Raw genomic sequence first — 144,179 nt, 5'->3', positions numbered from 1 at the left:
AAGTAATTTTCCTTCCATAGCTACATAAATATATATTTTTATTTTTTTTTTTTAAACTGAAAATGATCTCTACATAACTATCTAGTAAAGAACTCCTGACTGTAAAGTGTTAAGATCCTGCCCATACAGTTTTGGTGACAACTAAACATTCTTCAATATAAAATGTTGTCTTCTACTAGACCATTATGAAGAAGGGCTGATTAAAGTCTCAGTGTTGAGGCCACTCATGACAGTTAAGAATTCCTTGGAGAGGACTAAAAGTCAATTTCTTTTACAAGAAATTAGGGGGGTTGTCCTTGCTTTACATATACACTAAGCTCATTCAAAAAAGGACGTTTTAATAGCAATAACTAACTAATGTGCTTTTTCGAATGTGCATGTTATAGTGTTGTTATTCAGATGGATGTGGCATTTTATACAAAGGGAAGAAAGATGTAACATAAAGGTCTTATATGGAGTGTCAGAAATAATATTTGGGAGCCAATAGTTTCATACTAGGATTTCAATAACTTGCTAGATATGCAACTTAAAAAAAATACTAGAAATTTGCTAACTAAATTAACACTAGCATGTTTAGGTCATCTTGCTGAGAAGATAAAAGGAGAATTTCATAGAATGATAACAGTCCACCACTATTTGTTAGTAGCAGTTTGTAGTTCAGGTGCTTTGTGCCCCTGGTGAAGCATTATGTAATTATACATTACCATACTAAAAATTTCTTTTAAAACATTCTTAAGTTTCTATTGCAATACTAAATTCAAAGTTGAAGGTGGTAATTAATCTGAAATGCTTTCATGACAGTACTACTTTCAGAAATTTTATAAATTTAATATTTAGGCACTATACAAGAAAACTAACAATGTTTTTATCTCTAGCCCAGTTGAGGTGACCAAGTTTTGTTCTCTTCCCTGGACTACTAAAAGATAAATATTGCATAATAAATTTTTTTGCGCAATAGCTGAACTTTCTTCATTGTGCAGATAATGTTGATCTTCTCTTAAACAAACAGTTGAACACTTTGGGATTTCTTTTTATAACCAGTGATAAAAATGCTCAGTTTTAAAATCCATACTCCAGAAATCCTAGTAAAAAAATGTAAGGTATTTATAAATCAGGCGAAATTCTGTTATAGCTTTCTTTGTTTACCAGTGTTGTGTAAAGAATTCTTCATATTCTGCTCTGTCTATAGAAGGACAGAAACAAGTCTCGCTGGACAAGTATTGACAGTTGCAAGACAGGTGGCAAAGAAAGTGAACAGTCTGGATAAACAAGGAATGTTGTTTCTATTGACAATATGTTTCTATTGGCATCTAAAAACTTTTTTTGCTTTTCTTTTTCTGGTTTCGTATTTGTAAATTGGAGATGTGGTAATATTTCCTTATGGAAATGATAAAATAACATCAGGCAGAACTACTGTGATCTCACTGATCTGCAAAACACATACTATGAGATGCTTCTAAATGTCTGCATAAGCTTCAGTAATTTCAGCCAAGCAAATATTCAAAAATATCCAATCTTGATTTTAAAAATGTCAACTTGGCATAATCCTTTATAAATTCCAAAGTAAATTCTAGTAAGTGTGTCATAAGTATCCTAACCTTTATAATTCCCATATATTTTTACTTTGACACTGTATTCTTTAAGCCTGTGTTTGCCTACATAAAATATGCAAAGTAATTCTAGCATAGTCCTTTGTTATCTATATCAAAAATGTTGTAAGATTAAATCTCTATTATTAATTTTTATGTAACCAAAATTGCTAACAAAAGTAAAGAAACTTCAGTGATTCTGTGAAATATATGTGCTGAAAGGATTTTAATGAGGCCCACTAATTGATTTCAAGTTTTAATAATCACTGGGGTTTTTTTAATTCACTCGACATGTGGTAAATCATGTAGTACAATGATGGTGTCTGAAAAGCATTGTCTGGGAAGATGGAAATCCAAGTACTATTGATTTTACCATTCTCATTATCCAATTTGTTGGGTTTTTTATTAGTCTTCTTAAATTGAATTAGTCTAACAAGTGTAGACTTGGTTAAACAGCATTAATTGCATCCTCCTTCAGTTCTCAGCAAAGGATCTGCATAATGCTTCTATAATCTAACAGTTCACAAATATTATTTGCCCCTTCCAAAATGACAGCATTGTATTATGATTTTATTTTCTGTTTTCTGGGGTTATTTTCTCCTCCCCATTCATACTTCAGGATTATGCAGTGTTATAAAATTGCCATTAATGGTTCATGAAAACAACCTTCACAGTTAAAAATGTGGAATACCTTGGGAAACTTGGCTAAGGACTTACATTGTTTATCTTCTGCCACCGGGTAGAATCAAACGTTAAGTTAACTTCCTAGCTGGAGAAAAGTAAGAGGAGTCAAGAAAATTTGTAGAATTCAGAAAGACTGTGCAAAAATCTGCCCCTGGAAACAGAATTTCCCTGGGTCAATGCAGGAAAGAAATGCTTTCACCCACATAGAAGACTAATCTCATCAGACGAAGAAATAGTTTCTTCATCAATCTTGATTTATTATCAAAATATGGTTTTGATTTAATATTAAAGAAGGCAAATAAGCTGTTCCTGAAACAATTCACTGTACATCAGTACTCAAAGAAAAATTAATTTTCAAGTAATGATTTATGCTTTACTATTGTTAATAGATGGTGTACTAATTATTAAAATATTTATAACTCAGAAAAGTGTTGCAATTCATTATATTGTGGCACAAATGGCCTATTAGTGCAGACTTTACTTTTTCCAGTTGAAAAATTCCAATCTGTTAACATAACACTGTTTTGTGTAAGTCAAGGCAGATGTTGCTAGAATTTTGTCAATGAGTCATGCTCTCCCATGCCCCCAGGTCCTCAGCAAAAGCACTAGCAATATGGTATAGTGCAAGGCAATCTGTAATGAGTTAAGATATTGGCTCCATCCCTGCCTCTCCGAAAGTTTTTTCTGCTTGACTGAAAATGAATACTATTAGATTCAAGCCTCAGAATCTTCTTCCAGGCAGCATGGACAGCTGGTACTCGCAGTGATTAAGAATCTTCTGAGCCGTGGTTATGACAAGCTGGAAAAATGTCTCTAGTTTGGCTGCTCAGCTTCATTATCAGCAAATGCCTTAAAATGATACTTTATTTATTAACAAAGACAACTCCCCTCAACAGTGCTATCGATCATCCTAATTTATCCAACATAACTAATACTACACTGCTATTCACTATAAGTAACTAAAGATAAATTACTTCCATTGAAAAGCAAAACTACACTTTGTCATCTGCTTACTCCAAAGGTATGGGTTAAATGAAGAGAAAAAACATCTTCAAGGAACAGATTAGATATGTAATCAGAACAGGAAGAAGCAAAAGCAAAAACTAGCAGTCTAGTTCTTTCTAACTGTAAAAGTCTATCTTTATTAAATAAAACACATGGTATGAGTGTAGTAGCTCACACTACTATAAGTTCCAAAAGATCTAAGCATGTGTTTTGTATAATTTCAAACATTTAATCCTGTTATGCAGTTCTATTCATAAGGGAAGAGACTTATATCTCCAACAGCAGTATTGATGACTAAAATGTACCAAAAATGTTTTGTAGGACCTCTTATAGAACACAAAATTTATCTTGACACACTCTCGATGTGCTTTGATTTAAGTCTTTTAGCAATATCAAATTATTCTTAATTACAATATGGTACTTGAGTTGTTTTGCCATTTTAACAAGAGTAAAAACTCAGTTGAAGCTGGTTACATGGTGACTAAATTAAGTGTATCTAATGACAGTGACAAAGACAAGTAACATTGCATAAAAAAAGTGCTCAGCTGCTTAGAGCTTCTTCAGTCATCATCTATATTTAAGTGATTGGATATTTGTTATAGAGAAATCTTTTTAACTTATATAGTATCTACTCTTTCTGGGTAGACTTCTGCCATATGTGAAAGAAAATCTAAGATGCCTTTTGTCAAAGTTACAGAAGGTTTGACTGGATAGTGTGAACATGTACATCCTTCGGGGCATGAAACTGTCCTTTGTGACAGATTTGGTTTGCTGACATCAATAGAAACATCTGACCATATGGTGCCAGGTTCCACCTTTTGAACAATTCCCCTCTGCATACTTCAGCAGCAGCTTCTTAGTCTCTTATAGTCCCTTAAGATCCTGCCTGCACCTCATGTGCTCCAGTTTCCGACCTGACCTGGATCCAGCTACCAGAAGGAATACTGTTTCTCTATTTGGTACTAAGAAATATGGAAAGAGAAAGCTACCAGAGCCAAGTTCAGGAGACAGACATGTTTGTTCTTAACTGTGGGCCACAAACAATGAAATAAAAGCTCTTTGATTAAAGATTTTGGTAATGCAATGGGGTCTCATAAACTTATGCCTGCATAGCACAAGGAATTTGACAAAACTTTAGGAATTATCTGAGAAAGAACCCAACAAAATGTAGGTTAGGAAGTGTGTTTGGGCCTGCAATACATGGAAATAAGTAAGGGGAATGTGGAGTTTGACATTATGAGGAAATTAGAAATCATTTGTCAAGGAAACAGAAAGTATTCCCAATGGTCATTTTTTAGTCTACTTTTGCTCTTTGTCCTGGTTTCCCCTTGGTCATATTGCATGAGTCCATACTAATTGCTCACTTCTCAAGTAAATTCAGTCGTTTCTTCCCAGACATAGGGGGAATACCTTTGCTCTAGGATCTACTCTAATCACTGCATGTCAGAATGACCTTCTGACAAGCTTAGTCTTCCAACATAGCCCACCTTTTTCTGCACCATGACAGACAACCATGAATGCCCAGGTTATGCCTGAGAGCATAAAAAGAACACCTGGAGCCATGCTAATAAAAGGAGCTCTGACAGACAGCATCACACCTGCATGGCTACTTCAGATCCTCTAATTTGAATACCTGCAAATACGTTTTAAAATAAACCAAGAGTATCAGACTATGTCTGAGAAGCTGATTGTTATGTGCCATGATAGTTCTAGTCAACCCAAACTGTTCTAAGCCTGAATCAGTCTGCAATTACTGAAAGGAATTTTGTTCTGCTGTACAGTCCTCAGCTATGTAGTATAACAATCAGCTGATGGAGAAAGCAAGGATAACACTCCGATTTTGGCAAGGAGGAACAGCAGATGGTATAAAGCAGTTCTCTTCCAGAATATCAGGTTTTGTTCTTCTTTTATTAGCAGTTATTAATACTGAAATGCTTTACATTCCTTTCTTAGATCTGTGTATTTTATTGTGAGATATTTAAAACCCCACTGGACACAGTCCTGAGCAACCTGCTCTAACTGACCCGACTTGAACAAGGGAGTTGGACGGTGATGTCAAGAGGTCCTTTATGGACTCAACACTTCTGTGATTGTGAGGTTTCTCAATCCATCTTTATACCCTACTCTGCAAGAACTACGATAACAAGCCTCTTCAGTATCAAAAAGTGTTTGATTTGAGATTTCTGCAACAATTCAACTTCTTTCAGTTTTTTCAGCTTCTTTTTAGTTTATTTTGCAATATGGAATCCATATTCAGTGCAAATAATACTGCTTTGTTTGTTCAGAAATTTATTAAAAAATGATGAAAGGCAGAGATGGAAGAGATTTAGAAACTCTTACACCTTAACATTTAAATGGTGCTATGTGGAAATACACTGGCCTTCTAAATGTCATCAAATCCAGTGGTTATGGGAAGGTCATGTTGGTCAAATTTCTTATAGGTCACTAATCTATCTGTCCTCCTTGAGAGTCTGAGGATTGGAAGTGTCAAAAGTCTGGGTAGTAATGGAAAAATGCAATCAGATATTGGTTTGAGGTTTTTTGAGTATTTTTTTTTTTGTTTTGGGGGGGGTGTTTTGTTTTGCTTTGCTTTGGTTTTTTTGTTTGCTTGCTTAGTTGGTTGTTTTTTGTTTTAATAAATAAAATGCCATATCATATTACATGTTGTAAAAATATATGTCACAATGGGAACTCCAAATTAATAGGTGCATCTGACCTTCTCTGATTTCCTGTATAAAGGAAAAAATTGTTTTCCAAGTGTACTGTAAAAAGCAAGCGATTTGTTCACGTCATGGTGTAATATCAGTGATAAATACTTTAGGAGCCTACAAAGAAATTAGTTCTGCCTTCAAGGAAGAGTTTGAATAATATTCAGCAAGCAAGACATATGACCACACACTGAATAATGAAGATAAAAATGTTGTGCAGGAACAATATAGAGTATGAAAGGAATCCTGAATGAGACAAGAATGCTCAGAAAATTGTATGAAAGTAAAACATGATTAGACATTGTATGTGTACAGAAGGGCTGAATTAGGACAAATTAAATAATATTTGTGGTAGCTTCTGGCTTTTTAGTGTTTGGTTTTGCATTGTAGAATTCTTGGCATAAACTTGTGAATGTTACATTTTTAGATTTTAAGGATTGCGCAACTTTGAACACTAGTTGCTGTTAGTCCCCAACATTTAAATTGCAATGTATCTGACAGTAGACTTTTGTTCCTTGGGCTGCTCACACATACTGCTGATTGCCTTCAGGCTAAGACTTGTAATGAGACAACCCCAGCAGAGGGGTACTACCTCACTCACCCACATCCTGGGTTTGAGGACATGGATGGACATAATCATTAGACACATGTATGCTGACCCATTGATCCCTTTTTGAGAACAGTTGAGCTCCAAAAGAAATTAAAATTGAAACTCTGCAGGTACAGGATTGGGTTCATAGCAATCTTTATCTACTTGTAAAACAGAACGAGTTAGAGAGTCAACATTTCTTCATTCATAGCCACACTGAGCTAAAATCACTTTAAAAGCTAATAGTTATTTAAACCCTGGCAGCAGAGTGACTTTTTCAATTGCTTACAACCCTCACATTATACTGAAGAGAAACAGATCTAAGCAGTGTGCCAGAATGAAGAAAGGCAGTTCAAATGGCAAAAAAGTGAATCTGCAATTACAGTCAATTATTTCAGCATGCTATCTCAGTGGCAATTAAGACCCAACTCTAACGAGCTTGGTGTCAAAACTGGCAATGTCATCCTGGTCCTCATAGACACTCTTTAAACTTCAAAATATAACCCTTTCCCATTAGTATTTCATTACAGCTTTTTAGGTTTTCATTTGGGAAATGCAATGTTCATTTTTGTTTAACAATTTCTCTATTGAATCATACTCTTCACTAGTCTCTCCACGAGAACATGAAAGAAGTTATGTGGGGTCAGAAAAAGGTCCATACAGCAGACCTTCTGTCTCCATCAAAAACACGTGGCTAGGAAACAGAAAAGCAAGCACAAAGCAGTGCATCTCAAGAGGACTTTTGTACCTACCACCAATTCTGAGCTTCCACAGAGGTTTTCAGGATGGCAGAGGAGTGTAGAAAAGGGTGTTGTTGTTGGGTATAAGAGTCCATTATATAATTTCCTTCTGACAAACCTGACCTCACCTGGTGAGTCTGACTTTGGAGGTGACTCTGTTTGAGGAAGGAGTTTGGACCAGAGACCTCCTGAGCTCGATTTAACCCTGACGAGTCCTATAGGCCTGGGAACCTGCAGCAAGAAATTTCATGAGTCCTTAATAGTCAGTGAAGATATAAAGTTCTTTTATTTTGGGCCTGACACCTCCTAGCTTTATTTGTTGCATTAAAGGAGAGAGTGAATTGTAATTTGCTATTCAACATCAGTATGTCTCATTTATTTTATAGACATCTATAACATATCTATCTGTTCAGTCATTTCTTTTTCAGGCTGAAGAATCTACTCTTTTTAATCATTCTTCATGCGAAACTTTTCTACAGATGCAATTGTTCTGTTCCAGTTTGACAACATGCTTTCTTGAGATGGTATGAGTCTGGAACAAATATGTTAGGTGTATTCAAAATGTAATACACTTTTAATTTATTAAGTAGAAGCATGATGCTTTCAGTATTGTTCCCTTATTTTGATTCCCTCTAATAATTTTGAATATTCTATTTCATTTTTTTGACAAATACACACATCTAAATGTAAAATTTATTTCACCTTTTAGCCAGCCAGTATTGTGATGGTCTTCTGCAGTACTTAAGTGCTAGTCCTTGTCATTACCACCATAAGAAATTCGGTATCAAACAGAAACATCATCATTTCACTCCCTTTCTCTCACCCTGATCATTTTTCAATATATTACATCTAGTTGATTGCACTATAATCCCTGTGAGTCTCTGCTGATCATTTCAACTCTACCTGCATCTGGCCATTCTCTGTTCTCTGTAATTCCTTTTCATAATTTTTTAATCCATGTGAATATCCTTTTTCTTATCCCAAAGCAATTTCTCCTCTTTAAAAAACATTTGATGAGACACTTTATTATGCATTTTTCCTAACTATATCAGCAGAATCCTATTTGTATATGGGATTTTATCCTCTGTGCTATGTTTTTTTAACTGGACTGGAGAAAAAGAAACAAACAGAAAGAAAACAGATAACAAATCTCAGAGAAACAAAATTATTGTGCTTTTTTAAGGTTGGATTTGTTATGTGTTTGGTATAGTTGAAGAGCAAAACTGATAGCTGCAAATGCCAAAATTTTTATTTCTCCTTATTGAAAATTTCTTAAAGCTCATACTAAGTGTATTTCCTCCATTATGAATATGGAATTACTTTCTGACATGTATGACTGCATGTGTCTTATTGCTCATTGTTTTATGTATCGTTAATGCAGGGAAATAACAATTCTTTATCATGGTCAAAACTTCAATGATTTTCTCCATACAGAGAATAAAATAATATTTGAAATTTGCTAATTTGATGATGTAACCATGCATTGTTTGGTTACCTTCAGGCTTAGGTGAAATGGATAGCATTATTTTATGTTAAAAGTGGAAATAGATGCCTGAAATATCAACTTAAAGAACAGTATGCTTATTGTCTAATGAATTCTATGACCCTTTAAGAGATTCTTTTATTTTATTTCATTTCCAAGATGCCTTGTGTTTCCTCAGGACAGTTAAAGCACTTGAGCTGCCTCATTTAGTTACTCCTATTTCACCCTTCATATACTGTTTTCTCTTCAAATATACCACATTATTGGCATTTGTGTTGGGATATATTTAGTATTTGATCAAATACTTCAAATTTGCAACTAAATGTTCTTTTAAATTTTTTTCTACTCAATTGTTTTTTCAATAATAACTTTGAATCCATTTTATACTGAAACTTAAGATATTTACAATAACTTCATAAAGAATTGTAATATAAAGTTAATGCTTATAAAATTGTGAAAGATCTGGTTAATACACAGAGATCAAAGCTTACAGAAGAAAGGAAATGGGAGATCCTATGTAAGCACATATACAGGGTTTGCATAGTGAGGTGCTGACAGCAGGAGATGCAGGGCAGCCTCCGTGAGGAGAGGGCAGGGCAGCTTTGCACAGCCACTTCCAGCCACCCACCCCACCCTCCTCAGGGCACAGCTGATCTCCTCAGCCATGGATGGAGCGCCTTTGGCTCCCAAAAAAGTGCTGCTACATGTATGGGCTACAAAAGATTGGTGCTGATGAGTGTACTAGCTTGAAGGCAAACCAGTGGGAGATTCTGAGTCAGAAATACAATTTGATAGGGAAATTAAAATAAAGGCAGAAAACACTGTATTTAACTGCATTGCCACTGACAGTGACAACCTGATACCCTCTGGGTCAGGGTAGTGGTAGCAGTCTGATTAACTGGTGGCTGCAGACCTTTTGAAGTGACAGATGTGGTTCTGTTGAAGAAGTGATCTGTTGAAGCAGTGATCCTGTAGAAGGGTCTAGTCTTCATCTAAAGGTCCAGTGGTCCAGTGGTTAGGGAGCTCTTGCCCTCTGTAAATCCAGTAGGGAAAGACAGCCCATAGTGTTCCAAATCTCAGATTATATCCAGGAAGGAATGCTTTGTTCCTCTCCCTGGGCAGAGCATCTCAAAGTGGGATGATGTAGCTTTATGAGTCATGAAGTGAGACTTGATGGCCCATTAGCAGAAGATATTCCCAGAGGGAGTTATCAGGGATGAGTCATGGAAGAGATAAAGAATACTGCTCCATCTGTTTTTAACAGCCTATGAAGATGGTAATAGAATACATGCCTTTGTTTACATCTTACAGTGACAGTAAGATAATGCAAGACAATGAATGAGTCTGAGTTCATTATTATACAGTAAGTTATTCACCTGCTGGCAATAAAAAAATTGATGTCTGAATAACAAAAATGGCAGCTGGGACCGTCATTCTGATGAAAATGAAGCACTTCTTGTGTACTTGAGAGCTATGTCAAGTGTGATTACATTCCAAAGTAGCCAGTTTTCTCCTCTTTTGTCTGAGCCCCTTTCTATTTCTTGTTTATTTTTAAAATTTGGAAACACATCTCAGGAGTGCTTACCACAAACGTAATTTACACCAGCTCACAAATGCTTCTGATTGCACTTAGTCAGACCTGTTATTGCGAACAGAATTGAGCCAGAAGGTTAATGGTAGCACATAGTGCATATGTCATCATATTGCTAGATGTTGATTATACTCAAGCTTGGTAAAAGACACAGATGATAGCGGATGAACTATCACAGATGGATACTATAAGATCTTCTGTAAATACTCTTGGAAGCAGTAAGTACTGCCTGGCTATGATGATCTCCGTATATTTCACCTTACTCTGCCATACTAAGACCTATAAAACTGTGGTGATTTGTGACTTCCATATCAATTCTTAAGAGGTAATGTCTCTCAGTGATGGCAGGATAATGTCAGAAAGAAATCTTAGGATCAGTATGGTTATTCTTCTACTAGCATATAGCAGCAGAAGGATTATATTTAAAGAGGAATGCTACTTTACACAGAAGAATATGGCCATGTCAGAGTTAGTGGTAAGTAACTATGGTATCTAAGCTATAGTATCTACCAGTAGAAAGTTATGATATCGGATTATACAAAATATTAATGCCATGAATGTGTTGAACATAACCATGGCACTGCCAGGAAGGAATGAAGCACATGTCCTGACCCACGCTGACAGTGACTGATATAGCTCAGCCTGGCACTGTCAATAGAGGACTGGGGTTCAGGAAAATCTGGAGCTGATTGCCTGTTTCTTTCCAGCAGGACAGGAGCAGATCAGCACAGATTTAAATGAAAACAGTCTCTCCATTTGGGAACTAAATCAAGAAAACTGTGCCTTGCTGCTTATCAGCTAAATAGAAATCTAATCCCAGATATGTAAGTGCTATAGGAACTTAGTATTGACCCTTTTAGTTGTCGGAAACATATGGTTTCTATTCATGGAGTCAGTATTGTTTGTTTTTCCCATCAATTTTGTGTATATATCTATATATATATTGTGTATATATATATCTATATATATAGTATATATATATAGATATATATATATCTATATATATATACTATATATATATAGATATATATATATAGTATATATATATAGATATATATATATACTATATATATATCTATATATATATAGATATATATATAGTATATATATATATATCTATATATATAGATATATATATATAGTGTGTATATATACACTATTGTGTCTATATCTATATCTATATCTATATCTATATCTATCTATCTATCTATCTACCCAGGAACAGTGTATGCATACACATTTTCAGGAATCATACTGTAATTGACCACAATAAAATGATGATATTTAACTTTATCAAGAGCAGGGTGACAGTCTACTCCGTAGTCTCAGTCTAACATTTACTCTGCATGAACTACACACTTACATTTAATAATTCATTTTTTCATGAACAACCAGTAGACAAGCCCCTTATTCTGTGTTTCAATTAAAATAAATAAGTGACCATATAATGTGTGTCCTAGAAAATGGAAGACAAGTCATTATTCTTCTGAAAGAAACTTTGAAGGGCAATGGAGATTGCAAACTTGTACTATTGTGTTTAGAGGATGTACTTGCACAAGGCCTCTGAAACTGCATACTTTCAAAAATGGATTTAATAGACTCTTTCATTGTTCCAATTTATTAGTGGGCTGACACTGCAAAATGGTATCTCCTCTATTATTTGTGTTCAACTTGGCCAGAATCCCATTGTGCAATTACACAGGGAGAGAGAGCATTCCCTTCTCATTCCCTTCTGATGTTCTGCCTCCTCTAAATATTAGTTTTGAATGTGTGTGGTTAAAGCAGTCTAGACAGGTATGCAAGTTGATTGACTGGATGAATCTAAATTAGAAGGAGAAGATGTAAAAATAATAGGTAGGGTCAGAGAAGTGGACAGAATGTTATAGTGTATAGAGAGGGCTATATATAAAAATACTATATGTCTATAAAATCCTTTCTGATAATGACTCCAATGAGCTGCTGCAACCAATCTTATAAAATGCTTTCTACCTGCATCTCTTCCAGAAATGTGTATTTTCTTTTTGACTTTGAAAGATGTCATGCAAAGATGGCAATTTCAGCAATAGAAATTGAGGTCAGACTGCAAAACCTGAAGCCATGTTTTGCTTGGTTTCTACATCCAGCATACTTTTATAACCAAATAAATAAATAAAAATTCAAATTTAACTTACTGAGGAATTTATTCTTTCATAAAGATCTATAAAAGACGTTGATTATTGCAACTGTTTTATTAGGTGGGAAATATCAAGTTAGAAGCATTATTTATCAATATTTGCCTTCTACTATGTTAGAAAATGTCCAGTGGAGTGTTTTGGATTGTTTTGAATATGTGCAGAGACCTATGTCCTATTTGTGCTGCATGACATCGCATCCTTTTTTTTTTTTTTCTTGTAAGCCTTATAAAAAAAATCAACCCACTGTCCTCCCATTAAAAAAAAAAAAAGGCAAAACAAAAGAGAGGGGAAATTCCTGCTTTAAATGTTCTGTCAGAAATTGTTTTAAGTGTCCTGTTTTAAGTGTTCTGTCTGTTCTGCCTGTAGTAGAGGGCATGTCAAAATAATTTTCCTGTCCACAGTATTAGGTTGTATTGTACATCTGACTTGTAGACAAGTTACAACATTTGGGGGAGTTCTTTCAGAGCTGGCAACAGACAAATAAATTGGCATGGTGAGAGACAATAATGGATGCTCAGGATGGAGCTCCCTGTCAGTACATCTTTGAATGATCTGGTACCCCTGCACAGAGCTCCAGCTAGAGTGTGAGGAGAGAGCCTGTCTGAGAGCTTCTGAGGTCTCAGGTGGCCTCAAGACAATTCAGGCTTTATGAAGTCTGTTGATTTTTAAATGAAGAAAAGTTCAAGTATGAGAAGGGAATCCATTTGTGAATCTTGCCAACTGCTGAATCATGCAGCCACTTGATTATAGTCAAGCCGTTTTCCCTACTCTGATTTCTCTGTGCACTTTTTTACTATAAAGTATTTTCTTTCTAGCCACAAAGAGATACAGAAGATGTATCTGTGAACAAAACCTCTTACATTTTCTAAAGCCTTACTGCTCTCTTTCAGCATTAGACATTGTAATCCTTTTTTCTACTTCACAGTGGGTTGATATGGAAATGGAATTACAAACAGTATTAGAATGTAGACATGGGCCGAAAGGTTACCTTTGTTTCCCAAATCAATTGTTGTCTTACCATACAGTCTTAGGCAGCTCATTTTACTTCATCAGGTCCCTAATTCAGCAGAGATATATAGACAATACTACCCATCTTAAATTGATTTGAAATGTGTTTATATCACATCCCCTCTTTCCTAATTTTCCAAATAGAAGTGGAACTAATATAATCCCTCTCCCCCAAAATATTACACTTTGTGACATACAAACTCGTGGGATTCACATTCTCTGAACAGAGAGACAATCCTCTCTCTCAGAGTTTTTCCTGGAGAAGCAGAGAAATGAATGATCAAAACAATTCTTATCTCATTTGCTGCTCCTATGTTTGTGTGCAAGTGGAATGTATTCTGGAGATTGTTTACTTGAGGTGACCAATTGCATCCATGTGTGTGTGTTGGGACTCTTGGCTGACAGTCATGTGTTTTCAGCAGTAGTAAGAATTAAGTATGATGTAGTATAGTAGGTATCTCTTTAATATAGTATAGTATAATAAATAAATTAATTAATCTTCTAAATCAATGGAGTCAGATGCATCATTCTTCCCTGCTGCTGGGGTTTCTTGCTTTTATAATGCAAACTGTCCCTGAAAATTCCAAATGTAAGGTCCCCTGAAGCTCTTATTTAAACTTTAGTCACACGATCTTTGTTCAATGCCTTTCTATTTGGTGTATGTTGCACAAAGTAGTGCATTATTTGAAAAATAAGTCTGTTGTATTGCCTAGCATAATAAAAATACTCATCCCAAATTTTCACATATGATTATCTGTACTCATAAGCCCGGCTATAGATTTCAAGGGGGTGGAGGGAGAACCTGCACTCCTCATTATATTTTCATGAAACAAGTTTTGAAATGGTTACCTGAGGATATGGTTTATCTTTTTTATTTCCAAGAACCAGTAATATTGAAGGTGTGTAGGATTTCATACAATGAAAAAGCTATTTAGCTTGGAAAATATAATCTTTAAGATTATCACTTCCAACCATTGACCCAACACCACCAAATTCACCACTAAACCGTGTCCCTAAGTGCCACATCTGCACACCTTTTAAATACCTTCAGGAAGGGTGACTCAATCACTTCCCTGTCTGTTCCATAGCTTGAGAGATCATATAAGTGCTTGGTAAAACTACACAAATTATAGGTAGTGTTCTGTCTATGAATATGTCTTTAGGGAATACAGCTTCTACAGATCTTCTTTTTCTTGTAATTAAGTTTTAAAAATAAAAGAAAATCTATAAAAGCAGGGTACTTTTCTTGAAATGGGGTAATTTAGAGTCCTCCATGAGGTTATTCTGCTGCTTAAGGATTGAGAAACATGTAGTATTTAAGCAGAATAAAATTATATGCACATATGGTTAAGTGAATTTATCTAGCCATAACACTGTAGTCTTATTTTGTAAAAGTAAATGTGCACATTTAAACCAGAATGATGTCTCTTTTAGTGCAAGGGAAGTATTCCAAAAGGGATTCTATTCCCCATTTAAGGCTTCTGCACAGGAGGCAGCCAACACTGCAAATCCAATAATGATATTGAAATTACTCACACAACCCTACTGGCAACTGATCCAGAAGGTTTTATTACTTATGTTGATTGTGTTCATGCCTTTTATATCCTTCTGTTGCTAAGTCACCATTTAAAGCAGAATTTTCTCAAAATTATGACTTTCATGCATGCATTATGTAATATCTAAGCTTGAGTCTCAAACCTGTCAAATTCTCCTTTGTCAACTAATGTAAAATAACATTGGAACTTTAGATAGCAGAAAAAAAATGCCCTATTTTAAAAGCAAATTCCCCAAATTACAGAGCAGGATAGCACAATTTACAAGAGTTAGAAGTAACAGTTCGTCCTTCTGCTCTATATATGTACCAGATCTGGTCATCACTGGATCTCCATTAATCTACAGTAACTGAAGATACAGCCTGTTTTTCTTGATATTACACTATATTAAGTTTATTATGCATTAGCTGTTAATTTAGAAGGTAAATTTAAAATAGGAAACATATTTTTGCATTTGTAGATGAAACATTATTCAAAAAGAAAAGTGTGCAGGGGCTTAACATATTCTTAATTAATGCCACTTGCATGCCGATTTTAAATTGTTTCCCATTTCCTCACTACACTGTTAATATCATACTATTTCTCCCTGTCATTACTCGGCAGAATGGTTGTATTTTTTTCCCCTGAGGTTTTACTGGCTTTATTTATTCTGAACTACATTGAAGCATTGCAACTCAAAAATATATGAAAGAAACATAAACTAAACCCTGTTACTTTAAATATTTAGTTTATACAGTCATAAAAGTGTGATCATTGTGCCATAATTATGCTTCATTATGCAGTCAGTTTTAAAGGAAGCCTTATAATTTATAAAAGTCTTAATAGAGATAGAAATCCAGATATTTGTTGTACACAATTATTTTCTCTGGGGAAAAATGATTTGTGAAATGTAAAGGTAATGACAGTGAAAAGGCAAGGGTTTTGCACGTCATGCTGTTAGACTAATTTTATTTCAGTTGCAAACTTTGCTATTCTGAAATTTTTAAATAAAGTTCTAATATAATCATGTCACTTCCACAATTCTTATCTAACTCAGCTCCCACTATTAACATCCATAGAAGAGAAGAGTAGATTTTCTTGTCACCTTAGTAAACCCTTTGTAGAAGTAATTTATACTGTTAACTGATTTAAAATGCAACCTCAAGCAATTATGGAAAGGCGCAGGATTTCTTTAGATGTATAAAGTAAGCTAGTTTTCAGAAGAGGAAATTTCTTCATGGAACTGTTTGCAACTGTCCTATTTACACTTCCTTTTATTCTCATTTATTTGCATTGCTGTCAGTGAGTTTTTTTCCCATTGCTACTCTTCACCTAATTCATGGAGGTGCTGCAGAACTTGTGCTTAAGGTTGCAAAAATAGAGTACTGAATAATCGGGCATATATTTTATGTCTGTTATAAAACTCTAAACACATAAATTGATCCAATAAACTCTGCTGGACAGCTTTGGTGTATGTCCAGTACATTTTAATGCTATATTAAAAATCTCATGTCAGAGTTCTTAATTTATTTTTCTCCTACATTTCTCATTTGGGTTGAATTGCAATAATATATTTTCATCATATTTTCACATGATCCTGCCTATTTCAGAGCTGAGACCAAGATCTATTTTCTTAAACCTTTTGATAATGTTTTCTGGATGTCTTTTAGAAAATATTTACAGCTACTGCCTTTGAAACACATTCCGCAGCTGCCAGCTCTTATGTATGATAAACGGATAGTGCAGTGTTAAGCACTTAAAAGCTCTAAACATAGGGACCAATGTACTCTGCTTTCCTTAAAAGCAGCAGTACTGAACTTCCCAGTTTAGAATCTCCAGCTTATAGTTACTGCAGCTTTGGGGTGAGGGAAACTGAAATTTTGAATGTGCCCAGAAAAACATGAAGTTATTATCATTTTAAATATGTCAATGATCACAGGTATATTGTAACGACTGGTGAGAAGAAATTAGAAGAAAAATGTAAGAGTGGATCAGAAGAATGACTGGAAGTAAAAATCAACATATTTCAGATAAATCTCAATCATAAACCAGTTGGTGACTTGTCTAGCTGTATGAGAAAATTAAGTTTCTTTTAAATATGTACCAAGATCAGTTGAATCAGAAGTTAAAACCAGCCACCAACATGTGTTCAGTTTCATCACTTGGATTTTGTTTTCTTTATTTTAGGCAAGCCAAAGAACTCCATCGACAAATCAGAGGTTAATTTTGACTATATATTGCCTATTTATTGAGAAAAATATACTTTAAAAAAAAGTTAAAAAAATATTATTAATTTCCTCTCCATTCTCTCAAAAGCTCCTGACCTGACAGGTTTAACAAGCAGATATATTTGTGCCTATCTCCACTGCTCTGAATGTAAAACTTTTTCCTTTATAATGGGAAACCTGGATAGTTGATCTGGATAGCAATTAAATTTATTTTTCTTGTCAGTTCTGCCCCAGTGTGCAGAGGAATCATACCTATTCAAATCAACTAAGAAAAACCATGACTATGTCTCTGTAAAAAGCATTTTTGATGATTAGACATACAGGAAAATGGTATGCATAGACATGTCATGAGTCTTTTGAAGACAGATTTCTTTTTCATTTTCACTGGACTTTAATCATTACTTGGATTGTAAGATCTCAGAATTTTCTGTGCATGTACAGTACCACTCAACTAAGAATCTGTTAGTGACTGGATCACACTATTCCAGATCATATGATATCAGAGAAAGTTGTTTGGACATTGCGAAGTGAGCAATTTAAAGCAACTAAGACTTTTCTCCCAATTTTGCCTGTAACAAAAGATTTAAAAAAATAAAATTCAGTCTATCTCTAAAGAATTATCACCAAATGTATGCTGCAATTTGAAAAACAGAGATAACAGCTGGATATATGTATTTTTCTTAAATTAGTCTAATGATTAATCTTATTTTTACAAATACTTAGTAATAAATTTTTAATTTCTAAATAGGTATTTTTAAACAAAGAATGAAAAAAACCCCAAAACCTCTTAAATTAACTATGCATAGTGTTATAGAAATACACACTGATATAAAAATATTTTCCCAGATTCTGGACTGATGAATAAAAGTGGCATTAACCTTCTTTAAACAGATACAAAAATTTTCCAGCTATAAATGAATGGAAAAGGATTTTCTAAATCCATGACATTTGAACATTAAACAGAAAAGAAAGAGAGACATTATCCACTAGACTGAAATAGAAGAGTAAAATCAATCTATATATAGAACTGTAAAGAATATAATGATAGGACCACATCATAGGTATGTCCCTGGCCAGATATTTTATTTTATCCTTTCCCCAGAACAAACAGTTTAATTAACCAGGGGCATAAATTGCTGAATTAGTTATTTTTGAGAGGTTCATTCTTATTAGTGAGGCATTATATACAGAACAATTACATAATAATTAAAGACTTGCAGACATTAGAATATTTCTGAAAAAGGTTCTAATGAATAAATCTGTTTTGACAAAATATCCTCATTGAAAAAATCCTCAGTTGTGCCAGTTGACTGGTTGACATCACGTGGTGAGACATGAAGCCGTGAGGCGTTGCTTCTGAGAGCAGCACGGGTTACACAACAGGCACCATAGAGCTGAAAGTATGAGGGACTTGAGCAGCCCTTCACTGTGTGAACTCCCCAGGCTAAACCCCCACACCCACACCAGTTTGGGTTGAATCTCTTCCCTTTTGATGCTGCTACCCACTATGGTAGCTTAATGTGTCTCATACTAAAGCAGCTTGTGTGAATACGGATGATGATTAGACTGTCAGTCAGCCCAGAAGTTAAAAACCAAAACCCACCCATATGGCATAGTCCCTTGGATTCCTGAGAAGTGGAATGATCCATTTATTTGGGGGAGGTGGAAGAGATGCCAATAGGAATGGAGAATATAGTCTGTAATCAAACCATGTTGCTATAAATGATACAGTTCCTCTCTGCTGATCTGGGCTGAATATTGAAAAATCCAACTGCCACGACAATGTCAGTCAGCACTTATCATACTCTGTTAATTTCAGGACTATACACCATATGGAAAGCAAAGAATTTAGAAGCTGGAGGGAATTAGTAAACTGCAACTAAACCTGGGGGTTTAATAAACTCATTAAAAATGCATAATGGCAAGTTTAGGACAGAAAGAGTCAGCACATTGTCCAAACAAAGGAAATATCTGCACAGGTCTACAAAAGTTTTACCAGGGAAAAGAAAAACAGAAGATAATAAAGCAGAATAGGCAGCATATAAATGAATGCACTCTTTATTTTAAAAATCATGGTTTAATTTATTTAGAAATTGAAATACAAATAACCTCTAAAACTAAAACTTTTTTTAAAAGGTTCAGTTCAAAGAAAACTTTTTACACAACAGTATCTCTGTTGGCAATATATTTAGTCTGTAAAATATTGATGATCACCTATGCTGGTGGTTATTATATCAATCCTGTGTGACTCAGATATTATCAGGGTTTGCACAGGTGCGTTGATTTGTCTACTGACTAAAGATAGGATCAAAAACCTTTGTCAGTGAAGCTGTTTCTGTAACCATGAGATTGCTTTTCTATTAATTAAGTATTTGAACTTAGTACAAGTGACTTGAGAGACTCCTGTATTCATTTATTAGATAAAATAAAAATAAAATTATTTTTAAAAATACCTTGTAAACATTTTAGAATAAATTTTTATTAAATTCAACCTCTTTCTTTTAAAATCTTCATGAGATTAAGCTTTTGCTTTAACATTTTTTCACAATAATCCAGTATTTAACAAAATGTAAACAAAGGTAACTTTCTAGAATTATTCTTCAAATAGAAGAATATAGTAGGAAAATATTTAATTTCAAAATGACATATTTCCTGTTTGTTACTCTTCCTTTCTAATCTAATGTCAACAAATCCTTCTATGCTTATATGCCTTTGGGATTTATCTGTGGCTCTTACAGATTTTGTCACTGGACTTTAGGGAAAAATGACTTGCAAGATTAGCAGGACTGGAAAAATGAACATCTGTTGGAAAAATGAACAGCTGCCTGTCTGAATTGCATGATGAGTAATCTGTTACTAAACATTGTCCTCACAAGTAGATTTCATTGCAATTAATATAATCTATTTAGTGTTCTTTACTGACTTAAGAATTTTAACTAGAATTCAAAAAAGAAACCCACAAATCCCCCACAAAAAGAGACATACCATTCCCACAAACAAAGAAAAAAACCCCAGAAAAGTAATTTTCACTGTCTGAGGTCTGTATTGCAATCTTTCATTGTAAAAAGCAAATTTTTCTTTTTTCTTTTTTTTTTCCACTGCTTATTTAGCATTATTGATAGTCTGCTTATTTTCAAAAGTTTCATTTATTCTTAAAAATAAGTTTCATTCATTCCCATTATTGCTGACAGCAAATAGGTTTACTTATTTTATGTATGCTTTTCAAATTTCCAGTGCAAGAAAGGATGTTCTTCTCCTTCAGGCTAACAAAATAATGAATGACATTTGAGTGAGACAAAGATTTGTCTTTAGGTGAACTCTGGAGCTATATGTCAACCTCTGAATTCCCAGAGGAAGAAAAGTTATTCTTTCATCATTTTTCTGTAGCTTCTGGTAAAGAGGACATCTTGATGTGAACAGGAAGATGCTACAGAATTATTATCTACTTTTTAAGTTAGAATAGCTTGAAGTTAAGCCCAGCACAAATGCACAAATCTGCATGAAACTTCTGGTGGTTTGTTACAGCTAGTTATTCCAACATTTCAAAAGATATGGTGTCCTATTCCTTGCTGCATCTTCATATTGGGCATGTTCATAATTGTGAAGGAAGGAAGGGAGGAAAGGATGGCCAATGACTTTTATTTATATGAAAGAAAAATCTGTGCACCCGTATTTTATGCCAAAAAGGGATGGCTTGAACAGCAGATTGGACTTAAAATGTTGCTTTGAAGAAAGATGGAAACTTTTACAAGGAGAGGTTTTGCTGTCAGCATGAGGTTTGATTGTCAGCCAACACAAGAACATCTGGTGTTATATGTCGTGTTGAAGGAAATCATACCTAGTCTCCAGCCACCAGGTCAGACTAGATCTCTGTTAGAGTCTGTGTCTTACTTGCTGGCTCCAGAAGGATTGTTTGCACATGGTAGGGCACTTGAAATGTCCCAATGGTCCCTTTGTGATCAGACAACAGACCCAGGTCCATGATAATGAAATTAGCAGTTAGAGGTGCATGCTTATTGGACTGGTTTTAGTTCCCATTAACAGGGTGAAAAGACAAAGATCACATAAAGGAGATTTGCTATATATCTCTTGACAGAATTATTTTTTTTTAATTTTTCTCCTAGACAACATATTGCAACAGATTTATTTTTCAGTGTTAAAGTTGCATACAAGCTTATCCATGCAGTTAGTCCCCTGCTTTTCTGTGTTTTAGTATTTATAACATTTATTTCATCTTTTATTATGAATGGTCTTATAATCTACTATTAGTTTCACAATAAGTTTTCATTTTACCTGTAATAGAACATGTATTTCCATATTTTAATTTTTCTACTTCAAACCAACAAAAAACCCAAACCCACAAAAATCCCCCAAGAAATGTCAACAACTAAAGACCCAAGGTGTGGTTTTCAGAGCATTCAAGCATAAGAACTCTAGATTTGATTTAGTGATTGAGTCTTACTGAGATAAAAGGAAATGTATTTTAACAAAAACATTTCATGAGTAGCTATACTGATTGAATACCTTTATGGTGCCACTGCTTGCACTACTCTTATTTTTCTTCACCTTATATGAATTATTTTTAGTACCTCTCCCTCTTCTAGAGTACTACCAGTTTTACTGTCATTCTTCTTTTCAATTTTTAAGAATTTTTTTTTTTTAATTCACTGATTCCTTTCTCAAGGGAATGTGTAGAAGAACAATGTTCTTAGTTACATTAATGTGAAAAAGCTGTCATTTTCTCAGACAGAGACAAAATATTATTTCTGTGTTGCATGAATAGGATATAGAAGAGTATGTGGGACATTGAACAGTTCTGTTAAGAAGATTTTGCTCAGTTGAGAGATCAACATGATCACCTAATTGTACTAAAATGTACCATAAATACTAAAGGAAAACATCAAAAAGCTGCAGCACAAAATAGCTGATTGTAAATGATGTTATTTCTGAGTAGAGGTAAATGCTTCAATTTTGTAGAGAAGGAACTGGCTGGGTCACCTCTAAATGCCCATATATATAGATTTTTAATATTGTGAGAAACTTTTGATAGTATTCTCATTTCCATCATAAAGAGAAATGAAGATGGTTCTGCAACTATAAATTTACATGGAAAGACAGGAAGGAAAAATAAAAGGTAAAAGAAGAAAGAAGACAGAGTTTGGAAATAAGTCTAAAATGTGTAAAATCTTTTAGAGAATTAGACTTCATAATTCATTCACTCAGTTCCCCTTAAGACTGAGCCTTTTTCTTTATTTAGACTCACAAATTTTCAAGATGATTGACTGCTTTAGGAATATTGAGACAATTGCTCCCAGCTTTCCCTTTGTTGAAAATATTCTAAATCAAATGGCTCTGAAAAGCATTTTAAGGAAATTTTCAGGCATTCTCATTAATAATTGCAGTACTTATGATACTTGACTGACTACCTGTCTGAAGGGTGGAAGAGTTCATTTCTTGATCAACACTATAACATTTCTAAAGCATCTATTTTGTTTTATGTTTAATTCTGCCGGTGTTCTTGGCTTGTTTATTTTTCTTGATTCTTTTTGGTAAAAATGAGCTGAACATAACCCAGGCACAATTTTTTAAGGGATAAAGTCTTTTTGTTTCTAGAATCTCAACAAAACCGAATTGGAAACCTTTAGTAATTTTGGTGAATGGATTGCTTAAATATTTGTTTCTAAATTGTATGCAAAATGTTATATTTTTGCTCACTCCTTGACCAACCTTGTTACATATAAAAGGGAAGAATTCTTGCAGTACTCTTATTTTGACAGAGAAGAACAAATTATTGAAACAGTATGTGTTTTTCCATATTTCTCTTTCATTCAGTGTGTAGTGAATGATAGCATCTTTTGTGTTATGCATAGCATTGCCTAAGCTATTTATTTATTTCTGACCTCAAGCAGAATTTGCCATTTACAGCTGTTTTTTCATGGAAACTCACCCTGCATAATTAACAGTATCATATCCCTCTAATCATCAAAGTGCTATATTATTGGGAACTGTGTTATTCAGCTTTCTCCTCTGTTTATTTGCATTTACTAATCTCTGTGTAAATGCACAAAGCTTAATTCTCAAGAAATTATGAACATAACCTGGTGTAATATTGACCAAAAAAAGTTACCTCCTTGAAACTCTTCTAATGATTTAGTTTGTAATGCTGAAAATATTAAAGTACTGTTTCCTAAGGCAAAATTTTCCTGCTGAAGAAAGTGGGTGCCCGATGAGCGGGATATAAAAGTACATTCTGTCCAAAATATGAATGTCAGATGGCAAGGCTCTGAGGCTGTCCAGCAACCTGTGTAACTCAGTGGAAGAATTAACATCTGTTTCTAGTATCATTGCTAAAGCTGAAGAAAGTAAACCAAATGGATTTTGAGAGCAGCCTTATAGGAAATTTATGCATTGTTTATGCCTATTGCAAATATTTTTTACATCATTATCACTTGAATAAGGTACATTATAGTATGGAAGAATCACAGGTATGAAGGTATTGCCAAATTACATGAGGATCAATAATGTCTCATCAAATGTTAACTCTTAAATTGTTGTTGTGAGTTTTAGAATACATTCAAATGTTAAAGTTAAGGTACAATATTCAATCTTTAGTCTCAAAGAAATTATTTCATCTCTTTCTCCACTGTTCTTGAGTTACTGAGAACTTATGCCAAATTGACTTTTTTTCTGACCACTAATGTGGTCACTTTTCTCATTATTGCATAGTATGTTTTCACGTTGAGTTTAAAAAATCAGTTTCCTGGGTATTAATTTTACATAAAATTACACATTGTGTGATTGACTATTTATATAAAGCAAAATCTCCCTTCTCCTTTCCAAAATCTCATCTGTTGGAATGAGAGAACAGAGTACAAGACTGCGCAGAATGAGAAACTTTGTTTTCCCTTTATCATCTGAAAAGTTAGAAATTCCTGCAGAAATTATATTTATTGACAATACACAGCAAATAAGAACATTGTTTTGAAGATGTTCCTGAGGGAGTTAAAGTTAGTACATTTCCAGTGTGTCTGAGTTCAGAGGCAATGAGTAATTCTTACTAAGAATAGCCAATTTTTTAATGTAGGTGAATGCATGATAAACACAAACTCATAAATCTGTTTATCTATCAAAATACAATCACTGTATTTCCACTATCATTGGAGAATTTTTATCCTCCTGTCTTTTTTGTTTATTTTATTTTCTGTTCTTTGGATTCTTACTTGTTAGTGATACATCATAAGCCACTAACAGAAATTAAAAGTAATTTGATTGAGACCTGAATAAAAAAGAATCCAGACAGAATAGAGACAAACATCACTACATCAAACTTGTGATGACACCCCTCAAATTTTACTTAATCACACTTAATAAGAATTGACACACCCATAAGGATTTCCATTACTGTAATTTTAAATACTTCTGATATCTCACAGAATATCTTTCAACACATCCACAACAGTTCCAGAAATAGTGATAGATAAATTTATAATGTATTTACAATGAAATAAATTAAGATTCATTAGGAAGGAAATAGGGATACAGATGCAAAGTGCTCTTTAAAAAAGGATGTAATTTTAGTAATGTAATGCACACCACATTAAAAAAAAAAGTCTTATTTAACTGCAAAGTGAAGGGGCAGGAATAAAGTTCTTGATATATCCATTAAAAAAAAGAAAAAATTCTATGTCATAATGAACTGATTGTATGCAAAGAAAAGAATTTCCCAGAAGAATTCAAATAAACTTGAATGAATCAAAATGGTTTTTCCCCTAAAACATTTCCCACAGCAAGATCAATTTTCTTTGGAAGTCCTTTTGCTTATGCTTAAAGAAAGTCTAAGATGTATATATTAAGCTTCTGAACTACTTGAGAGATCTTTGAGAGATTTCAAAATAAGTTATCAAAGTTTCCATGGTAGTACTTAGTAATCTTACATTTAGTGGAAAGAAAAAATGAAATCACTGAGTCCTAACAAGAAATACAATTTTTAGTATGTCAAGCATGATCATTGCATTTTCCAAAACATGAAGGGCGATAGGGATGTTTTATTTCCAGCAAAGCTAGGCAGGTGAGATTAATGAAGCATCCTTTGGAACAGAAGCTGAGTGTCATAGCTACAATTGTTTTTTTCCGTTTTATGAAAGGTACTTGGCTACAGACAATTGTTTATTTGAGCTCATATACAAGTATTGGTGTCCAGAAAAGACATATGAAGAGATAAAAGCCTTCCTCTTCTCCCCACTTCCACCCCCCACCCCACACCCCACAGTTATGTGTCTCACTTTTGCTTTAACACAGCTCTAGAGAAGAAGCACTTTCATCTTTGTCAGGACCTTTTTCAGGCCACAGGCTGGCTCGTCTTTGCAGCCCTGACAGCAAAGTTGTAAAGTCTAGGCAAAAGGGAAAAGAATTACATATAAAATGTTTCTGTAAAAATTCTGAAAGTATATTTGGATCAGAACTTCATTCTTAATCCAAGTATGAGGTTTCTATATTTCTTCAATATTTAAATATATTCACTAAGTGATAGAGCAAACTCACTTGAATGCATGAATTCATTAAATATTGTGGAATGTTTATGAATTTACTTTGCTCCAATATGTTTTGTGTTAAGAAATCCACCAAAGACAGTGTATGATTCTACTTTTTTCTCAATAACTCTCATTTCTGCTTGAATGCCATAACTGTGTTTATTACCTGCTTTTTTTTTTTTTTCTGGAACAAAATTTGTATTACTAGATTTTTTCCCCCATTACTGTCATTTCGTCCTATTAAAGAAAAAAATTCTGATATAAAGATTTCAGATACTTTAAAATGTATTTTCCATATATAAACATTTCAGATATTTTAAAATGTCTTTTCTATTCCTTCTTTTGTTCCTCCAGTGTCCAACTGAACACAGATCTCATCTTTCCTTAAACCATTTCTTCTGCATTTTCCTTATGTTATAATACCCTAATGAAGAGGTGGTCTGCATGGGGACAAGTCAGGGACAAAGATCTGAGGACAGACCTTTCATATTTGCTACACTCCAAGGACAGGAACAGTTCCTTGCCAAGCGTGGAAGACAGAACCCATAATTTTCCTTCAGTATGGAATTGACTATAACAATAAGAAAAATGGCTTTATTCTAGTTGTTGATTTGTTTGTTGCATTGTTTTCCTATGAGACTTTTTTTCCCTTGCTTTCCTTTAGATATTCAGATAGCTTCTGCATTAAAGCAGTCCTAATGAATGCAACAATTTTTCCCCAGGGAAAAATTGATCAAAAGTCTGATTTCCAAATTTGAAATCTCTCCCTTAAACTGTTTTTTCACAGACCCTACTCGAAAGCATATTTTTATTATGAAACATAGAGAGCAGTTAAAACCAAAAATTAGGACAGTGAGGTGAAATACATACACGAGGAAAAAAAAAAAAATCAAAGTTTTCTTTTAATTTTTTTTTAAGATTTCCAGGTTCATTTCCATGCATGAAAAAGCTCTGATTTCTTTTGATTATCTAATTTAGGTGTGATAAATTATACAATTGAAAGTTCATTAATAATAAATTGATTACCCTTGCCAAATAACATTTCTTTTATTAGAAAGAAGGAGGTGAATATTTACATTATTTTCTAAGTAATCTTTTTCCATCCATCAAGGGAATTGTCTACCTACTGAAGCAATGAGGAGATGAACAAAGAGGACAGCTAAAATTTTCTTCACTATCCATATTTAACTGAATCCTTCATACTCATATATACACTATTTTTGCATACACTTGCTTGATTAAATGAGGAAATATTTATGACATTAATATTTTACTAATACTTTAGATAATTTTAATAACAATTGAGAAACAGAACACTGAATGAATTGCCTCTCCAAATTCTGTTTTGATGCATAAATATGAAATTCCATTTATTTCTTCACTAAGTCAAATATATTTATAAACTGTGCTGTATAACTCACTAAGTAAGTTCTGTTTAATCTAAAATACTTCTCTGTCCACTTAAGACCTATCAGGCAGAAGTATGGAATTTGAGTAATAAGAAAATGGAATGCTATTTGAAAACTATTATTTTTTCTTTGCTTTTCTGGTTCCTTCAGTTTATGTAAACTTGAGCTAATAGCATCAGAAAAATTATGAGTTTTCTACTAGATATGTATTGCCATCTTTAGAAATCTAAAGAAATTCCTTGAGGGAATCCATAAACGTTCTAAAATATAGAATGCTAAAGGATGACAAAAAACACACTCAGTGAAAGAAGAGTATTTTGAACACCAGGATACTTTCCTGGTTTTTCACAGATGTGCTTATTGCCATGGAGGAAGAGAGTGAATGCTGAAAAAAATTTAAAGAATACTTTTGAATTTAAAGAATAGGTATACTGGCTTTCAAGAATCCAAATCTCTTTGGATTGCAGAAGGCAGAGAGCTGTGGACAGTGAATTAAAACACTGGGATTATGTCTATAATCTTCCAAAAGCAAATTCACTCAGCACTCTAAAAATGTGGGATTTTAAAGACTTGTGTAAATGTCTTAATTTAAGAATGTGCCATCTTCTTCTCTTAGATGTCACAGAGTTCTGTGAATAGCAGTTTTTGAACTAAAGACCTCCAATTTTCCCCAGTACTTGGCAATCAGAACTTAACTTGGTTTCTTAACATGCTAATGAATTTTTAGGAAAACAAGATCAGGGGTTCTGTATTACTCCCAGATTAAATGAATTCCTGAAGCAACTGCTGTTTTTCAAATAAGACCTGTCAGATCTGGCTATTTCATTTGATAGAGTCTCAACATCTGCAGATGGGCCCCATTGCCTTCTGTTTAATAAAAAGAAAATAAAATCAAACTTTAATGAATTACTTACCTCTAATGTGAATTTGTAAACGGAAATTAGAGCAGCAAAGCTGTTGTAACACAGGTGGCTCCATAGGAGAAGCTTGTGCTAGGCCTGATATGTGACTACAGGGCAGGAAAGCATGTTTTGGGAGTGTGTAGAAAAGACTCCAAGGTTTACTGCTTTGGGCTCTGAATGCAGTTGCATTGAAACACACTTCAAATCATAAAAATCAGATCTTAGTTTAGCAATACAAAGCTCTTGTACAGCTTTGAACTACTATCAATCTATTTATTTTTTACTTTGTATTTCAGGCAAACCTCAGCTTCCAAGTACAGAATTGTTAATAACTTGGAAAAAAACCCAAAAAACTTATCTATGTTTCAGGGTACATTTCTAAAAAAACCCAAAAACTGAGAATATAAGACATCAAAAACAGCAAACCAAAAATAATTATTTCTAAAAAAAAATGTACTTTATTCACCTCTAGCAGTGTAATGCTGGAAGTCAACACTTTTATATTCCAGTATCTTCCACAGGCTACAGAATTTTTTGTTCTCATATATTCCTTCCTTTTATCAGTGGACAGTTTTAGAGGCAGAAGAATACAAAACAATAGCCCCTACAAGAGGTTCTGGACCTGTCTTTATAAGTATCTGTTTTCTTTAGGGTAAGATAACAAGATCAATTACGGTGATTAGATGTGATGTTGAGGATTAGTTTAGGTTTTCAAATGAATTTAAAATACTTAGGAAACCATTTCTTTTGAAATTACTACCTTTGCATTTTCTACCTTTTATTAGTCTTGAGGGTTTTTTTACATGTTCAAAGCAATATTTTTATTTTGTCTTAGATTTGTAAATTTTGGTCTCAGAGCAAACATTACAATCATATAGTCTGACTTCCCGCACAATATGGGCTATAAAATTTTCATTCAGTTATTTCATATCTTTCCATGTATAATTTTGATGGCCATTTAAAACTGCTCATGCTACAGGTAGACTTAATAACCTTGTCAGATGTTCTCATGCCTCTTTTAAGACTAAAATCAATTATGTCATTTAGATCTGTAAGCATCAGTTACAAAATGCATACAAACTGGATCCAACATGAAGTATGTAAGGTGTTTTTTTACTTGTATTTCTGGTGATCTTCCAGTTGCTGTCTTTTTTGCTCATCACACCAATGTTGTCATAAAAAGAAGCTATCTTGTTCTGATGTTATTTACAGTTTTGTATGAGATCTGAAGATTGCATTTTCTCTAAATAATGGGCCTCATTTGTTCAGGTCCATTAATATATACAGAAATATAGAAATTTCTCATTTTTTATTTTTGTTTTTCCTCTTTTTTTTTTTTTTCCTCTTTTGTTTTTTTTTTTTTTTTTTTTTTTTTTACCTCTACAGCATGGCATGAAATGATACACAACATCTGTAAGCTATCTGATTACTGCAAAACAGTGAAATTCTCGACATCGCTGCATATGATACCCATTTTCTGCCCAGAGTTAAATAATTGCTACTTTATATAACCTTTTATAGGTGTTGAAATGTCATAAAAATCTCTGTAGAATACATAAGAAATAAATAATAAAAAAATCAGAATTAGAACAAAACTATAGCAGCTGTGAAAATCTGCTGTAAAAGTATGGATTGGAATCATGCCAGAAAAAAGGAAAGCTAGACAGCCTGGACAGGATTAAAGTCATTTGTTGTAGTAGGTAAAATAAGAAGGGAATATATTACTAAGAAAACACCAGATAATTGCCACAGTATATGAAAATTGTGTTTCTGGTTTGAAATAATAGTATCCCAGGAGGATAATTCAAAAAGGTTGAAATATAAGGAAGACTTCGAAATACAATTTAGTGAGTTTTATGCAAAATGAAATGAAAATTCCAGAATTGTAGGGGTTTGGGTTTTTTTCCCCAGAGGAAAAGGCAGGAGACTGTAAATGTACTGAAGACTGTGTTGTCTTTGATGTTTTATATGAAATATCTCCCACTGGTAGGTAGAAAATGCTAGAGGTCCTTTCTCCCTGTTTTCCTTTCCTCATAATAAGGAAGAGAAAACATTTTGCTTTTTGAAGAAACTGTCTCCTTTAGGTTACATCTGCAGACAGTGATCCATCTAGCCTGAAAAAACCTGCACCCAAAGTGTTCTGTGTGCTGACAATTTTCCTGGCAGCACTTATGGATCGATATTTTACTGCATCTTTTCAAACAAGGGATTATTTTATAACAAACTAAGTCTTAGCAATTCATATACTTAGTTTCTTTTGCTCTTTTTCTTGTGTCAGCCTGTAGTAACCTGTGATAAATGCATTTGTTTTAAGAAGACAATTTGCTTTTTACTGAATGGAAAAGTGATATCCACAGAAATCAGGGATTAAATCAACAGGAATCTAAGAGGCTTAGGAAAGGATGAGAGGTGATTACTTGAAGAAATAATGCATTTCTAATAAGAAAGAAGGCGCATAAAATGAAGTCCAAGTGATTCACTTCAAGTTGTCAGCAAAAGGCTTAAAAGCATCACATGAAGCTGTTTCACATTGTGAAAGTTTGCTAAATAAAGTTTGTTAAAGGACACAGAAAATAAAATACTATTGTAAAGTGGCTCTTTTTGTAACAATTATAGAACAGGTAGTGAAAGGTAAGCACATTCACACAGCTGGAGAGGAAGCATGCCTTCACCCTCCAGCATCCTTCTGGTCTCTTCCTCATCTTCCTGCACAATCACACTTTGCCATGAATCTGGAAGAAAAATATGAACATAGGGAGATTGTGAATTAAAAGAGTGTAATTTAGTTGAGCTCCTGGTGATTTTACTTTCAATATTTTACTTTCTTTTTGATAGACCTTGGGCTACTGTAAAGCTCATCCAAGCTCACCAGACTGGATACGAGATCTTTAAGAAGGAGGTTTATGGATCTCAGGAAGTCTGAAGAAGAAGCTGAAGTTTGAGATAGACAGAGCTACCTGATTAAAGGCTTTTAAAGGACCAGACATCCCCATAGGACAGACTGTGTGATTCTAGTATGGTTTCTGCTATTGATGTTTGGTTATCAACAGATTTTTTTTTTTACTCAACTTCTTTGGTGATTTTTCTGCTTTAAAAACATGATCATCTACCCTGCCATTAAAAAAATATATATATTTATTACCTGATACTTGGTTATATGGAAAATAAATTTTTTTCCACACATGGTATTGTGGATAAATAATCTAATAAAAATTTGGCAGCAAGAAAAAAATTAGGCATTAGCAGTGAGAATTCCCAAACTAGAAGTGGTTCCCAAGGGATTTGCAGAAGTACTATTATTTGGCCCATTTAAAACTTGGTGAACATCACCTCTCAATCATTCTAAAGGGAAAGTAATCCTCATATGAAAAGGACTTATATTATGCAGTCATCTAATACTTTAATAAAGACCAAAGACACTAGATGTTAATGACAATATATAGTACTGAAATGCTTTTGTCTCTTTAGAGATCTGAAAAAGTATGGAAAATATTTTTACCTTCAGCAGAGTTTATTGGTATTCTTATATCCCAAATGCCTCTGATTTATTCTTTAATTAAAGATAGTGCTTTATGAAATGGGTAAAAATTGATTTTTAATCTAACAGTTATATCTGTAGAGGGTTATTTAGGAAGAAATCTGTAAAATTCTGTGCCTCAGGTAAAGAGACACCCATTCCAATTGTCATTTAGTTATTCAATAAAACAAAGTAATAATAAAACTGCTAATAATAATAACAACTTGCAAGTTTTTTTCTCATTTTGTTATTGTCACTCCTTTGCTGGGAGAAAGTGTTTCACAAATATCTGTTTAATCTTATCTATCATTATGTTTGTCTATTTCAGCAGTAATTATTTTAATATTTTTAAATTAAAAGGAGAGATTCCCATGTTCCCAACAATAACTGGGAATTTTGCTTTGATTTGGAAGATGCATAGGTAGAATATTCTGGTTTTAATACCTTTATGTAGGATAAGATTATCAAAATATTATTTTTGCTTGAAAGAAAGTGGAAACTAAAATATGAGTTGATATGTGTATTTCCACAGGTAATTCTTGAGAAGATGTTCAATGTTTGAACAGACTCAGTGCCACTTGGATGTTTTAAAGTTTGATCAAATGCATACTTTTCATTAATGACAGTTGATAGAGAAGAGTAGTTCACAGAGAATGTTTCTACATGACATCTTCTTGATGCTATTGGCTCTGAAATTGCTCTCCCTACAAAGTTAGTTTTAGAACTAGTCCAAGATTGTAAGTAGTAACAAACTAATGCTGCCTGTTGACTCCATCAATTTTAAAACAAAGTGTCTGAAATGTTGAAGTTTCTCTATATCATATAGAAAAAGAATCTTTACAGTGCAGGTTTTTTTGTTTGGTTTGTTTTTGTTTTTTTTTACTGGTAAATTTAAACATTTTTAATAGGTACTTTTGTTGCAGAAAATGCTTGTGCTCACCACAGACTAGCATGATTTTGTTCCAGAGTATCCCAAATTATTTCTGAGTTAATACAAACTTCATGTCTCCCCCCATCTTCCAAAGATTCTGGAAATGTTATAATGAATTTAAATCTTTTGGAAATTCTTATTTGTTGGAATATTTATACTTTCTTTTTTCATCTAGAGTACACTAGTATGTAAGCCCCCACACATCTTGCAGAAGGATAAATTTAATATTTACCTGTTTTCTTTGAGTGCAATTGCTACATATCCATTTGAATGAAAGTAAAGATACCTTAGTAGAATGCTGCAGTAATGATCTTATTTAGCTGTCAGTGATTCAGGAGCTGCTTGTGATGCTGTAGGTCAGAAAATTAAAAAAATGGTGACCATATATGACATTAAATAAAAAATAAATTACAGAGTTTTTAAAAACCTTTATTGCATTAGAATGCAATTAAAAAAAACTGTGCCTACGATTCTTCTTTTTGTATGCGTGAAAAAATTTTAATTTTGCTATAAATTCACTCAAAATTTGTGAAGTTTATTCTGTGTGGCAACAGGTATCCTTGCAAGCACAGAACAAAAATATAATATAGAACTTTTTGCTAATGATAATACATTTTTTTTGTATCAAGGCAGAATGTCAATTTAGTGTATCACAATTGACAAAAAGATAGTATTATCTCTCTTTATCATATAGCATCTATATAATTTAGTATTGGTTGCAATTCTACCCCTGATCTTCAGACTCTCTTCACCACTTAATTCTCAGCTTTCTGAAATTTGATTCTACCTGATACCTGTACCCACAGACATGGAAAAATTTCAAGACTAGGTCCACACGCAAGCTTTGAAATGTATCATCAAAAGCCAGTGTTCCTCCTGAAGATTATCCCCATAAGGATGCTCACACCAATTAGGGTGTGAGGTTAGGTTTCTAGCCTGGCTTTCTATTTCTACCAAGTTTGTACCTGAGTTCTATTAGCTAACATTTTCCTTGACAAGTAAATAAACAAATTGACTAGTAAACCACTGCAATATAGTTTATGTTACTGTTTTAGTGGGTCAGAAACTGGGAAGAACTTCTATGGTCTGAAGACTACAGATATCAGCATGCTTTTTCCAAGAGTACTCTACTTTTATTCAAGTTGTCTGACTATAGCAGAGATTATGTAGCCAGTTAAAATGTCTTTCAGTTTCTGCAGATAAGGATAAAGAGTAGTTTACCTTACTGCCCTAGACATTGCAAAAAAAGCTGTTAAAACCATGTTGAAGCTCAGAATAGGTGAGATAATCTTGTCAGCCAGAAATAGGTGTTACTTCTTTTGAGAGGCCTGTGGACAGAGATGTCGTGTTAACTCTCAATTATATTGTTTGAACACTTGACAAGAGGATACATAACCTCAGCACAAATTGAGCACCGCGTGATAAGCAGTCTTCATTGTTTATTTTTCTTGCTTGGACATGTTTGCACTGTTTGGTTTAACCATCTGTGGTCAACAGCTCTTCATTTAGAGAAGCATCTTAGGATCATCTGTGCAAAATTATTAGTCAGATATGGAGAGCTTTGAGTCAGTGGCTACTCTGGATGCAGCACATGAGAGCTCCAAATATTACCAGTTGTTGCTCAGAATGTTTACTATATCTCAGTTAATCATTGAATAATTAACTGACATCCCTGTCAAGTTAAGATCATTATTATGCAATTTATAAAGTACATAAAAAGCTGTTCTGATCATTGAAATGGGCCTTGTAATAGCAGAGCACTGTTATTTCTGCACTTTTTGTAGAAAGTGATGACCACAAAAATTACATACATAAATTTACATTTTCTTTGTCAAGCTTCTTATCCCACTTATTTCCTGTAATTGTGCAGCTGTCCCATCGTCACAAATTAATCTTTCAGGATCTGCTACATACCATGAGATCTGTTAGGATAGACTGAAGAGTTCTGTGTTTCCTCATCTGAGAGACAAAAAAATGTACAATGCTTCAATATAATACAGGTAACCCATGTCTGGAAACTCCTAATCTGATGGATCTTCTATACATCTCCTTTTTCTAACAGATGTTTGCTTCTGATTTCCAGGTAGTATTCTTGGACCATCTCATTCAGTGAGCTCGCAGTTTCAATAGTTTTATTTTAGGAGTATTTTAACAAGGTATAAGTTTTGTAAGAAAGACCTATAAAATGATAGGTGGCAATCCCTAAATTAGATAGCTTTAACAGTTTGCCAGGTTGTTATCCCTATTTCCAAAACATGGAGTGAAACACACACTTTAAATAAAGTTTCAATAGCACAATCTGGAGCAGTATACTTGACATAGTGGCATAACCACGTGTGATAATTTTCAGTGCAAATTAAAGCTCTGTTTTTGGCCTGGCTTTGACAAGTATAACTGAACTCCAAGATGCCAAACCATAAATATCCGTCAGCCCTATTAATGTTACTCTGTGTAGTGGGTTGACCACCACAGCTGCTTACTAACTTGCCCTTCAGCAGAATGGAGAGAATTGGAAGAGCAAAACCAGAAAACGTTTGGTTATAGATAAAGACAGTGAAGAAAATAATAAGTGAACTAAAGCTGCACACAGAAGCAAAGCAAAACAAGGAATTAATTATTTTTCATCACCAGGCAATTTTATCCCCATACCCATAGACATTAGACAAGTTTTAGCCAAGGTCCAGATGCAGTCTTAGAAATACATTATTAAAAGTCAACATACACATGGTTGCTGACAAATTCCTGAAGAATTGATACTTCCACAGAAGCTTGTATAAAGGTTACTTGGGAAGGCAAACACCATAACCACAAATATCTCTCCTTTCTGATCTTTTCCTTGAGATTTTATTGTTGAGCCCAACATTATATGGTAAGTGATGTCAAGATGTCCCTTTAGCCATTCATATAAGCTGTCCTGGTTGTGAGCTTTCCCAAAACCTTATGTTCCCCCAGCTTCCTCACTGTAAGATTGGAAGGCAAAAAATGAAAATGTTGATGCTAAGTAAGCACTGCTCAGCAGTGGCTGAAGTATTGGTGCTTTATCAACACTGGTTTAATCACAAATCCAGAACACAGCACCATATGGGCTAATATGAAACCAACTCCATCCCAAGCAGATCCAATGCATTCAGTTCTGGATTTTTGTTAATTTTTTTTTTTTTTTGCTTTAAACTTTTTTTCTAGTAGAAGGATACTCCACAGAAAGGAAACAGAAGAGGAACAGTATGCTCAGAAAACAGCACAGATTACTCAGGGGTGTATAAATCTAGCTCATGTACTACCAGCTCATGTATTTAGCAAAGGGTCAGAAATGGGTGCAAGAACCTATTGAATAGTAGGAATGGCAACTAGAGGTCAAATGAGGAATCAATGTTTAGCCAGAAGGGTGAAGCAGATCTTCCTTAAATACAATTACAGCAAAATAGGTTAGTGTTTTCATGTTTGTCTGTCTTTGCTGTGTGCTATATGCTGGAAATATTGTAGATTATATATTATTTATATATAGATAATGAAATTGGTATTATATATTCATATATTTATTGAAATAAAAGTTTATTATATTACTGTGCACTTCTAATTAGTGCAAAAGATACAGCATGGTAAAAGAAGAATAAATATATTCTTGCATAAGAAAAGAAACCTTAGTCAGGAAAACCAAATGAAATGAACTTTTTTTTTCCCTTTTTTTTTTCCTTAACAAGGACTTATGGCAACGAAGAGAAATTAAAACTTATCTAAACTTATTTAACATTGAAGTCCTTCTGAAATTGTTAATGTGATTTCCAAGTATTCAGGAACATTAGGCATTAAAAATTGGGTTTTATGTCCTTGGGGAAGGAAATTAATAGACATAAAAGATTCTCTATCTTAATCTATATATTTATAATATGTACATAGTTCTTGTCATTGCTTTAAGCATTAATGAATATTAAACAGCAGTGGAATTACAATTTGCAGAACCAACCTTCTGGGACTTAAGTAGTCATGAATAAAGCCTAGACCTTCCTTCTCAGAAGCTCTAAGCTGCATCTTCGACTGCTGATGTACTGCTGTAGGTCATGTGCTGCTGCAGCTGAGCGCTGGCTCAGTGCCTGCCCCTCCAAAGTCCATACCTTAATTTCCTCTCCTCAGTCACCCATCCTCGGTCTCTGATTCCAAACCCCCTGACAGAAGCACCAGCAACCTCAGCATTCTGTCCATTTTCTCCCTTCCATACCCCTTCTACACTTTCACCCTTTCTTAAAGGTTAAGTTTCAGAGGCAAAGAAAAAAAAGGAAAATTAACAGAAGAAGGAAAGGGAAAAGGAAAAGAGAGAAAGAGAAAGAACAGAAAAAGAAAAAGAAAAAGAAAAAGAAAAAGAAAAAGAAAAAGAAAAAGAAAAAGAAAAAGAAAAAGAAAAGAAAAAGAAAAAAAAGAAAAAAGGCAAGTTGCTCTTTGGATAACCTTTTTACTTCTTTGGGTGTTTTGGTTTTTTTTTTTTTTTTTTTTTTTTTCTTTTTTTTTTTTTTTTTTTTTTTTTGTTTTTTTGTTTTTGTTTTTGTTTTTGTTTTTTTTGTCTCATTTGGATTCTGCTGTTTCCTTTATCCCAATACAGATAATCTGAAGGCCAAGTACTAGAAAACATGGCATTTTCATAACAGACAGACAATTATAGCAAGCTGCCTTCCCCCTATCTTGGACAAATGACTGCCAGTCACTGTAGTAGATTCAGTGCATAAGAGTATACAAAGAATGCTGACCTGTGTAACATCACCCAAGTATCATCAACCTTACGTGACCCTGACTACCTCTGGTAATTGAAGCGGAAAAATGAATTTGATCCCTTCTCTGCTCTAGTGGGAGATATCCCTGCCCATAACAGGGTGGGGTTGAGACTAGATGATGCTTAAGGTCCATTCCATTCCCTTAAGATTCCAACCCCTTAACACTCTACAATTTCATGATTAATTTTCCTCCCTGTTGTTTATCACTTTGGGAAGTGCAGTTCACCAATACTGCCAATATATTATTCCCTTTGTAAAGGAATATCTATTTTCTTATTAGCATAGTTATCAGTTATACTAGAGAAACCATTTGATCTTTAATGAGTCCACCAGTTAACTGCTCAAATAAAAAGCACCTAGATTCACATATTAATAGGCTGATCTCTCTAGTTAGTCAGGGTCCTTTAAAGATGAGATAATATTGCTAATGGCATTTGCATTGAAATATTTTTGAAATATTTTTGAAAGATGATGTAACAATTTATAATATGATTTCATACCCCCACTGAAATATAACACAATTTTCTAGTGGTTGTGAATCTGCCAAAAAGCCAGGACTTTACAAATTCAAATACCTCACTAGCTCTAGACTTTGAAAAAAAAAAAAAAAGGAAGTGTTTTAATCCTCCACTACTCTACCGATTTTATTTCAGAATAAGGAATATTCTTGCTCAGTTATATGACATTTAAATTAATATTTTTGACCTTGATTCTACTCAAAATTTAATTTAATTTATTTATGAGTCCAGAGCGAAACACATTATCAATTTTCATATTGTAGCAGGTTAACTGCTTCTGGAGAATGTCAGATCAAAAGGAAACATACATCTTTGTTTAAAAAAAGTTTGGCTTCTTTGTAGAGACACTTCTTGCTGTAACTAAGGAGTAATAAACATTTGTGAAATCAAGTGTTGTTCATTGAATGTGAAATTTTGCTCAGAAATGTTTACAGAACTTGATGTATCTAAGTGGGAGAAAGATTTGGCCTATCTGATTAATTAACATTTCACTTTAGAAGAACAAATTATCTACTACATATAATTCAATTACCTTAGAAAAATCAAGGTCACAAAACTGATGGTATCAATGTGTTATGGTCAGTACACTCTGCCTTCTCTTAAATGTTAAATTACATCCAAATCTTAGACTGTGAAATGACCCAGACATCTGTAATTTTAAAGAATTTAGTGTAGAGATTTATAAATAAACTTCCAGTTATTTATCCATCTAGTTATTTTATCTAGATCTATTTCTGACCTAGACCTGTTTAAATATTTCTAGATTTATTTCACCAATAGTTATCCTACATAGCATATCTATAGACAAAATGACATAGATAAATGAATAGAAATAAATACCTACATCTATATCTATATCATCTATATCTATATCTATATTTATCTATATATCTCTATATATGAACTCTGCCTTGTAAGAAGAAGAATGTGACCTTCTAGTTATCAGATTCAAAGGTAAGGATAAGGGCCTGTTTCTTAAGGAAGGTATTCCATTGATATTTATTGGCTCGTAATTTCAGAAACACTGTTTTAAAATAAAATTAGAACTTTTGAACAGATAATGAGTCAACATATTTTGAAAACTGTGCTCTGTTGCTATATGTTATGACCTAGTTTTGTGGTGAGGTGTGTTCTAAGATTTACTCCAAATATCTGAAGTAAATATACTATTGAAATGTAGCTAACAAATGCATTTGAAGGTAACATATACCACCATCTGTCATTATTCGTGCATTTCCTCAATTTTGTAAAACAATCATAGTTTTCTACTGCTGCTAATAGCTTCCATTTAGTGACTGACAAGACAAAGCTGCTACTGGAGGTAGAAAAAACACAGTAAGTGATGTTGTCAGTGCCCCAGAGGTAAATAAATACTGCCTTTTCCATGATCTGACCTTTAGGCTGATTATGGGTATGGTTATCTTTGCCAGAAGCACACAAGATAGATTAAACCAAGCAGACTTTTTAATACTGATTAATCCTGATGGAAGTAGGTTTGTTTAGTCCTAGGGAATGCAGTAAATATTGGTCTTATCATCTGAGCAATTTTTAAAGTTATCTTTGATGTGAGCTAGGAAGTGCTTGTGGTTTGACTGGTCACAGTGTGAGAAATGCCACTTTTGTTGATATTTTAAATTGGCTCTTGCTTTCATGTTTGTATATAATCCTTGTGATGGAGGTTTGAATGATCTACCCAGAGTACTAAAAAAAGTGTTGGAAGACTCAGATTTTGGGTTTTTATTTTTTATTTTTTAAAAGGACTGGCTGCCAGACTTGCTTGTCTTTAATCAAAGCTCTTCCTTTAATTAAAAATGGGTTGCTAGATGCCTGGCAGTTTCACAAAATACAATAAAACTGATTCTGTGCCAAGCAGACCTGAACAATGCAGTAAAAAACCCTCCAGCCCTCATCTTCCCATGTGTGTGACTGAATGATGGAATCGCTGAGGTTAGGAAATTATTGGACTGGGGAGGATGCATTCTTTCAAGCATATGTAAATAAGCAATTTGGGAGACAGCCTAAAGAGGACTGGATCATTTTCATATGAATCCTGTTCTCTCCAAAGAGATGTAAACAGCATGAATGGAATAAAGGGAATAAGGCACAGGGGGACAGAAAGAGACAGCTAGAGCTGCTGGTGAAGCAGCAGAAAGTCTAAGGAAGGCCAGAAGATAAGAGTCATCTCCAGGAAGAGCAGCAGCATAAGCAACACATGTACTGTGTCAGTACACAGCTGGGAAGTCGGGTTGGGGACAAGACAGATTTGAATGGCAGGGGATTAATGTTGTCAGATGGATGGACAAGAGGATGCAATGACAAGTTGTCTTCCACCCAGGCTGATGGAAGGCAGCGTTGTGATGGAATGCAAGCCATATGGCCAAATTGCGTTCTTATTTTGTCAGTACTTGTGCACGTACGACTCTACTGACAGGTGCCATATGAACGTAATGAAGCAGGGCACTGCTGGCCCTACACACATCCCATCAATGTGACTAGCAGTGCTCCTTGGGATTACACACCATACACAGTTAGGTGTAGCAAAAGCAATCTTGTTGCCTTGGTTCTTTCTCAATTCCCTCTCTTGTTGAAATTCTGTGGCAATGTTTTACTGCCACAGAGCTGAATCTTGAATGCCTCTCTGCTCTTCTTTATCCCTCTACCCTTTCTCTCTCTACCTTATACTGCCTTGATTTTTTCAGTTCTTCATTGGACAATTTTATCTCCTGCTCTACTTTTATCTCCAATGTCTTCTTAAGACATATTTGTAGTCTTTTCAAACAAACATTTTCTGATTTGTGAAAGGGATCAAATTTTTTCTGAAAACTGGTTTGCTCAACCATCTTCATCTGGCCCTCTGTGTCTGTAGTATTTAAAATCCTGTTAAATCTTTGGGTTTTTTTATGTAGGAATTGACACATGCATGTATCTAAGAAAGTAATGATTTCAGACACAGAAGAGATACTCACTGGGACTGCCTCAAACACTCAAAGGGATGAGTAAATGGAGATCTCTCTGCAGAGCTAAATGTGATTACCGTACATGACTGAGTAAGTCTGAGGAAGGTAGATCTGGACTAAATGAAAGAGAGGAGGCATTTTTAAGTTCCAGAGAAGGCAAGAACCCAGTGCTGCCTGTTTATTTTTCCCTGTGTTAGTTAGAAGGGGTGGACCCTGAAGAGAAGGAAAGTCACTGTAATTGAACATCGACAACCCAGGAAAGAACTGGTAGCCCAGTCCAGATTTACACTGTGAATAAAAAAAATCTGACAGAAATGGTACACAATTCTGAGGGAAAATAATTTTTAATTTGAATTCAAATTCATTTATACTGAAAACCTGATTACATGAGTCGGGCACATTTATTCAGAACACATAACCTTGTGATGTATGATAGCTCAAAACATCTGGAATTTGAAGGAATACATATTTGCACAAATTTTAACCATGGAAAAAACATGACCAAGAATTATTGACCAAGTAAACTGCTGGATAACAAACCAATATGGAGAAGCTGCAGTCTGTTTTATAAATCATTTATTAGAGAGAATGTAGCAATATTTTTCTATTGTGAATTGTTTCCTAGAAACCAATTAGAGTGGCTTGTGATACTTGATGATTATTTAAAAGGCCAGTAAACAGTGCTCTAGAGAGCAGGCTTTTCATAAGCACAGCAGCTCACGTCCCAAAAGATCTAAAATACTCCCTTGTCTATAACTTCCATTGTTTTCTGTTCAAAATGTGGTCCCGTATACAGCTGGTCTGTTTTCAATACGCCTAGAGATTTAAGCAAAACAAATTATAGTGATAGAGTACTTTCCTGATACTGCTGTACGTGTCAGCTTCTGTGTGCAGTCTGTATGCAACACAGGTTTCATGGTTGATATTACGAAAACTGAGGGGGATGGAGGGGTTGGGAATTTGTTTTATTTTCTCTGTTTTTGGTGGATTTTTTTTGTGTGGTCAGTTGGTTTTGGTTTTGTTCTTTTTTTTTTGTTTTTTTTTTTCCTGCACTGCTTACAGCTGACCCATCCTTGTGCATTCGTCTGAGCATCTTGGCTACAGAAATGACTTTTTTCCCCCCTTTGTTGCATTCCTGTCATTCTCAGCCCTGAAGAAAACAAAACAAAAAAAATATCAGGGAAACACTAACAGAACTTCAGCTTCAGCAAATAAGCCAAAGAATGACAAATGCCTTATGACAACTCAGATGTTCTTCTTTTTAAGAACACACTAGCTCTACTTCAGGCATGAAGACATTGCAGAAAATTCAACATTTGGAAACCCACTGAAGACAGGGTAGTTTTTGGTTTCAAAAAATAATTTCAGAAAAAAATAAATAATTTTTTATTTGCAAAAATGTTTTAAAGATTGCTTCATTCTTTGTGTCATCTGTAGCATACGAAAGAAAAAAAAGTATTGTTTTGTAAATCAGTTCTAGGTTATGTCATTTTTAAACACAAGTGAAAAGCTTCTCACTGACACCTATTAAATTGTTCTTTTGAATCACATCAACAGAATGTGGACTGTGATGTATGTAAAGAGTACCAGTATGTATGGTGTATGCTACAGCAGAATGTAGCAGTCAGAGGTAATGTGAGACAGCAAGAAAGCAAAACATCCTTAAAAGTAAAGGTTTAAAAATTACAACAGCTTTTCTAGTAGTTGAATTCTGGAAGTAGAGGAATATTTTTTCAAGTGTGTGTATGGTGGGAAATATGTATGTGTGTATTTACAAGCAGGCTGATTTTGAAGGGTCATTGTGTGAAGAACAATATAGTTAACATTTTTATGTGTGTATAATTGTACAACTGACTGTAAGCTTCATTTTATAATAGTGATAATACATGTGGAACTCATTATGGGACCAAAAGTGTTACTTGAACAAAAGTGTAATGTAAGAAAAAGTAGGATAAGTCCATGCTAAAGAGTTGCATGTTCGAAATTACTCAGCTTTTTTGTTATTTGTGTAATGTATCTAAAGTCATGCAATATAAATGTATATAAATGCGCAATGTATATAAAAATATGCAATAATGCAACATTGATATTTAAAGAATGAATGTCATATATATGGTTATAGCTTCAAAACAATCTGCATGTTTTAATGACTGTTTGCTCCAGAATACAGACTGTTTGCTTTACAGAATACTGTAAAGTCTAAAGACTGTTTTACCTGTTTTTCATTTTTAGAAGAAAAAGAAAAGCTGATAGGTAATTTTGGGAAGGTTGCTATACTGTTAGTAAATTAGTCTAATTTGTCTGAAATATTTCTTAGAACAATGAGTATTCAATGAAGCTTAGCAAAAAATATTTCAATATTAAAGGACATTTAGAAAGTAGGCAGGGGAAAAAAAGAAGCAATACATAGAAAACTTTTAAAGAAAAAAAGCCCCAGGAAATAAAAATATAAAGCTAAGGACAGTTATCAACCATACACACTAATTGTGGTGTATTAACCTCAATAGTGGTTAATACAAGCCTTAATGCAAAGTGACTGAGAAACCTCAATAAAAGATATGTTTGTGACTGCCTGTTCTTATGGACAGTACAAAAAGGACAGTGTGATATTTAACAAGAAATCAGAAACTGCAGGGAGTAAATAAAGATTATTTAAGTTTCTTGGACTCAAAAGAAAAGTGGCACCTTGTGTGACCATGATGGGATTCAACTAGATCAGTGGCAGCCTCAGCTGAAGTTCCTCTATGGCAAGGATGCTTTCAGAAACAGAAAGGAATGGCTGTCAGCATCATCAGCAGTCACCAGCCATGGGATACCGGCAGAGCTGGAGTGAATCGTAGTCATTAAAGTCAAAAGTCAGAAGATTTTTGTTGAGACTAGAAGAAAGACATTTCTGACGGAGCATCCACCTGTTCGGCAGGAAAACCAGCTAAACAATATTCCTTCTTCAGGCAGACTAAATAGAAAAAACAATAAAACAATATAAATTAAAGCAGGTTATAATCCTCATTCTATGATTATTATCAATATAGACATAATTATTAAGGTTACCACCATCAATTATTATAATAAAAAACTATATTTGGGGATTTATGTAATTTTCATTTCTGGAGTCGGGAATAGTTAAATGAAGCAGGAAGATTGCCAGGTAACCAAAGCAAAGCAATGAAGAGACAACAGACAGAAGTAAAGTGTAAGTATTCCTGAATCAATGGCAAAACTAAGTATTAAAATGGTTAAAGATGTGAATAGCTGTTTTTATGTTTAAAGGGCTTCAATCCCTAAATTGTGAAACCACAGAACTGAATCTAATTTGAATTTTCAATACTGATGGCAGCAATAGTCTTTGTTGTTTACATTTCAATTACACCAAAGTGTGTCTGTTGATCTTTCAGAGTACAAGTTGGTAAGTCTTTTTCACTGCTATTGTTCCATTTTTTCCAAGAGGTACTTGGCTTGTGTCTCTCTAGTTCCTCATTAGATTTTCTTTATGTGTCAATTTCTTTTATGGGCCAAAGCCTCTTTTAATACTTAATTAAGACATTCTCCATTAAAGAAAGAACATAAACATATCTGTCACTGCTCTTGAGGTCATGAGACCACACAGCTTTTATACAAGGCAAAGGTCATGCAGTTTCAAGACAAGGGAAGAGGAGTAATGTTCATGAAATATGTGCTTCAGAGTTTTTGAGGCTTATCATTCACCTCAGGGAGAGTATTTTTCATTTGCTGTCTCCTTGCAGTCAAATTCTCTGAACAAGTCCATCAGCACTATTTACATAATAAAAAGCAAGCAAACTAACACGCTGAAAGAATTTTTGGGAGGACTGTAGAGAAAAAAATTAATCTTTACATTTGCATTATTCCAAAACTTCTTCAAAGCATTGTAAAAATTTGTACATTTTTATCAACTTTATTTTCTACCAGATTCTTTTGCAAATTTTGACATCTTAAAACCCAAGATGATCATCTAATTACTTCATTCACAGTGGGCCATTTCCCTTGCTTATTTTATTTATACAGTCAGCAACATTGTCCCAATAAAAAAATCTTGGTGGAAGTAAGATGGATTTATGTGACATAGGTGTCTCAATACCTTGAAAAGAGAAAATAGAGATTGAGAATCATATTTGTAGGAATACATTGGCTTTTGCTGCTGCAGAGCTGGTAGATATTTCCCCTTTTATTTCTGACACTCGGCTAGACCTTGAAATAAAAAAATAATGAGCACCTTTCAGCTAAATGTTTGAACTAAAATTTAAAGAGGAAGTGAGACATACTAATGTGAGACTGCTTAGACCAGCCAAATTGAAAAGAAAAGAAGCTCCTCAAACCTTAAAAAGAGAGAAAAGCAGAATATAAGATAGATGATATCTATACAGACATAATGCAAACATTTTCCCTGCTCACCATTACAAAGAAAAAAAGTCTTGTGACAGAACAAAGAGGTATCGACAGCAGAAATATAAGAAAGAAAACCATGTTGAGAGGCATGTACAATCCTTCCCAGAATGGCACACAGCAGTGATAATGTGCTTGGGCTCAACAAATATCACTGGAGTCTGAAAACGACTTGTAGTGGAGTTTCAGACAAAGCACGATTCCGTCAGCCATACTGAACTACTACCTAGCTAAACTTTATGACTGCCCTCTTCCAAAATGTGTAAATGCATGGATCATTCATGTATTGATAAAACTGTAAATTTTGGCACCATGATACACTAGATACTGCCAAAAGGGCTTATTTGGGGTTTGAAATATCCATGATCATGGATCAATGTTTGCTTCTGCATAAAGCTTATTGCTTTGTAAATACACTCAGAGCATAGGCAGAAAGAGCATTCAGGAGTTACTAATGGTCAGCATCATCCATCTGAGTACTCTTGCATGAATTTTATCAGAATCACTAACTGTCAAGGAATCATTAAACCATGCTTTGTGCCTGTGCACAGATACTGCTGCCACTGATGTTTCCTGTATGTCAAGGGCTTCTGGTTCACAGTCCCTCTAATTTCCAAGCTCCTTCCAAGATTTCTACCATATGAAAATAAATATTGATTTTCCTGTTATTGATTTTACTGTTATCAGTCCAAATGTGAGGTAGTGTGATGTTGTGGCATTCTGTACACCACACCTGCTAAATGAGATTTGTAAAAGGAAATAGTTTGTGAACAGGCCTGAACTTGCTGTCCTTATTAATGTCTATGAACTTACTGAATGATCCCATATGATTTCCTACTTTCTAAATATCAGAAAAAGGAACATTTCTGTTCTGAAATACTCACTTCTTTTGATCTTATTTTTGCTCAGTAATGTTAATTATTCCACTGTCAACACAGCTTGTCATCAGGCTGCTAACAAGTCATGCCTGATGCCCACTATTCATCTGATGTTTCCCTTAATTTTTAAAAAATAAATAATTATAGTTTGTTTCTGATGTGAACTTGTTTTTAATAAGCTTAAGGACTGTAAGAAATGTCATTTGCTTTGTAAATATCTGTCTCTTAATTTTTGTTCAGTTTTCTCAGTGTTCCCTTCCATATTTGGCAAAAGCTGTTAACTGTTCCCAGAGCTGTGCTGACATTGCCAATGATGGTAGATAAAAGTCCAACATGGAAATAAAAATAACATGATTCTCCCTGTGTTTTATTTCAGTTGGAAATCAGGGAGATAGTAGCAGGGTAGGAAATCAATGAATGCCAAATGGTGGAAAACAATGGGACTCAGGGGGAAAATATTTTGCAGTTTAATTGTAGACATTAAGACTGAAGAGATTAAAACCATTAGGTACTGAAAAACTGAAGTCTGTGGGAGTAAAGGGCAATCAGCAACTCCCTGAGCTATTCACCATTTCTTGTAATAAGACCACAAAACAGTGCTGATGCTTTAGGCTGACCTCTTATGCTCTGGGATAAGGCAGCTCTACCAGTACTGCAGAATAAATTGAAGTAGCTGTAGCTGCAGTCTCGAGATTTCCTAAAGCAATCCATTTTTTTTGCAGAGAAATACACTCCTAATAATTTAGGATTAGGAGTAATAGATGCTGAATTTTTCTCTCATTGGTGTTTTTGATATTTTTATTTCAGAAGCACATCATGTTTCTCCTTTAAACCCTCTGATGGTCAGTAAATTGGATTTAGTTACAATCTGCTTGTAACAGAGATAAAACTAAAGATGGAAGACAGCCATAATTTTTCTAGTAAAAGCATATGCAATATAACCACGAAAAATTTTTACTTTTAAATTTCTTCAAAATTGAATTGGGTTTTTAAATTATAACAAGTGTAAGACAAATTCAGACAACCTTGAAATAAAGATATAGGCCAAATAACATAAGATTTTTAAAATAAATAAATAAATAACACATGTTCTACTAAAGGTTTTCCAAAAAAAAAAAAAAAAACCAAAACAAAACAATATAAATTATGCATCTGTGCTGGCTTGAAAATGTTTACCAGAGATGACTGTAGCTATCCCCTCATAATTTTCTCCCAGGAATGACTGAGGCAGAACTCCCGCCTGCTTTCCTAGATCCTGACAGACAGCCCAGGTATTATTTTTCTCTGTTTGTTGTAAAATGTTCAGGAATAATAGAACAGTAGACTATAGTCTGACAAAACTGAGCATTGCAGACCATTTAAATTATTTTCCTTGATGGACAAAGTGAGATGGTGTACTGGTAACTTCAAAAGGAAACAAAAAAAGACTAAACCAGAGGAAAATATTTTATAGTTAGCTGTAGTTGAAAGACTTTGCAATGGAAAGAACAATTGTTTTTATTTATATTGCTTTCTTAAGTACAATAAATTCTTTTCAGATGTAAAAACAAAATTACGGACATAGAATCTGTTATTGCAGTGTAATGGTGTCATAGGGAATAACAGAACTCTAGTGCATATAGTACTAAATATTTCCTAATAATCCCTTTAATTTTTACAAAAAAAAGGGAAGTTGCTGCATGGGATTGAGCTGAAGTTATTTCTATCTGCTATGAAACAGTCTTCATGAGAGAATTTTGGCTAATTTTTAGAATACAGAAATACCATCCAGGATCTGTATCTATATTGATTTATTATTTGAACTTTTTTCTTTCTGAATGTTGGCTATTTGAAGAAATTAAAACGAAATTATTAACACCTTTGGTATTTAGACCCATTATGGTTGGCTATTGAAACATGTTGAAGAATTTTCTTTTTTTTATTAATAAAATATATAGTTCCAAATATTTTCCAAGGTATAGATTTTACACTAATTGGTAAAATTTTTAAAGCATGACTGCATTAACAGGAGAAGTGTTGCTTTACAATTAAAAACAAAATATGTATGATACAGAAAGAATTTTTCCAATATACAATGTTTTTGTCACAACTGTTGTCTTGCATGTGTTTTGATTATTTTTTCTTTAGTTACAGTACACGATGCCTGCAGGCTGTGCAGCAGTGCACCTAATGGTGGTATCAACCTGCAGAATGAATACGTACTGACCACGTGAGCTCTCTGAAACCACTGAGATAGAGAGACAGAGTAATCAAGAAAAAGGAACCTTAGAAGAATCAAGTGAGTTTTTATTCCTGAATTTGACACTGACTTTTGTGGTTCCTCATCCATACTTCAGCTTCCTTGTGTAAAAGACAGAAGAAATAGTAATTAATGAATATTATATTATTGCAGTACTGCACATAATGCTGAAGTATCATGAACTTAATTGGATAATGCATGTCCAAACACCAGAAAAGAATTTGTAAATGCAGAGACAATTTTAGTGAACAGAGTGACATCAGGCTGGGGACTGGTTGTTAGAGGGGTTTCACAGGGCTCCATGCTCAGCCCCACTCTCTTCAACATCTTCAAAAATGACTTGGAGGCAAGACTGGAAGGGACACTAAGTAAGTTTGCTGGCAACACTAAATCTAGAGGATAGAGAGACCTTGAAGAGAGACCTTGACAAATCAGAGGGCTGGGCAATCACCAACGATATGAAGTTTAACAGGGGAAAATGCCCAATTCTCCACCTGGGACTGGACAATCTTGGTCTTGTGTATAGGGGAATGAGAGGCTGGAGAGTGGAAAGGGACCTGGGGGTCCTGGTTGATGGCAAATTGAAAATGAGTTAGCAGTGTCTTGGTAGCCAGGAGGGCCAGGTGTGTCCTGGGGACATCAGGCAGAGAATCACCAGCCAGGCAAGGAGGGGGATTGTCCTGCTCTGCTCTGCAGTGGGGCAGCCTCACCTCGAGTGCTAGGGGCAGTTTTGGTGCTACAATATAAAAAAAACCATTGAACTATTAAAGAGCACCCAAAGGAGAACAATGAAGATAGTGAGGGTTGTAGAGAAGAAGCTATTCATGGAGCTGCTGAGGTCACTTGGCCTGCTCATCCAGGAGAAGAGGAGACTGAGGGGACACCTCGTGACACTCTTCAACATTCCTCGTGATGGGAAGAGATGGGGTAGGTACACATCTCTTCACTCTCATGACTAGTGAAAGGACTTGAGGAAATTACATTAACGGAATTGTAAGAGGATTATATTAGATATCAGAAGAAGGTTTTTCTCCCAGGAGGTGATCAGGCACTGGAAGAGTGTTTTTCAGGGAAGTGGTCAGAGCACCAAGCTTGACAAAATTAAATAAACATTTGGATGATGATCTCAGGCACATGGTATGATTCTTGGGTTGTCCTCAGCAGGGCCAGGAATTGGACTTGATGATCTTTGTGGGTTCCTTCCACCTCAGTATATTTTATGATTCTAAACAGAAACAAAAACTATAACACACTTCAGGAAGACAGCACAATCCTAAGGAATCAACTATGTGCATAATCCGACAGGGAAATGTTAAATCTGTTAGTTCAATGGAGAGAGACTGGTTTAATTTGATTTATAATCCTGAATTTTAGTATGCAAGAAATTCACACAGTTAAACAGATAAAAGATTATCCATAAACCCATGATAATACTTACAAGAATTACTCAAAGTTATATTTCTTCAGTTAGTCTTCAGTGCATAATAGTAATTGCCTTGTAAACAAATATATATAGATACTGAAAACAGGATCATTTATATCTATGTCACTCTTGAAATTAACATTTATTAAGCTATCCATGTTCTAAAATATTTCAATTCCAGTGATCTATTTAACCTTTCTTTCTGTTAGACATCAATTTTTTTTTTTCCTTGAGAAACAATCCTTCTCTCCCTTGCTATTTAATGTCATTATTCCTTCCCCTTCACTATACTTTTTACATAGTCAAAGGCCATCATCATGTTTCTAAACCTAATAAACTTATTTTCTTCAACTTTACACATAGTTGTGTTTCCAGGACCTATTTTCACACCTGTTACTATTTCATGGGCTGTCATGAATTGAATCAAGTTAAGATGCTTAAAGCTGAAGTTAATATTCCAGCTGAGATATTACTACCACTTAGAAGAGGAAATTATGACTTCAGGGGTTTTTTTTGCAGGTAATAGTGCAGTTCTTATCTCATTAACTTAAACGAGTTTTCATCATTAGTGTGATATTTTTGATTAATATATACTGTGATTGTAATTCCATTCACCACCCTTTTAGCAATTTCTGCAGTGCTACTGCCGAGACAGGTTTTCTACACCCTGTGGTTGTGCAGCCACTTACAGCTAATTGTGTGTAAAACTTTGTGGGGTTTGTTACTAGATTACATCCTTTCCACACAGTTTCTCATATTTGCCAAGTTTATTTAGATATGTACTTTTTTCTTCCAGTATTTTTGGACTTTGTAAAAAATTTAACTTTGTTTATGATTTTAATTATTAGAATACCAGACTTACAGAACCCTATACGATATATTATAGTTTGAGAGTGCTGCTCTCTGGAATACACTCTTGCCAGTTAGGTGTTGATATCAAAAACAGTTTAATTTTTCTAGATTTCTTATGAGAATCCCGGAAAGGTGGAAAAAAGCTTGCTGAAATGAAGATATGTGATATCTAACACTTCCTTTCTATTCACAAAGTCTATTACTCTGTCATAGATGGAAATTAATTTGGTTTAATATGATCTAGTCTTCACAAATTCATGTTGGCTGTTACTCTTCCTTTTATCTACCAGATAGATAAGTTTACTTTAGTCTGTGTATTCTACTATTTCTGCAGGATCTGGTGAAACCCTTGACATGAACCAACAGTTGCATTTGTGTCATGATCTTGTTACTGAAGTTCTTAGAAATGCCTCTGTCTGAATTAAGGTGCAAATGAGACCATATTCCAGTGGCAATAGTATGGGTTTTATTTGATAGTAAATATGAGAAAGAGAGAGAGAGAGATAGAGAAAGAAAGGAAAGAAAGAGAAAAAGAAAGAAAGAAAGAAAGAAAGAAAGAAAGAAAGAAAGAAAGAAAGAAAGAAAAAGAAAATGGGTGTGTGGGGGTAGAGGGTGGACAGAAAGAGTGACAGAAACAGAATAAAGAGAATATCATCACTCCACTGATCCCAACAATGTTCTGTTGACCCTCTCCAGCTGCTCTTCTTGGTGGTGAAGGTCCTCCCCAGAAAGCACAGAATCTGATGGGTTAATGTATGCTCAGGCTAGGTAGGAAAATCCAGGCACCTCCCTGGGCAGGGGGAGTTTGCCCTCATTTCTTGCAACAGACTCTGGGTTTGCTGCATCACGTGCAGTCCTGTGGTGCAAAACTTCAGGAATGACTCAGGGGAGGGGGGGCGGGAAGGCACTTCAGGGGATCTTTGATGGATCATGACACCCCGTCAGCTGCCTCTCATGTGAATGTCCCATGGATGTGACCTTCCTGGGGTCCTGGGGTTGAGAATTTCATAGCTAGGCCAGTTTGTGTAAGGGAGGATGGGTCACTGCCTCTAACCAGAGGTTACACCTGAAAGCTCCTGCCCACATCCCTGTTTCAGGGGGAGGCTGTGTAAACCTGCATTATGTGGGACATGGTCTCCCCCACCCCAAACTGAGCCAGGGAAGAATCTCAGCTGACTTAGGCTTTCTTGTAGATGAATTCCTCTTCTTCAGCTTCGTTTGTTTTTTCCTGGTTCTGAGATGATTAAAGAATGGGTTTTCCTTTATCTAATCTTAGTGGTTTAACTTACAGTCCAAAGTCCCAGTCAGGCATCTTCAGGGAGACATCTTTGGTTGTAGCTTCTTTATACGGTTTTTGTTATAATGAGCAAAACTTTATATCAATATTTGAGGCATGAACTTTTTCAGTCTCTGACAACTTGCAGCCCAGAAAACCAACTGTATCATGGGCTGCACTGAAAGCAATGTGGCCAGCAGGTTGAGGGAGGTGATTTTGCCCTTCTGCTTTACTACTATGAGATCCCACCAGGAGTAATCCTCTGAGGCTCACAGCATTAAAATAATTGTCCTGCTGGAGCAGGTTCAGAGGACAGTTGGAAAAGTGATTAGAGGGATGGGAAATCTCTCCTAAGAAGAGGAATTAGAACTAGATGATCTTTAAGGTCTGAAACTATTCAATGATTCTGTGTTTCTATGACTGATGTTAACTTGATTGAGTTAACATCAGTCATAGAAACTGAGTCCTTTCTATGACTGATGTTAACTTGATTGGTCTATACTTTTCTGAGTCCTTGAATTGTCTTATCTCTAAAGGCACTCTGTCTTTGTGTTTTACCTGTCCTCCATAATTTCTGCAATACCTACTTCTGGCAGTTTAAGGATTTTATTAACAACATATCTCAGAACAAGTACTTCATCAGCTCTCACTAATTTTAAGGGGAAGTAACATATATAAATATGTCTAATGTTTCCATGCTTTGTTGTAATTGGAGTTCCTATTCTTCTGCAAAAGATGCCAGAGACTTTTTTTTTTTTAATGAAGACTGAACTAAAAAAGAATCAAATTGATTCCCCTCCCAAAGTCATTGCTTGATACTTTATAGTTCCCTTATTCTTCTGCTCAGCAGTAAGACATTTCATTTCCTGGTCTTCCTCTTATAATGAGGTTTGGAATTATTACTTTGTTTACATATTTGAAAATGTTAAAGGTGTCATCGATTAGCAACAACCAACATAATGTTGGATTTGCAATGCTGCAGTACAAGTCATGTTTCTGATATAAAAGTAACATTAGAAGAGAAATAAATGTAAAGTGCCATTTGAACATCAAGATGACTTGACAAGTAATTCCTTTAGCTAAAGGTTCCAGTGGTATCAGAATACCTGTATGACTGTCCAGAGAATAATTATAACAGTAGCAGAGGGAAATATCATATTCCTTAACAACCTGTGCATGTAAAGGCCTCTTGGAAAACTGCAAGTGGTCCATACCCAGATGTCTGCTGATGTCCCAGTATGTTTATTGTTACAGCAATGGTGCACTTCCACTGCCTGGCACCTGTGGGCAAATATGCCTTTGAAAGCCATCCCCCTCTCCACCTTGCACCATGTTTCCATATTCACTGTCTATACTGACAGGAAATCCAGTTCAGAAGGCAGCTCTGAAACACCCTAATGCAGAATGTAGTGGCGTTCTTGTGAGCGTATGAAAACAAATACAGCGGGCAGTGAATTAATAATACAGATTTATTTTACTTTAAAAGTAATTGCCAACAGAGGAAAGCAGCATGAGAGATAGTATGAAGCATGGAGTGAAATGAAATTAAATGTTTTTCCTGCAGGAATTATTAATCTAGTGTGTGAGGTGACCACTAATAACTGGTATTGCTGTTGCTAGGAGCTATCAAAAGAAATGTCACTCCTCACAGCAAGTGAAAAAATTTGACATATGGCATCAAAGGATCATTAAAACTACACCTGCTGCAGAGGAGGTTGTGTTTTTTGAGAGACTTTCAAGCAGAAAAGGTTATTCCAAGAATATGAAAGGGTATGCCTTATTATCTTTATTTCTTAATAGGTAATTAAGAAGCAGTAAAAATAGCAAAAACTGTCAGAAAAGGATACAAAGGAAAATCCAGCTTTCTTTATTTTCAATGTTTTATGGAGTAAAGTAAGAAACTACCAAGATAATTTCTTCCTAAAGTCTAGAACAGCACAGTTGATGCTAAATCATTAATACACATAGCTGGAAAAGTTCACTATCTTTTCTCAAAGTTCGATTCTACATTCTACAGCTATTACCTCAATGAAAACTTTTCTATTAGTTTTGATAGCATTTTAAAGAGTGAACATTGAAAATTTTGATCAGAAGCCTGAAACAGTTTGATATTTAGTTTGTCATGCACTCATTGAACTATGTATAAGAAAATTGCTGTTGACTTCAGTGGATGTCAGCACAATTTCTGAGTCACCACTGAATTTATACTATAGAAGAACTCTATTTCATAGTAATGAAGGTTTCTGTTGTAATTATATTCGTGATTTTATTCCTGAATTAGAATGGAATTTTCATATCTTTTTCTATATTTCAGCTCATACAGTTCTTGCTCTTATTTCAGACAAATAAATAAACACATAAAGACTTGTTTATTGCCTGCACAGATTTCTTGAAAGTTATTGCTAGAAATTAATACACATAGAGAAAGGATTCAAGTAAAACTTTGCTGAAAAGCTGATATTTATAGAGTTGCAATATGCCTTTACTGTGAAAACTGAAAAACTAAAACAGCTTAAAAATATTAAAAAGAAAAAACAATTAGTGTCTATGTGTATTTAGTGGTTACACAGAGCAAAACCTATGAACTATTACTAATCATGTTGTTTCACTGAAATGGGTATAGTCACAAAATCATTCACATTTTTACCTTTGCCCTCTGTATTCTCCATGGACTGATGGTCTGGGATTTTCCAAACTATATTTTATTGCTAGCTCTGCCACAATCTCCTAGATAGCTGTGGCCAGATCATTGCCTTTGCATTTCACTATACCAGTCTGCAAAATAACGGTAGTGTTACTAAAAAGGTCCTAGATATTCATATTGCTGTTCCAATTTTATTCCTTTAAGCTGATGTATTTTGAATTTTTCCATGGGCAATGTTTCACTGAGGGGAAGTTGACAGATTCATAGATCCCAAAGTATCTCAAACTGGAAAGGACTACAAAAATCAAGTCCAACTCCCTGCTACTCACACAAGCTCAACATTAGTTAACTGTAAAATATTTCAGTTCACTTTTAAATAACCTTAATTTTCAATTCTGACAACATAAAGGATCAATGCAGTGTTAAGAAACTGTGCAGAGCAAGTAGATATGAAAGCTGTTGTACAATGTATCTGCTCAATCTGCTATAAGCCAAGGCTTTAGATTCCAGTTTTTCACACTGATTCCAGCAATTCCTTTGCTTTGTTTATTTTTGTTGTTAAGTAATGTGCTCTACCTTTATCAAGATGATTCAAAATCATGATATCTTATATAATGTTTCTATCCACAGCTATAAAAGTTGATATTGTTGAGGTCTGTATGAAAAGAATTGATTTGCACCATTCTGCTTTTTAACAATGAAAATAAATTTTGATATTTTTCCATTAATTTATTTTAAGTGCTGGAAATCAGATAGTGACATTAAAAAGGGGAAAAGGGAGGACTGGATCTTAGAACTGCTTTGGAGCCAGTTTTCAGTCAATCTTTGGCTAAAACAGGCAAGGATTTTTATAACAGTCTTTCTATTAAGTTTTGGTTTACTCTTCAGGAGACCACAGAATAAGAAAAAATCTTTCTCAAATCTGAACAAGTTTATCAGAAATCCAAGGGGGATACAGATGATTTGGTTACAGTGGTGATAAAGGAAGTTTTAGGTTGATCTTTCTCTTTTGTAGCAGGCAAATATGGAGCTACAGAGAGTGATTTGTTAATCATACTGTTGGAGCTAATTTACAATGAAGATGTGAACTTAAAACAACAGGCATTTCTATGATGTGACTGGAATAGGAGGATAGTGCTGGCAAAAAGCCACAAAAGCTTTTTCAAATGGCTTAAGAGAATGTGCTGTCTGGGTTTGAATCTAGACATCAGAGGAAGAGTGTGTTAAAAGAATACATAAAACTGTAAGTTCTGCATCTATTTTACAGTATTTGCTTTAAACAGCATTATTTCAAGATCAGAATCAGCTACAGCCCAATAGAATAAACAGTATTGACCAATTATGTTATGACTGATAAAGGCTTATGAGCGCTTATTGTTTTCCAGTTTAACTAAATCTAGGACAGGCCAGGACATAAGTGAGCAAATTAGAAAAGCTCTGCTAGAGATACCATGCAACTCAGGTAAAGAAAAGATTTTTAACTCCTGCAGCCTAGAAGTTCAAAAGGATCCCATAGCAGCAAGGCCTGGTTTTGTAGTCATTGCTACTTAAAAGAGAATCACCCAGAGAAACTGGGTGGCAAACATGTTTTGTGGTGTTGCTTTTTATATCAAAATGTAATGTGACCAAAAATGAAAAAGTGGGCAGAATCAGTCTAGAACTTGTCAGCACTCTGCATTGGTTTTGCATCACATCTCTGGAGCTGTAAGGATTTACTAATGCACATTCATTCAGTGCTTTGAATAACAACTGTACGTTTGATATTAACATTCTTATAGATGAAACCCTCATACAGATGTTTTTAGATAGAGAAATTCTTCCTCCTGCCTTCAAATGAACCCTGGTTTGAGTTAAAATTATGAAAATTACCATAGCCTCCCATTTTGAATGAATCTGCTGGTAATGAAAAGTTCTAGACTGATAGCTCAAGAAAATTGGCTTCTACTAAAATCTTCCATTTAAGTTTCTTTCATTTTGCTTTTTCAATATTCCTGACTGTAATTCAAGAACAACTAATTTACTGATTGACAGCAAAACCTAGATGTATGGATTCATAAATCTATTTATTAAACCTTATGGGAATGATGCTAATTCTGAAGACTATTTTTTCTTACTCTAAGTCCAGTACATATACTAGAAGTGAACATCAATTTATCCTCTTTGAGGGTCATTAAATTTTAATAACTTTCTAATTAATAGTAATCAGCTTATTGTTTAAAATTACACTAGCTAAAACCAAAAAATTAAAATCTTTTCATTCTCTCATGATCCACCCAGTCTTACCAGATGCTTTTTTTGATCCTTTTTTCCTTCTTCTTGCTTTGGACAGTTGGTTCATCTTGTCTACACCTTTTTATCTGGTTATCAGCGTCTCACTCAACCACATGATTGTGTGGTGTTTGTTTATGCATGTTTTCTTTGTTTCTACATGTTATGTACATTTATGCAGATTCTTTAATTCAGCTGAATCTTGGGATTTGCAAAGGAACTGTTTCAGTATTTTATATTCTGAAGGACACAACATTTAAAAAAAAAACCTTGATATTTAAATGGATTTCTCAAACAGAGAAGATTTTATGCAAGTTTCTTATTCAGGGTAGTTGTGATGTATAGAAATTATATACATGGAACAGTAACTTTTATCTTCTCTGATTAATGAGAGAAATCTAAAAAATAAACACCATTTTTAAATTGCCATGGAAGGGAAAAAAAAAAATTTGGAGAATTAAATTCAACTTACACTGTAAGTAACTACAAAAAGAGAGATTGATTTTAAACCTAAAATACTGGTCTAATTTTCTTACCAGTATGCGTTTAGATATTCATCTGTTTTTTTGGTTGTGAGCTTATTTTAAATGTAGTTTAGATTTGCGCTATCATTTTCAAACTGCTGGTTTCAATTGCATCTGGAAGTCACTGGAAGCCTGGAAATGCAGGAGGGATAAATGCAGGAAATGGTGTCTAAAATTCTAAAATGGGTAGTAGCCTTTTATTCCACACACACAGGTATTAATGTCTGCAATGGAAGTTCTTCAATAACTTGTCTCCAGCAGTAAATTATGTCTACTTCTCTGAGCTACACTAAATTCCATTTCTCGCGTTATGACTATAATCAGGGCACTGGACTTCAGTTCTTTTCATCACAAGTTTTGTCTCTCAGTGGTTGATAGACTGATGAGTCTCCTTAAGTTTAGATTACACCTATCTGTATTAAAGTGCCTTTACCTCTTTCCAGAAATAACTGCAATGAAGTCACAGGAAAAAAAAATTAATCAGTAACACAGACTTTTGCTGGTTTGGTAGACTGTTACTTCCATCAAACTATCAATTTTGAATGTTATGTTTGTTTATCACATAGAGCTCACAGTCTTTCATGATTAATCTGCACTAAAAGAAGGAAAGGCAAACAGTCAGCAAAGAATAAAGCTCTGTTGACAGAAGTGTTCAGTGTTTCATGTCCTGACCCAAGTTCTGAAATGGAATAGTAAAAAAAAAGGATTCTTCATTGTGCTGAAGAAAAAGTCCATTTTTTCTTGATGAAAAGGAAAAAAAAAAAGAACTCCAGGATCTGAAGTTCGGAGTTAATATTTATTTTGGCAAATCTCATTTTCCATTGGATAGTAAACCTACATTTTGTTTTGTGTTTTTCTTCTGGTATCTTGATAGTTTCTCTTCTTGTTCTTTATAGTATCTCTGTTTTGCTTGTTATTTGCAGACTAGTTACAGTTGTGTTTTCTGAATGATCACTTGAAAACTCCTTAGCAGATAAAATGGATAAGAATGATATGAGACCTTTCCATCTCATAGGAATTTCATATACAACAGGAGAAAATGTTTGCTTCTTTTGTCCATGGTACCCAAACACAGTGAATTAAGGATCTAGAAACATATCTCCCTTGCAGCCCTCTGTTACTGGTTCATAATAAAGATTATGTCTACTCTGACTACAGTGTTACTATGGAGACTTCATGGGATTTCTTAAATCTTCATTATTATATCCATTACTTCCTCATGACACTAGCAAATACATGCCAATATATTTTTTAAAAACATGCGATGAAAATTCAGGTGCCTAACCTGAATAATTTTCTCATGTACCACTAATACACATATTAGTGATACATGAAAAAATTAAAGGTATCAAAGCTCTAAACCTAAAATGTATCATGTGAACTGCCAGTAATAGTGTATTCTTGGGTTACTCATGCACAATTTTTTATTTCTATTAAGTTTTGGTGGGGTTTTTTTCCAAGTTTCAGGAAATCTTTCAACCATTGCATAATTTCACCTTCTAGAATTGTCTGCATGTTTTTCATCTGGCATTCTTCAGATTTTATTTTTTTCCTAAGATTATTTGAGGTGATTACTACACTGTACTCAACACATGCAACCAAATTAATTTTATGCAGTTTTTACAATATCCCAAACTACAATGTTTGATTAGGGCATTAGTGCAGGCTGCAAACATAAACCTTATTCTTTACTGCTATTTGTATGAGATGGGCTGGCAGTGCTGTTTCAGAGTACTACACCAGGCAAATTGATTGATGAATGCCACGGAGAACATCAGCTTCTGTCTTTCAGAATATTTAACATGATTATTTCAAAAGCATAAAGAGGCAAATTTATCTACTTTTAAAGCAGCTTCTCCATCTGGCTACAACTGACTGCATGTTGCAAAATGGCAGTACATTTTAATATGTTAGTAGGAAGTATATGTGATGCCACAGCTGGTAATGACAACTTCATGTAGTTCGGCCATTTAACTTACATCATGCTTAATAGACAGCCCACATTAGAAACAAAGACGAATAGTATTTCAACTCTAATGTGAAACTTCTGTGGCTTAAATTCACCATTCAAAGCTGCATTTGGTGTGAATGTGACTTTAAGTCATGCTTGAACTTTTTTCTAATCTTTTGAAACGTATTTCATTTGAAGATTTCCCAAGTAAGCAAAGAACCTGATATTTGAAGAAACAAAAACAATCTCTTTTCAAATTATAGCAATTAGTGAGTTTCCAGCAGTTGATTGTTCTCTGCATTATCAAAAACCCCTTCTACTTTCATCCCTTTCCACCCTTCAAATTACGGATAAAGCTTTGATTTTCACCTGAACCCATTTTAAAAGATTTTGAAATGTAATATATGCTAAGTTGCAACTGTACTTCTATTCTCAAATGGCGAGCAAGATATGATTTCCATGTGCTGTCATATTCTGTGAAATATTATACCCTCCAGCAGAATTATTCCCTGTTTCCTTTATTAATGCATCATATCAGCTGTATACAGCATTGCACTATTTAATTTTTCGCAGCTTCATTATTGAAACTGTAACCCACTACACTGTCTAGAGCAGTATAAAATCTAATATTTTATTTTATTATATATAATAATGTATATTTTCTGATGATTTTGAAACTCTGTTTTCCTTAGTTTCATATCTAAAACTCAGAGTTAATTTTCAAACAGCAGTGAATACAAAACAGCAGTGAGTAGTCCTGAAAAGGTAGAACTACCTTTGTAAACCATTGATGGCACCATTTTTGGTGTTTTATCATTGTCACAAAATACGTTAATAAGACTGAATTATACCAGTGTTCCTGGCACTAATGACCATTGAATTTTGGGATGTATCTCATTTGATTTGTTTTGTTGAAAGTTCCAAAATCTTCACATACTCCTGGAAGCACTCTTAGACAAAGTGCTCACTTGGTTATCCTTCTGAGCTAGTCAAGATATGAAGTATTAGTTAAATGTCTATTTGTGTCTGAGTGCGATTCTCATTTAGCATTTTATCCCATGACATTTAAAACACCAATTATCTTAATATTTTAATTAACTAAATAATGTGATTTTTAAAAAATATTTGAAATATCCTTATGTATAACCTCGGTCTGGGTACAGTTTAGTGCCTTAGCACAGGAAATCTTGGTGACATGGTTGTTGTCAAGCAAAGCTGAGGAAAGAAAAGCTATTCCTTGTGCTACTTCTTTTGATTTCTAATAACAAGAGGAGATGACTTTATTCATTGTCAGAAGAACCAAGACTTCTGCAGTTATGAAAAAAAAAAGAATATTTCTCTTTTTTTTTTTTTAAAGATCCTTTGGCTAAGACTGTTTTGTCATAGGTTGTCATCAAAGTGTATTTTCATTTATATGCAAAGAGAAGACACAACAATTTTCAGTTTATTCCTGTATACTACGGATAAAAAAGAAATTCTTATGGACTAGAGATTTTTCTATCTACTGAAAAGATAAAATGTGGATAGACAATTGCCTCAGAGTGTGAATAGCTGTCCTTCAGAAATAGTTATACTTCAAAAACGTTGATAATTCTGAAATAAGGCAGTGGTTTAGTTGTGGTAGTCTCTGTAGAATCATAAAGAATTTTCTAGCTGTTAGATAAGACATTATTGTGCAACACTTAGAAATAATTTCATGCACTTTATAATGCATTCTATTTTTCTGAATGTTAGTTCTTATTAAAGAACTTCTGCAGTACTGTACAGAAATTAGAATGAAGATCAATTCTACTAAAAAAAAAGGTTCCAACAAAATGCCATATTCATCAGTATCAAAGTAAGAGCATCCCAATGTTAATACTGTATTCATAGAAAGCTGAAAGATTCTTCTCTAAGTCTATGAATCACTATGAATATACATACCACATTTATGATGGTTATGCTTTTCTCTGAGGCACCTCTAAGTGGCTTTCTACCTAAATTTTTTATCCACTGAGCACTACCATTCCTGAATGAAAGTCATCTTTGTCTAAGTAATATTATGGTTACTTTGTTATTTTGATTTTATCTGAGAGGTGAGCATCCAGTTTTTCCTCCATATGATTTTTCTTTTTCTTTCTGAAAACTGAACTTCATTAAGGCAGAAGTACTACAGAGTAAAGACCACTGGTTTGACAATAAGTAAACTGTAGAAAATAAAACATGTGCTTTTAAATTAATAAGAACTTTGACTTTCATATATTCATAAATATTTTAAATGAGGAAAAGAAACTCAAAACTTCTTACTCAAGTAAGAATGAGATTTCTTAATTTTTTTTTCAGGTGTAAGCTCTTTCTGAATGGATTAGAAAAAAATAAGGTATAGATTTGCATTGAAAGTCTCAATGGAAAGGTAAATGTGATGGTTGGTGTCATCTCAGATACCTGGGAAAAGCTTAAAAATATATCTAGATTTAAGTGGAAATTTCATGTATCTTTGAACATGCTTTGGTTTTCCTTCATTCAAAACTTCCATTAAAATAAATGGGAATAATGTGTTTCTAGAAGTGAACAAGATATAGTTGACAACACAGCAACTGAAGGCAGGGTTATTTTATTATTAAATTGCAGCAAATGAGAATGCTTTAAAACAGAATTTGATGAGTTATGAAAATAAATGATTCTAATTCAAAATCAATGTAATAAATTTCTGAGATGAAAAGAAAGTATATAGGGTTGTAAATAAGTGTCAGATGCTCTTGAAAAAATCAGTTAGTCTTTGTTAATGTAGAGATGGACAAACATAACATGCACACAGCAGGTGAAGAAGTAGTTTCAGTAGTTACTGTCTTTAGTTGTCTTTGAAACTTTAGTTTGACTTCTCTAATTTTGTGTGCTTTTCACAAAACCAAAAAGTTAGCACTTTCAGAATAACAGAAATTGCATCCCACTAAAAACTGTGTAAAATATTGTAAAATCTTCCAAGGGAAAACCTGTATGTGGAAGCCCTCAACATCTGAAATAGAATTCTTGAAGCTATTAGTTGTTTATGAGAAAAATTTCTTTCAGTTTGGCTTTATCATGCAAAACCAAGTAGATACCAGGGAGATGAATGCTGAAGTGTTCAGCCATTCACCACTTCTTCCAGTACGCCTCATGCTGAATAGTAAAAGAAAGAGATGAATGCCTCAGGTCTCTGTATTTTTTAGGGTTAGGCATCAGGATAGAGCTAGATACTGAAGGATCCCTGGGGACCTTGGTCTTCAGCCTAACAGCTTGACCTGCAGCCCTTGCTGACATATGTTTAATACGGAAATTGATCTCCAGAAAGCAAATATTAAAAAATTGTTTCAAGTTTCCTACTGGAAAAGATTAGTTGCACAAAAGAGCTAGTGTCTACCAGGAATAATTTCAACTGAAATTTCTTATACAGCTAGAGCCACCACTTTTTTCAGGCTTGGTATATCTGTCCACAGAGAAAGTAAAATATATTTATTTTTAACATTAAATTATCAAGAAATAAGTCAACTATATGTTTCTCTGGCAGTACAGCTTCTCCATATTTCCTGAAGTATTTTGCTTCTGGAAGTGAAAGTTAAGAAAATTCTCTTACTTCAATACATAAAAGGCACCATGCAAACTGAAAATAACATTAAAAAGTCTGTGAGGTCAGAACTCCATTAAGTTAAAAAATACTGAAATGAGATCATTCAGGGAGACTGAATCAGAAGCTACTGCTTTGCCAAGCTGCAGTTGATTTCTATTCATTTTTATCTGGTAAATTACATATGCATAAACAAATTATGGTTGAACTCAGGTCTGAAGGTGACTCATTTTTCCCTCTTTACAAATAGAATATCAGGTATTTGGAGGGTAAAAAAAGAAAACTAAGATGAATAATACAGTGTTTATTTCTAGAAGCAGAAGCTCATATCATATTGTTGATTAAAACACAGGACCATTTATAAATAAGACTGTTTCAAAGTGAAGGTCAGAGATAGCCTAAGCAAAAAATTAATATCCCAGATTAAAATGTTAATGTTCTATCTGAAATGCAAAGAAAGAAATGTACTCTTATTTAGTGACATTTCCCGAATTCCAGCAAAGATTACTATATTAATCTGTTATGCATTTTTCATTAATCTGAAACAGAGACAAATCTTTAGGGACAGGGTTTGAACATTATGAATCCTTGAACTAGAGCAGTTAGACCCAGCTTTTTAAAGAATATTTGTGAACATTTTCTTTCAGTTAAATAGACCAAGACATAAAAAATGATCAAATATTAGTTATAGTTTCCTAACATCACTGAAAACTAAGACTAATTATTGAGGCTGAAACTGTGGAAATTACACGTGTGAATACAAAAACCATACTATGACAAAATAAAACAATACCCCATATGCCATATGTCCATAATGACTCTAAGGTCATCTCAGATTTTGTGCTTGTGACCAAGTTCAGACAACTTCTATTTTCTAAACACAAGGTGACAATAGTTATTGCATAGCATGTAGTTTTGTCTGTAAATGTTAACACCTCCGTCAGTGACTGTGTCTGGACATTTTCTTTATACTGTCAATCCATTTGCAATACTGCAGGCATGGAAATAGATATGAAAATATTTTTGTGCTTGTAATATCCTTTTGTGTGCATTTGGTAGATTGTGTGTCTTATTTGTGTACAATAGGTACAAATAGTACTGAGAATTTGGCAAAGTGTGATGCACATCTGCTTTCCAGCTGGCTCAGGTCTTTTCCACCCATTTTTGAAACATCCTCCTTTCTCTGTGACCGTAACATAGTTTGTATGAATTACTATGTTAGTTGTATGATTCACTGGATGTCCTCTATAGAAATTGGATGGCAAAAAGGATCTTCTGTGGCTGGTCTGGTTTGGGGAAGGGGTTCCTAAGAAACCAGGAGATAAGACTTAAAGATACTTACAACCTTAGAAAATCTATCCAATGTCAGTTTCTACAAATGTTCACCAGGAAACTTGTAAGTTTTACCAAGGATTTTTAAAATTTTCTTTTACCTTCGTTTTCCTTCTAGTTCAAATCTGAAAACATAATCTGGGGAGCAAGACTCTGGAAAATGAAACATCAAGGATGTATGAGGGAGACTGCTGTAGGCAAAACAAAAAGGATGTCAAGTGCCTTCAACCAAAAAGTCTGATGAAGGTTCATCTCAAATGCCTGTCAAATTGCATCATTGCATCTATCCTGTTCCCTAGCAGTACCTTTTTTGGTGGTATTTCAGTATTGCTATGGGTTTGTTTCTCATTATTTTACCATATAACATAAAATATATATGTTCCCCCATCAAGGCCCTGAGGCACCACCAGCCTCGCTTTTCTCTGCCCACAACCCAATCCTCCTCCCACCCTGACCTCAACCCTGTGCAGTATTGCAGCTCCCTGGGATGGCAGCTCCTGCCACGGTAGCACAGTGACATCCCAGCTGGGCTGGTCTCCAGCTCCCCACAGTCCTGCCCTGCCTGGCCATGGGGCCATGAACACACCGCTTTCCCAGCCTGGCCTTGGCCCATTCCAGCTCCCAGGGAGGCTCCTGGCGCTGAGTCTGTCCCTGGTGCCCCTTGCTGCCCCTTGCTGCCAGATCCTGGCTGGCACTGTGGGACAAGCCCTGGCTGCCAGACCCTGCCCTGACAGAGCCATGGGGAACTCTTGCTGCCACTGGTGCCCTGGCCCCTTGGAGCCACCCGCTCTTGCTGCTTCCTGACACCCATCTATTTTATACCTTAATAAAAGTTTGTGAAGACATCCTTATCAAGAAAAAACAACCACTAATGAAACTCCCCTGCAGTGGACTGTTATTGTTGTCCTGAGATAAATATGAGGACACTTTCAGAGTTAAAAATGGAAGTATGAATCTCACATAGGTTGAAGCTGCATCACTTCATGCATGTCTTACACGAAAAGAGGTTCCTAAGAGTCCAGTCACTTTTGTATCAAAGGGCATTTCCATGAATTATCTTTATATTCACCTCTCAAAGAGTCTTAAACATCTTTGCCAGGCAACCAGTGCCAGTTGGGGAGGGGTATGTCTACAGCTATGCCATCTTTAAGGAGAGCTGCTGCAATGTGTTTCCATATTCATCAGCATCAATCAATATGTCATCTACTACTTATTTTATTTACTGTATTCAGGAAGCCTAAGATATCATTATTTTCAAAGAAAACAAACAACTGTCTTAAGTGAACAAGCAAAGGCCAAGGTATTATATTATTCAAAGCAAATACACTTTCAAAAAAAGACAAGGTACAACAAAAATAAAGGAAATAAAAGATAGGGATTTCTAAACAAAGTAGCCTGACTGAACAAACCAACCTGACTAAACAGATGCATAATGCATAAGCTAAAACTTAAGTAATAAGTAAGAGAAGGGCAGAAAAAGTCAGTCTGAGCTTGGCTGTTCTCATTATCTACTTTTATGCTAGTTTAAAGATTTTTGAACAAAAAAGAAAAATGTGAAAACTTTGTAGTTCCAGACAAAATAATGGTACCTATTTTTCATTAAGATGCATCCTTTCTTGATAAGGTCACACTCCCCTCTTCCTCCCTGTGTTTCAAGATTTCTTCTTTCTTCTCCCTGCTGAATTTATGATAACAATTAAGAGGAATTCTGAAATCTTGGCGCTTTTTTTTTCACATTTCTTAGAATCTCTTTTTTGCTCCAGTCATTGAAACTAGTATCATCATTGCTGGTTGCATTTAAGGGAGCTAAGTCACAAAGTATTTATAACTTAATAAACATAAAACAGAGCTTTTTCGTTCCACAATGAATTATATTGCACATGTAAGGCCTTTTTTTCAAAGTAAATTACTTTCTAGATTAATTACTTCCTTTCTAATTAAGTCTTTCATAATACAACAACAACAAAAAAGCCTAAAGGATGGCTTATCCTGCTTTACATCCTGTGTTCTAGACCTCCATTTGGAACTCCTTTGAAAATTCAAGAATGGGTTTTGGCTCTCACACAAATCCTACTACACATTGCACACATTTTTTGAGTCCCAAACAGCCTACAGGAAACAACAAGAAAATGTGTTGTTACTATATTTCCATTTGATTTTTTCTAAGTAGATATCTTTGGATTCTTTGGGAGCCTGTCTTGCTTGAAAATTTATGGGTGGAAGTCACACTAACCTATGAGCAGAGAAAAGAGGAAATTCTGATTTCTTTGTGTTTTAATTTCTCTCAGTCTTCTCATCTATTCAGCACAAAGGAATCAGAGCTTACTTTTCAAGTCCATTATAAATCAGATTGCATAAAGTTAAAAAGCAAAACCATATTTTCTTATTCTTTCCTCAGCATGCTGCTACAAGGACATGGTTTAGTCCCAAATACTGTTGATGCTGAGTTTTGTGCTGAATGAGACTCTTAGGAGTAATTTGTATTCCAACAGGTGCACTATTTTATTACTGTTACATTTAACATAAGGTTACTGCTACTGTATGTGGAATTCTATAGCTTCAGGAACCAATTCAGTGAGACCTCCACTTGAACTGAGACATTACTAATTGCAAATTAATTAAGTTATTTAAGGCCCTGCTGTGTAATGCTGATGCGAGACTGAGCTGGCTGTTCTGTCACTTCTGTGAAAAAAATTAAGCGCCTTGTAAAAATGCAGAATTTTATAACAGATTAAACTAGGGATTCTAAAAAGAGAATGCTAAGGTTTTAAGCTGATATTCTTTTGGTTATAATTTGGTTGCAGTGCAATTTTATATTAGCTTCACTTTAAATTCTAATTCTATACTGACAGTGTGTGCTGTTATAAGGCAGTTTTGTCAGTCTATCTCAAACAATTTCTTGGTAAGTTTATTGAGAATTATTTGTTGGTTTGGTTCACATGCAGTCATTCTTCAGCCTTATACAGGGTCATCTAGGTCCCCCAGTGTGTGCAGGGAATCCAGTAAAACTTGGAATTTACACTAATTTTATGGCATTTTTAGAGAACTTTGGTAAAACAATTTTTTAGATGTTTTTACTGTTCTGAGAATTACGTTGAGTAAACAGAGTTTTTGTTTGAGAAATCCAACCAAAATTTTGGATAGGTGCCAACAATCAGGGAACAATTGCCTCAGAGAAATGAATGAAAGAATAGTCAGTAATTTTATCTGGCCCAAGATTTCACTTTTAGAATGCTTTTTGGCAGTTAATTATGTAAATAAAAAAATAAAAACTTTAATTTTTTGGCAGCAAAAATAACTTCTGGTAGATTTCTGGGAGGGTATATTTTAATTTTGGGAAATTATAAATCATAATTATATGACTTGTAATAATATATATCCAACTGTAGATTTTTCTAAACTTACTAAAAGGCATTTTAGGTATTAAACACAAGTGAGCAATTGTCTCATGGATTGGGTGCAAAGGGTTGTCTTAAATGGTGTTACATCAGTCTGGTTGTCTGATCACCAGTGTGGCTCTTCTGGGATCCATCTTAGAGCCAGTGCACTTCAATACCTTCATAAATGATTTGGATGCAGAACTTGATGATGCTAAATTGTGAGGGTAATTTTTAAACAGAAAAAAAAAAAAAAAAAGAAGACAAAGAAGGAAAATACAGCAATAAAAGTATTAAAGTGGACCAGGCAAAGAAATAACACTTTCAAGCTTCTTCTTTTTTTTTTTTTTTTCATGCCACTGAGATGCAATTCTACCCTCTGTCTGTTTCTGAGTCACATTTGAGATCACTTCTTCTGCAAGTACAGCTCTGAAAAACATCTTTTAAATAAAAAAAATCTACATGTAGTCACACTTCATATTGACTGTATTTCATTTTCACTATTCTATATTGCAAATGACATTTGTATGAAGACCTTTCTTTGTTTCTGAAAAATTAATATGCTTTAGCTTCTTTCTCTCACCTGAAATAATAATCCTTCCTTGGTGACCTCACTTTTCATTGTTGTGCTATGATTGATATCACAATTTGAGATTCTGGCTTCAGGTGGGAATAAACAGTAGAAAGAGAAGGAATAATACAGAACAAAAAGACTTAGAGTTTTCATCATCTTCAAATATTGTCAAGAACAATATATAGAAATGAGATTTTAAGCTGAACCAGAATAACCTTGAGAAATTACAGGAAAACTTTACTTGCATGTTTAATTTACATCTATAATGTAAATCTGTATTTCAGATTCAGACTCAGCAATTCAGATACTGCCCAAGATGCCATTTGGTATTATCAATTTCAATAAATAATGCCCCAAATCTAATATTCTTTATAGTACTTCACCTATTTAACATCTGTTACTTTAGGCAGCCTGTAGAAAATTCAGGGCAAAGGAACAATTCTGTAGTGATTTGTAATCTCCAGTATAATACACTTTAATAGACAGATAATGCTCACTGTCTCATCACAATTTATCACTAAAAGCATCATCTTTTACAATTGTCAGGTTTGAGATCTTACCTCTACACTGCTGTTAGATCAATAAAAAACAATGACTCATTCAGGCACATATAGTAAGGTAATGTGAGGGAAAGGCTGAGAAGAATTCATTCAGTTGTAGAAAATTATCCAGTAAAATACAATGTACTGAAATTAGACTTTCTCTAACTTCAAATGTCATTTTATATAGTTCTCTTTATGTGCTTCAGCTTCATTTGATTATTTAAAGGAGATACCAATTATGAAATCTCTATGCTTCAAATATTAACAGATGTAAAGCTATGTATTTATTTATAATAATAAAATAAATAATATAGTTATAGTCAAGTTATCAGTTCTTCATAATTAATGCATATTTATATTTTAAAATCCATAAATTATATCAAGTATACACAATGTACATTAACTTCATGTATCTAATTGTATAAATCTATATATATATAAACATCTTCATGTGCTGAGTTCTCCTTGGATGTTCATATAATTTTCTTTACATATGAACTTTCTTCATGATATGCTAAAATAGCTTAATTATGCTTAGTCCCTTAAGAATGGGAATCTTCCCACTGAATAGATTTTAGTTCTTCAAGAATCAGTATGATTGGGAAAATATATCTAACTATGTAAGTGCTCCAGAATTGTTATGTAAGGGAAACCTGAATAGACAAAATAAAGTGAATTGTGAGAACAAAATTTGGAAAATTAGAGAAAAGCTGATGTGAGTTTATAATTTACTTTGGAAATGATTGCTTAAACTCTACAGAAGAATTGATTCAGTTTATAAAAGAATAAAAAAAAACCAACAAAAAAAAAATCCAACCAAAAAACATCACAAAAAAACCCCACAAAACCCAAAAAAACCTCCCTCCCAGAAAATAAAAAATATGTGACTATAACACATCTATGAAAGGTAGAAATTTTTTTCTTACCATGAGTAGGAGTATGTCAGAAAATGTCCCCAAACCATTAATGGTCAGAAAAAAAAAATTGATCTTAACAGAGAAAGGCAATTTATTTAGGTCTCACACACATGTTTCTGCAGATGCTTTTATCAAGAATCAGAAGTTGGAGCAATAAAGATCAAAGATAATAAAGGATCAGAGGTGACAAAGGGTCAAAGATAATAAAGCAAAGCAGATTTCCTGAAGCCACATGGTCATTGAACCAATGTGTTTTCACATTCAAGTCTACACAGTTACAGTGAATAAACACAGACTCCTTATAAACAAAAAAAAAAACCTGATGCCTCATTTATTTCTTATCTTGTCTGTTGACTGTCCCCCACAGGGGCAAAAAAATATTCCCAATTGTTAGGAAATAAACAGTAAATCAACACGAACATTGCAGATACTTACATCTTGTTGAGACTGAATTACTTTGCGAGCACCAAATTCTGCATCTTCTCCAACTATGGTAGGATGGAAGGAGATTGTGTTAAAGGGGAAAAAAAAATCAAGCTATTATTTAACATAGATAATACAAACCAGAACACAGTAAGTTTTCTCAGGCTGTTTTGTTTCCCTAGGGAGAAAAACAAAAAGGAAAAAGAAAAAAAAATAGTCTTACTTTCAAATTCCACAGATTTTACTGCTCCATATGGTTTGCTTTTAAACAAGGAAAATGTCGGTACTAAAACTAAAGTGTATCCAAAATTCAGTTCAAGTCTTTCTGCAGAAGGAGATGTCTTGGTTTTGTTACTTAGTTTCAGAACATAGGACATGGTCATACAACAAATTCAGGTGCTCTCTGTTTTGTTGGTTGTGTATAGGTGCTGTTTGAGAAGACATCACCAATGGTAGTGAAAATTTACTCTGTAACCTTCTATAAAAAACTACATTAATAACAATATCTGTCAAATATTTTTCTATAAGGCTAGGGAAAAGAAAAAACTGAATTTATCAGAAGTTATTATTGTCTTTTCTGCAAGTCACATCTGAATAAAATAAGCACCTTATCACTGATGGCATTTTAACAAGGAGGATATTAGTTGCATTACACATAGAAAAATCTTGATATTTTAATTCTGTTACTGAAATAATAATCATTAAAATACTTAATGAGCTCTAAACTAATGTCAGGAGTAAATCATATTTATTCATGGAAAAATCAAATTCTTTGGACTTTTTTGCATCCCAAGACTGCTATGGGCTGTTCATTACATTTCTGAATGACTGGGAGAGCTCACTATGTCTATATTGCTACAGAGTAGTAATAAAGGTGGAAAGTGGTGGCACTACCACTGATTGAAAATGAAGCAAATAGTGCCAACTCAAAGGCCAAACCAGTTTTAGCTGGAAAACTGGGCTTTTTTTAAATAGGTTCACTGCTATATTGTAAGCTAGTTAACTGCGACATGAAATATAATTGAGTTTATGCTTACCATGGGAACTCTGTCTAAAGTGTCAGGGGCTATAAATCAGTATGTACTGATTTATAGCCAAAGTATCTGATAATGACTACTGTGTTGCTTTCTCCATTGCCCAGAAAGTAAACCCACTCTGTACCCAGAATTCATATGAAACTCCAGTGAAAAAGCAAACAGATATCAGTCCCTGGTTTGTAGAATTTGTAGGTAAATTTTGATTGAATTCATTAGGAAGGCATAATATTTTTATATCATAACTCAGTTTTCTGTCCTGAAGTGGAACAGATAAGTCAATTTTCTAGAGGATAGGGCAGAACGCAGTTGTTATTCCCACTCTGCACTTGAAAAGGGACTTCACAGTGAGACAGACACCACTAAAATAGTGGATCAGCATAGCTTTTTCTCTCTTGTTCTTTTGGGGGCCATACAGCTGGAATTCCAGTCTTTTGAACCTATCTCTGCTTTGTAGCAAAGGAAATTTAACCCTCTGTTCTTGTGTCAGAAAAACATGGATGTGGAGTGCCCAGAAAAATATTCTTTAACTCAAAGCAAATATTGACAGGAAATTTTTACTCTCTTTCTGTAAGGAATTTGACCAGTCTTTTCATGAAATAAAATATTATCCATTAATTGTTTATTTGATACACTGTTCAAGAAACTATATCATGTTATTTAAACAACCACTCCCTCCAACTATAATCTCACTGAAAAATAATTTTAAATGGAAACACACTGATTTCAAATTTTATTTGAAATGCTGACTCCATCCTAGGAGGGGATTTATTTCTCTATAAAATATTTCCTTTGAAGTTGACCTGATATAACATGAGAGGTGCAAACTTCAAGAGATATTCAACATTCATATTCCAGGATTTGTCCTTAATTGCCTCCTATGTCACACCATCTTCTGGTAACTTGTTAAAATTAATGGACTATGTAAGACCATCATAAACCACAAAGTTCTACTCTCTGTGTAAACACTGTTGTGGACAAAGAACTTTAGGTCAGCAATCTGGTACCCCTGTTTCCAATATGTCTACTGAGAAAAATGTATTTTCTGTGGTCTAACTAACTGGTGTCCACATTGCAGGAAGGTGTGCACTGCAATAGTGTATGAGGTAAGCCTGAGTAATGGGTCAGACAAGAATCTGTCCAGTTAACTCCTGGAAAAAATCTAATTCCTTGGCATTTTGGACAGTCTCATGTATAATGAAGTCAAATGCAGTCTGAATAACAGGATGGTTAAAATATATGTCAATTACTAGAGACAACTGGAATTATATAGCTTACTGATTTCCTAGATAAACTTATGTTAGTTATTTTTTGAAATGTGTATAAGTAGAAAACCCAGAAGACTGTTATGGACTTCAATCTTTTTTATAACAAGGTAATAAGCTTCTTTAAAAAAAATATACCCATGACAGTATTGTAATTAGTAAATTAAAACTTCTCTGAATGTCATAAAAATATATATCCTTCAAATGATCAAGTTTTTACCAAAAATTCTAATGATTCACTCATTATAACAAGACAATAAGAATTTTTTTACCCAATAAATTCTCCTTCATACTGTCCCATTTCCTATATTAGTGTTTTCTTCCATTTCCCAGATGTTCAATTCAGTTTTATGATGAGTTTACTCTGAATTTTAGAAGGTGGAAACAGAAGAAGTTCCTTCCATGCCCACAGAAAAAAAACCTCTTTGGAACCCAAAACCTGTATTTTTTAATTGCCGTTCCAAAAATAATTGTTACTTACTCCAAATTTTGGCATATATATGCCCATTCAAGAAGAAAACTCATTTAATACCATTTTAAAATCAATTATTGTTTATAATAATAATAACAATAACAACTATTATTATTTCCTCTTATTAGTATTACATGGGCTTGAGTGAGAATGGAGGATCAGATACCTTGACAATTTATAGTACTTACTGTCAAATCACAGTCAATGTGATAATTATGTGTGTGTCTAAGCTTTTGGGACTCACAAATTGCTTCTTAAGCACTGAGGAATTAAGTACCCTCTTTATGGGTACAAATGGGCATGATTACTTCTCTTACATCTTGACTGGTAATCACTTCTGATCTTATTGCAATTTTTCTGAAATCACTATTTTCAGTTACACTTATAACACTAAGCTTGTTTTTCATCATACACAAGTTTTCCTAAGAAAGAGCAAAACAAGACTGTATTCTGTTTTCCAACAGAATTAGAGATAAAGAAATTGTAATAAAGTCCTTGAGCATTAAGCAGTTATCCAAGGGTCTTTTTATTAGGGAATGGGTAAATAATAACAATTTTTTTTCAAGATCATTAGTTTCCATAGTCGAAAAAAAGATGAACAGACAACAAGTTAGCTAATTTAATGATTACACAATAAGGGACTAAGAGAAATTACTTCAAATTAGAAATCTAATCTTTCTTTGGATTGTTTGTGTTTGACATACTCAGGTGATTTTAGGCATGTCATAATTTTCATTTTTGCAAGTACAATTTGAGACAAAATGAAAAGGAAAAAACCTCACTAAACAGGAAATGTAACACTAGAGCCTAGCTAAGTGCTTTGATATTTGCAGATCTTGAGGACTTTTAACAATACAGTTAGGTAATGTAATATCAATCGGGGTTGGAAACCGTACCACATATGGGGATCTTTAGAACCTTTTAATTTTGCCAAAGTTTTTCCAGGCTTTTTTGAAAATAATTTTTTTCATTTCTTTGAAATTCACTGGACTGTATTCTTGTCTACAGCCCCTAAGGCGTTTTCCATTTTGATTTCTCTTGGTATTATCTGTTTTCATGACAGAATACTTTTCTTTTTTTGTTCTCTAATATGAAAACCATTTAAATTGCAAATAATACCCTGATATACTCAGGTTGTTTGCTTGTTGGCTGTGACTTCATATACCTGGTATATTGTCATATAAAACCAGGAAAACCATAGTTCTAATAATTTTTCACTATCAACATCACTAGTTTAGACAATTGAGTTGGACTAAATTATTTAGTAATGTCATCAGAAAATATAAACTACATGGAAGCAAAAGCTTTATTTGGACATCTCTACATACATTTACTACATTCAATGATGAATATTAGCTACTTTATTCAAGATTAGCCAAAAAGTGGGAATTATCAAATTTCTCTACTTTCTAAAGTTCTGTGCATTAGTTATTTTTATCCATATTTCTTTCTGCCTTTTTCCTTTTATCCTCTCTCCTCACTTCCTTTGCACCCTGTTTCAATGTCTTTTTCCTTTTCTTTTGTTCTTTCCATTTAGATGTTTCTGCCTCTGTATCTCTCCCTTGCATTTTGAGGAATGTCTTGCATTCCTCAAAATAATTATTTCTAAAAATGTCAACCTTTTTTAACCTAAGATAAGCATAATTTATACCAACCATGGCATCTCTTTCTTTTCTTTTTACTAAAAGTAAATTTTTATGTCTCTGTTTTGCCGTTTCAGATGCTAAACTTTTTGGAGTATGGTCCATCTTTTAAACAGTAAGAGATTAGTCAATGGTGTATCGATCTCAGCAGGAGCCTTTAGACACTAATGAAATATAAACAATTATGAAAGATTACCACATGCCTGATCTCCAGCAGCTGTGAGCTCTGTAAAAAGAGTGTGGTGCTCCTGCTCTCCCACTTGTCACCTCTCCAATCCCACTGGCCAGTCTGCAGTAGGACACAAAATTTCTGGCCTTGGCTCTTCCTCCTATTCCAGCAGTAGTCGTCAGGCAGTTTCTGCAAGATTTGAAGCACATCTGGGCAAAGACTGAACCCCTACATGTCCAGTGGCCCTGCAGGTATCCCATGCACAGTTCATCTGTGCATGATTGTCAGATATGAGTAGGAAAGCGATTTTTGTTTGTCAGTATTATTAGTACATAAGACTGAGAGTTTAATTTTGAAATTAAATGTAGCACAGACTAGCTTCAATATTTGGGTCTGTAATTTTTGCGTCTTTAAGTACTGGCAAAGTATATACTACACATGAACCTTGACTCCTGTCTTCAAACTGCTGGAGATATGCTTAATCTTTTAATTCCTAGGTTTCATGATTTTTGATCAGCAAATAATTTTAACTTATCATGAAAGTTTAATTATTTAAAGGCTTTCACTTTAACCCCATCACATGAATGACCTGAAAATAAATGCCAACTTATGAGAGTATACACAGGGAGTCAAAAGAACTAAAACAACGTTTTTATCCAAAAGCTAAATAATGAGTCTTTTGTAATAGTAGAAGCAGAAATTGTGATATTAGGAGCATTCATGAATTACAGCATTCATCTTCAGATGTGAAAGTAGTAGAATGAAACACTGTATTGTACCTAAAACCGAATTTACTTTCCAAAATCATAATTTTTCTCTGCTATAGATATTAAGTGTTTAACATAAACACTTAATATAGCTAATAGGTATTAAGCATATCTTAATACAAGTACAAATGTAAATGCATGATAAAAAATTGGGGTATAAAAGTGTATGTATTTCTGTGGAGATCTGAGGTACAAAGTTGCTAATAAAACTATTTAAGTAATATTTCTAATATTGTTCTATGGTAGCAATAAAACCAGATCATTATTTATAAATGGAAGTGTAACCCATGATAATGAACTGCATATTCATGAAGTATAATTTAACTTGATTAATATTACTTGACAGGCACAGCTTTTTGAAAAATATCTTAAATCTAAGCTCCAACTACACAGTCCTAAAGGTTCAGCTTAGATTTTTCCCTTTCATTTATTTTGTTTCCAGTAATTTATAAATTCAGCTTATACACTAACTGCTGCTTTTTATTACGTACGAAGAAGGAAAAAAAAACAGATAAAGGTCCTGAAATGAATCTACAGATCTATATTTTGTTGGAAACTGGATGCCAGCAGGTAGATTGTTCTTTCCCCAGATGTGCTTCAGATTTCACCAGGGAGCTATTCTTAGCAATGGAGCCCTTGAGGTTTGAACTCAGATATTAAAAATCAGTGGTCTTTATAGAAATGCTACGCAAGATTCTTCAAAACCTCAGGAGCTTAAAAACAAATAAATTTTGTTCTCTTTCCTAACAGTTTTAAACTTTATCCACAAAATCGTGGCTCTTTTTTTCCAGTTATCAGGCACTTATTATTTATCCTTTAAAAGTGAGACTGAAACTTCTCCTTTTTTTGGGAGTTTAAGACGTGCAATATAGTATGATGTCGTATATGAAAATAAAATGTAAATTACAAAAAAAACCTTTTAAGTCTCTTTCAAGATAGATCACTAGAACCCTTAGTAAGCAAGGTCTTACAAAATGTTTATTATACAAATTTTTGTCTCTGTTGGAAAGCGTGAAAGATTGTTTTATTTTTAACTCTATCTTATGTGGACACACAATAATTTTCAGTTTATCTAGGTTTATTGGTATTGGGAAGCTGAATAATATCTATCCAATAAAATTACATCAACAATATTATTAAAATAGTCACATAATATAAAATAATATAATAATTTAGGTTGGAAATGACCTCTCAGACCTACAAGTCTGTGTTAAATATGTTAAGCTTTTTTCCTTTGTATTTCCTTGAAGAGTCTTCTGTTTTCTTCAGTTGTGCAAAATTTACACTAAAGGAATGAATAGAGAAAAGATTATGATTTATATAAATACAGGGTTTTTTTTTGGTTTTTTTTTTTTTTGCAAATTTGTCTAGGGGAAATAGCAGCTTTTCATTAGTGAAACACATGAATGCATTGGCAGAAAATGATGCTCTGTTGTAATAAAATTGTCTTCTGCTTTAATATTTAGTAACAAACAATTACAGAGTTCTGCATTGATATGTTGTTTTGTATTTTGGGGAACCTGCTAATATACCTAATTTTTAGGTTTCTGTCAGACTATGGTAGCATTTATGAGATAAAAATTAAAATAAAAAAAATTAGAAAAATATTCAAAAATTTGAGAATTTGTCCATACTTATCTGCTTATATGTAAATGACAGAAGTTGAAATATATGGAAAAGTATCAGAAAGATCTCTTTTTGCTACCACAAAATTAATCTCAACTAAAGATGAAATTGAAAATGGAAGATCTGTGAAAGAGATCAAAGTGAAAGATAACCCAGAAAGTGCAGAAAAAACCATTAAAAATTAAAGGTTACAACAAAGACGATGGTAAGTCGTGTTCCATGACAGAGTGAAAATGAGAAAGGAACTTCATTGTCACAGCTACAATCCCTGTGAACATATTAATATGGCTGGGAATGTTCTCTAGTATCTCTGGCATGGTGTAACTAGGAAAAAAATGAAGGGATATTTTTCCTCCTCTTGCAGATATGAAAAGGCCCTCCTTTTCGAGGACTTACCAGCAGCCTGGCTAACTGGGGAGGTCCCGGTGGTGGTCTGGAGGTTGGCCAATATGGCACCCATCTACAAGAAAGGCCAGAAGAAGGATTCAGGCCTGTCAGCCTGACCTCAGTCCTGGGAATGGTCATGGAGAAAATCTTCCTGAGTGCCATCACATGGCATGTGCAGGACAGCCAGGGGATCATGTCTAGCCAGCATGGGTTTATGAAAAGCACGTCCTGCTTAACCAACCTGATCTCCCTCTTTGATAAAGTGACTCATTTAGTCAGTGGGGGAAAGGCTGAGGATGTTGCCTGGGTGAACTTTAGTAAAGCCTTTGACACTACTTCCCACAGCATTCTCCTGAAGAAATTGGCTGTGTGTTGTGCGAATGGATTTTCTCTGGGTAGAAAACTGGCTGGATGGCCAGGCCCAGAGTGACAGTGAATGGAATTAGATTCATCTGGAGCCCATTCACTAGCAGGGCTCAGCATTAGAAGCATTCTTGTTTAACATCTTTATTGATGATATGCATGAACGTACTTCAGAAAGTTCACCTCAGTCAGATAACACCAAGTTGGATAGAGTGTTGATCTGCTGAAGGGCAGGAAAGCTCTGCAGAGGTATCTGGACAGGCTGGATCAGTGGGCTGAGGCTGCTTGTAGGAAGTTCAACAATGTAAAGTGCCAGATCCTGCACTTGGGCTGCAACAACCTCAGGCAATGCTATGAGATGGGGAAAGAGTGGGTGAAAAGATGCCTGGTGGGAAAGGACCTGGGGTAGCTGGTCCACATATGGCTGGATATTGTCTAGCAGTGTGCCCAGGTGACCAAGACAGCCAGTGACTTCCTGACTTGGATCACCAATAGTGTGGCCAGCAAAACTATGGTAATGTTTGTCTCTCTGTCCCGGGCATGGGTGAGGCCACACCTCAAATCCTATGTCTTGTTTTAGGCCCCTCTCTACAAGAAAGGCATTGAGGAGCTGGTGCATGTCCAGAGAAGTATAACAGAGCCTGTGAAGAGTCTGGAAAAAAGTCTGATGAAGAGCAGCTGAGGGAGCTGGGATTGTCTAGCCTGGAGAAAAGGAGGCTCAGAGGAGACCTTATCACTCTCTACAAGTACCTGAAAACAGGTTGTGGCCAGGTGTGGGGTTGGTCTCCTCTGTCAGGAAACTAATGACCGGACTAGAAGAAATGGCCTCAGATTGCAGAAGGAGAGGTTTAGATTGGATATTAAGAAAAATATCTTCACTAAAAGCATTATCAGGCACTGGAGAGGACTGCCCAAAGAAGAGATTGAATCACCATCTTTGGAGGTATTTAAAGAATGTGTATATGCTGCACTTGGGGACATGGTTTTAGTGATGGATTTGGCAATGTTAAGGTTTGGACACAATGATCTTAGACTTCTTTTCCAACCTGAATTATTCAATTTTTCTATAATATGTAATTTGGAGCTTTTTACTAAATTTTTAGTACATTATGCATGTATAGTCACTTCCACTCAAGGTAATGGCAAAAGTAAAAACGGGTAACTAGTGTACTCTTTGCAAATATCTGAGGTGCTTCCGGATATTTCTGTGAAAAAAACCAAAAAAACAAAAAAACCTTTTTGCGAGATCATTTTTACCTGCATCTATAGAACTTTATAGTGAAACCTTTCCCCAAAACCAAAAAGGCCTTTTATCCACACAACCAGCAAAGGCCACCGTAGGAAGACATCAAGATTGACTCTCAGATATGTAGGAGCACCATGGCTGTGTCTACAAAGAAGCCCTACGTCCTGCACTCACTGTCACCTAGACTTTCTCCAGCAGATCCTCACTGCAAAACTTGGTCTCCAGAGCAACTAGGATCAGCCTAGATATTTATCTCATTTCTGGGCCCTTCTTTTGTATTTACCTTCCCCTGTACCCTTTTAGGTATGATTCTTGCTTTGATTCACTTAAAAATAAGTATAGATGTGTTGTCTGGGACAATATGCCACTTGTACTGTTATGGCCAGTTCTCTTTCACTTGTCGCCCTGCTTTCTTAAGATTTTTCTAAGCCTTCTGATGTTTGCATTCTTGTCTCAAACTTTCTCACACACTTTCTGTAAACAACTTATTGTTTTGCATTCCTCTATGGAGGAGGAGAAACTTGATGGACTGCTCGTTTGTCCAGTATCCCTGGAGAGGTGGCACTTTCACCCTCCAATCCTATGTCACTTTTGGAAATCTATAAAAGTAGAAGCCAGAAAATAAATCTCTCTCTTCCTGGCCTGAAAACAGCAGTGTGTCTGCGTCGTGTTGTCTTGTGTCCTATAGCGACATCCACTACACTCTCCTTTGCAGGTCTGAACTTCATCTAGGTCCCTTTCTTGCTCAAGTATTATGTATGCATTCTGAAAATTTAAAGCTCCTAAGATCTGCTCTGTTCTACATATTGTACATCATATTACATCCATATTTCCCCAAACCTCTTTTCAGAGAAGTATCAGCCTTGTTGTGAAGCCCACTAGTGCAATACTTGGATAACTGATAACAAAGCACAGATATTGGATCCACTCTGTGGATCTTTTTCCAATCAGCTTTCTTACCTACTTGTCTTCATCACTGTTGTGATCAGTTTTAGAGGTATATAGGTAATTCTAAAAAATAAACTGTGTGTGTATGATATATGTATAGTCCAAATGTACAGAAGGGCAAAAGAGCCTAATAACAAGTTAGTTTTCTATTCCCTATTATGGAATAGAAAATAGCCCTAAACATATAGTCAAAAAAGATTGAGAAAAGATTTTTCCAAAACATAGAGCTTCTTACTTAGATGTTTCATAACCTCTCAGAAATATTTATCTATATGTCTCTCAATATGCATGCATAAAATATAGGTAAAACTTCCAAAATTAAAGTTCAAGTTTATTTTATTTATAAAAATAATTTTATTTACATAAACTTTCAAAGTAACAGAATTACAACTGCGAAATTTCCCTTGCCACCACCTGTCTTACCATTAATGGGTATACATCATCAAACCAACATGTATCTTAAGATGAACTAACACAATATATCATCAAAATTGTTTTGCTTAGAAGATGTATATCTCAAATATAAGGCCAACTGGTAATAAAGAATATATTCAGATATTTAATTTTTTCTGTGTGTTTCAGGTAACTTAGGTTATTTTAATATATAGTTGAAGTTAAGAATGCTACTAGATCTCAAAAAAAATGCACAAATGTACTTCAATATGTGAAAATTGATTTTCCAACATATTGTTATTTATTTTTACTAATTATTCAAAGTATTAGCAGTCTTTTTATTTGTTTTCATTCTTCATTTCAAGAGTGTTCAGACACATGTTGATTAAATGGTATAATTTTCTTTCTCATATATGATAAAGATGATTTGGAGCTAACATTGTTAAATTACATTCCCAGTTTAAACCTTTGTTCAAAAAAGCATTAATGAAGTTTCACATTGTATTACATTATTGCAAGACATTACTTTTAGTATCAGTGATATCTGTCAAAGTGAATCTACCACAAAATGCATTATTGATTAAGGTTTAATAAATAATTTGCAACAATGGATTTATTTTAAAAAAGTAGCCCATTTTCCACATGTGGAAGAGCTTCCAGCAAAGAAATAAACAAGCAAACGATAATATCCTTGAATAAATTTAGAAACATTCAAATGATCTCTTTTCAAGATTTGCTTTTTATTTTGTTTAATTTGTATCATTCTCTGCAACTTGCATGTTCATGAACCATTTGCTATGAACATCTAAAATATGAACTTACTGGTTATTTATTTCTGAAGTGTCATCTCTATCACTTTATTATTATTATTATTATTATTATTATTATTGTCCTTACACGAAGGCAGAAAGAATTTTCTAGGAACAGTAAAGCTTTTGCAACTATTTGTCTAAAACCCTGGCTTTGCAAACATTCTCTTGCATCTTTGAAATTTACTTTCCTTTAATGCTCTTGCCAGTAAAACTCAATACTTCAAGCATTCCTCCAGAAAGATCACCAAAGGGTTGCACGTGTTGTCAAAGCAAATTCACTCAAAGGTTAGTTGAAATTCTTGCACTGTATTTGCTCAGCTGTGTTAAAAGAGCAACTCATTCAAGTTCTTCTCAAGGCATCACCTATGAAAATCTAAGATTGAAAAGTGTGTTCATATTTGATGATTCATTATTTGTATATTCTTGATTTAACACAAATCTTTATGAATATGCACTTCAAGTTTACCTTTTTTTTAGAAAGAAACCATTTCATAAAACTTTGATGTTGTTTTTTAAAATATTGTTTGCTTAATAGCCGTAAGAACTATTGAATGACAGGCAAAGAATATCTGGAATCTTCTGAAGTGCTTTTTTCTGGTGGAAATGAAAGAACATCTAATATTTCAAAATTTATTCCCTATTCTCTCAATTGCCAGCCCATGCTTCTTAGGGATTATTTTATGTTTCTACACTGCACTTCTTCATGTTTCATTATTTATGTATAGAAACTTGTCCCAATATCTGTTTCTCGAGGTCGGCATTGAAGGCAGTTGAGACGGTAGTTCATGTTTGGACTTAGGTGTTTATTATTTCTTATCTGTGAAACAGTCTCACAACCATGAGTTCGTCAACCTTTCATTAGCAAGGCACAAAATGGCTATCTCTTGTTACAAGGTCTTTTAAGACAAAACTATCCAATTAAGAAAAGCACCTAGATTATTTTCCCTTTTAACCCAATAACTGATCCCTTGAATTCCGCAATGCGGCCTTTTATGTCTAATTAAAAAATACCACCCAAACCCAAGAAGAAGGAAGAAGGTAAAGAAGAACAACCTCTCTCTACCCTAAACCCTCCATCTTGCTTCATATTTATTTGTATATTCTAAAACCCCAAACTTTAAGTTTTCCACCCTGTGATAGTACACACTTCTAACCAACTACACACCCATAATCCCAGTGCTATTAATCAGTTTTGGAAGCCTGTTCCATGGCCTCAGGTCAAATACTGTATTCTCTTGTGGGTCTGTGCCTTTAAGCACAGAAAGTTTAAAATACTCAGCATCCAGAATTCCAACATCCCCACTAAAATAATGATAAGATCACACGGGGGCTATAATAATATATGGGAAATAATCCCCTCATGGTGCATATCTATTAAATGACTTTAGAATGAGCATGAATGTGATGATATTAGGGAAAAACCAGTAATCTAGCAAATTCCACTGTTTTTTAAGGAAGTGAAAACTTTAACTTTTTTCTACCATAATTTTAATTCGTAAGTATACCATATCCCATTTGACATCTAATTATGAGAGGAAAGGAAGAAACCCTAGCATACAGTTAAACTTGCATTAAAATTTCTAATTCATATGCTGTGATGATTTTATTCTAAAATAGTAGAAAAATACCCTTGGCACCAAACAATCTTTCTTTTATTGTTACATTTTTTAAAAATGTGAAATACTCTACATTAGATACAGAAAACACATAAAACTAAGTGTAGAAAAGTAAATATGGATTGCTTCCATGCTCCCAGAGTTTAAAAATTGTTTTCTCAAGAAGACATTTAGTGTAATTGAGACAAGAGTGTTTATGGAAGACTTGCACATCTCCAAAGTAGCATGGCTTAAATATTTAGTTGTATCGATGACTTTGAAAAGTACTTATTCCTTTGATAAGAATCTTTTACCATTTCTCATTTTGCTGAACAAGGCCAAACATATTATCAAGACCCATTAATTTATTTTCTGAACTTTTGCTTTAAAAACAGTAAAAAATCAAAAGTAGCATTTCTTTTAACTTTTTAGGATAACTTCACAAGACATAAATGTTCTCCTGTGAGAATGTGTATCTGCAGTTGGTGCCATAAAATGGTTAGAAAAATCCTACTTTAGCTTCTTCTGCCATAGCCTTTAGATTATTCAGGTGTTGATTTTCTTGAATGTTAATAAGAAGGAGAGATATGTGAAAATATTGCTATTTTTTTCTTCTTTAGTATGTGAAAGCAGTTAGTATTGAAGCAATACTGAAGTCTGAAAGATTCAGAGGACATGCTAACAAAGACCGAATAGTGAAATATAATGACAGGAAAATTCTGAAGAATTTCATAAACTGTAGGGACTTTAACAGTTGGATAAATATTTATAAAGTACAAAGTTGAAAACTGCAGTCACTGGAATTCAACAGAAATTTTCTGTGACTGTTTCTCATGATAAGCCTTTATATATTCAGAGTGCTTCTCTCACACCTGAGATCTAAACAATAAAAGATCTTTTTTCCCTCTGAAAAGCTTTTTTTCTCACCACCTGAAAGGCAAAAATAGCAGTTAAAGTATTACAGAATATCAATTTAACCTTCAATATCCATCAATTTCTAGAGATATAATCCTCTGTAATATGTTTCTATTATTGCATGGCAAAAATATCTTCATTTACAATATGACATATGGAAAACATTAGAAGGGAGTCAAGTTATTCAAGTGAAAACCGTGTTTGAAAATAATTCTGAGAAGAAATTAAGCAATTCTGAAGGTAATGTGGTAGATCTGCATGCATGACTCTCAATGTTTTCTAGACCAACACTTAATCTAGAGGAAAATAGGCCATTATATTCCCAGAAATTCTGTCTGGAAATGCAATCGACGCTGAGACCATTACTTCTCGTACTTACCACTATGAGGATTTTTGTATGTTTCAATGACGACTAGGGTTTGATTTCTCATAAAAATACTCTGTATAAGGTACAAAAATCATAAGAAACCAGGAGTTTTTATTTTTTGCTACATTTATTCTGTAAAGGGAGTAAAGATAAAAGAATAAAAAACGTCCCATCTCCAATCAAAGTTGATACCAGGAACAGGTACATTTAACCAATGGTTAATATTCAAATATTACTTTCTTTAACCACAAAACTGGAGTATGCCAAAGTGCAGGAAGTCTGCCAAAAGTGCCAGGATATCTGCATGGATGAATGGTCAGTCTCAAAGACAAAAGGACACTGGCAGAAGGTGGAAGAGTTAAAAGAGGGAACAGGTAACCTGGCAGGAATACAGAGACATTCTCAGAGCGTCCATTGACAAAGCTAGGAAAAACTAAATCTTAACTTGAATTCAGTAAAGGACATCAAAGGAAAAAGTATATAAAAGGACTTCTAGAAATACAAAGGTGACAAGAGGAAGATTAGAGAAAATGTGGCCCTGACGACACAAGACATGGGCAAAGCTGAAGTGCTGAGTGCCTTCTTTGCCCCAGATTTCTCTTGAAACCTCTGCCTTCAGAAATGTCAGGCCATGGAGGCTAAGAGGAAAGTGTGCAGCCAGAAAATTTTAGACTGTGGTGGAAGAGGATCAGGTTAGAGGACGTTTTAAAAACTGGACATATATACATCCACAGGTCCCAACAGCACACCCCCACAAGTGCTGAGGCCTGTTGTCATTGTGGGACAATGACAACATATCTCTGAATAGTCATCATGGCTGGGAGAAATTCCTGGTCATTGGAAGAGAGGAAACAATGCTCCTAGCTTCAAGAAGGGCAAGAGAAGATCTCATAGAACTTCAGACCAATTAACCTGACTTCATTCCTGGGAAAGCAATGGGGAAGCTAATACCAGAAATCATTTGCAGAAGGACAAGAAAGCCATCAGGAGTAGTCAGCATGCCTTCACCAAGAGGAAGCCATTCTTGATGAGCCAGACAGCATTCTACAATGAAACAATTGGCCTGATAGATGAGAAAAGATCAGTGATTTTTATCTACCTGGACTTCCCTAATGTTTTTGATACTGTCTCCCATAAAATCCTCATGAAGAATTTCATGAGGACAAGAGATAGGTCACTTAGAAAGTTAAGGGATTAGAGCATCCTTCATATGAGGAAAGGCTGTGAGATCTGGGACTCCAGAGAACAAAAGCTCAGGGAATCTCAACAACATGTACAAATATCTGACATCTGGAGCATATAATGAACATGAAGCCAGGATCTTTTTAGTGCTGCCCGGTGATAGGACAAAAGATACTTTTTACAAGCTAGGAAACAGGAGGCTCACTGTAAGTGTCAGGAAACACTTTTTCACTGTGGGGCTGACAGAGTTTGGTAAAGACTACCAACAGATTTAATGCAATCTTCCTCCTTGGAGATATTCAAAAGCTGTCAGAACCTGATTTTATGTAAGTGGCCTCTTGGTGACCCTGCTTGAGGTACAGGGTGGAACCAGGTGACCTCCAGAAGTCCCTTCTAACCTCAGCCATTCTAGGATTCCCCGACACCTCAGAGTATCCAGACACTTTGCAATGCACCTCTGTAGTTCATGTCTGCTCATAACTTTTCAGAACATATTGCTGCTAAAGCATATTGATGGTCTGTAACAAACTGAGAAAAAGTTTGGTGCTACTGAAGAGATCCCATGCCTTGGTAAGTTCAGATCTACAGGAAAATAAATAATTAGAGAGGCAACACCCCTGAAAGAAATCCAATGGTTCTGACAGAGTTATTAAACTATTTACTGCTTAAGTATTTCTACTCATTCTGGCTTAGTGTTTTGAATTTTATAGGAAAAGAATATATATTATACAATTTCAACATGATACATAATAATATGTGTAATAGCAATCTGCATGGTATAGCAGAGAAGAGGTGAAGACAAAGATATCTTTCAGAAATCTTGGTAATCTCTTGATAATATTGGGGCCATTACAGCCTCTGGCAAAGTTTAGCACAGCCTCAGGGATGCTTTAAAATCTGCGGGTTTGTAAATGCCTTCTGGGGCAATTATGCTAAGAACAGTCAAGCCATGCCCTTGGCACTTGACATACAGGAAGGACAGAAGATGATAAGGGTAAGATAAAACCAAAGATCAAACAGACAAAGCAATCATCAAACAAGAAATTCTTAATCCGTATCAGAGAAAGGAGTACTGACAGAAAGTTACCAAATTTGTCAGAGAACTAGTGGAAGGAAAAAAAAAAAAAACATTAAGGAATAACATAATATCAATGAGAAGCTAATTTTTTTTTTTTGTCTTTATCCCATGCTGTGGTTAGGGAGTTGATTATCTGAACTTCCTTTCTAATAATAAAGAATATCAAAGAATTAAAATAAAAGGCTTTGATACAAATTGATAAGTGTATTATCAAACCTTATCAAACCTTGCTAACATTTTTTTTTATTTAGCTTCTGCACAAACTGAGGGAAGAGTCTGTTCAGCTGCTAAAAATTTTCAATTTCATGTTAAAATCAATTAATATAGCAAAAGAGTAAAGTAAGTGCTGTACGAGTATTTTAAAATGTTGTTAAGCATGATCCAGGCCACCAGAGATATCAAACACTACTTAGACACCTGTTTAAATTGTTTGAAATTATCTTTGATAAAAAACAAATTATTGGGAAATGTGGAAAGTAATTGTATTGATATATGTGTTCTTTTCTGCACAAGGGGAAAGTTCATGTTTCAATAATCTGTTGCCATTATTTTAATGTAAACTGCATTTTTTTTTAGGATCAACTTTAATAATGTTACTTTGTTGCTTAGAATTTGCAAAGTCTGACAATAATCTTTTCATAAAGAGGAAAAAAAATAAAACAAAATTAAAAGCTCTGAAGGAAACTGGAAGACAAGTAGGGCAAGTACTGTCTTCTCAAGTACCTCGGCAGTTAGACCTTTCACACACAGTGTAGTAAACTAAGGCTGCAGGAAGAATTAGCAGGCACAATTTACATGTCCTGTGAAAATCTCCTAACTACTAAAACAAGAAAACATTTTCCATTCATCTATGTTTAGTGAGCAGTCTTGTGTTTTCCACAAAGCTGAGCTTTCACAGGAAGGTTCTAAGGAGGTTTAATTCAGAAAATATTCTACTTGCAAGAAGATTCTTTGTCCCAAACTTCAGAAAGTGATATGAAACTGGATTGTTTGGAAAATAATAAACTTCAAATATATGGACAGCTGATGCAAAAGTAATGCAGGTGTCCCACAACACATTGGATAAAACTGACTACTGTTACCAATATTTCTCCTTATGAAAATTCAGTGTTCTTCTCACACATTTAGGCCCCAGATACCTGTTGAAAATTATATACTGAAGATTGATAATTTTTTCAGGCAGATAAAACTGTTACATTTGTCTAAAAGTATCTTTTCCAGACCTACTTGTGAGACTGTAATACAGCCCCACGTGTTTTTTTGACAGAAAAATGTGTATTTATTCTCTTATAAAATAAATTCAATAGAAGGTTAGATATTATTTTTTAATTTCTGCTGCTGGTCCAGTCTTAATTTTTCTCTGATTTTGACATCACTATTATATTTTTAAAATGTAAAAAACATTTATTTTTATTAGATTATTTTTAATGATAATTTTATTCATTTTTTGCCAGTTGGCCATCTGCTCATTGTAGAGTGAGGCCACAGATTTGAAGGTGCTTTGTAGTTTGTCTCTGGCCACAGCTGCTATTTTCAGAAAAGAAAATGGTACCTGTCTTTTTCCACCAAATTAAACTAAGCACATTTAACACGTGTTTCTTAACAATTATTACTTTGTTTTTTAAATTTTTGCTCCATTAAGCTGAAGTTACTGCAGAAAAAAAATGTAGCTTAATTAGCATTTACTATTGCTAATATCACATGAATTGTTCATGCTACCTGTGAATTGTACATAATACCATACTACCTAGAACAAATATGTTCAAGGGAAATAGTCATCATCAATGTGCATTTTTGTGCATTTTTCTAATGTATATTTACATAATATCTCTTAGAGATATTTGTTTTTACGATAGAATTTAATTTTCATGGACCAGACAAATCACTTTTGACAAATTTGTGGTATTTACCATATTATCATGCTTTCATTATTATTGTCATGTAACCCAAAATGGCACTGCTAATCAATATCAGTACTATCAAAGAGCTCAAATATTTTACTTAACAAAAACATAATGTCTTTTACTTTATTTTTAATTAGCATGCTGATTTTATCACTCATCTTGAAAGTTTTTCAATTCACACATTTTTTTCTACCCATTTCTACACATTAACTAAGTCTTTTGGGACCTATAGGTTACTTTTTTCAAAGGTTAGTAATTGTCACATTGATCTTCTCATTTTGGCAACCAGTTCACCTTATCTAATGCAAATATTGATCTAATACTATCACTCCATAGCAAATTTAAAGTTTTGGGGCAAAATCTTCTTTACTTCTGACTGGGTCATTTATTTTTTGAAAAAGTATCTACAAAAGATACAGCACACACAGGAGCTGAAAGGAAAGGAGAGAACTGAAAACTTTTTAATGGGAATCCAAACCTTCTACTGAGAGGTTGGACAGGTCATCTCCCTTAACAAGACAGATAGGAAGTATTCATTTCTTTTAAACTGACATTGGCAAGGACAAAATGTGAAATAGCTTTATTAAAAGAAAAGAACTTGAACTCCCACAAAGGGAGTCATTAAAAATAAGTCTGTGATACAATGATCATAGTTAAATACAGTGCAATTGGCATTATAATTCCTAGCAAAAGTCTACTGACTAAAGTCAAATATATGATGTCATTTCCTAAAATTAAGTTACAAGACTCTTCTGTTAATTATTAAGCTTATAGGACCTTACCCCACTGTGCTGGACTGCTCTAATGGCATTTACAAGAAACATTTCCAAAAATATCAGAGAGGCTTTAGATCTTAAACATTAAATAAAAGACATTTTTAATCTATGCAAAGGTTACAAAAAAATGCTCAGTATTTCTGTAATTATTCACAGCCTCACAGATTGTCTTATCTATGTCACAGATTCTTAGTGGAATCCCTTTAAAAGAAAGTCAGAGAAGATGCACGTACGCTGTCCATTTGTTCCAAAAATCTCAACCATTCCACAAAATTGCAGCTTTTCCACGATTCTTATATAAATATGGAAAGGTTCTGATGCAAATAGGGAGATAATTTTATTCTAAATTTAGAAGATAATGGAGTTCTACATACTGGCTTCATCAGGTCCAAGTGTATTTTAGTTTTACATGTGTATTAACAAAGACAGCAATCAGATTGAGGACAGCCTATTAAAATTCCTTTCAGGTAATAATCAGGTGAATTTATATGTCATATGATATAAAATTTCCTTAAAACAATTCCTTGTTGTGCTTCTTTCAAGTGCCTGTCTTGAATCTTGTGTAACATTGTTAGTCAATACAACTGTCTTTAGGAAAGAATTTTTCCTCTGGGCACTTCAATATGCCTATCTATGTGGTGTCACTCAGAGATTACAAAAGCTGACAAATATATGTGAACCCACAGACCACAAAGATCCACAATTTTTATCTCATCATTTGTCTTTATGTCATGCCATTTACATGGGTTTCCCTCTAACTTTCAGGAAAAGTATCTTTCAGCCATCATGAAGAGATAACGGAACAAACGTCTTCAAGCAGAGAGCACAGACTGGAATGCATAGCAGGAGTTCAGATAAATAGTAAATTCTCCAAGTAGAGAAGTCCAAATATTTTTTTATAAAACTCATGCAAATGCTGATGGACTACTTTGAAGACCAAATTTAAGCTAAAAGTCATTGACTGTCATTTCAACTGAAAATTCTAAAATCATCATCTTCCATGAAACTGACCCACTATTTTAGTTTTTTTATGGTTTTTTTTTTTTTTCTTATCCATAAAGATGAGACTTTACCAGTGAATTTCCTGGGAAACTATCCTAAAATAATGCTAATATCAGGGGAAAATACTTTTATTTTTATCTCATAGTTTTCTTTCCTTTCTTCATAGCTGGTCATACTGTGGTAATTATTTAGAGCAAGGAATCAGGCAGACAGTAGATTTCCAGCTTGAAAAGCCTTGTATTCATGTTGAAGTGAGCTTCAAAGGATCTGAAAACTTGCAGAATACCTCCAAAGCCACAGCAAAACATTTTAATGCATTCCTATTGCAAACTTACAAGTCGTATGTTTAATTCATTTTTGGTGGTCAGAGTACTGAAAGCTGACCATGTGCCTACTACTACTTGCAACTCTGGTGTCTCTATCTACTAAAGAGCATAGTAAAACTAAAGACAGAGAGGCAGGGAATGATCAAAGACAGAAGTACTTCTATAGAAGGGGATGTTAGATTAGGCATCTTTAGCTTAGAGAAAAAAGACCCAAAGGGATATGTTCTTGATGTAAAAAATAATAAAAGCCATGAATAAGGAGGCAAGGGAGCAATTAGACACTATTTTTGTAAAACAAGAACAAGGGGCATTAAATGAAATTATCATCTAGAAAATTTTTAGCAAACAAAGGGAAGTGCTTTTTCACACACTGCATAATTAAATTGTAGAACTCATTGCCACAGGATGCTGTGGAGGCCAAAGATATAAATGGATTCCAAAAGGGATTAGAAATATGAAAGGAGATCCATCAAAACCAACAAAAACAAAACAAAACAAAACAAAACAAAACAAAACAAAACAAAACAAAAAAACCCAAAAAACAAACAAACAAAAAAAAAAAAAAAACAAAAACAAAAAACAAAAAAAACCCCAACCAACAACAAAAAGAGATGATACTCAGAAAATACCTCTACATTGCAGTGGCAGAAACTGTAACTCTGCATTTGCCCTGTTCATATACTCTGCTTTTCCCAGGCTGCTGCTTCTGACGTGTGTCAAGAAAAAGCAGGACATGTAATCTGTTCATACTGAGTGGATAGCCTTTTCTGGACATATCCCGCCTGGACATGCTTGAATGGAGGAAGCGGCATGGTATGTCTGATTTAAAACACGTTTTCTTACACCACCAGAGGTCCCCACCAGAAAATCCATCTGGTCTCTGTCAGATGCAAGATTCTGGCATATAGTACGGCTGTTTTGCTACAGCTACAATACAACAAACCAAGCAAACACGATCTGACCTGATTTTTGGGCCATACATTCTTACCAAAACTCACTTTACTTAAGGCTGTTATAGCCAAGAAGTTGATATGACTGAACTATAAGAATCTTATTTATTATGTCTGGATGATCAGGAACATCTGAGGAGAATCAAGTTTCTCTAAACACACAGAAATTCTCTGAATGTTTTTTCAACAAGAAATAAGTGTAGAACTTAAACAAATGTTTAACCACTAAGTCAGTTCTTTGAAGTATTCCTATTTGAACCAAAACTTGTCCTAGCTCTTTGGAGTCTTTCAGCCTCCTTTGACAGATTTTTAATCAAACCAACAGAAATTATAAGCATTACTACAACTTAAACAGCCGCTTCAGGATCAGTGAGAGGATCTATCAGGATCAGTTTTGTCATCTGATAAAAACAGATTTCTTTACAGATTAGTTTTCAGTACCTCCTCTCTGAACCCATTTATGTTTTGAGATTCCCTCCAAAAAACTAGAAAAAAAAAATAGGACTATTTTTTTTGCCCGTTTTTTCCTAAAAAAAAAAAAAAAAAAAAAAAACCTAAAACAACCCTTCTGCACTTTATATTATCCAAGAGCTTGACTTAAATAAACATAATATTAACATAACCTAAAATTGTGCTGTCTTTCAATAATTTCTTAAAACAGACTTGGGATTTTTTTATCCTGACCTGTAGTCATCGCAGTCTTGAGAGGACACATATGGAGCTGTCCACATGAGTGGATTTTGTATCTAGTCCTTACTCCAAATGTTATTTATAACTCCCGACTTTATATAGAAGTAATTGCATAACTCCCCTTAGAAGGCTTGGCAGGGGGGCAAGACCACTAAATAAATTAATCACAGGACTAGCAGTTGAAGACAAAGCTACCAATTTAGCACTTGTCCATTCACTGACACAAAATTCTTCTGGTTTCAAGAAGGATGACATTTATACCAATGAGTATCCCAGCAATCTCTTTTTCAAAATCATCTATTAGTCAGCTTGTATCAGTGGACTCTCAAACAAACACAGCAGATTTTGTAAGTAACCAGAGAAGGCAAACACAGTTTTTGTTTGATGAACATCAGCTAAAAATCTTAGATGAGAGGCTAGATACTGTTCAATTTAATCTACCTAATAGAATAGGAATATTGTATAGCTATAACAGGTAAGAAGTATCTGAAAGGTTCCATTTTATCTTGTATGGTTATTAAAGGTACCAGTAAAATAAAAATATCTGAAATCATTTAGAATGATGATAATACCTGCTGGTTGATTTTATGTGAACTTATTTTACTGATTAAATACCATTACATACATTTAGCAATTGAAAACAAGACATACAAACTACCCTTGAAGAATGTAGACTGTGTCTATCTCTCCTCAGCTGACACCCTTGTGTAGATTCATTACACATTTGTTCCCTTCCTCATAAGACATCTTTATCACGGATAAGTAAGTCTTTTGGAAATACAGTGAGTAGATTCATGAGTTAGAGATGGACTTTGACACAGATAACCTTTGTAACCTGTGCCTTGGAATTTCCCCACACTGTTACTGAGGAAGCCTCAGTACAAGTAAGTACATAATACAAACTTGCAGAAGATTGTACAACACAAGACAGCTGGGAAAATGCAAATGTGTGTCTGCTTCATCTAAATATTATACACTCCAAACTAAGGCTAAAAATCAGGAAATTTCTTGAACATTGCCAAACAACAGATAAGGATGCTAAAAATATATTCTAAACAGTGTCTGTACTTTTAAGGATAGGAACTGATGCTATGGGTGAATAATATTTTGGTGGATTAAATGTGTGGGAATATACACAAGTGCAGAGTCTCACAAATACTTACGATATTCCACAGAATTTTACAGGAAGGCATTACAAAGCAAGAGGAGGCATTTCCTACAGAGGCAACAATTCTTGCAGGTGGAGAAATCTGCTATTTTGCAGTCACCAAAAGTAGGTTTAGAGATAACTTCAAAAGCCCTTCTCACTGAGTCAAACAGCTTTACTGCTAGATTTGTTTCGTGCTTCTCCACAGCTATCAGAAATCCTTCTGTATCACCCTTCTTTTTGACCTTAAACTCTTGTTGATCTCTGGCTGCCCGAATAAATTAATACACAGTCAGCACCCTTCTTTTTGACCTTAAACTCTTGTTGATCTCTGGCCCGAATAAATTAATACACAGTCAAATCAAAGAGCTTCCCCATTTTTTTTTAATGAGGGCATCAGTTTCCAGGTGCAAATTAGGCAGGGGTCATATTTTTTTTTCCCAAGCTATACATAGTGCTGTTCAGAAACAATTGAAATATTTTTTTTCTGTTATATCATTGTGTGCAGTCACTTTGACAGAAAGTAAAGATTTTTTTTTTTTTTTCTGTGAGGCATATGGTGATGGGGGGAAACTCATGGGAGAGACAGAGGTCATTGAAAGCATTTTTACTGACAAATTCTGATATTTCATAGGAAATTCTTAAGTTGCTTTTCAATCTTTTCTTACACAGCTTTGAGTTTGTATTTTGGGTTTGTTTTTTTTTTTTGCATTTATGCAAATGTTTTTGCAATACCTTTATTTCTTAGTCTTACCAGATGCATTACTGAATCTAAGATATTTTAGCAGAGAGCGATTTTTTATTCCCGTGTAGGACTTAAATTTATATTGCTTGTGATCTTAGGCTTTAAAATATGGACTATAAAGGGAAAGAAGCGAAGGATACAGTATTTTTTTTCAGATGCTTAGGCACCTTCTTGTTGGTTTTGTCACAATGTTCTTAATTTTCTGAGTTATACTAATAAAAACCTGCCTATAATTTTGGATGTAGACAGCAAACATAATGGATTAAAACTTATATCACTTGAGAAGAAAAAGAAAGAAATAAGGAAAGAGAAATGAGACACAATTAAAAAATTGGAAATATTGTTGATGCCTTTTCCTGGTCTTTAAAAATGGAGAGCCAGACATGGCTAAAGGATAAGGGGTTTTTACCTCAGTGTTTAATAAGAATCCTTATGGTGCGTTGTTTTGCCAAGGTGGGATGCACCACAATGCACACACACAATAAATTGTGTATACAATTTATAGACCTTACAAATTAGTCTATCTAACAAGGATGCCCCAAGAAGAGGCTTGAATGAATAGTGTGAAATCCTCCTATTCTGAGGAATTTCCCTCTGGATGGGCCAAATCTTTAGTTTACACAATACATTCTAAGGAGGACGTTGGTTTCTTAAGACAGCAGAGGGTTTTCCAGCCTCCAGCTGTGAGGCCTTTTTGGATGTTTGGTCTCCTGGCCTAACAGAATACTAGGACTATGACGAGTTATCAGACTTAAGGAATTACAACTATGCATGCTAAGAGTACTGAAGATACATAAAAGGTATATAAAAGGTTTATAAAATAAAAGGCAAAGAATCATCTTGGCATAATTGTGATTGAAAAAGTAACACTCCTTTAAATGATCGAGTCTAGAGACTAACTTTTTGTCTTGTTCTACCTCATAAGTGAGTAAGGCTGCCAATCTTCCCTTTCCAACTATTCCACACCGGAGTTAAAGGTAAGATACATTATTCCTTTAGGAATTTGGAGAATCATCTAAAATACTTCTGTAGAGTTTTGGCTTGGGTCTTGCATGCTTTATATTACAACAAAATCCAGAGTTACTCTGAGGTGGTGATTAATATCCACTATTAAACAATCTGCAGACCTGGCTATATTGAAACATTTATGTCACCAACATAATCCATGTTCCATGTTATTAATCATCCGTGTCCTGAGAGATAGTAATCACTAAATAAGCAGATTATTCACTTTGCTGTTATGGGACATAGTATATTTAATTTACAGGTGAAAACACACTTAGAAAGTACATTAGTAAGAACAACTTCTTGATTACTTTCTTCACTGTAACGGTAAAGATAAGACTGTGTTGACTTGAACTCTTCACTGTGTCTGCTTTGAAAGTCTTCTTGGGAAACAGGGATACAGAGGTTCTCTAAACTCAAGAACCATAATGGTCTATAAGAACCATAATGGTCTGAAGTGACTGTGGTAAGCTCCTAGCTATAAAAATGCTGAATGCTACCTGCTTTTCATCAGCAAAATGCAGTTACAGTTATAAAGCAATCCTGAACACAGAAATACCCATAGGAGTCAGTGGGAGGTTTGGAACTATACAACACAAACCTTGCACTTACAGTGAAATACATCCTCAATGCAGTTACATTTTGTGTCTCTGAACTTGGCTAGTATATAGCACCAACACAAAATTTTCTTCAACAAGGACCAAAATCTTGTGATGGTAATTAAATGTGATTAAACGATTATATTTTTGTTATTGCCACAAAAATCAAACTGTGGACAAACCCACTTAGATAAATTATGCAGTAGGCATACTGGATACTTCAGCTTGCTGTGATTCGGTGGCCTCTCTGAAAGGCAGATGGCAGAACAGTGTGATGAATAATTTTCTTTCCCTATTTAGAATAATGATTTCAGGTATCACTACAATTTAATCTTTATGTTCCTAATGTCTACTTAATTTTTCTCTTTCTTTTGAAGGAGCAAGAAATTTTATTTGACATATAAGCGTGTCTAAATCAGCACTATTTTAATTTCTGTGCCATAAAACTCAATCTGCAAGCAGATGAAATTATATGAAGCCGCTGAAGGCATTATTGGGAGAGAAAATCAAATTAGGTGTACAAGAGGAAGTTATTCAGAAAGAATATAGCTTCACTAGGAAGCAAGCAGGTATTGAGATAGAGTGATAAAAGAAATAAAAAGCAGCTGAGTGAACCTAATATTAAATATCCCATACACTCAATTGCAAACACTTTCTAATGTGTGAGGAAACATAAAGCTCACAAGGTCTTCCCGAGGATACAGAAAAGAGTCCAAAGCTTGGGTTGCCCTAAATATCCATGAAATAGATTGTATATAAAACAAATACTATTCGCCCTGAATAATTAATCAAAGCAATTTTGTTATATAACTAAACATAAATGCAGATTGTAATGAGCCCTTTAAGGAAATGTGCTTACATTGCCTTTAAAATAAAGCACTTATATTGCCACAGAAAAATGTTAGAGAGAACATGTAGGAGTACAAAATCCCACAGAGAAATTATAGGGCTTTTAATATAACACTATTTAACTAAGTGATATGAAAAGAAGCATAGGAAAAGTGTGGACTATATAAATGGTGAAGATTGAGACAAGGATTTTTAATTAAAATATGAATAAACAAAATGAAGGAATTGAAAGTGTAGGCTGGAAAAATAATACATTCTATTTGGTCATCTATATTACTTCATCATCATAATGTTCAATTTTCAGAGCTAATTTTCCTAAGAAGGAAGTATAAATGGAGCATAACTATCATCATTAGGCAAAAAGTAAAGCACTGGTGTTTCAAGTGGGAAAGATGCACTTTTCTGTTTACCCACTTAGATAAATATTTAAAAATTCAGAATTACACTTTGGAGTACATTTTTCATTTCTTTATAAGTGGACCTCATAGAGAGCCTTTGCCATGAATTGGAGAAAAAAAAAGAACTTTCTCTCCCACAGCTCAAATAACTCCTGTATATTCCCAGAATTTCCCCATAAAATGCTATAAAGAATATCAGTTATTTACATTGTTCACTTGCAAATCACTTGAATTTTTACCCACTCTTCTTTTGCTGTTTGAAGGAAGACACTGAGTCTTCTAGGTAACATATTTAATTTTTTAATATTTCTGATTTTTAAAAAAAATGTTTTAATGAGGATTTGAACTATTACCATAAATTTAATGTGGGTATTTTGTAAATTTTTTCTTTCCTCCAAGTCTCTACCCTGCCTTTTGCCCAAAATCATCACATGATAAGGAAAATTCCATCATACAAACAGCAGTTAAATGATTGAGGAGTATAAATAACAAGTAGAATGGTGGGTAGAGTTTCTTTAATTTGAATTACCATATATCCACTTTGTTTTCCTATTTATCAAGTTTAACAAATATTTCTAGCCATAATTACTTAATTTCTGCTTTTATGATGGCTCAAGCAAGAAATTCAGTAAATAAATTTCAGGAGCATCGGTAACTACTTTCAGCATTTTGGCTCTCAGCATATGCTCTGTCAGGCAAGTAAGACAGATGATTTACTGTGTACCACTATCTTTGCATTTCCTATATTAGTACCCTCTCTCACAGGTCAGAAGATCTTCACAGTATTTCATAAAGACAGGGTTAAGTATGCATTTGCCTCCATGTATCCTCCAGCTGCTTTAAAAATTATTCATGATTATGTCAAGCTATTTAAAGAAGCACTAAATGAAGATTCACCTGTTTAGGCCCATGCTCTACTTAAGAATAGGTATTCTTTAAGAAGGAAAAAAGGTCTTATTCTCTTTCTTCTTTCACAGACAAAGAGAACTCTGATATATCAGTATTGGTATTTTTTGCTTGTGTTGTTTTTTCTTTTTCTTTTCCCCAAATATTCCTAAGTGGGAAATATAAGCAATGTCTTTCTTTGAAAAATAATACTTTATGGTCATCATTATCAGGCCCTGAAAAATCTGCGTGAAACACCAGGGATCCTGAAAGTAAGAATAACAGACTAATAAACAATGCCTCCATATTTTGATCAACCAAGTATATTTCCAGTCCAAGCACTGTGATCTCAAGTCAGAAGACAGTGTTGCATATACCGTGATTTTTTAAAATTATTTTTTAAATAAGGAAAGAAAAATACTTTCTACTCCAAGCAATAGACTTTCAAATAAATTTATTTTTGTTGTTTTGGAGGGGTTTTTTTCTGTAACTTGGTTTGGTTGCTTTTAAAGTCCAGCTAGGATTTCAGCTGTCTTTAGCTATCAACTAATAGTTGATTGAATGGTCTTAGAACTAAGGCATAATTATACACTTCAACAAAAGAAGCACCAGGTGTCATAGTGTTCAGTTTCTTCCGAGAATGAAACTATATTTTCTGATACTAAAATGCAGTAAAACTATAGCTTGCAGAAGAATAAGAAACATGTTTATAAATAAAATTTCCAATCTTGTCTAGAATATTTGGTACAAAAAACCAGGTGTATAACAACAAATAATCCATGTAATGTTGCTATATTTTGAGAAATATCCCCTCTTATAAGTGTTTTTAAAGTTGCTTTATATATAATTAATTCAAAAAGACATTAGTTTAAAATTTAAAAAAAAAACCAAGTGATTGGCGTTTTTCACACTTATTTTGTCTAATTTCTTGTTAGTTATATTGAAGCAAAGTAGCATTGTAAAAAAAAAAAAAAAACAAAAAAACCCACCACGTAATATACCGTTATGTAAAGTTTATTCACTATATAAACTATTATTTCTTAAGCACATGAGATGAAAGCTGACAATTCCCTATAGATGGGAACATGTCTCATGCTTACCAGACATCCCCCTGCATTCCTCTGGCAAGATGCAGAGATGGGTTTCCAGAGGTATTTTCCATTGTTTGTCAGCTGCCTGGTAGCAGGTAGGTAATTCAAAATATTCTTGGACACTGCTGAGTCTTGTAAATGGGTCTGGAAAACATGTTTAGGCATATGAATCAATCTTAATAATAACAAAACATATTGATAATTAATTAGGTATTTTCTTTCTAGTTCATGCGTAGAGTGGGTCTGGGGGTTCGTGAGGTAAAATGCTTTTCAAAAGACAGATTTTAATGGCCTTAACTTTAAATTAGTGAAAGTCTCACTTTATCCAGAAACTGAAGATACATTTCACACTTGTCCCTTAATTGATTCCTGATTTAAAGGAAGAATAGCTACATTTCCTGATTTATTTATTTATTTATTTAGTTTATTGGTTTTTTATGCATATGTATGTGTGAAAGAGAGAGAAACAGAAACTATTTTATGTCTATGGTTATATGAAAAAAAATTTCTGATACTTGCCTAAGATCACTGAGAGATTGAGAGCAACATATGCAAAGACCAAACAGTTTTTAAAATGCACTAAAGAAAAAAGCATTTTCTGCCACATATGTATATAACTCTCTGTAGGATGATCCTTTTTGGATATGAAGAGTAATGTCAAAAGTTTGGTTTCTGTTTGAAGATTGACAATACATTTCTGCATAAACTCCTGGAATACATTTTGTGGAGTGAGTATTTTGGTCTAGTAAGGTTGGTGTAATTTCTGGCATGGAGAATATAGTGTCCTTCAAAACCTGCTTTGTCTACAGATGAGAGGGAAATGTGAAACAACTGGAGAGCTGTACATAAAGAATGAGGTTTGTGTGTAAAGCAGAATCAACATGTGACTATTAGGACTAGTACAATGTATCAGTGAAATGAGAAAAACCTTAGGTCTATAATCTAATTTTTGCCCTTTTTTTTTTTTTTTTTTCTTAATCAAGGAAATAAAGCTATTTTTTTTTTTTTTTTTTTTTTTTTTTTTTTTTATTCCTTGCAGAAGATGAAAACTAAATTTAAACACATTCTGCCATAGTATAATGATGAATGTATTGAGGTACCTTTACCACCGAATGCCTAAACTGGAATTCATCCAGCCAGATCATTAACAGGAAAGCTCAAAATATGTAATATAAACAACTGCTACTGAGCAACTAGTCAAGTGAATTAAGGGGTGTCCTGTGAAAAAAGAAGGAGCTGCTATTTAAGGTTTTTAAAACAAAACACTAAAAGGGCCATAAATGGGTGAAGATAAACTGTTTTGAGATATTCTTATAAACAAATAACACCTGTCATAGCTAAATCATATGCTCATTTAATTAGGATTAGGTAAATTGGTGTAAGAATTATTCTCAATAGCATAATAGTGGATTCTGCAGTTTGGAGAAAAGACAAAGAGCTGAAATTTTCTCCTAAATTGTCTGTGAAAAGGGGTGGCATCAGGGATCCTCTATCTCATCAAGTAGACAGTTAAATCTGTGGTTGAAATAAAAGACTATTATAATTGACAATGTGTTTCAAATTACTGACAGGCATTTAATGAGAATATTTTTTTTTCAACAGGCTTTTCATCTTAGTATTGTTCTGCAAGCTGGCTAAATAAGGAATTCTGCCATATGAAGATTTTTGTCATGGTAGAAAATATTAAAATCCTAGAAAATGAAAGAATGGGACTGAAGCCTGCATGTTCTGTATTGGTGACTCGATTGATTTATGTTTGTGCCACATATCCTTGACAGTAAAGATATACTTCTCAGCTGAGTAAGAATTGAGCAAGGTCTTTAGTGCATTCTCTAGGTATACAATGAATTGTTTGGGTCAAACTTCTTTACAATTTATTTTAAAAAAGCATTACAAAAGCATCAGCTATAAACCTAGCAATTCTGGTAACAATTCAGAGCTTGTTTTGGCTTAGAACCAGCTGCTCTTTTGGTGGTTATCCAGACATTCATGTGAGAATTTTTGATGAAAATTTTCTTTTCTTCAAAGTTTGAAGTCATGTTTTCAGAATCAAATTTGATGTCTCATGAGTTTCACTTTGGGTCACTACATTCCTCTACCATCCTGGTATATTCCCAAGACAAGTGAAACTACTGAAATAGTATTTTACTATTCTGAGTTGGTCAAAGCTCCATTATTTGCAGAATGACTCATCTCATTCCTTAATCTCACTGTACATTTTCAGGGAATAATTTTCATTGTGTCTGAGGTAGTCAAGTCATAATAGGACAAGGACAGAGAATGGCAGGTAAAAGTCTAGAATCACATATAAATGCTGTTACAGATTACAGAATTTATAATGCTGGGGTTTTTTTTATTTTTTTTCCACTCTTCCTACTATTATATATTTATAATGTAGTGGTGTCTAGAGAGCAACAGGCTTTGGCGAATATAAAAACATGGCATTCCTTTGCTCAAAGAGATGACAGTTTCAAAGAGACTGTAAGAAGTGATAGCAACAAGCATATAGAATAAGGGCATAGCTGCTGAGATGTTGTGAAGAGGTAGGTTTGAGCTAGTTGCAATGCTATCTGCACACATTGTCTGCAAGTTCACTGTGTACCTGTTAAATTTCACCATACACAAGTCACATATGCATCAGTTCATGTCTCTGAAGTGCCTGTATCCTAATGCAGGCAGCATGGGGAGTTAACATGATGAGGGAGAGATCTGTGTGTAGCTGTGGAATGTAGTCTTTTTGGAGCTGTGGTGGGATGACTTCTGTGTCTGGAGTGTTGCAATGGAGGAGGGGATATGGACTCTTTAGGAAGTACAGAAGGAAAAGCTTGAAGAAAGAGTGTCCTTTTTCTAAGAAGGATCTGGAGTACCTAGATCTTTGCCAGGATGAATGAGGAACCAAGACCTCATTTGCTAGAATTAAAAAAAAACAAACAAACAACAAAAATGTAAATGTGGCAATAAAATGGATGTCTGCTATTGGCCACTTGAGCAGGGAAGAGCAGTGATCAGGTCTTCTACAGAGGAACAGATTTATTTTCACAAATCTGAACTCATGCGTACTTCAACTACCCCATGTCTGCTAGAGAAACAGCACAGCAAGGCATAAGCAATTCTAAAGGTTTCCAGAGTGCATGAGCAGTAACTTTGTCCTCTGACTGATAGAAAAGCCAACAGAGATGGTCTCCCAGACCTCATGCTCGCCAGCAAGAAAATAATCTCTGGGGATGTGAAGTTCAAAGGCAGCCTTGGCTACATTGACCATGAAGTGGGGAAGTTCATGATCCTGAGAGAAGAGTGAAAGGCAAACTCACAAGCCTGGATTTCAGAGAGTATATTTTGGACTCTCTCAAGACCTGTTTGGAAGAAGTCCATTGAATTGAGTCCTGGATGAAAAAAGGGGACTAAGAAAATTGGTTCATGTTCCAAGATCATCTCTGCCAAGCTCAGGTTCCATGTGAAGAAATACGAAGTCAGCCAAATATCCGGGAAGGTCTGAATGAGTGAACAAGGAGCTTCTAGCCAAACTACCTGAAGGTAAGGTGCAAAGAAAATGAACTCAGGCTCATCATGGCACCCGGTGGCAGGAAAAAGGGCAAAGGACTGAAACACAGGAAGTTTCCTCTGAACATCTGGAATCTGTGAGCGTATCTAAGCAGCGGCAGAGTTTACCCAGAAAGGTTGTAGAGTCTCCCTCACTGGAAATACTCAGGAATTGTCTGGCCATAGTCCTGGGCAAGCAGGTAGCCCTACATGAGCAGGAGGGTTTACGTCCAGAGGTCTCATTCAAACTCAGTCTGTAATTTTGTGATTCTGTCTGCTTTACACCAAAGGTAAATCTTGTGGTGGAATGGTGTAGCAGCATTTTTACAGAGGGTTCAGAAATCTGCATGCCTCTGGAAAAATGCCTAGAGCTAAAAGACTTATTCTCATAGATTGTGATGAACCTGCTCTACTTTATTATTAATGCTATGCCAAATGCAGAATCCAGTATGAATTTTCATCTGATTCATCTTGTTGAATTGTATATAGTAGAAATAAATTACATGAACTTAAACAGACTTTTCAAGGGCAAATACAATACACTAGCACAGTGCTCATGAAACAGAAAAAAAATAATCTTAATAACAAGTGTCATTCATTACAAAAAGGTAATATATATCTTTGCTTAGATGATACTGACATTTTACCAGTGGAACCTTAAACTGTTCCTTATTAGAAAAAATGACTTATTCTTTTTCTTGTGAAAGATCAGAGAAAAAAAAAATAATAGCCTGTTGCTCCAATGAAAACCATCAGTTTGTTGAAAAAATTCCAGGCCAAATCTGCCTTACCTTTGCTGCAGCAGAAACCTCATGCTGAGACTAGAGGTGTCTGATTGACCCATCATCCCTGCTGGAAGCCTCTACTCCTCTGCTAGCCCTGACTTGTGTGACCTCGAAATAAGTGCTGATATTTTACAATTCATGACACAAAGGAAAAGGAAACAATTAAAATGGAATATCTTATTAGGAATCTAATTTTCAGCTACCACTGTTTCCTGAATGCTTTGTCTCCTGGTACCAGCAGTTTGAATGTGTATATATATTATGCTGGAATCCTTCTTCCTGTTAAAATAGACTAATGAATACTTGGATTTAAGCTGGTTTTTTGTCCTTTAGTGGAATGCAAAACAAAAAGAAAAAAAGAACAAGTGTCAAGTATGAGTACTTGCCCTTCATCAGCCAACAGAGAATTTAATTAATATATTGCAAAGATCTTTTTAATCTGTTACATAGCCCTGTTATCCATACTGGAATGCTAGTGGAAGTCTAGAGTCAAATATCATATCAACTTTTAATAAAGACTTGTGCAAAACACAACAGGTGGTTGTACAAAGTGATGGAATTTTACTCCATTTTAGAACTAGAAAGATAGAAAACCATTTAAAATCTGTATTGAAACAAGACAACGACTGGGTTATGCACATTTTTTAGTAATTCTCACCAAAGAGAATCCTAAAATTCTGTACTATACTTTCTTTTAAGGATTTCTTTCCTTATAGGGACTATATAATGTTTTATTAGTTTGTGGTACTGCAGTATTTATTTAAAAGAAATAATACTAAGAATTTAGTGTTTCAAAAAGTGAGTTCTTGATCATCAGTATCTATGTAAACACTTTAAACAACTTCTCTGAAATAGCTGATCTCAGTAGATAGTTTTTCCTGTTAGCATTCCAGTTCAGTCTCTTCTCACTGCTCTATGATTAGCAAAGAAACTTCCTGGACCAATGCTGCCTACCAAAAAATTTCATTTTTGCTTAGTCTTACAATTATCTTATTCTCCTCTTACCATACTATGGTATGTACCCATTGATTTTTTGGCAAACCTGTTAGAAGACATGTTGAAAAAATAAAAAACCCACCCTCCACCTCCATTGCAAAATATCCAACCAACCAACTAACCAACCAACCAGCCAGCCAAAAACAAACAAACAAACCAAACCAAACCAAAAATAAGACAGACAAACAAAATTTAAAAAACCAAACAGACCCCACCATGATTATACTTTCTTCTGTATTCTATTTTGGTGAGTTTTAAGCTTTTCTCTTTCTGTTCAGAATGGTAATGGCACAAGCAGAGACAGGAACAGCTCACAAGTGACATTAGTCTATCTCACAGCTGTGCATGAGGAAAGGTGAGGATTTGGCATGCCTTTTCCCTTTAGTACTCCAAATCCAGTTACTGCATTATTGAAATTTTATTATGGTTGGGTTTTTTCTTCTTTTTTATTTCTTCCTTTTCTCTTTACCTTTAATATTGCCATTTGCCTTGATGTAAGCAGGAAGAATTTTTGGGTCTTCATGAGAATGTGAAAAAATTGGATAACCTACATGGAATTGCTGTGCAGTGAGAAGATGCATAAATCCCAGAGTAAATTTTTTTCTGTATAAACATGTTATTTCTATTTTATTCAGTTACAAAACTCAGATCAATGTATGATTACATTTATGGTCTATTGGAAATCAAACAAAATATATAGATACATATACATATATATACGTGTATATATATGTGTGTGTATATATATTTATCAGTAATTTTGTTTGTTGGTTGTAAAAAATTAGAAGGCTGATAATGAACTCTGTTGTGAAGGACACTATCCCTGTTATTCAATTTTTTTCACTGTAAAGCATATTCTGACTTGCAAAAGGGGAACAAAAAAAAACCCAACCCAAAACATTTTTCTGCCTTTCCTATTGAACATATTATTCTAAATAAACTATTATTCCAGAGTCTAAGTAGAAATTCTGGTTCTAAATATAATTGGGCTAAGAGCTTTTAATTCTAGCATAAAATACTAGTAAGAACCAGAAGCCAACATACATTGTGTTACATGAAGGTACTTCAGATGCATTCAATGAATTCAATCAAATTTCAAGATGTTTTCCTTATTTACTTTATCTTAATTCATGAATCTAAATTATTTTTTTCTTCTGGCTAGAAATGGCTGTCTTAACCTCAGTCTATTTTAGCTTAAAAATATATATTTTTCTCTGCTGTGAATTAAAAATCATTTCTGTTTTCAGACTACACCACTAACTGAACTCTTTAATAACTAGTTATTTGTGTCACTATAGATAAAATTTAAGACCAAGTTCCCCTATAGATGAAGGCTTTATTATTGCTTAAAGGAGTTGATATTCATATCAAATCTGCTTCAGATACAGTTTTATATGTGACCAAATATCATGATAAAAGATCCATTTATCACATTTATTACCTAAATTATTCTGAACCAATAGGTCTAGCATGTTATTAAAACACAAATTTTCTTTTTTTTTTTTTTCATTTTACTTTCTCTTTAACAGTTCAATCCTGAATCAAAGGATGTTACCATAGTTATATGTCTTAGCAGTATTAGACAACCCTTTGTCTATTTGTATGTTCTGATTAAATTTCTTCCTGCTGTTGGGGATTCCTAACTCCAACACAGTTTCCAGAGGTCATTTGAGTTCCACTTATTTTCAGCTTTGCGAGTTACCCATCCCTTGTGTCACACTCTTAATCTCCTGCCATCTCAGAAAATATCAAACTTTAATGTACAATATCATGGTTATTCTTGGGGCTGTGCCATGTATCTTGGCCAGCTTGACTAGGCAGAACAACACCCTGGGCAGCAAACGACCAGAGGCAGCTGCTTTCTCTGGGTAGTCACAAGACTGACTGATGCTGGCAGGCAAGTAGGAATGGTTTGGACCATCATCCAATGACAGCAGCAGTAGCCCACCCTAGAAACATCCATTATTACCATCTTGCCCAAAGGAGCTTGATGTCTTTTGAAAAATCTCAGCTTACCTCCTGCTCTCCAGGGTGATTTCATTCCTTTGAATTTGTCCTTTCCTGTAGGAGCCGCTTACACCTTAGTACTCAGCAACTGCATTTTGCATTAATGTCCCGCAAGCCTTGGGCTCTGTGTGATTATCCCGAGGTTATAGCTAATAGATCATGTCACAACAGTTTGTGTGCAAACTAATGCTCCATATCTTTGGGCAATTAATAACAGAATTTTCTCTTTAAGTAGTGAAGCTCATTTTTTCTATCAGGCATCAAAATCTTGGTCTTCACTTAGGGTTTAATTTTGCATCATGTATTCTTGATTCCATGTATATTTGCATCAAGTATTCTTGATTCCATGTACATCTCCATGCTCACATGTAGTACTCTGTCTCCACTGCTACAGAAATAGTAGACATAACATAACAAGAAAAATAGATTTCCTTGGTTGGTTTCCTATGTGTAAAAATATGTCATTGTCTTCACTCTTTTTTTCCTTTTGGGTTTCTCTGAATCCTGAACTCTTCTCAAAACACAGATTTGAGGATTAATTGTTAATTGTCTCCTGTGACCATGAGTAACAGAAAGTGCCAAAACTGATGTGACAAAACTCTCTCTCTAGACCCCACTCTAGCATCTAAATATTTTATACACCCTGTGCAGTGAACACAACACAATGTAAAGTACTTTCACTTGATGGTTGTAAATTATGAAAGAGCTCCTAGTTTTCTTGAAACCTTAGGTGAAATCTAAAGACTCTTGCCAAGATGTGTCTTGCAAGTTAATCAGCTCTACCTCTATAAGGATAACAGTTCAGACAGAGGACCATTTAGAGTCCACTGTTTAGCCACGGAGGAGAAGGACAAGAAAATGGAGAAGAGAACCTGTTGGGGCAAATAGTACAGAAAAATATGCATTTTTTTTTCTTTATTATACTGTGAATTGAAAGTGCTAACTAACTGAAAGGTGAAGATAGACATAGCTACAATATTAAAAGTAATGAGGTGACATTTGATGTATTCCTAATAACTGCTTGCCTACCCATATTGGGTGAGGTTTTATATGCTGTGCTACACAATCTTAAATTATTGATAACTGGGATATATAAAACGTATATTCATTGAAAGACATGAGCAAAAATAACTTCTCATTCTTCTAATATCCAATCTGCCATCTGATTTGAGAATTCCACATCAAAAAGGATTTTCCCAGATCACAGACTAATTGCATTTGAATTTCCAAATCGTCCACATAACTGGAAGAAGAAAGAAAACAATCAACTTGCAGTATATGTATTCAAAAGAAAGAACCCAAAATCATATGTATTTTTGTCCAGGTTTCCTTATAAGGTGTGGTATATATTGTAAAAATTGTTCCAGTCCTTTATGTAGAATATGACATAAAAAAATATTATTTGCTAAGTCATATCCTATCAGGCTGACTTTCCATAACATTTTTTTGAAGGTTATTGTTTTTTCCTGATGAACTTTTTCAGTTGATGTCTCACCTGAGCAGGAGTAACAACTGAATCCAGAGGGTGGGCTCTTCTTGCCACTGAAATTACACTAAGATCATTTTTGCCTACATCTCCCTGGATTAGTGTATTATTTGACCCAATTCTGCTGCAGATTCTCACAGCCTGTTTCCCCAGCCTACCCAGGAATCACAGTTTTTCAGATATGCATTTGGAGAAAGTTCCAGAAACTGATAGAGTATTTGGTCTCACAAATCTACTTCCTGAGTGCAGCCTCTGTGCCAGAACTGTTTGGCAGTACCTGAACACCCTAACATTGTCACACCATTGGCAGGTACTTCTCAGATCACAGCATTCCTATAAGCTCCCCTTTCATAAAATCAAAGTCATTAATTCCTGTTTACTCACTAATGTTCTGTATATGTGTCATGAAAATCTTGGGTCTGAATTAGTCACCTTCAGCCAAAGTACAACATTACATCACTGGAGTTATTTTTGAGAGTAGTATAAGGACAATTTATTCAGTGGAAGTAGTATAAGAAATTAACACAGCCTGCATTTCCAACTGCTCTTTAGAAACATGCAAGAAAGTAACATGAAAATGGTATTGGGAAAGAAGAAGAATAAACATTAAGAATAATTAAAAAACCTTAATAAAATAGATAATTCAATTGAAAGAATAACAAATAAAACTATGAAAATGTACTTTTATGGACCAGCAATAACTGTAAAAGATGCACAGTTTCTGAAGTTGCTACAAATGGTTAAGATTTCTTTTACGGATGACTACATAGGGTTTATAAATCTGATTATTTCTACTTTTCTGTTTCACATATCTTTAACTTTTTGTTGTTGTTCTTAAAAGTGATTTTTCTCATGAATTCTTTTATATGTCACAGAAAAAGGATATGTAGACATATATAGCACATCTATTATATGGATTATAATCAGTCCTTCTGGTAAGTACTTAGAGCCAGAAATTTACAGGAGACCTCTGGCCTCCCACTGTCTTTCTTGATTTATGCCAAAATTCAGCCTTTTTCCCTGTGTTTCCTTTCTGCCTTCTTCTGATGCAACACTGGCAGAAAATATCTCCTAAAGGTGTGATGGTAATATTTAGTATTCTTTTGTTATTTTTTCTCCATATATCTACATATACAGATAATAATGTATATGTACATGTATATATTTTAGAAATAGAGTAATTTAATTTTTTCCATATTCCTAAATACTAAACTAACTATGCAGGGTGTTTTTGAATCTCCAAATTTAATTTTCATTTTCACACTCTATGAAATGCTTTGGCATCAGGTAAGTAACTTTAAAGCAATCAACACAAGATGTGGCTAAAAATGATTAATGCAGCAACTATTACAGGAAATGAATTTTTAGTTATAAAGTATTTGAATATGAAACTTGAATTTTCAAAGCAGCTCACTTAATATACAAATAAGAGTGTAATCTTCTCCTTTTTGAGATTATATTCTTCTCACTAATAAAGCAATAAATTCCAAAGAAAATGAAGGCATCATTTACAACAAAGTTGTAATTAACATCCCAAATATTCTAGGACTTTCTAAAATAGTGCACTAATGATGTAATATCATGACCCAAAGTCCACTTTCCATTACATCAGTATTTTTGTCTTACAGGATGAATGATGCATTCTAAAACAAAAAAATCTTCTCACTTTTTAAGGGACGGATAAATGTCCTGCCTCTTGAGGATAATTTGAAAGAAAGCTGAGAGCAGCAGCCACTCTTAGTTATGTAAATTATAGATAGTTCTATTAGTCATCTGACAGATACATGCAGTGAAGTGCTATAAAGTATTTTGGCTTCTTCTCAAAAGGCTGCCCAAACCAAAATTGTGGTAGGTTAGACACCATGTGTCCCACTGTTTATGTGTAAAAATTATTACCATCACCACACTAACTCAAAATAAAAAAAAAAAAAAAAAAAGAAAAGAAAAACTTCACAGAAAGATAAAAAAAGCAGTAGCAAATGTTTTTTAAAAAGAGGACCTCAAAAGATTTTTGTTTTTTGCTTATGATTGGATTTGTTTACAAAGAATCTCTCCAGACCCTGGGATGTCAGGAATAATCTGGGTGTAACAAAAAGCTTCCAGCCTTGCTTTTCTGTTCATCTGTTTATCTTCAAAAAAGAAAGGCTTTGAAACACTGTATTTGCTTATCTTCAACTTCTAAGCTTTTGTCTGCCTAATTATTTCTTCTATTAAAATCTAAAGAGTTACAGTATCCTAGTGAGTAGCGAGTATCTTTCCTAAGTAAGAATCCATCATCAAAACATCTTGGAAATATATCAAATGAAATCGAATACTTGAATGTCTTGAGTTAAGATTTCAGTTTCAACTTTTTTATACCATTTTTTATACCATTATCTATATATTGTATTTATTTTCTTTGTTTAGTTGAACTTTGATTTTTAATTGAAACCCTCCCTGAATGACATCTGCCTTCCTTTCTTGTCTCTGTTTTTAATTTCCCTTATGTAAATCCGCCATATTTTTCACTTGCATTACAAAAAAAAATTTATTTGTCAGAATCCTCATTAGTCATATTCAAGATTATTTCTTTCTCAGTGTCTCCTCAATTATATTTCTGTCTGCACTTGTGATGTTGCTTTCTATTGTTTCTCTTTTCTGTTCACTATTAAAATCAGACTTAATAACTACTAGCACATATCAGTAAATCCTATCTTCACTTCCAGTTAGTAGAAAAGGCTCATATCATTTTTTTGGCCCTTCTGCTCTCTCCCAATTTTTTATCTCTATTTGAAATATAAACCTTTTGGCAATGACATTTTGTTTACTACTGTAATCATAAATACTCTGAACTTGGTTTAGTACTTACTGATGTTCAAAATTATCATTATTTATCTAAGCAGGGTTTTGGATTTTTTTTTCCTTACATAAGCAAATGAAAATGTGAATAACAGCACACTGTACAGAAAGCAATGTAGTTCTCCATATTTTCAAGACATGTTTTTTGGTTCTCAAGTATAATTCAGTTTTTCATTACTCAATTATTTTTTGTACTTTACTTCATGATGTTTTAAGAAATTTTGTTTTTTCTTCCTTATTTCATTTTGGTGCTGTCATAATGTGTTTCATTGTGTTGTACAAATAGAATTATGAAGGAACTGGGAAAATAATTCTGATTCTCTAAATTGTCTAAAGTCATTGCAACAGCGATTCTGCAAATTTTTGTTTATGTATTTTCTTTTTTATAAACAAATTATATTTTACAAGGGAATGGAGTTAGTATGTAATTTTTCAGTGAATTTTATTAATTTCAGTGAAAAATACAGAATAATATAGAAATATAAAATTATTGAAACCCCCAAGATTTATTTTAAGTGAAATGTTATGTTTACAGTATTATACTAGAAGGAAGTCATCCAAATAAGTACAAGCCACTCAAATTTAGGCAATCCATTAAGTTAGAAACACCAAGTTTCTTCCATAGGTAGGGGGGATGGAGAGACATCTCTTAAGAAACCTTCAAGACTACCTAGCATTAGAACCATAATTTTTAGACCACCCCTCTGTTTTAATTATAAAAATATAAGGAAGGAGGAAACCTCAAGTTACAGCTCTGCTACTTTAGTTACATTTGGGTTATGTCAAAATTCAGTGGAATGCAAAACCAAAGTACATTGAATGTTAAGATTTTTATTCCTCGTCCCAAATGTACCTGATGAAGAATTTCTGACTTGTTTGTACAGATGCACAAGGAGAGCCAGGACCTAACGTGCCATTCCTTCACCAATTGTTGCCTTGGCACAAGCTGAAAACAGTTCCTGTAGAGGGTGTCCAAATATAGAAGCTAGACATTTCTATTGAAATTCAAATAACAGACTTATTTCATAATTTAGAGCCCATCTGGACCTGAGCCTCCATTTTCTGCCAAATGAGCACCTTGGCAAGGGTATGAATTGTTAATTTTATGTCATGGCATTTTTTATTAAATACTGAGCATGTAGCACAGTGAATTTATGTCATGCTTTACAAACAGATAATAAAAAACAGTTCCCCTCCCAATTCTGTGATGAGATTGCAAAAGACAAAACAGAAATATTTCAGAAATTTAAAAAGTGAGCAGATAATGAAAAAAGAAAAGGTGGAAAATCACTGAACTTTATTTCAATGAACCTTATTTGAAGTGAAATAATTGTCAGCCTTGTCAGGGAAAAGAATCAAGCTTTCCAAACTGCATCATGAGAGAAGGCATGAAAGTTAATTTAGTACAAAAAATATCAGATACCCAGGAAAGAGAATAGGGAAAGATAATTTATCTAAAACATCTGTCTCTGTATCTCCAGGTCAATTAATATAATGACATCTTTCTAAAACTCCTTCATTACCTTTAATGTGGATTACTGTAAATAACATTGACTCACTTAAGAAGTCAGTTTGCTAATAATTACTTTTTAATGTCTTGCTAAATGTATTGAAATGCATATGATTGAAGTCAGATCATGAGCACTAACTTCCCCCCTTATTTCCTACCTCTTATTTGATTATCAATCATTTAAAATATATTCTATAGATTGTGCCTCACCACATACTCATTCACTCTGTCTGCTATTTTAATTTTTTTTTTAATTCAACTTTCAGTTGCAAGAACCAGAATAACCTTTTTTTATTTTTTTTTTTTTCCTGGGCAAATATAATAAATAGATATATAATAAATAGATACAATAAATACCAAGAATGCTGAATGGGCAGAAGTATAATAGAAGCAAACAGCTCTGCAAAAGATATTTTGGATATTCAGAAAGACAAAAGACCAGACAGGTGACAGAAGGGTATCTGTCTCAAACAGTCTTATGAAAATCCCATTAACAAGTCTTGAAAAGTCACTCTGCTCAAGGTGGGAAAAACAATACTCTGTCTCAGCTGTTGAAGTAAGATCCAGGTTATTAAGGAGATATAAAATTCTTTCACCTGTTGATAAAAGATTCTCTGGGGTAGATACATGCTGGGTTTTTATGCAGTAATTTTCAAAATGTCTGTTGGGCTTTATTTATTTTTCTTCGTAACTTAAGATTAAGTGGATGCATCATAGAAGCCTTCCTCAAAAATCTCTCCTTGTGCGCGCAATTAGATTATAATAACTGTAAGAATCTAGAATTAGTAAGAAAACAATAGTTTATTCAAGGGTGGCATTTTCTGTCTGCTCTTCCTAGCAGTTAAGGATTTAGGAGAAACAGAAAATAAATTCAGAAATTTTTGTTACAATTTTATTAGGTAAAATTGAACAAAATTAGGAGCATAAATATAGAGCATGATCACTCTATGACTCTATAGGAAAGTTTTTTAACACTGTAATTTGAATTGGAGCATATCTGACATGTAAATTTTAAAATATCTGTGGTCAGCTTTCTGTCACTTTCAATTAAATACACTTAAGAAGAAGAAGCAACAATATGCATAGTGATCATTTTCCCCTGCATAATTTACTTTCTTCATAGTACAAACCTGTATAGTTACTAATACCTGATAGAAATTTTTTGTCTGCTCATTTTTAAAATTCAAAATACCTTATAATGAAGCACAGCTTAGTGTTTTATATGTTTTAATATTCAAATAGATGCACTCATATAAAAGGAACTGTTTAACCTGGGCATGATGACCTAAAATGGCCTATCTAACCTGTTTCTTTACATGAAATACATTTAAGATGAAATGGTCCTTCATCTCCTATTTTTTTCTCCACTATCTCCAACATATGAGTCAGCATCGAACTAAAGCTCTTTTCTATCTACTGTGTTCTGTAAGGTGTGAGGATAAGAAAACCCAAGGTATCCAGCGTGTGTTAATATAAAACCCGACAGACATTTTGCAAACATAGATTGACATGGCCATATGTATTGCTTACAGGCAAAATCACCTCAATATGTCGTGCCAATTCAAAGAGTCAAAGATTTTCTGACTAGGACAGGCTTTATGTAAGTTCAGAAGATTAACTGCTAAAAAGCCCCATCAGTTCTGGGCGGGAAAAAAAACCATTCCAAACATAAACACTGATGTGCAATGAAACGTATACAGACTTTTAAAGAACCTGACAATGTGAAATACATAACTAAAGTACTGGGGTTTTGTTTGGTTTGTTGGGGTTTATTGTTTTGTATTTTGTTTTTATTACCATTTATTAATTTATTTTATTAGCATTTATATAATGTATACTTTTTATTATTTATGTTTGTATTATCATTATTAGATTGGAAAAGATCTTTAAGACCCTCTAGATCACCTGTAAACCTAGCACTGAAGTCCACCAATAAACTATGTCCCTAAGAACCACATCCACACATTTTTTGAACACTTCCAGGGATGGTGATTCCACCACTTCCCTGGAAATCCTATTTGAGTTGATTTCAACCCTTTTCAGTAACAAAATTTTCCTGGTATCCTATCTAAACCTACTGTGGTGTAACTTGTGGCTGTTTCCTCATGTGCTGCCCCTTATCACCTGAGAGATGAGGCCAACTCCCACCTGGATAGAGTCACCTTTCAGGCAATTGTAGGGAGTGATAAGGCCTCCTCTCAGTTTCCTTTTCCCCAGACTAAACAACTCCAGCTCCTTCAGCTGCTCCTCATAGGACTTGTGCTCCAGACCCTTCACCAGTTTTGTCGCTATTTGGATGTCCTTCAGCAAGGGCTTTCTTTTGCTCTTATAATAACAACAAAAACCAAGAGTCACTTTCGTCAATATCACTGACTTAAAATTGTTGAAAAAACTGGAACATTTTTGAAATACTTTTTTTCTTCACACTGGTTATCAGATAAGCTAGTTGAATATAGAAAGGCAGTTTGTAAAGTGGTTGAATGAAAAAATTGTACATATATATATTGATAATTTTTCCTACACTTTGATCCATGTTTTAGTAATGTTATTCCATACAAATTCAATGAGCTTTAGAAATCCAATAAGTGATCTTTCAGCCAGATGTAAATATTTGACAGCATTATTAGACATAAATCTTTTTTTTCTACCAAACTTAACCTTTTTATATAGCTTATGTTTCTTACTGCAAAAATAATGGACTGCTGAAGATTAAACAAACATATCTCATGAATGTAATGATATTTCATGTGTAAAATCAAAGGTGCCAGATAGGCAGCTTATGAAAGCGGTAGTCCCAGAATAAAACTGTAGAAATCACATTGAAATTGACATAAGGCAAGGTTTTCAATATAGCACTGTCAACACTCTTCTACTCTGTCCTTTAAGAATACTTATTGCTGAAAAATTAACTGAAAATTAATACATATTAATTAATAAAATTGATTATAAAATTAATACATATTCCTTGGTTTCTATTCTAAAACTGCATCTAGTAGAAATTGGACTGAGATTGTAAATTTTTTATAAATGGCACAGTCAGTACCATGCAGTCATTGTGAATAAAATAAGGTGTCTAATTGCCTAAGACGAACTGATTGCAACGTCCTAAGAGTCAGGGGAACATCCTATTTTTTTTTTACCGATGCCTTAAATATCTAGTCTTTCTCCTACTGCAAATGTTGGACATGCCAAAGATATAGAGGTGCACTTTTTTTTTTGTTTGTTTTCATCACAAAAAGCTGTATTCTAAAGGGTTTTTCTGTTGTTAAGTAATGAAATCTGAACATTAGTGTGACATTGTCAATGTAATTTGAGTGGGAGTTGGTCACTGAACTGAACTTTTCCAATTCATATTATCTAAGAGGAGGTCTGTAAAATAAAGAGATTATGAGTACAGTTATAAACCAGCTATGTTTCAAAGAAGGACAGCCACCAACAGATCTGTCCCAGTATGTAATTCTCTGTTTATTTCATTTCGTACATTTGAAATTAACAATTCACTTCTTTAGCAGCATTTGCTGCTCTCTATTAACTGTTGAAGTAATCTGACACCAGAACTCCCAAGAGTCACAAAGATACCTCAGAGCAAAACTTTCAGAAATAGTGGATTTACTTTTCCACATAGAAAGCAAAAACATGATTAGAAAGAAAAAGATAAAAAGTAGAAAAGAAAACTCACTGAGGTGAGAACTGAAAGAAACTGGATGAGCTGATCCTGTTTCAGGTATCACTTTCCAAGGGATTACTGTGTGTTACATTCATACATGAGATTAATAGAAATAGTAACAGATACACAGTGAGAAGGGTAAGATTATCTTCATCTGTCTAATAGTCTAAGCTGATTACTTGGACCCCTTTAACCATCAAAGGAGAGGGACAGGCATCTCTAAAGGATGTTGTGCTGTCTGCTTCACACAAAGTGAACCAGTCAGTGCAGAGCCTCTGTCTCTCCAGTCACTGCAGGGGAAAACAGCTGGGCACACTTTTAAAGTCAATTCTTTGTGTATTTATTAGACAATGGTAAAAAGAGAAGTTTACCAGCCACTGCTGGTGCAAGATATGTGGGGAAGACAATACAATCATTGGCTACTCTATAGCAACTTGCTGATAGTTACATGAGGAAGGCTTGTTTTCTTTCTGGGCTAAAATATATAGAGTGAAAAAGATGAATGATAATTATATGTGGGAGGTGGTTGGAGGCTTGAGCAAAGCTACATTCTCAAATACTTTTATGTGAAAGTGAAACGTTGTGGAAAAGGTCCAAACAGTGCCAGCATAAAGTTAAAATGTGATTTCATAAGAAGGTAGCAGTAAATTAGTTAACATGTTTTAGAGAGCTTATCTTGGAAATGACAGAAAATATCAATACTAACAAAATCTCTAATTAAAAGGACTAACAAAAATATTAACCATCCATAAATACTAAACATCTCTGATATACAAAAATATAATAAACATAATATTTTAAAGAAAATTTCTAATTCTAAATGATTCTACTAAAGAGGTACTTATTAATTTCAGCAGTAAATATGTCCACATAGAAATGTAGATAGATAGATCGATTGATCTTACACAAATTAAATATAGCATGCTCACAGTATTTCTCTTAAGAATGTATTATCAACACTCACTCCAGTGACATGTATAGAACAATGATTTCCAGCAAATGAAGGACCTTGATATATGTAACAGACATCGATGTCAACTTTTAATGGAAAAAATCACATATCATAACACAGGCTGTTACTAAACAAAGTATTTCCTTATTTTCTGTACGTCAGATTTCCTATGTACAGTGCCTTTTAGCACTTTTCAAGCTTAGTCTAACATCACTTCAGTGCCCATAGCCTTATTGGAACTCTGCCCTCAATCCAGAAAGGAGTACAAAAGGCGGTGCTGAAATTTTATGACAACTGGAATTATAGTCCAAAAAACCAGTCTAAGGAGTCACCATTACCCGTTGAATCTACACATGTATTACTTTTCTATTGACTAAACCCAGACTCTTGTAGATGATGAGGCAAAAGCCTCAAAGCTCTCAGATGCTTCCAGAATCAATTGCGTCTTGAGGAATAGAGTTGCTGTTTATCCAGATCAACAGTGAGTATTTCAGTTATCTCCTTTGTTCCTACAAACATCATCTAAGAGCAACTTTAATCCTCTGCAAACAGCACCTTCACATGTAGTAATACAATACACAGTAGGGTACTAGTTGGATCATTTTCTACATGTACTCTGAGAATTACATTAGGATTTAGCACAAAGTGATGCTATTATGCTGATTGTACACTATGGAGTATAGAAAAGGATTACTGAGCAAAAAGTCTGGGATTAGATCTGCCTTTTAAGAATGACTTTTGAGTGTGTGGGCAGGCATAGCTTTCTGGGGATGTCTGAGGGTGTTGGAATTACTACCGTAAACCCATCTGTTCTCCACCAGAATGTCTGTCATTCTCAACAATCTATGAATAGCTGCAATCAAGACCTAATCAATTTTAATCAGAATGACCTCGATCATCTTAAACAGCTTTAAAAATTAAAAGCTTTGCTGACATCGCTCCATTTAACTGCAAGTGGCTGCAGAACAGTCACATATGCTGTTTTAGAGCCATACCAAGGTAGAGAGGGAAGGGAAACTTGTGTCAGTTGGCAGATTCTGTCAACTTAAAATGTATCATTGTTCTTTGGTGCAATTGCAGCATTCATATATGCCTGTGGCTGCATTGTTTGGCCAATGTCTATAAATTGTGAGCAACATTAATAGATGCTCAGCAAACTCAACTCTGCTGATTAGTTTGCTTCTTTGTCATCACACTTTTTTTACTGTTATTTTTCTTCCTTTCTACATACCTTCCCCAAATTCACTTGCAATGCAAAAGAAAACCCAGTACTTATCTTAGGTATCTAAATGCAATTGATATTTGTGTGGTGTTTCTATGCATTCTGACAAAGCACAAAATAAAAATATTTGTCAAGCTTTTCAAAGCAGAACAGCATATTAAAAATGTTTATTCAATTCTTAACTTGAAAAAATTGCAGTGAATGTTACTTCTTTATGTTTAATATGTTTTTAATTATTTAAGGCAATCATGTTTACTGTATCATTTGGTGAAACAGATTTATGTTTACTTTCATCACCACAGAAAAGATAGATCTATAAAAGTAATAAATCTTTCAGTGCTTCATAACCTTATGCAGTCTTTATAGGTTGAAAGATAATCAATAATCATGACAGAAAAACTGCATATGATTCATCTTTCAAATCAACTCGCTTCTTTATGACACAATGCCAATAGATGAGAATGTAAATGTTGTGATCAATTTTTTTTTTTTAATAAAAATACCTGGACTTGAAAGACTATTCATTAGAATTACTTTCCCAGGCAAAATTAACACTAGGTGGATCTTCCATGTTCACTACACTTCACGTGCTGTCAGATTGCACTATCCAATTATGCAGTCTTAGCTGTCTACTGCAAAGTATTTCTGTTTGCAAATTTAGCTGTATTTATACTTTTATTCTGACAGTGTTTCTACTTCTAATTCATTAATGTGAGCAAGTGCTAGTGAGGGGTTTTCTACCCAGTGTAATCAATTATTTTTGAATAATTCAATAGATTGAATTTCATTTTAAATGAGCAGCTTTCCATTTCTGAAGTGACTGTATCCCAAAGTGTCAGGCTTTTCTTGCTGAATCAGTGTGCTTGAGCTCAGACAGCCTTCAAGATGTTTGTTGTCCTGGTGACATCCTTCATAGTATCAGTTGAGCAAACTTAAAGTGCCAAGTAGTCAGGAATTTAAATTTATCCATACAGGCATTAATTCAGACAGGGCTCACCGAATCAGGATTTTTATTTTCATTAGCATTTTTTTTTTACTCTTCTTTATTCCAGACTGTTAATCAGGACAAAATGTATCAGGAACAGTGCTTGAAACTATTTCTTCTTCTTCTTGTTCTTCTCCTGTCTTCTTCCCCCTTGAAAATACAGAGAATTATAATGACAGCATAACCTTTAAAGTCACTGTAATTCTCACTTGGGAAGAGAAATTTGCTCTAGCTACTTACAACCCTCTTTGCCTGAAGGTATTGCAGTTTTGGCCTGATATTGCTACTCTGTTGAATGTAAAAACCATGCCAGCATGATTAGTGAGATACTGAACAGCTGAACTGTGACTTGAAAGTCAGTCTCATTGGATATCAGCACATTGATTAATTGTGCCTGAATAGTGAAAGAAAAACTAACACAGTAACTTTGTTTCTAAAATCAAAGTTTGGTTCAGAATGTGACAGTCAAGTGCACTGATTACAGGATAATTACATTCAGCCCATCATATTCTCTATTGAATGATTAAAAATACCATTAAATTACTTTTTGAAATTTTTTTTTTTTTTTTTTTTTTGTTAATGGAGTTTATAAGAACACAAGTAGTTTGCCATTCCAAGTTTTGAAGCACATAGCATTAATGTGTTTAGGATTGTTGCATTAAATTAAAATATAGTTTAGCTTCATATGCAATGAAATATATATTTAATACAATTTTTAGTTCTATCATTTCTCAATTTAGAATTTATATTATTTGTACAATAAATGACACAGAAAATAAAATACGGCAAAGCATTACCTTAACAGATGCAACTAATTTCAGATATTAATCTAATACATATTTGTTTAGTGTTTAATAATGCATGCTATGTACCTCAGAGACTGGGTTGGTGCATGTAACATTGTCATGGGATTATATATGCTGGGTTACACTATTTTATTATGTACTTATTATCTCAATTCCAGTAGACATTCATTATGCTGTAGACTATGTGATAGCAATAAATAACTCTACCATGGTCACTAGCTTGAAGTTCTTTGGAAACTTTACTCTTCTCTTGTTTAAGATATAGGTAGTATTCATATTTTCATTCAAAATGAAAGCAAATATAGGACTGTTCAGATACTTGAACTCTCTATCCAGAACACATTCAACTGGATATGTCTGTAGAGGAGGTGTGTGTGAGTGAAAATAAGGAGACAAAGCACCTCATAAAGCCTGATCAGCCTTCCTGCAAGAACATGATGTGAGGGGTTTGGAAAAAGTTGCTGTCATTAGTTGAAGAACTTAGCCTGCTCTCAGATATTAAAAGATATATATGTATTTTTTGTAAATAAAGGTAATCCTAGAAATTATATTTATTTATATTTATATTTATATTTATATTTGGCACAGCATGAACTATTGTTTCTAACTGAGATCAACAAGATGCTCCAGTTTAACTTTACCTCTCACGGAAAAAGGGGGAAACGAAGTTTCTTTGAAGCTGGTATTTTCACAGTCTGCAGCCAGGTATGTCTGATGGCACATAATGTGCTTCTGAGATGACTCCTGACAATTACACAAACTCTTACCTTTTCAAAACATTTGACAGTGACTATTTTCTTGAAAACAAAAGCATAGGGGCTGGTGGGTAAAGGGAGGAAGAAGACTAATTCACCTTTGGGTCTTGCTGTAGTGTGGGACTGAGCTATGAAAGTTTTGAACCATTTTTTTTGGTCAATAATTACTGGATTTAGTACCCTGGCAATGAGCTGTTTCAAATAGCACATATACAAACAGACAAGAGTGGATTTTCAACACTACTTCAGCAAGTCTAAGTATAAGTACTAAGCCTTTTAGGATTCTCTGAAAATTGTATTCCTTCCCAACATTCCTTCCATCGTTTTTTTTTTTACCAATACTTCACAAATTAAGTAGTACCTATTCCTCAATAAAAATAACACTGTACATGTACTAATACCACAATATGAAGCCTAGAGACAGAAATTGCCCTGTAATAGATAGCAAATCAATATAATCCAGAAGCAAGATAATATTAGTATTACAAATATCCAGAGATTTTAAATTTTCATTAGTTTTAGACTAATCTTGAGGATCATTCACACTAAAATCCTGTTAAAATATGTGTACAAAATGGAATTTTTTATTCTCATTTAGGAATTGTGCTATGAAATATCAACTGAAATTTGTTATTTTTCATCAACAGGAATTAGAGCAAAAATATTTGTTTCAGTACACTGTATAATGGACACAGCACCACACCTTCAAGAGTAAAAAAAAATTCTTACACTAACATATAATTCATATAATAAAAAGTCTTTCAGGTTCAAATAACTAATATATCTTGATATTTTATTAAGTTTAGTAAAAGGTTTCAGTAGTGGTATAGCCCTCCAAAACAGCTGAGGAAGGGCATGTATTAATATCACACTATAAAACCATCTTACAAGCAAATGCTGGACAATGATTTTAAGTTAAAAAGCAGTGTGTATATAATACAATTCAGAGTATAACAGGAATTGAGTGTGCTAAAATGAGATATTATATATATATATATATATATATATTTACTAATTCTTCATAAAACTCAGTGAGTTGTTTAGGGATCTGATTTGTGCTGATTTACACCATGAAATATGCTGTAGTGTGAAATTTGTTGCATGTTCATGGAACATATACAGTCACTCTTAACTGTGTGTGAATGTGCAGTCCCACTGAGCTGAGTCCAGAATTAACCTGCTTTTTAAATTTACTATCTAAACAGATAAATATCGTGTCCAAGGGATCTGATGAAAATCTCTGTGCTCTCTCTACAATTCAGAGCATAAATTAACAATAAATATAGTTTGTCACAGTAGTATTGCTTAGTTTTCATAATGAAAACAAAAAGCAAATAAACATAGCCTCTCCTTCCCTTCCCTACTTGTCTGGGTTATGTTGTGTTGATTTTTTTTTTAATTAAATAGAATAATTGAAAAAAAAAATAAGATGTTTCACTTATTTGTACATGAAGGGATTTAAGGAACAATTTTATAACTTAGAATAGCAGCATATGTTGATCTACCTAATATTTAGCTTTTGGAGGTCGCTGTTCATTTAAATGGTGGTCAGTCACTATCTGCTTCAGCACATCAATTTACATAGATTGCATTGAGATAAAATCTGGTTAGTCGAACAGTTTTTCACATTGAAGTACTTTAAAATCATTACATATTTTTAAATCTTAATTCCTCATGTTGAAAGTAGGAGCTACTGCTATCAATCAGCATGAAAAATTTCCCCATGGTGGTGAACTACCTAAGTATTCTATGATCACACTGAATAAAATATGAGATAGTGGTGTAAAGTTTAATCATCCTGTTTCCTCAATTTCCTTCTTTCCTTTCAGCGGCAGCCACTGGGGGAACAATTCACTTTTCTGTTTTGTGGAAAGCTCAGGCTAAGGATTTTCTGAGCTCTTTTAATTACTTGGTTTAAGCTAGAGATGCCAAAGGACCCACTAAGCAACAATAAGGGGTAATGACTTATGCATAGAAAATTGAAAAGTGTTCATCTTGGTAGAACAAAGGAGAATAAAACAGAACAAATGGCAAGTAAAATTGAAAACACAGAAGAAATGAAGGTGAACTATATAGAATTCAAAAGCAATCTATAGCTGCAATTAGAAACTATGCATTAAATCAATTTTTAGCTCTTTTGAGGAATCGAAAAGTAACAAGGGTAGTTTAGAGAACTGTACCTACTTAATAGATTATTGATTTTCAAAAAGAAAGATAGCAGGACATCTTTCACATAGAGCTATCAAATTCACACTTATGGTACCTTTACATTCTTTTTTTTTTCCTTTTTTTTGCTTAGTTGACTGTTAATTGTATTTTGGTTTAGTGTTGAGGCAACAAATTCATGATTGCTTTTGGGAAGTGTTTTCTCCCAGACATATATTTTTCAGGATCTCTAAATGAAACCCTGATAAAACTTTTGCAATCTTTCCTATAGCTGTAAAGTTATAAGAGAATATGAGAATATATTAAGTTCTATTGAGAATATGAGTGCTATTGCAGTGTTTTGGTCTTTGTTACCTCATCCTTCCAGCAAGACCTGCACAAAATCTCCCTTGGTTTCCTTGTCACCTGCAGTAGCAAGGGCAATCACACCAGGAAGAGTGGCTGTTAGAAATTCCTGATGCACTTATGGGTTCACTAGACTATGACAATACCCAATTCTGAACCACTTTCATGTAAGAGGAAAAACAGGTAAGAAATCCTTAAATAGATAGTATAAAATATAGGGGTAATTGAAAAGAGCATTGCTTTTTATATGGAGTCCTGAAAAGAGGAAAATGTCAAAAGTCTCAAGTCCAATAGGGACTTTGATTTTTTTTTTGTCAATGTTGCATACAAAAAATTCAAGACTGTTTGAGGGAACTATTTTAATTCCATTATGCATCAATAGCAATGATATTTCTGTCTATTGCAAATATAAGCATTTGGACTCGAGGCAAATAAAAGCTTAGACATTAATACGCAAGATAACATGCTAATTTTAATTTAAAGCAAATTATTGAAAGATCCATGCCTAAAATATAGCTTATACACTGCTGATATTTGTATAAACACTTTGATTTGCTACATTATGCAGCTCATTTTCTACTACAAAATATGTCTAACAGCACACATGACCTGAAGAGGAATCTGTTCAAGGCTACTAAGAAGAGATGTGACTGAGCAAAAAAATTTTGAAGTTTAGGAAGTTATTCTAGGGAGAAGTTATGATGTTTATTCCATATTCATATTCTTGAATATCCAGTATTTGTTGCTGTCTTAAATAGGGTGCAAGAATGGGAAAACCTTTAAATTGACTCCTTATGTCAGCTTTACCATTAGAAGTAAATTTTTGAAAACAGTTTGAAATCAGTCACTTTTTTGATTACCATTATTCTCTCAATATAACTATAAGGGCGTAATTTCAAAAGTGTTGAAATACATTTGAGCTAAGAATTTACAATTAATTTTAATACCTCTTCCAAAAAGGAACTAATTTAATTTGAGAAGCAAAACATTTTATTCTGGTTTGTCTGTACTTTACTTGATTGCTAAAGCAGTTGCCCAGCAAGAAGATGTCTCACTATGCCCAGTTCTTTTAGTGTAATTAAATGATCTGGTACCTCTCTGCAAAGTTGATTTTATTTTGATTTGTTTTTTGGGGGGCTTTGGTTTTTTTTGTTTGGATGAAACAAATCTCTCTTGCACTGCTCTATCAAGGCCCTCCAAAAATAGTTTCAGAATTTTTGTTTTCATTTTGTTTGGGTGTAGCTTCCAAAACTGAGTTTTCATTATGACTTTCTCTTCAAGTAGTGTCATTTAGCTCCTGTGATGCTAAAACCAAATTTCTTATCTTGTTTAATAACTTTTTTTGATAGAACACTTGGCTTCAACATATAAATCTGCTGAGGGATGAGATTTTCTAACTCCTCAGGTTTTTTTTGGTTTTTTTTTTTTTTTTTTTTTTTTTGTTTTGTTTTTGTTTTTGTTTTTGTTTTTTTTTGTTTGTTTTTTTTTTTTTATTTTTTTTTTTTTTTTTCCCCCCTCCAAATCCGGATTCCATTATGAACAACTACTTCACTGCATTTTTGGACAGGTTACATATTTCCTCTATGAAATTAGTTATTTTCTTTGCTGTATGATTAACCTTGACAATACAGGCTTACTGCTACCATATGAACTTTAATATAAAATCATAAAGAAAATACTATTTTTTTTCTATATAGGCTTTGCCCTTTTGAAAATATATGACAATAAAATTACTCATTTTTTAGAAAACACAAATTTGTCATTTTTCTCATCTAGCAGAGTACATCATATACCATTTGTCTAATTATTATGTTACAGTATTCTTTGGAAATGCAAAATAGTGCTCAAAAAAGTAAATTCAATCTAACCATCTGAAATGCCAAAGTAATTTTTCATTGTTAGTTTTTTTCACTGAATTCAAACCTCCTTCATACCTAAAATAAGGTGAGAACATTAACTTCTTTACTGACATGGTTCTGGTGTCACATTTCTGACTAGCCTTGAGGTTATTTTGTTAAATAGGTATTCAAATTTGGTGTCAAAATCAGTTTTAAACTGATGATAAAAGATGATAAAAGCAGCATTTCATTTTAAAAATATTTGTCCTGACTTCTTCTATATAAGGTTTTCAGATAGATGTGTCTGGACATTTTAAATGCTAGTTTTTATTTACTTATGCATATTATTATACATGTTTAATTAAGTGGAATTTTCAAATCCAAATGAATTATAACCATAAAGATCTATTGTATCCAAAGCTTTTCAGCCAGTAATTTACTCTCAGTCTTTATTGAAACCCTAAAATGGAAGAAGGCTGTGAGAAGGCTGACGCAGAAGGCTCATTCATGAGGCTCAGGTTAAAATATATGTATTGGCTGACCGTGGCTGTTATGAAGAATGCTGAATTTATATCAGCACAAAGGGGACTGAAGGGTGGCCCTTGGCCTGAATAAATGGCTACATATGAACCAGCTAGAGTGCATTTCATCAGTCAAATGGATCAACTAGCTTTGTCTCTACAGTGAAAATATCTTTTAGACTATAGAGCATTAGTAAGCATTGCATTTGTATTGTGGTTCTGCTGTAAAGTACAACTGTTATATTCTCATAGGTGTAATTTGTATCTGTCCTGTCATTGACCTATACAGTTGTATCCCTCACTTAATTAAAATTCAGTATAGCATAAAAAAATTAAAATTTGATATTAGGCATCACATTTTCCACAAGTAAGTAATTTTAAAAAACTTGATCAGAACATATTAGACTCTGATAAAGCCCTAAAGGAAAGTTCTCACACTCCCATGTTAGCACTGTTCACTTATCTCCCTGCAGTCCCATCCAAATTTACATGAGGGAAATATATTAATGTTATCAGATAACTTGGAAGCAGTCAACTGTACTAATAACCAGTTACCAATAGTAGCATTCACAAGTAAAGAATGGAAAGGGAGAATTTGAAATGTCCTCCCCCTGAGGAGGAAGTAGCAGCAGACCTGTGATAAATTAACCACAGCCCCCATTCCGTTGCTCTGCTGTGGAGGAGTAGGAGGTGGAGAATTCAGGAATAAAGTTAAGCGCAGAAAGAAGGAGGTTTGGGGTGGAAGGGGGTTTTAAATTAGTTTGTATTTATAATTATCCTGCTCTGTTTAATTGGCAATACATGAAATTATTTTCCCAAAGTCCGGATATTTTGCTTGTGTTTGTAACAGCTGAGTGATCTCTGTGTCCTTATCTCAGCCCATGAGCTTTACTCTTTTTGTCATGTTGGTGGACAGGGAATAATAGGATGACTTGGTGGGTACCTGCTGGCCAGCCTGTCAACTCACCACAGATTTGTCCCATGATTTTTCAGTGCTGACTATAAGATCACGACTTTCTGGCTGCCTAGCTGGGCCATCGCCCATGACAGCTTACCAGAGATATATGTTCTGACTCCTTTGTGGAGTATCACAGGTGTTTCCCTGCTGTTTCCCAGTAATTCAGCAGGTTCTGGGTCTTTTATATTGTGCAAAACTCCACTGGCTTCCCCTTTTAAAAGGCAGGCATTGAAACAGGCAGACTGAAGCATAATATGAATTAAGAGACAGATTGAAATGAACTGCTTAATAGCACTGTATTAACCAAAGCAGAAAATAATGCTGAATATAATAAAATCCCCTGATTTAAGTTAAACTACTTGAAAAAGAAGCATTTTGATTTTTTTTAATAGTACATACAGTAATAATGAAAACTTGAATTCCATTAATGAATGTAATTCATACAGTATCAAGAATCTTCAAATCATTTTCAGCTCTGGTCAAGGAATATATGACTTACCATTAGGAATTTATGATTAAAATATTACTTTTTCAAGCTGGTTAATGTATTCTTAAAATAGATATATTATTATGGAACAGTGATTGTGCTTGAGTTTCCACTTCCCAGCTCCTGGCAGTCTTTATTTTTTAATGATACATAACTAGTTTCAACTTTATATTTCTTTATCAAAATTGTGAATGGAGAATTTATTTTTATCTGATTAAAATTTCCATTTTCTACCAAAAATCAGTATGTACATATATGAAGATTTAATATAAGATTTTTCACCATCCCAGGTTCAACAGGTACTTCAAAGTGTCTCCCTATAGGAAAGTATTTGCAAATATACTACCAAAATATATTTTTGAAAACTCTGGTATTTTTAAACATTAAATAAATAATTGATTTTTTTCCATTAAAAACAAGAATGCCATTTGTAGATTTAATGAGTATTTTCTATTTCATATGTTCAAAGAAAAAGTAAAATATGTGTCTCATATATATATTCTGCAATCATAAGTATCTTCTAGTCTTGTTTATTTATTTAATTAGTTCTTTTCATTGAAAGCACACACAGTCAGGTATTAAGGGAATGCACTGAGGTCTGTAATGCTACATACTGGGCTACAGATCTACACATATATCTTGCACTCACATACATTCTAAGGAATAATGAGAAAAATGCATGTACAAATGTCTCCACAAAGAACAAAAGTTTATCAAGTGTATTTTGGAAAATTATGTAATTGTCCGAAGCAATGTTCTTTAAAAGTTAAAGCTTTGTTGATTACTAATGACTTAAATGGATTTTTGATTAAAAAAAAATCAGCAATGCTTATAAAGTAAGACAGTTAAGAGGGAAAGTCTTTAGAAAGAAAACTACAGAATTTCATGATGTATACATAATAAAAAGCATCTCTCAGAAAAGGCTAAGACCCAGTACCTACTGTTATGTCTCAGAGGAGGTATCAAGGATCAACCAAAACCAGATTCTAGACTTTCTTTTATCTGAATTTTCTGTCAGCTGTGAAAAACAAAAAACTGTAATGATTAATTAAATACTACTACATCTACATTCGCTATTTATGTGTGAGGGAGTCTTCTGCACTAAACAAAGTCACAAGACTTGGTTGACTCTTGGTTGACTCTTTTTCAGTGGGACTATGAAAGAAATAAGAAAAACAACACATTATTTGGAAAGGAATTACTGAATACCTGGAAGATATTGGATTTTGGCTCAGTCAGGAACAATTCAGTAATGAAAAATATGTTCTGTATTTGCAAGCCTTGGCTGAAAACCCTCTGTATTGACGTCTCTGTGGGTGGAAGCACAGGATTTGTTATGTTAGTCTGGGAAATAGCTCCACCTTTGACTTTCAACACCTCTTAGCATGTTATAATTTAGAACCAAAATCTTAATCTAAGAATGATTTGTCATATCCACTCAGCAAATGTTTTTCTCCCATATTATAGTTCAATTAATAGAAAAGGAGGGAGGAAAAGACATAATATTAATACGACCCAGTCGTAGATGACACATATAGACTTATTACTGTGTAATAGTTTAAATAATGGCATGATGTTCTTAATTTTAATAGTATTAAACTCTAACACTGAATTTTTTTTTTCTCCTGATATTTCTTAATACAGATATATATCTACCTCTGGTTTTCACCATATAGTCTTTTGTTTGCAAATCTTCCAGTTTAGAACACAGAATAAAGGATATTCTTCTGGTGAAACTCACCAAATGAGTGAGGCTATCAAGATAATAATTGAAAATAAGGCAAAAAATAAGGCTTTCTAAGTAAGATCTTCAAAGCCAGTGGCTGCAGCTAGCACTAACATAGCAGCACTGTGAGATGAGTGCCAGCACAATTTGGAGATGTGTTAATTATCTTAGAAATCAATTGAATTGTACAATTCTAGAATAGATGGATTAGATATATAAAGGCATCTATCCTGTACTGAACTATAGTCTATACAAAACAAATTGTTTTGAAAATGGTGGGAAACCTGTACTCTGTTAGATGAGAAAAATCTAATTAGTTGTAATTTTATACAAGACAAAAGTATGTCAGTTTGAAGTATTACTGGTTTTCCCATGAGTTCCATATTTTCTGCAACCTTAATTTTCACTATTCTTTCCCCTGGATGGTGTAGTGTTATGTAGTCTTTATTTCTTTAGAAAAAAGAATGTTTCATATACAGCAGTGTTTTTTCCTCTTCTTTTCATTAACTTTTGCTGTTGTTTTTAATGCTTGGTAGTTTTCTTTTAGTAATTTAGTAAGCAATTTTTAAATATTCTATCCATCAGTTGTATTGGTTTTGCACAGCCTGGTTTTGGCAGCAGGGGAGCCACAAAGATGGCTCCTGTGAGAAGCTCCAGGAAGCTTCCATCACATCCAGCAGAGCCAATCCATGATGGATCTGACTATGGACAGGCTGTTGGCCAAAACTGGGCCAATGAGAGAAGCTGGTAGCGCCTCTGTGATGGCATATTTAAGAAGAGAATCAAAACAAAATCACGCAGTTTTTTCTTCTAGAGAAGAGAGGAGGAGGTGAGAATGGATGAGGGGAAACAACCTGGTGATACCAAGGTCAGCAGAGAAGGAGGGCGAGGAGGTGCTCCAGGCACCAGAGCCGAGATTTCTTTGCAGGCCATGGTGAGACCATGATGAAGTAGCTGTGCCCCTGCAGCCCTTGACAATCCATGGGGGATGCAGAGATCCACCCACAGGCCATGGGGATCCACAGGGGATGCAGATATCCACCCATAGGCCATGGGGATCCACAGGGGATGCAGAGATCCACCTACAGTCCGTGGGGATCCATGGGGGTTGCAGAGATCCACTCACAGCCCATGGGGGAGGTGCCCATACCGGAGCAGGTGGATTCCTGGAGGAGGCTCAGATCCACTGAGAGACCCAGTGGAGAGAGAAAGCTCCTTCTTCTAGGCTGGAGCAGCCTGTCCTTGGAGGACTGCACCTCCTGGAAAGACAGACTCAGGTCACAGCAATTTTGGGAAGACTGTCTGCCTGAGGAACTCACATGCAGTAACACTGGTGCTCATGAGAGTAGACCCACACCTGGGGAGTTCACAGAGCATTGTCTGCCATAGGAGGGACCCCACGGCTTCCCAGGGGAAGGACTCCTCTCCCAGAGCAGCAGAAGGAAACCTTGGATGATGAACTGACCAAACCCCCATGCCCTGTCGCCCTGCAGTCAGTGGGAAGGAGGGAGGGGCTGGAGGGGGGCAAAAGTGTTTTAAGGTTCCTCTGATTCTGTTATTAATGAATTCACTTTGCAACTTGAGCCTGTTTTGCCCTTGAAGTGCTTGTCCTGGTCCTTATCTCACTTATGAGCCCTTTGTTAAGGGCCTCTGCTGCCCAGCAGGAGTAGGGGAGGGTGAGCGAGCAAGTGACTCTCATGGGTGCCTGGCATTGAGCCAGTGTTGAACCACCATATCAGTTTACTATAAAAAATTAATCAGCACCACCATACAAAGCTAGAAGGAGACACAGATCAGGAAATTGTGTCTCAGCATGGACTGTCAGTGCTCTAAAATCTTTAGAGCTTTGTGAGTCTGCTGGATAGATTTTTTCCTTTTAGTGAATATAAATCAACAGGGTTCTTAAACACCTCAGCTAGTTTGGATTTAAGCAAAACTAGAACAAAGTATTTTAAAACCAGAGAAAACAAAGTAACCAAAACCTATAGAACAGAAATAAAAGGGCAACCCCGAGACCAACAACAAGGACAAGGCCAGCATACAGGTTTTGCTTCTTATTTTCTGATACCCAGTCACATTATGTTAGAAAGAATGTAATACACAATTCATAAACTACAAACAAAACAGATTACATGGTCTTCATCTAATGGTCTTCAGCTTGTCACAAAGTTTAGAATTGCATGATACCTGTAGCATTTTAACATGGGAATCAGTCACTGTGTTTGCTTTCTTGGTGGAGGCTGGTTGCTAAACTCAGCACAGAGACTGTGGAACACTCTCGCTCACTCCAAGAGAGAGATATACAGGATCCTGGACTTTAGAACAATTGCTCCACATTTGAATGAAACTTGACTTGCCACTACCTGCAAAATACCTGGAGACAAGCAAAATTCTTTGCAAACCACTCTGAGTCTGTAGATATTTCCAGAGAATATGAATTCTCTTGATGGGGAAATTTAAAATATCATTCTTAGTTGAGAAGTCCTTACAGTTGACAAGCACCCAGTACATTTATTCACTGGAGGATTTTTTGTTTGTTTATTTAACTTCAGCAGTGCCTAGAAGCTCCAGTGAATCAGCTAGGGTCCACTGAATTTCACCCTCCATCCATACAAAACAGTAAAAATGTTCCTTCACTGGTAAAGATACTGCTTTGAAAAAGTATGTAATAACCCACCTACTTTTAAGAAAAACATCCACTGCCTTACTTTTTGAAATTTTCCTCTTTTCTGCAGAGGCAGTTGGATTTATTTTTTTTTTACTGTACAGAATGCTTAAGTGTATTTTGACAGAAAGTTCTAAAATGTTTGCATTGTCCATGAAGCACAGAACTTACCTTTCATACAAAGTAACAGCTCTCATAATCAAAATGTTTCCTGTTTCTAATATGACATCTAGGACAAAAAAAAAAAAAAAAGCTTTATTGTTTCCTTATATGCTATTGTTAATCTTTGACTATGAAAATAATCTAGAAGCATTAAGAGTATCATTATATTTTAATGAAAACCAAACCATCTTTTTCTGAGTTTGACTCTTTGTTCTTTTCATCTTTCAGATCTCAAGGGACTACAACCTAATTAAAATTGTACTTAATTTTCCTAAAAATACATTACATTGAATTATGTTTCGAAAGAACATTTAATTTTTATTTCTACTTGTAAAAAATACATAATATAGATGCAACTTTCTTTCTCTGTTAAAATTTAACAGAGCAGATCTGCTCATAGATTAGGCTCCAAGGTCTATAGTGAGTCTTGATAAGTTGTTCCATTAGATTCTCTCAAGTACAAGACTGTGAAATTGAATAATTTACAATAAATATGCTGTGAAAGACTCATTAAGGATTAGATCATAAACCTTTCACTCCCTTTGATAAAAAGATATTTAAGTTCAGTGCCATTAAATCAAATTGTCTTAGCAATACTAGAGAATTACTATCGTTATTAAAACTTGTTTATAATAACCACAATAACACTTTTTTTCCTAAATAAATAAAATAAAGAAAAATATTAGAATTAGGAAAAAAAAGTTGTGAGTTCAGGGAATCAGCAAAGTATTTCTTTCTGTGTCCCAGTAGAAGGCTAATAAACCCATGAAGTTATTCCATTAATTGTGGCTCCAGTTTCCTTCTATTTTTTTTTGATAAAAGTACATAGTTTTTTAAAAGATGACTAAATATTTAATGTCAGAAAGATAAGGCCCTAAGGCCTAGATTATGGACCTATTTTTATTTACTTTCTTTGAATGAGTTAACATGAAAGTAGCCTTTCATTTTGATCTAGAATGGATCCAACAGTTAAAAAGACATTGCTTCATACAATATAAAATAGTAATAAGTTTTCTTAAAGCTTAGAGGTCTCATTCTCCATCCCTGTACTAAATGCCAACAGAAAGAGATATCACTAAATAAGAGTGTCCCAGCAGCTTGTGTACAGGACTTAAGAATATCAGTGTCAAGAACATCTTGACCTTTTCCTCAGTACTGTGAATGGCACTGGAATATCCCAACCCATCTAGTCTGCTTTCTTATGAGGATAACAGAAAAAAAAAAAGTTCATCTTCTCTTTTTCCAGAGTATTCCAAATTTTTACAGCAGAAAGAAATATGCTTGCTGCTTATTATTATTCTGGTTATATTCCTACAAGGACTTCTTACAGGAAAAAATGTAGAATGTAAGGATTCTAGATGGATGACAAAACTTTTTTTGTCTGCTAACAGTGGCTAATTCAGGCTGGCTTTGAAAAGAAGGAAAAATTAATATAACAATCAGAATGAAAAAAATCAGGCTATGGCGGAAAAGAAAACTTCTGTATTACAGTCCATAAAATGTCACTTTCTAGAGAGAACAGTTTAGCATGAAACCTTAAAGTGATAACCGTTCCCCAAAAGCAGAACAAAAAATGTAATCAAATGTAATGGTTTTGTGTAATGTTATGTGGTTGGCTTCTTGTAATAAAGCAGTATAATTACTGAACTGAGATTTAGTCCTTTTAAGTAAACAGTGTCTGAAGATTCCTTGATGAAATTCCATGTTGAGTAATGACATTATTTATCTCTCTTAGAAGAGTTTTTTGCCTGTTTTTCATTTTGTTTCATCTTGTTTATCCTAAGTCTTCTGGAGGGTTTTTTTGGAGAGTCAGTTAAAACAATGCCTTTAAGTATTAGGTAGAACTTTTTTTTCTACAAATAATTAAAATACATTTTAAGGACTATTGGAAATTAATTATAAAATCAATTATACATTTATTTGAATAACATAAAATTATACATTGACCATTAATTCACATGTTTTATATATGTTCTATCTCTGTATTTTGATAACTTGTCGGCTTTTCCTTGAAAATGCTGGAAAATAAGTATGGCCTGAAATTATTTTTTTTTTTTTGCATCATTTTCTGAGTTTCTTCTCTCTAGTTCTTTTCCACTAGGCATATTCACCTATCAACAGGTATTGTTGTGATGTTTCAGGGTTCATCTGTTCTTTTTTCTTATTCTCAACTTGAAGATATAAACCTACCTTTGTGCCATGATAAGCAGGTCTAAGGAGAATAATATAATCATAAAACTTCAGTTGAAGATTACATCCTAAAGTGAGAAATAGCAACAGAAGCAGATGAGCATAGACTTTTTATATGCAAATTCTCTTCATAAGAAAGAAAGGAAGAGAATTGCACAAAGTGCACTGTATATATCCTATATAACTCTGCATGAAATTATTGTTGAAGTTTTCCATGTGTCATCTGTGGTCTTTGAAAATACCTGTTACTGGCAGTTAACTCTATATGCAAGATTTCACTGAAAAAGAGACCTAGCTGAGCATGTTTCAGATTGAAAATAACTTCTCCAGAAGAATAAAATAAGTCAAATGGATTTAATGTCTGAGATGACATAAAAATACATATTAATATGAGCAATATTCCAAAGAGATGTATTAAATTAAAGAGTATTCAAAGATATTTTTCCTGCTTTTTCAACACCAAATTGTCATTGCTCAATCAGAAATTGAATTATACTGAGTAAATCAGTAAAGCTGAACATAGCAAAATCTTCATCGAAATTAAGTCATGGCTATATTCCAAGAGGAGGGAAGCTGCACTGCTTTTCAGAGTGTAATTCACGCAGCCCTCAAAGAGGGAGGTGCTCTCTGGAGATGAACTCATCCCATGGCATTCAGGAGATCTCAAACATCCCTTCGCCTCTCTATAGATGCAGCTCCTGGAAAACTCTTAGCAAATTTTACAGCTGTATCATCATATCCAGTCTCTGGAAGCAAAAGGCAGAGCAAGCCACGTGCTCATTTTCAGGGTGAGCTGCCCTTAATGCAAGATGTAAAACTGGTGTAAATGAGTAAAACTTATTTCCCTTTTTATTTATTTATTTATTCATTTATCTTTAATCTTCCTTCATTTAATTTGACGTACTCTGCCAGAAAGACAATTTGCATATTTCTTTGTGAGAACAAATGAATCCTCTATAAGTTGCAGACATCGTAACATAATTTTTTAGAATATCATTCTTATGAAAGCTGTGTGGTTGAAGGACATGCTTTTAATGTTTTCCTGTACTCCTAAAAATCTTGATGTAGATTTAGCCTTCATGGTCATTATTTTAAATAAAGCATTATAGATAAAAGTGCTTTTAAAGAAAATTAACTCAGCATAGAAATTTTGATGCAGATTTGTATAAAATGAAAAAAGAATAAAGCCTTTGGAGTGTTCAGGCAAAATTCCCCTAAGTTTTTTTTCACCAATAGAAGTAAAGAAACAAAGCATACTTTCTATTCAGTGCCCTGCCTAAAATGTTGATCAATAATGTTGGGTCTTAAAAGAGTGTTTACGATAAGGTCTAAGCTTCTGAATTCTCTACAGTCACATTGCATCTGAAAACATTGTATGACTCCTCCATTACCAGTTCTGAAAGATGACAGTGATTTGTGCATGATAGCAAGTGAAATACTCTCTGAATTTTAATACAGCTGAAGTGAGCAAAATATGAGTTTATGAATCACATGCCCATATACTAACAGAAGTGACAGGATGGTTACCACCCATACCAGATTATCTTCAAGTAAGTTTTACACTACATTTTCTCACTGGAAGGTCACAAAATGGATGACAGATCCATCCTTGTCTTATAAGGCTACAAATGTCACTACAAATCCCTCTGAAACTAGAGACTAATATAGATGAACTCTGGAGCCACCTCTTTTCAGACCTGCTCGTTTCCTGCATCCCTTGGGATTCAGAATGCTTCTGATTCAGCTGTAGCAATATTCTAATGGTATGTATGTTCTCTTTCTCTCTGGAGATTTGTAATGCATAGCACCACTTTACAGCTGAGTGCCACTAAATATACATGGCTCTGGGCACTGCCATAGGTTTCAAGGGTTGGCATTATTGAAGGGTGCAACTGTTGTGAAAGATTCATACAGTACTATATATCACTAATGTGACTATAGTTAAGGAACGTTTAAACCATATTTTTGAAAGTTTGTCTCTGCACACACCAGCATTCTCCAGTGTGAGCATCTTTCTGAGACTTTTTATAATAAAGAAAGCTATTTTTTAAAAAATATGTTGTTATTGAAGCCCTCAATATTTTCAGAGGTTGACTCTCCAAGAAACTTGAGTACCCTTTCCCCAAACTTTTTAAGTGTCCACTGTCTGATAAATCAGGCCTTCAAAAATTTAACATGCTAGTTAAGTATTAGCATCTTGATAAAATAAGTAAGGAAAAATTACTTCAGTCTTGTCTGTGACATGTCATGGTCTGTCAGAGTCATTGCTCTAACTTCTTGCCTTTGTTAAACATGGCCAAATGGGAAATAAGATCCTTTGTGAATACTAGAAGAGACCAAAATCATGTTCTGACTTGAATTATTTGCTGATTTAAAAGAGAAAGGCTAACTAAACTTAATAGGACTAGGTCTAAGAATAGCAATAAATTGTACTATGGTCCACTTGGTAGTATCTTCCTGCAAAATCCTTTCTACCAATCCAAAAATGTGTAAGACAAGTATTTTAATATCAGTTTACTAATATTGAAGATGCCAATCTCCAAAGCATAGACTGTGAATTTACACAGAACAGTATTAGGTTAATAATTAGACACAGGTCATGAGATCCAGGCAAGAAACAGTTTTACCATGGTTTCAAAAAATGTTCATGGACTCCATCTCTGTGACTGAAACTCCTTCTCTTATCCTTCTAGTCTACATTTTATTTCTACATAAAATAATGTTTTTTAAAAATCTGCTTATAGTTGTTAGAATACATTTATTGCCTTTTTAGCTGCTGTCTAAAAGCGCCAAGAAATATGATAGGCCACTCCAAGGCTAAGTTTTTTTGTAGGAAATCTGGTCACAGGTTGTTTCTGACAGTTTTTGTGGTACTGACCTTAGTCTTTAAGTTCTAATATTGTAAATTTAGATGAAATTTATTTCCTGTACTGCTTACTTGACTATGTTTATCTTGTCACTGACAAAAAATTTGACAATTTGAGATTAAAAAGAGCACAAGATATCTTATGAAGATAAGTATAGTTGGAGATGGAGGTCTACAGGTTTCAGTGAACTGGTACAGCCTGAAATAAAATGTCATGGCTGCAGTACTGCAGTAACCTGGTCCACTATACATATTCTTAAATTTTCCATGTAACTGTCAGTAGTGCATTTACTGAAATATCTGACATTTTTCAAATTTTCAATGCATTATTATTCTGAATCTCTCCCCAAAGGGAGGAAAATGTATTGCACAAAATGTTTTCTTCTGGTAGGAATCTCTTTATTGTATTTGGGGTTTTTTTCAGCCTGCCTTTCAATGCATTTTTCAGAAAAGCAACCCTGAAATCGAATGCAGTGCTGGGATTAGAGCTCTGTCTCCAACTTGCGTTGCCCCCCAGGAAAGGTCTAATCTTCACAAAAATAATTTATATCTTTTGGCATTTGCTATCCACTAGCTCGTCTCACTAAATCACCATGGTTAAACAACTTTCTTTATGATTTGTAATAATTCTCCATTCATAGTCATATAAGATTAAATACTAGCTACAAAAAATTAGTGGCAGAGCAAGTTTCATGATAAGGGGAATGTATCATAACAAAATAACATTTTGTAAAATGAATGCAGATTATTCTCTGAGAGGCTTCAATTTGAATGCTTAGCAGTTCCTGGCTTGAATAGAATCTAGACATTGTTATGTTCTGTCTAAGTATAAAATCTCAAGTTATTTTAGTAGTTAAAATGTATCTTAAAAAGTTCCTTTTCTTCCTTCAGAAAACAGTGGAAAGCATACTCCATAATGAGCCTTCTAGTTGGTACTCTTGGAAGTTTTTCCTCATTTAGAATATGCACAACTTCTGCGAATTTATTAGTTATGTGTGAGTAGCCATTATTACTTTTCAAATTATTCCAAATTGAGTATTGAAATGCTTTATATCAAATAATTGAAAGCATGTTTTTATTAAAAAAAGAAAACACGCTAAAACATGGTCTTAAATCTTTATAATTTTGAAAAACATGGTGTTAAATCTTTATAATTTTGAAGGCATTTACAGATGATGCTGAACACTGAGCAAATGCCAAATTTTTGGCTAAATGAAGTCAATATGTTTGACAGGCTTGCTTTTTTTTCAATATATAAATATTTATTCCTGTTGCTATTTCTCAATCTGCTATTTTTGACCAGCTGATTGATAAGATGGTTTCTTATATAACTTTTACAGAATGGATCTACATTCTCAAGGATATAAACTTATTCAGGTCTAGTTTCTACATGTGTTGTGTTTTGTGATTTTGAAATCTGCTTTTTGAGCAAATTCTTAATTCCAGTGTAAACACAATAAAATATAATTCATAAATTATACCTTAATGTAAATGATTGTTTATGTTTTATGTAATTTCTTTTACTCTACCTCTAATGTCAGTAGACTGAAGCAGTGTGAAAGGGATACTATCTTGAAGTATATGAGTGCTCTTATTGAAGATGTGCCTTCAAAATTAAGCACTAACATTAGTAAAAGATGCCTGTTCTACTATAGCTTTATAAAATTTTTCTCCATTATATGAAGAAGCTCATTCAACATAGTGAATGAACAACTTACTGAGAACCCAGAAAGGTAACCTCCCCATCCACCTGAATATACATTTTTCACCAGAAATTCCTTAGTCTTTAGTCTTAAAGCTTACCACTGTCACATGGTTATCATTAGCACATTGCACAAATGTCCTCCATGTTCTTTATGTAAGTGCCAGGACTGAAAATTTTCATGACTTTCAGATATCAAGGAAAAAAAACCTACAAAGCACAATAATACATTATAGTGTATGACATAATGCCATTATAACTTGGGAAAACTGCATTACTGGTTTCTCTAGGTATGAATTCGTCTTCCTGACTTACAATCTGTTTGTATGATGCTGTCTCCTCATGAGGTAGAAAAAAATATCAAGGAGAACTATGCAAAGAAAAGAAATCTGACTTTTTTTTTTTTTCTTTTTTTTTTGGCAATAACACCAATACCATAGATTGGTAGCCACTGAGATCAGAAATAGAAAGTTCTGCTCACAACATGATGATCAAACTGACCAACAATATGAAGAAAAGCTTGGTTTTTATTGCTATATGAAAACTTCTGCACTTGGGTTTTTCTGTAGAGATCTTTAATAAATGCAAAGCTCTGTCAAAAGCAACTGGGGTTAGAATATTTTAGAACTGCATATAACTATCTTCAATAAAACAGATGTGAGAAAATATAGGTATTATGTACTTTCCTTTTCCATGCGTAATTGCTGACAATAGTGTACATTTCATCCATCATGCTAAGCTATGACTGCACTCAATTAACTTAATATGGTGTTAATGCAATATGGAAGAGGTAGCACTCATTCATCATATTGTGTTATAACAGTAATACAGTAGTATTGTATTAGACTGATGTAATAAGGCTCTTAATAGAAGGCAATAAAACTATTATCAGGAAACTGCCATTAATACCTGGGATTTTTAAAGGCCATTTCTGTTGTGCTTGTAAATCTTTTCCTCGCCAAGATGCAATAAGAAAGACCCTCTGAGACTGCAGAAGGACTTGAGTATGTGACATTATGAATGTGCTATTTTTGGCTTTTCGATGGAGGAGCACATCTTATAGCACCTAATAAATCTGTGCTGAGGGTTGAAAAGCATATTTTTCTGTTGAACACTAGGCTGTAATATAGTAGAGTTATATAAAAGGTCATGACAAGTTCTAAATATTTATTCATTTTTCTATGACATCAAGGCCAATTCCTTTTTCTCTCTACTAGGAACAAAAGGAGGGGTTTTTTGTAATCTCTATCTTTTTCATAAGACATACTAGATTATTAAAAAATCTTTAGTTGTTCTGTGTCTTTATTTCAAGAGAAATGGTTTATGTTAAAGTTTACACATGCTCTGTGTTTGTTAAGTTTGGTTTGTATTCAAGGGACCAAACCCAATTGATTGCTTTCATTATCAAAATACTCTGTAAAAGTGCAACTTCAATCATGCCTCATTTGTCTTCAGAGACAGATTATCCTCATAATCTTAGTTGTTTTAGTTTTGGGGTATTTTGTTGGTTTGTTTTTTCCCCAAGTCATTTGACAGAGATTTATGGTACAATATAAGCTTGTGCAGGTAAGATTTTTTTTTGTCAAATCATATTGCTTTTGTTCAGAACCCCAAATTTATGGCATGATTGTATTAATGTAATATAATTTATGCAACATGCAACATTTATATTAATTTTATCAAAGTATGAATACTGAAGTGTTATATTAGGAGCACATAGAACAATATTCTTCCATGTGTTTCAGCTTCATCTAATGCAAACCTTAACATAAAATTTATTGCTCCAGATAGAGTAGCTCCCTCTGCACAGTGTTGAACCAGGGTTTATTAAATGCCAGTTAAAAAGAGGGAATATTTTTACAGTGCTGGCCAATTCCTATCTTTGTCTCCCAGCCCAAGTAATTCCTCACACTGATGGTTCTTATGGATGTTGTGCTTGCATTCCTCACTAGGTTCATAGGTCTAGATTGCAATGTTGTTCAAAATGTTCTGATTTCAATATCAGTTTGCTATGAAGATTCACACAAAGGAAAAAGGGTACTCTTCATATTCTGTCCCCACTAGCCTTTATCACTGTAATTATTATAAAGCTGAATGCCCCAGCTCCCTGCATATATGTGCTATTGCCTGTGTCCTCCACAGTTCAGCTCTTTGGCTTGCTCCAAATAATTTTCTATTATATTTTAACTCTTTGATTCCAAATAAATAATAATTACATTAAATCACGTGAATTGTTAAAGCTACATATGCTTAGAAAAAAAAAGAAAGAAAAAGAAAAACAGTTGTGGAGTGAAAATAAAGGTGTGGAAGTCCTTTTTGTAATAGAGGAATAGTCCTCATGGAATAGCTATTCCATGCAGTGTTCTTCAGTTTCCTTCCCCTCCCCCACTCCCTCTCCCCCAAAGAAAATTCACAAAAAAAAACCCCAAAAAAACAAAAAAAACAAAACAAAACAAAAAAACCCCAACCATATGAAATCTGGCTAATCTGGAAGATTAGGTAAATAAATAAAATTGTATTTCCTAGTTTTAAGAAACTCTAACATTATATAATGTTCATATTCCATTTATTCTTAATCTTTTTCCCTCCCAGATATATATATATAAAAATATATCCCACCCAAATCACAATTAAATAAAAAAAAAATTAAAAAATCATAAATCTGTCTAAAGGCTAAACTTGTGATATTGAGCTGATGATTACTGCAGATAAAAAAAAAATATATCTGTGTTGTGACAGCGGATGTTTTCTAAATCTATTTATCACAAAACCAGAGGACTGGATAAACATTCAAGACAACACTATTCAGCAGAATCCTTTGTCTATCTTTTTCACTGTTTGCTCAAATTCAGCTAGCTGGAATACCAAATGTGTCCTCATGCTTTCTTATTACAGGAGATGCATTTATGAAAGTGGTTTTGCATATTGATCTGGAAATGCCTTGGATACATAATGAAGAGACCAGTTCGGTGAGTACAGTAGCACATCCTGTCTTCTGCCCTGTGAAATAATGGCATCTGTGTTTCCTCTCTTGATTATCTTCAGAGCAAGTCTAGGAAAAATCCTGGAACATTGTAAATACTCCTATTGTTATCGATTGAATCTACTGAATACAACAATAGATAAGCATGAAAAGATGAGATGATTTAATCTAAGATCCTGATTTGAAGATCTTCATGGTCAGCAACTGTGTATTTTTGCATATGTGTGCAGTCAAACATGCAATTTACCTTTTGAGAATTCTTGCTCTCAAGTTGTCCAGAGTGAGTCCAAGGGAAAAAAACCAAACCAAAACAAAAACCCCAAAAAACCCAGCATCCCTGGCCTTGATTCAGGAGTGCATTTAATCCATGTCTATGTGTGGAAAGGCTTCAAGAAAGCACTTAAGGGAGTCTAAACTAGATTTAGCATTTGAGTAAAGATTACATTTTTTCCAGAATTAGAGTATATGGGCTGCTCTGAAACATTAACTGTATATAAAGAAAGTAAATGTAAATGCAAAAGAACATAATGAACTTTGGCAGAAGAGAGGTTCCAGGTATATATTGCTTTCTATTGGCTACTGTCAAGAGTAAACTGAAAACAAAATCCTACTATCCCAACTTCTTTGACAGTGATTGGTTGAGAAAGGAAAAAAAAAATAAACCAATAAATAATAATTTCAAGACTTAACGGCTTTTATTTACTTCTTCTGAGGATTCGTAGAATCAAATAATATACCATTCTGTACTGAAAACTATTAATATCACAGGAGAATTTTTAGAATTTTTTTCCTTATAGATAGAAATAACAGATTACTTCATAGATGAGGAAATTTCACCCAAAGAGAGACAATAGAGAATTCCAAAGGGTGGTTGCTGGCAAAACATCTATGGACAGTCACCCAGTGAGGTACTTTTTGCTCAAAAACAGATAAAAATGTGATGTGGCTTGCCCCTAATATAGTAATAGCACCAGATGATAATGAGCAGCAGTAATTACAGAGATACATTTCAAAAGCCACTAGTGTCTCACTAGTGCTGCCCTTTCCCATATATCTTTTGTTGTGGGAAAAATTTAAAACAGCTGTGGGATGTGAAAGATGTGTTAGATCAGGAGGAGACCCCAGCAGGTGTTTGAGATAGCTGATCCAGCACTGTTCAGTCTTAGTCTGTGAGAGTATCCTGCAGAGTGCATATTTTGGAAGGAGGGGTGATCCAGATTTACAGTTAGTCTCAAAGACCTTAAAGGCCTTTTTGCAACCTAAATGGTTCTCTGATCATGATTCTATCTATAAAGTAATTAAATTTTTACCTTCTCACCTAACCACCATTCAGATGTTTGATAAGAAAATTAGTTAAATAAACCAAAGAGAAATGGTTTGATACAAAGTCTTTTGCTATACTTAAAATCTAGTGGTTCTCTAAGAAGAAAGATCTATTCTATATTCCTATTAAGAAACTATTCATAACACCTTAGCTTTCTTTGTACTCCTATTTATATCTTCTATAGTTTCTCCTAACAAAGTAGCATGCCTATCCTAGTAAGATGTCCTTCTAAAATCCTAGGCTTCACTGAAAGCCATCTTTTTGGGAAACACAACCATATTTACTTAACTTTCTTATTCATATTTCACAATTTGCAACCTGTAACTTCTTTACCTGCATGCAGTGTTTAATGATAAACTCAGGTGCTATTTTTCTTGTATCTTAATTACAAAAAATCTCTTCTACTATACTTACCATTTCCTAAGAGCTGGAGTAGTACCTATGCACTTAATTATCTGCCCCTATTTCATTCTATGTGATGCTACTGGATCTTAAGACAAATTCTGTGCTGCTGGGCAGAATATGATTTGGATCAGTCCTACAATAATCCTATAAATTCAGGTAATACTATCTCACAGACTTATTGTGTTTAGAGGTGCTTTCTGTCTTAGATTATATATTTGTATTTTCCTGGATCTGAGTAACAGAGAATATACTGAAGAGGAAATTTGCAAACACTCCTCCCTGCCTCAGAATCAGGATAATATAATTGTAAAACAGTCTGTTTCAAAATATAAAGAGTTATCATTGTGAATTGTTTAAAATAATTTCTTACACACAAGAATCACAAAATCCATGCTTATGTTATATAAATATTAAATTAAAAAAATAAATAAATTATTCATCTTGCTATTAGATGCAAATCTTCCATCTCCAGCTGATTTTCTTTGATGTTTGAGCTTCCTAGATCTTTTAATTTTACTTTTTCTTTCCCAACCTAGCAACCATGTTCCTCAGTTGGCCTTTTATTTTTCATCTTCATAGTTTGTTTTATACCTTGAACAGAATTGCTGCTACAGACTGATTCAGGAATCTTTCCTAATTCAAGGTCTGATCAAAAAGTACATCGAAGTCAGCTGTAATAATCTTTGTACTGGCTCCAGGCAGGCAATATAGAACAGGGTTAAAGATTAATACAGATGAACATTTCTTCTCAACCTCTGCTACAAAAGCCACATATGGCATGTAAAAAAAGGGGGGAAAAAATCTAGTTTTAATTAAATAAAATTGTTCCCAAATTCATTCTAAACTGACAGTGTTTTGCTTAAAAACATGGGGCTTATTTATTTTATAAATTAGAATAAAGAAGACAAAATGCATTTTGAAAATCTACACAGTCTATTTTTGAAATATATTAATTTGGAAGGTTTCTAGATAACATTGAATGGGTTTACAGCTTCAGTGCAGAATTCCTTTGTGTCCCACTGATGAGACACTAATATAAGCCAAGCTTCTTGTGTTCTACAAATCTATCATTGCTTCCCCCCTTGCTTGCCTTCACCACCTATTTCTACTCCTTTCACTGCTCACCTTCTACCCTTCCTTGCATTTTCCTTAAAATTCTTACTGGTTATAATATATAATTTGCATGCATTAGAAATTAAGCATCCTTGTTCTACTTTACTTTCTTGAAGAGTTTATCAGCAAAAGTCAGTATCTCTTCTTATTACTTAAGATTCACATACCTATGAATGACTATCTAGGGAAATATTCTGAATATATTTCTCTGTGTAAAATACTATTAGCACTAGTTAGAAAACTTTTTTTCATATAAACTCCATATGTGTGCAATCACATATATTGTTTCAACTAAATTCTACTCAGGTTCAGTGGAAATTCTTTCTCTCAGGTTTTTGTTAAATTAATTCTCCAAACCTTCCCTTAACACTCTTGGATTAAATTGGTTGGGCTTTCTCCACCCTGTTTCAATATTTGTCCTGTGAGATCAATAAACTGGTTTTTCAGCCTTTGTGGTCTGAGACCATGTAAACTATCTACAGTTTTG

The sequence above is a fragment of the Onychostruthus taczanowskii genome, unplaced genomic scaffold (genome assembly GCF_017590055.1).
Source record: "Onychostruthus taczanowskii isolate IOZ18803 unplaced genomic scaffold, ASM1759005v1 scaffold16, whole genome shotgun sequence".
NCBI classification, from domain to species: domain Eukaryota; kingdom Metazoa; phylum Chordata; class Aves; order Passeriformes; family Passeridae; genus Onychostruthus; species Onychostruthus taczanowskii.
This window is presented reverse-complemented; position numbering follows the sequence as displayed.